General features: G+C 41.1%; 1 protein-coding gene and 1 long non-coding RNA gene across 6 annotated transcripts; one reads left to right on the forward strand and one right to left on the reverse strand.

Annotated features, from left to right (window-relative positions):
- Window positions 1-21,779: 21,779 nt before the first annotated feature.
- Window positions 21,780-61,369, forward strand: LGI1 (leucine rich glioma inactivated 1). 5 transcript variants are annotated; one of them, XM_036880148.2, is made up of 8 exons: window positions 21,780-22,246; window positions 22,635-22,706; window positions 40,376-40,447; window positions 40,525-40,617; window positions 50,908-50,979; window positions 53,536-53,705; window positions 53,975-54,139; window positions 56,634-61,368. In XM_036880148.2, the coding sequence occupies exons 1-8, from the start codon at window positions 21,780-21,782 to the stop codon at window positions 57,467-57,469; spliced, it is 1,947 nt and encodes a 648-aa protein (XP_036736043.1). In that variant the 3' UTR covers window positions 57,470-61,368. The 5 variants fall into 5 exon arrangements, with proteins under 5 accessions (XP_036736043.1, XP_036736044.1, XP_036736045.1 ...); XM_036880149.2 differs by having other exon boundaries at window positions 40,546-40,617; window positions 56,634-61,367; XM_036880150.2 differs by having other exon boundaries at window positions 40,546-40,617; window positions 57,415-58,230.
- Window positions 21,787-96,198, reverse strand: LOC130684614 (uncharacterized). Its single transcript, XR_008998962.1, has 5 exons — window positions 95,893-96,198; window positions 38,701-38,738; window positions 30,892-30,965; window positions 29,632-29,731; window positions 21,787-21,900 (listed from the first exon to the last, which is right to left on the reverse strand). It is a non-coding gene; the product is annotated as an uncharacterized LOC130684614 (long non-coding RNA).
- Window positions 96,199-144,179: the final 47,981 nt, after the last annotated feature.

Consider the following 144,179-nt stretch of genomic DNA (forward strand, 5'->3'; position numbering starts at 1 on the left):
GGGAGGCCCTTCAAGTAAAGATGTAGATTAGATTTTTGGAAGCAACGTTTCCATTGACTTAGTCCTGAACCTTAGCTATACAACAAAGGCAAGTGTCTCTGCAGAGATGTATGCTTGAAAGGAGACTCTGTGTAGTAGTTCTAGACTGTTCTGAGCAAGGGCTAGCATGAGCTTCAAATGGGTTATGAAAGAGGTGACAGTGCATTGAAAAGCTGAGAGGATTATGCAAATGTGGAGCTGGTATTAATATTAAAAATGTTTATTGAAATCCATCTAACAGAAACTAGATATTAAGCATGTTCATCTGCTGGAAGTGAATTAGTACTTTGGGGAGCCCTGAGCTGCCATATTCTCTTTCCCCTTTTATGTGTCTGTAAAAGCTGGCTAATGATGCCTACACAGGCGGTTGGGAGGCTCAAATGAGACTAAGTGAGATAATGTATGTGAAGCACCTTGCTCCATGCCTCACATATAAAAGACACTTAATAGCTGTAAATTGATTTCAAGGGGAAAATCAAACACATCTTGAGAATTCTTCATACTTGCAGCCTACCAATAGCTGCTTCACAGAAAATTGTTTCCAAGAAAAAATAATGAAAAGGTCCCCCTCCACAGGACATAATCAGTAAGGCCAGCTGCTTCTCACCTGGAGAAATCAGATGTGAAACAAAGACATCCATCCTTCAGTTTGTAGGTATCAAAATAGCAATTCCTTTCTTCCCGTACTAATTACTACTCTGAAACTAGCTCTGCTCTCTGGGGCCGAGGGTGGGGTGGGATATGTGAAAGCTGCTTTTGAATTCCTTCTAACACAGCCAGACACCTGCAAAAGAGAGATTCTGACACTGGAACAAGAACTTTTGGCTACAGACAAGCAGCTTCTTGAGGGCAGGGACCTCTCTTTCTTGTTCCCTGCCGCATTCTAGAGCTGACAAGTGTCTAGCACATACATAACAAGCTCTCAGGGGCACATCCATTGAATGAGTTCAGCACACTAGGGATATGAGAAAGAAAACGAGATATCAAATTAAAGGCATTTTGTTTCATCAGTGTAATTGGCATGTCTTGCTTCATACGCCTTTTGTTCAAAATAAGGCTACATTTGTTTCAGTGCTCAAACCATAATAATTCTGTAAGGTATAGTGATGGATGGTAACTAGACTTATTGTGATGTCATTTCACAATGTATACAAATAGCAAATCATTGTTGCACACCTGAAACTAATATAACATTATATGTCAATTACACTTTAACAAAAAAATCCTCATAATGATTCTGAAATTTCATCTTGTTAATCAGGAGAGTCCACCCTACTCTCCTAGTGTACTTGTACCATTAATAAGAATAAGGGCTCCAGGAATATATAGTCCACAGGTCCACAGTGGTCAATCTATTAGTTGTTAATTAGTTTATATTACTGTCTTGCCAATGGGTTACTGCCCCTGGCAAGTTTGCCATGGATTCAATGTGACCAAAGAAATGAAAGTAGAACTTTCTTGGGGTGAAAGGGTTATATCCAACTTTAGCAGGTCAATCACTAAATTCTTGTCCACTCAGAGCAAGTCTGCATGCAGCAAGCCGGTCTCTGCCGCTGGGCCTCTTTGCCCGAAAAGCTGTCCTCTGGGCCTATCTGCCCCCACAGCCATCCCAGTCTCTGTCCTGGGCAAGGCCACCACTCCAGCCTCTGCTCTCCTGCAGTCTTGCAGCCGTGCCACCATGTTACCCAGAGCACTGGCGGAGCTCTTTTTATAGAGTCAATAACAACGTATTGCCCACACGTGTGTAGTCAGCTAGCCAACAAGGGCCAGGTGAGAATCCTGGCCACAGGAACCTTCATTTTATCCACCATTGCCATCTGCTATTTGTACTGATTTATATTGGTGCAAAAGAAGTGAAGTTATCTAGAACGAGCCTTCACTTGTTTTAGATATTGCTACACTACCAAGACAGACAACTGTTTACTGTCCTAAGAGATTCTTAGGGAGTGTTGGGAGATGGTATCTCTCTCTGGGACTATGCCTACCCTCGGAACCCCTGCACCCAACACTTCCATCCTTCCAATGTTACAGCTTCCATGTGACACAGAACTTCCAGTTTACACACACACGCACAGAGTCACTTTGTCCCTAAAGCATGTCTATAGTTCTGGGATGGCTGGATGGGCAGGTCCAGCATCAGCCTTACACTGTGCCCAGAATGCTTTTCTTGACTTTCTCCTCTCCTGGAGAGCCTAGAAACTCTGAGCTTGAGTTCAAGGAGTTAATATTTGAGCAGAACCTCAAGGCTGGGAAGGAGAAGAGGAGATGGGTGTAATACGAAAGCAAATAGTATCACTAAAGACGGAGTAGGTTTGTCCCCTGCAGGTTTCTGTCACAAATCTCAAAGTAAGTGGCAAGGGAAACGTGAATCAAAGAAAAATGGGGCCTGGGGAACAGGATCAAGGGATCTCAGTTACATAGGGCCATGTGATGGACAAGTTAGGGGATGCCCTTCCTCAGATATCACATCTCATCCAACCTGTGCCCCCTCAGGAAAGTCCCCACTGTCACAACTGATGGCTTGGTGAGGCACACTGATGACGCACTCCATTATTCTGCTTAGTTAGTCATCATAGTGAACACCAATCCAGTAGCCAGGCTTGGAATCTGTGAGCTCCACACATGTGATGGTGCCCCAGACAGGGGGCTGCCCAGCACCCGTATCTCACAGCAGCTGCCCACAGGTGGCACCAGCCTGGGCCTTCTCCTCGGTGAGGCGTTGGGTGGCCTCAGCTCCAAGCAGCCTTCATTTTGGTTGCACACAGAATCAATGCAGGGGTAGGGAGGTGGGAGATGTCATAGGAAGGCAGGGCCATTTTGAGGGTCTAATTTGGGGGGCCTGGGTGGAGTACAGAAGGGTCAAGATTTTAAAAAGCTGTCATTCTTTCTTGGGAATATAAAGATGCCCTGGAAAGTTCCCATTTGTACCACATTTTAGACCTGGGGCAAGGAATCAGAACCCACTGACACCACTTCAGTGTCCTACAGAGCCCTGGTGGCCCCAGGGAGGCCCTGGGGAGCTACAGCAGCACACTGGGGTAGACAGTCTTCAGATTGTTAGAGTAGCATATCCCAGGCTGGTCTTTCTAGTAACGTGGACTAATTAGTTCTGTGACAGAATACGTTAAAGATGTTATGGGAGGCCTTGAAAAGACACTCAAGTTAATCTAAGACAATCAGAGAAATAATCATGGTTATGAGAGTGGATTCCTCAAAACCTTACCTATCTTGATTTGTAAGGAGTATATTAATCTGTTGATCTGTTCAAGGAAAGTGTGATTGGCCATGATTGGCTTAGATGACTCCTTTCATTGGTCCTCTTCCCTGCCCATAAAAGAGTCACTTAGAGAGCAAGCAAGCAAGCAAGAAAAATTCCCAATGTCTAGGCCCACTTTAGTGACTCTAGCCCCATCTGGGCCGAAGGAACAATGAGCGTGAAGTCCTGGAGAACAGGGTGAGCTTATGGGGAAATTCATAGGTCTACATGCCTAGAACACAGAATAGAGAAGTGAAAGCTTCACCCTAGACCTCAGATGACACACTGCAGTCATTACTGTTCAATAGGACATACAGGTCATGATATAAATTCTAATTTCCTGGCCCCAAGTCTAAAATGTGGTAGATGTCCCTGCAGCCACCTCTGCTATTAAACAAGGGAATCTTAAAGACTCTCTGAGAAAGTCTGCCACGGTTAAGGGAGCAGGACAAGATAAACTCAATTCTATCATCTAACACCTGGGGACCAAGCCAGGGGGCCAGACCTGCACCTTGGAGGGGAATCAACTACATAATGCAAGTACCAGCCTTGGATTACTTTATCCTCACCCTGTCCCTACTATTGTATTTCTATTCGTCTTTAAAACCATAATGTCCTCATGTTACTTTGTAAATTTCAGGAACTCCAGAGGTCTGGGGAATGTGCTCAGAAAGCCCAGTGACCTGCACTCATATTCTTGAGCTCTACCAAGAATTTCTCATACAGAGAACTTACTCTGATTCTACAACTTACTCGCTGTATGCTATTAAGCAAGTTACTTCACCTGCCCAAAACTTAGTTGCATTTGTAAAATGGGGGTGATAATGAACTGTTATGGAGAGACTATGTGTTTACTAAACCCTGTTTCCTTCTCCTCCTGGCCATACACCTGGCGTAGGCTTCTCAGTTACGTAGGGCCATGTGACAGAGTTCTGGCCAATAGAATGTGGGCAGAAGTGATATGTGCTGCATCCATGGCTGAAGAAACCTTCCATGGGATCCTCCCCATATATACTCTCTCCTTCTCCCCTCACCTGCTGGCGGATGCAGAGTCCAGTGGAGAACTCGAAGGTCCTGGGGAGGGTGGGGACGTAAGCAAGCAGTCAGCCTTTACTGTAGTAAGCCTCTGAGATTTGAGGATTGTTTGTTATAGCAGTTAGCCTCCTCTGACTAATACAGCGATTATGAGGATCAAAGATAATTTATTTAGAAACACAGTGTCGGGAACACAGTGAAAGTTTAGTAAGTAATAACTATTTTTATGTGATATCTGGCCTCCTTAAGATACATAACTTTTCATTTCCCATTTCTCCAATTCTATTTCTTCCCTTTGATCCAGTGACCAAGGCCTCTCTGGATGTCTATCCCTTCTTTGTCTTTAAGTTTGATCAGCATGTTAATGTGTTGTTCCTCTCCAGACCTTGCTTTGCTAATAGCATTTACTTGCAAAAATATATATATATATATATGGAGATAGAAAAGATGCTTCTATTGACATGATAATGGTTCTGAAGTGAGTCAGAAGCCTGAGGCAGTCTGATTGGCAGTGTTCATCACTGCTCCATTTTTGCCTTCCCTGCCTTTCCATAAGAAGACTACAGGGCTGAGAGTTAAATTAGTTTGAGAATTGACTTGGATGAGCAGCACAATCTGCTCCACTGGAAAAATCGTTTCATAAAAACTGTTACTGCCGCGTTTTCATGGAACTTCCAAATTTTAATTAGAAACTGTCATACCAGATGGGTGGCAAAAGGATTTAGGGTAATGAGGGAGTAAGTGTTCACACACTAAGGTTCAAATCAGTAGCCATGTGACTGGATGGTCACTGCATCAGCATGATTTTAAGAGTTCTAGGGGTTCCTCCTGTGCCCCCAAACATCTCCACTGCATGTCAGCAACGCCTGAAAAGTGGTGCATAGCAACCCTTCACAATCATATGTCACTTTACATGGTCTCTCTTAATGCTCCTCAATTCTTCTTAATTCTCTATTAATTGTCCTGCAAGGTAGGGTTATAAATAAGGACCTCAAAGTTCCATGAAACAAGTGATCTGCACAAGATTATACCTCTGGCAAAGGGCAGAGAAGAGACTCGTCACGTGTCTTAGCTTTAGGGTCCTTTCCACTACAATTGCCTCTGTTATTAAAACATCATTTCTTTGGGTTAAATGCATGTCCTAAGTAACTGATCATTCAAATGCAATCTTAGTGTATAAGTGGAGTTGGTCTGGCTGAGTATGTGTTTATAAGGAGGAGAGGCAGGGAAAGGGAAATTTTAAAGAAGTAGATACAAAACCCAAGAAATACAGTAAAAGCCACTCAGTTAAAGCATCTGTCCCCCATTTCAATACAATGGCCTTGGAAGAACCACTTGCTGTCATTCATAACTTGTATCAGGTCTTATGGGGCAGTGTCATCTGGTGAACTTATGGAGACGGAGTCCCAGGCACAGCCAGTGCTGTGAGATCAGCATTTCAGGGGCCAGAGAGAGTGGTGGGAACAGCCACCAAGGTCCTTAAACTCCTGGGAGCTGCAAGATACAAGAGAAGAGGGTGCAGATAGCTGGCCTGGGACTGGGGTTGGTGGGAGAAAAACCTGGAAGGCTCCTAATAAATTGGGAGAGACTATGTCAGGGGCTTCACTCACTCCCTTACTCCTGTCTTCAAGGCTTCCCTCACTGCTTTATTCAACTCGTGTTTATTGAGCTCCTCCTGTGGGCAGTACTACCAGATGCTGGAGGATTTACAAACCTTCCAAGGAGCCCTTTCTTGATCTTCCCTAAAGGCCCCTTTTAAGGAACAGTAGTGTTTCCCAAACCCACTCCTGCAAAAAAAAAAAAAAGGAAAAACCTGCCCTTCCTAAGAAATGTTCAATTAATTTTCTTGTTTGCCTGGGCCCACATCCTAGCTCAGCCAATTGCCTAGACTTCTGACCTATTTATTTCACCTCTGTGGCCTCAGTTTCCTTATCTGAAAAATGGACATATCAATACCTACTTCATAGCATTGTTATAAGAAATAAATGACATAATGGTTCTTAGCACAATACTTAATACCCAAAGCAAGGCCCAGTGAAAGGGATCAGAATATGTCACCCCAAAATATGACATTGGTATAAGGATTGAGCTGAAAGCCATTAGTTCTCTGCCCTTTCCATTTTTGTCTAAAAAGCAGAACATAATTTCCCTTTGTAAAGGGAACATAAATTTCCATTTGTAAACAAGTCTCCCTCTCCAGTACCAGGAATAGAACTACTACAGAGACAACTCTTCATCACTTGAGAGGACTCTTATCTGCACAACAAACCTTACTAAACAACTCTTATTTGCCATATATTTCCGAGTCACCTTCTATAATCTACTCATCTGCCAGAAACCTAAAACCCCTTTGCCTTTGTCTAGCCTCTTTTCCGCACTTTGTCACCCTTTGTTAAGGTGATATATAAGCCCCGAATTCTAATACTTTCTTGAATCACATTTCTTTGTGAACTCCTGGGCTTAAATATTTTATTAAATCCCGTAATTTTTTAAATTCTTGTTAATATACCTTTTGTCTGTTTAATTTTCTGGGCCCAAGTACAGAACCCAAGAGAGTAGAGGAGAAAGCTTTTCCTTCTCTGGAAAAGCATGAAACATTTTTCTTTTCATACTTTCCTTCTTGTTTGTCATTATTCTTTGTGTTCCCTGGTTTAATCTGGAAACCACTTCTCAGAACCCTTGGACATCTTTGTGAGGATTCAGAGGCAAAGAGTGCGGAGATCTCCCAGATCTTCAGGAGAAGAGGGACTACGATAGGACACTCCCTACTGCAGCCACCTGACATCCAAAGAGAAGCTGGGGATTTTGGCAGCTTGGAGAGTTTGGCAGGATGGATCAAGACAGAGTTGGAGTCCTTTGGGTTTGGTTTAAACTTTCCTGCTCCTTAGTCTGGATTCTGTGCTATTGTTGCTGCTCCTCTAGCCTTACCGGCCCGTAACACAGCCTTCACCCACACTTTGCTTCCTCTTGTTTAACTCTCATCTCTTCCTCTAGACCATGTGACCCTCGAGGACAGGAGCTCTTTGGGTCTTTCCGTTCACTGCCATGCTGTGCCTCACGTGGGAAGTGCACTGAACACACATTTGTTGAGTGAATGAGTGAACCAAGACAACCACGCTGAGTAAAAAATAAGATTCGTTAGTTTAGAGTAAGAGAAAATCTAGTGTTTACTTAGTTCTATTCTAAACAACATAATTACAGTCAAATGTCTGAGAGTGGACACTTTACTGAAGCAAGGCCTATGTCCATCACAACTCACTCCAACGTTGGTCCAGAAGAGTAACCCAGGGTGAAGGCTTGTTTTCTGGAGAAATTTTGACAGTCAGCTCAGAGTCTCGATGCTCTCATTTGAGAAGCTCTCTGAAATCTTTCCCTACTCCATGGCAGGAACAAAAGAAAATGATGCCTCTGGGCTGTTTCTTCAGGGCTCTGTGATTTACCCTCAGAATGAGGGTACTGATGACATCAGCCTGGCATTGAGGGGTACAGTCTGGTCAGGAGAGCAGCTATTCTAGTCTGTTCTCCCCCCTCCTCAGGCCTGGTTTCCCCCCTCATCCCTCTTCCTCCCTCCTTCTGGCAGCTTCCAGAGAGGGGGTCTTATAAGGGTACTTTGGGAGACAGAGCGGAACAATAATAGCTAGCTATGTACTAAGTACTCTCTTACATTATCTCATTTCCTCTTCATGGCCATCCTGTGAGGTAGGTACTAGTATTGTCTCCATTCTACAGATGAGGAAAACTGAGGATGAGAATGTATAAAAACTTGCCCAAGGTCACTCAGCAGGTAAATGACAAAGCCAGGACTGCAGTTGTAAGCACCACACTGGACTGCATCCTATTGGATTGGAATGACCCAAGGGGTCCCCCAGATGTCCCCAGAGAGCCTCCAGAGCCAAGGTTGGACCAGCCTCAGGCATTACTGTGCTGCAAACACCATATAAACAAACAATACTGTACAGACACTTTATACAATACTTGTGTCACATAGATAAGGCAAGAACTGTCCATAATTTCATATAGATCCAAAGTAAGGAATCACATAGTAAATATTTTGGAAACAGAAGTCCACTTGAAACCAAATTACATGACCTTGGGCATGTCATTTAACCTCTATGAGCTTCTGTTTCTTTATCTGTAGAGTGAGGGGGATGTCTCACATGCAGGACAGATAAGATGATCAGTTGAGCATCTGGCCTGTAGGAGGCCCAGTGAGCATGGTTCCCCCATCTTCCTTGCTCCACTGGGGGGAGCAGTAGGGACAGTGCCAAACATGGGGCCAAGAGAGGGGCTGGTACACAAGCCTGATGCTTCCCTGATGATGACGTTCATCTCTGCCCCGGTCAGCAGGGCATTAATCCTCTAGTCATAACCAGTTTCGTCGTTCCCTTGCCATTTTCTGGGGTCAAATTCCAAGCTTCTTAGATCGTCATTCCCACTGAAACTCATGGGTGTAATACAGGCTACAAGTCATTGGCAGCCATGGAAAGCTCTTAGTCCTTCCTAAATGAGAATACAAAGCCATACAAAACAAAACAGGGCTTTTTTAAAGGGGTAAGGCAAAAGCAACATGCCCAAAATCCAACATCATGAAGTTCAAGTTTTCAAATCATGAGCAGTCTATTGAACATTTTTCCCTTTAATTTCAGAATCTTAATGGTCTCCTTGAAAGGTTGAAGTGGTGTCTGTTTTAAGAAAAAAAATGACTGCTGATAACTGTTGTGGGAGTGATTCAGGCATAAAGAAGAAGAAAGAAACCATACTTTCAACTTTATGTTCCAATAAACAAGTCCCATCCTAGGGCAACACCTCTCAGACCCACTGCTTTTCCTTAGTACCACCCCAAATTAAATTTCTGGCCCAGCTGTGTTCACCTAGCCCATGACTTAGACTTAGAATTATACGTGTTTTATTCCCTAACAACCTTCATTTTTGTCTATTCAAGTCTAGCTGGAAGGAAGAGTAGCATATCATGGCCTTGTCTGCATTTTTGGTGTTTGGCTCTGAAAAATTCAAATATATTTCCAGACAAAATGCTAAATAGCTAAAGTTATACTTTATTGAAAGTACTCTGGGATAATTTCCTTCTGTATACATTTTTTTAATTGAGATATAATTGGCATACATGACACTAGTTTTAGGTATACAAAATAATGATTCAATATTTGTGAAGATTGAGAAATGATCACCACAATAAGCCCCATTAATATCCATCATCACATATAGTTACCAAAAATTTTTTTCTTGTGATGAGAACTTTTAAGATCTACTCTCTTAGCAACTGTCCAATATGCAATATAGTATTATTAACTATCCTCAATATAGTCAATAAGGAATGCTTCTATATATTTTTTATATAAGCTTTGCCATAGGCATTTTAGTTCACCACAGTATGTATCATACACAAAATGAGAAAAACAAAGTCTTTTCAAGCCCCTATTTTTACAAGGTATTTCTCCTTTACAAGGTGAGAAATTAAGAAGTTACAGAATGTTAGTGCTATAAAGATGAAGAAACTGAGGCCTAAGGAAAAGAAATGCCTTGTCCAAGGCCGCACAGCCTCTCCACAGTTCTTGCCAGAGGATATCTGTCAGTTTGTGTTGGAATCTGTATGAAGAGCATTCAGCTTCCCTGAGTTAACGGATTATTGATTAATGTTCAGAAAAATGCACAAAGAAGTTTTTTATGTTCCCCACCATGAGAACTTCTTTTATTCCTTCTCAGTGGGAACACTAAGAGATTTCAAGCAGGACAATTCTTCGTTGTGTGTGGAGGTCCCAAGAGTTTCAGGACGTCAGCGTCCCAGTCCAATAATTACAGCCAGGGTGAAGCAGGAGGCCACTGGGCCCAATGTTTTCAGAACTCCTCAGGGCAACCAGAGTTATTAGCAGCTTATCTCTGTATGTGCAAGACCCTGTGCAACACTTTCCTTGCTTTTCTGATAATCCACTCTCCAATAGAATTTCTGGCAGGAGCAGGTTACACATAGAGGATCTTTAGAGATCATTTAGCCCAAAAGCTTCCTTTGAAAACCAGAGCCTAGAGGTTAAGAGGTGTGCCCAAGGTCATACAGCTCATCCGGGACAGAAACAGAGTTTCGCCCATTCTCTTTCTTCCACATTCAGAGATATACTTCCCATGTGCCACAGCTTTTCTAAGGATCAACCCTGGTTACACCCAAACTGGCATAAGAGCCCAATACCCACCACCTCACAGAGGTTCTGCATTCATGCGGTTCTTGCCTGCTCTTGGGTGAATAAGGTGAGATTACCTGAAGTAAGGAGACAGGCTGTGGCGTGATTGAGAGCATGGAATCAATCAGTTTTTAACCAGATTAACCTCTTGTCTTGGGCAAGCTGCCTGACCTCTGTGCCACAGTTCCCTCCTTTGTAAATTGGGAGTCAATAATAGCCAAACTATGTATGTCATAGTTTAATAGCCAAGCTACTTACACACTAATGACATTAGTGTGATTGTCATTGTCCTCATCCTCACCATCATCATCTTTGGTATAAATTACATAATTTTTCCTACCCTGGAAATTTAAGCAGGGAAAGAAAAAAGGGCTAGTACAATTTCTCCCACCAGCATGAGCCAGAAGGGTCTCTTCCTTTGGGCACATAAGCAATGGTCTCCAATCAATGGCTAATTCAGTTTCTACTCAACATTGAAGACAGTTATGAAAAATGTACAAATTCAACATACTTAACTTTGGTAATAAAAATTAAGCAAAACAATGATAATTTTTTTAAGAGTAAAGAAAAGCACAAGCCCACATAGCTAAACTATCTTTTCTCTTTTATAAGGCCATTTTAGCTGTTTCTCCTAATGCTCATTCAATCAAGGGAACAGAAAGATAAATAAATTGCAGGCTCTGCCTTTGAGGAGGCTTCAAGGAGTACAACTTACTGCCTTTCATCCCATTCACCTGGGTTTTGCTCTGTGCCGGGCTTGGAATCAGGGCAAACCATATAGGGCCAGGGCCAAATCCTACTGGACTTACTGACCCTCCTATTCCCTTCCTTACAGAACACTAGTCTTAATAGAGTGGTTTCCTAGGGTTCCATGCTGTTCCCAGTTCTCATAGTGTGTAGCCAGTTGCTTTCTATTGAGGAGTAGTGTATTAAGTATGTCTTTTATTTTCTGGATTCTGATGGTTTGACATCTGGGACCATGCTGGCCCTGGAGGTATTTCCCCTCCTAAGGTTAGCCAATTTCTAGAGATAGTAAATGACTCTCCTGTGGGCATATCTTTCCTATGCAGTCCAACCAATCCCAAGTCCCCAACCGCATCCTCTATTGGGTCTCAAGCTCTGGACCACTGTCTAACTGCCCTCATCATCCCAGAGGTAGGTATTAGAGTGTTAGAGACAGTTCCTGTGCCCCAAAGCTCACTGACATTATTCAATAAAGGCTCTTGTCCACATTTTCCCTTCACTCTTTCTGCCTCCTGATTGACCCTAGTGCTTCCCCATTTGGTCCCTCTGCATGGCATGAAATGCTTCCTGTTTTATACCCCAGGAAACCGTGAATGTAACAACTTCTTCATGTCTGTGTTTTATGATATCTGATTAAAACAAATCTTGGGTACTCTGAGAACAAAGGGAAATAAACAGGGAGAAAGAACCAAAGACAAGAGCCAGTGGGGGAGGGAGGGTAGAATTCACTTCAGTAAACATGATTAGAAGAGCAAGATAATAATCCCTCATACTTGTAAAAGACTAGAGTTGATGAAATGCTTTTACACACACTATTTCATCCAGCCTTGGCAAAAGCCTGTGAGGTCGGCATTATTAATCTCATTTTACACAAAGAAATTGAAATATAAAAAGGTTATGTGATTTGACCAAGATCCCACAGCCAGTAGGTGGCAGTTTCACAATTTGAACTCAGATCTCTCTGATTCTACAAGTCTATGGCTGCTTCCCAAATAAGCAGAGAGAGAATAAGAATAGGGAGTGGAGCAGTCTATGATTTTATAATCTGGATATTCATCAATTTGCTTTCAGTTCATGGGGCTTCCAGAGATCTCTGAAGACAGGCTTTGTCTGGCATATACTTGCTTTCCCCAATACCTGTGCGTCAGCGTCCAGAAGTACATGTCGACTGGATGAATAAATGAAGAACAATCATAAGATGATCATCAAAAAACCCCAACAAAGATCCACGCACTGCTACAGCTGTAGATGCACTCATCCCACCAGTTCCTGGACCTGCCATGGGAATGAGGAAGGAGATATCTAAGCTGGCCTGTGCATACAGTAAAACAACAAAATTGGACTGGATCTATACTGTTGGAACTCAACCAAGAATTTGGAGAAGTGCAAATTGTAGCGCTCCAAAGTCTTACAACTACAAACTATTTATTGTTAAAAGAACATATGGCATGTGAACAGTCCCCAGGAATGGGTTGTTTTAATTTGTCTGATTTCTCTCAGACTGTTCAAGTTCATTTGGACAATATCCACCATATCATAGATAAGTTTTCACAAATGCCTAAGGTGCCTAACTGGTTTTCTTGGTTTCACTGCAGATGGCTGGTAATTACAGATATGCTTTGGTTATGTAACTATACTCCTATTATGTTAATGTGTGTGTGCAATTTAAGTAGTAGCTTAAAACCTATACATGCTGAAGTTACTCTACAAGAAGATATATCAAAGAAATAATCAATCTTCCCATGTTTTCTTCCGCCTGCTACTTCTATAGCTTTTCTTCTTCCTTCCTAATTACAACCCTTAAATAGAATTCGTGCCTCATATCAAATTTACCGAGTATCATAATTCTTCCAAGTGGTAAAGATACCTCAAGACAAATGCTGGGCATAGAAGCCACAGGGCATAAATATGCAAAGAAGTAAAAAGCTAACTTTTTCAAACAATAAGGCTTCTCTCTCACTTACCAACTTCACATTTCCCTGTATGGCCCCGGAAGATGACTGGTTAGCCAGAGACGGGTAAGATTCCTCAAGGGAGGAACAACCTAAGACAGGCACAGTCGCAGGGGGGCCATCAGGTGAGAAATTGGGGATCAACAGAGGTGAGGCTTAGAACCTCACCCCCCCGTTCTGAGAGAAATCTTCTGCATACGTGGATGTTTTATTGCCCTGGTCTAGCTTGGATTAACACATAGTCTACAGGCACACACCTGATCATCTACATGTGCTCTCTTACAACACTAAACTATGTTTTCTACCTTTATCTTGTATCTACCTACCACTTCAGCAATTTATTAAAAATAATAATAATAAAGAGAGAAATGTGGTATCCACATATAAATCAAGTATAAAAACCAAATGAGTATTCATATTTGAACTGACTGTTTATAGTTCATAATGCATGAGCAAAACCGAAAGTTTCTGTGATGACTGCCCTTGTACTGTTCACTATGTAACTTATTCATTATGTAAGAATTTGTTCTACATGTAAAAACTTGTTTGTTATGCCTCAGAAGATTGGAGACTGACAAAAATTAGGCTTGGGGTGGAATAATGATTGTGCATTGAGCATTGACTCCCCTATACAGAATTTTATTGTCGTTAACAACCATTTGATCAATAAATATGAGAGATGCCCTCACAAAAAAAAAAAAAAAGGACAGACTTCCAATTGTAAAGTAAATAAGTAACCGGGATGTAATGTATAGCATAAGGAATATAGTCAAGATAATGTAACAGCCTGGTAGGGTGATAGCTGGAACCTAGAATTATGTATATAAATGTTCTACCACTGTGTTGTACACTTGAAACTCATGTAATGTAATACTGTGTGTCAACTACCCTTCAATAAAAAATAATAATTAAAAAAAAAAAAAAAAAAAAAAACCTCAAAAATAAAAAAAAAAAAAAAAAAAAAGAACAATCAGAAGGGGGCAAGTAAGCAGTTCCAAGCCCCTCGGCATCCAGTGACTTGCCCTGTCACGTCGTTGCTCTGACACACCACGGTGGCATCAAATTGATGAAGGGGATTTTGAGATGCTTTCTACAGAGGACACTGGAGCTTCTGTCAAAACAGTGTTTTAAAAAGTTGTCATTAAGTGGTGAGCATGTCCCTATTTTCTTTCTAACTTCCATGTCTCCTGCTTTGACAAAGGAGAGAGTCTATGTTCCAGCTATATGTTCCTATGGCACTTTCACCCATTAAATCAACAAATATTTACTGAGTATTGTTTCATTTTTCCTGTTGATGCATTAACAAACCACCCAAAACTTATTGGCTTAAAACAACATTGTGTTTGCCCACAGCTCCTTGATCTGGTCTAGGCTCAGCTGGGAGCTTCTTCTTCTGGTCATGTCAGTGGCCAGTCCTATGGCAGCATCCACCTTGCAGATCCATCTGGGGCTGAACTCAGCCTGGATGCTGGGGCGGATGCTATCTCTGTACAGACTCAGGATTTCTAACTCTCTGTATGGCCTCTTCACAAAGAACCTGTTTCTTATACGGTACCTCAGGGCTCCTAAAATTGCCAAAGCAGAAACTGCTGGGTCTTCTTAAGTCTCTGGCCTAGAACTGGCACAGCATCACTCCTGCCACATTCTGCTGGCCAACAAGGGTCAGCCCAACTCCAGGGGAGAGAGCACAAAAGCATGAATACTGGGAAGTATGGTTCACTGGGGGCCATTAATGTAACAGACCATCAGAAACATATTTTGCACTTTTTTAGGATCATTGGTGAACACGTCCAACTAGGTTCCTGTCTCCATGGGGTTTACATCCCAGAGCAGTGGTTCTCAAGACTTGAGAGTGCATCATAACCACTTGGAAGCCTTGTGAAAACGGATTGCTGGGCCCCATCCCGAGTTTCTGTTTCCATTTGTCTCAGGTGGGCCTCAAGAATTTGTAGCTCTAACAAGTTCCCAGGTGATGCTGATGGTGCTGGTCAAGGAACACACTTTGAGAACCACTATTCTGGGGTTGCTTCAGAACTAGAGTATATCTCCAGAGATTGTAATTCAGTTCATCTGAGGTGAGGTCCAGGTATCTGTACTTTTTAAGCCATTTTGCAGATGATCCCAATGTGCAGCCAGGACTGAACCACTGCTTCAGAGTCTATTCTGTCTCCGTCTCTTTTTTCTTAAAAATTTCCTTGAGATAGTCACAACTTCATTCATCTTTATCATCCCACCTGAATGTTTCCCTCCTTTAAAACAAGGGTTCCCAAATCTTGCGGCACTTCAGAATTGCATGCAACTTTTAAAAGTCTAGGTGTCCAGGTTATACTCCAGACCAGCTGAATCAGAATCTCTAGGGATATGACCCAAGCAAACATTGTTTTTTCAAATTCCCCAGGTGATTCCAAAGTGCAGCAGAGTTTGAGAATGGGAGCTTTTAAACACCCTTACTGACATTTTTACAGTACACATTTCTAAGTAAAAGTAGTCTTTCCCATGGAAATTTCCAATGTCTTCCTCTGAATACTAAAAAATGCACAGGGTATTTTAACCTGGAATCTTACCCTCTTCTCTATCTACTCCCATTTGTACTTGCATTCGACTCAATTGCATAATTATCCCTTAGGGAGACCAGATTTTGCCACATTTGCCTTAAAAAAAATTGTTACCCAAGACAGTGGGGAACTTTAGGTGAGGAAGGGGTTAATATGACAGCCCAGTTGCATGCTGGGAATTGTAGTGCAATAGCAGTGCCTAACCACTTCAGCGCTATGGGCCTCCAAAACAGGCCCAGTATCCCACATCCCCCATAGCCCTTCAGAGAGGCAGTGTCCAGCAGTGGCTCATATGATGGGCATCAGAGTCGGAACGTCTGGGTTAGATGCCAGTGCCTCTCCTCATGGGCTGCAGGACCCTGGGCAAGCTGAATCACCTGGGCCTGACTCCTTTTCTGTAATATAGAGGAAAGAATAATGATCATAAAAATATCCAGCCCATGGGATTGTTATGAGGATTCAATAAATTAATATATATAAAGTGCTTAGAGCAGCAGCTGCACATAATATGTATTCTGTAAATGTAAGCTTTCATTATTATTGCCTTCTCAACTCCCCTCTTAAGCAAGTTTTATTCTCTTGGACCACAGAGTTGAAAATCCCCTGATTCTACATCAGGACACAAGAGTTTAGCTGTCCTTGGAGAAATTATCCATATCTGTTTGTCTAAACTGTCCTCTGGTGATTTCTCTTAAAAATCACCAGGGTGGGTTTGGGGTGACAGGCTGGGGCACAGGTAAATAATACTAGCTAACAGATCCTGACACATGCCCCATAGCAAGTGTCCCTTGGTTTTTGTCTGCCCAGTGTCCTCTCTGCTTCTAGAAGTAGCACCCAAAGTTTCCTCTGGGGACCCACCCCTCTCCAATTGCACATACTCTTGGTAGGATTGCCAGCAAGGTATCCTGCCTTCCCATGGCAAACAGGCAGGTAACTGACCACAGCTCTACCCATCAGGCTCACTCCTTTGGGGAAGAATGGAGATAAAAAGTTGTTAGAGTGGATTTACCTGAGGACATTGCCCATCAGCTCCTGCCTCCTAGAACCTGAAGCTCCCACAAGTTTCTCCATTTCTACAGCCTGCTTCTACAGCCCTTCCTCGGATTCTGGGAGTCACTCTATCACCATGACAATAAAATCCTTTATGCTTAAATCGGCAGAGGCAATGTCTGTCACTTTCTACCAAAGAGTCCTAAGTAACACACTACTTGTAAATAATTTCTGAGATCTGGTCCTGTGCTCACTTCCCTCACCCCTCTTCTCATTTCATTCTGGTAAAGCTGTTAGTAATTAAATGCCTTCCTTGTGACATGCCTTCCAATTGCATTATCACTAATCCTAATATCAACAATGCAAAGATAGTATTACTTCTACTTTATCAATGTAGAAAATGAGGCACAGAGAAGCTAAGCAACTTGCCCAAGATCACACAGCTAGTAAATAACAGAAATTATATTCTAGCAGGTCTAACTGCTGCCCTCCTTCAGTAAAATTTACTGGAACTCAGATCAACATTTTAGACTCCTAGAGTTGGTGAAGATCTTCTGCATCCTCTAATGAAATGTTGTCTTTTTCTTTCTTTCTTCCATTTTTTTTTGGGTGGGGGCCCATAAACCTATTGTAAGAACACATTTTGTATCACAATCCTGCACAGACACACATACATACCCAAGAGTAGAAACAAAGGCTTCACATGGCAATAGTTACTCTTATAGGTGCAGGACAGCCCAACTGTGGGTTCAAACCTATTTTTTTAAAGAATTCTGCTTATATCCACCAGATTGATTTTGTGACCCACTAACACATCTGACTCACAGCTTCAAAAAACCCTGCTCTATTGAGAAAGCTGCTTACACTGACACCAAGTTTCCACGTCTGAGCGTTTGTAGAAGGAGGCAGGGCCAAGCTGGATCTTTTAAGGCTCATAATAATGAGTTGTTTACCACACAGTGTGTGTTTCCTAGGCCACACCAGCCTGAGGGGAAGCCGGGATCAGAGCCCTGGCACAGGCTGTTCCTCTCTCACTCTGCTTTCATCGGCTGTCCCCAAATGGCAGTCCCCTCCACAAAGACCCCTTCTACTTTCCGAGGATGCTGGGGAACATCGTACCATGTACTCCCAAATGTCACACTGTGTGCCCCACTTCCCTTCTCTTTTGTTCCAGCTCCTGCTGGGACAATTTGCCTGTTCCTCTGTCTGTGGGGCTGTCTCTGCTGCTGGGCCCTGAAGGTTGAGCTGCTCCTAGTGGAAAATCCAGTGACTTTGGTGATGTCTGAGTCATAGGCCTGGATGGGGATGCTGTTGGCATCACATCTCTACAGCGGCTCCAGGGCCACAGCACCGGGCGTAGTTCCTCACAGCACCACACACAATGCCACAGTGCCCACTAAACTAGAGAGGAGCCCTTTGGGATCCTAAAGCAGATTCCCCTTATCCCTTCTAACTTATACATGGTCAAGGGCAGTGGGCTTAAAAAATCTCTGTCCTGTGATTGAAAAAAAACCCACCTTTTCTTTCTCCAGCTCTGGACCTTGTCCTGGGACTGAATTTGGTGCTCCTACACTCACCCAAACTGTTGAGTCCTTCCTTTCCCAAGAGGTTCCTTGGTTGCTTTATGTGAATAGATTCTCGGCACGGCCACAGTCTGTTATCTGGCCCAGAAGTGCCTGCTTCCTAGAGGGAACATTGACTTAAATGAAACCCAGTTTTATTTGAGAACTTTTGCTTCCCAGCTAGCAGAGTCACAGTTGTAGAATTCAAGCCTTGTTGCCACAATGGTGATGATGATGATGATGATAAATCTTTCCCATGTGTCTGACCCCATGCTAAGCCCTTTAGGTACATTACTGGATTTAATTCTGTCAACAATTCTATGTGATGCATACTATTATTATCTTCATTTTACAGAAGGGAAAACCGTGGCTGAGAAAAGTCACACAGTTAGCCCATGGTCACATGCCGGCAAAGTGGAGAGCCACTCCTGGGCCCGCTCTGCTACTCCTCTTCAGCTGGGACTGGGTGGTAGGCTGCGTCACTCAGGCCTCCCAGCCTTCCCAGCCTCCTTCCAGCTCGGCTCTCACTCTTCCTAGGCCCTGCGTCCATGGCCCCCACTGTAACCCCCAGGTGGGTTGCCCAACTTTATCTAAAGGCATCCAAGTTGCTGGAAACCCCTAGGCTTCCTTCTTCCCTCCCCCAAACCCAGGGCTTCTCGGAGGAGGGCTTTCTTCTCTGGGGAGGGGAAGCTTCATCAGCAACACAGTCCCCTTCCTCAGGCCCCTCAAGACGTCAGTACAGGAGCCTGCCCTCCTCTTCCGAACCCTCAACTCACATCCAGCTCTGGAGCCAGGAAGCAGTTTCTCCTCCCTAACAGGACTTCAGCATTCTGTGTTACAAGGTTACACGTTTTGCCTGCTCTTAGTGGGTGTTTTAATTGAATAGGGAATTCAAGTCAGGGCTTTAAATGCCATAGAAAAAGAAAGTTACTCTTTTCAGAATGCCCATTGTAATTTGTCCTTAGAGTTCCCCTTGCCCCACTGTGGTCCTTTTTCCACTTGAACTGACAAACTGAACTGCCAGATAAATACAGCTGAAGAGTGAAGTTATGGATATGATTTCTTTCCCTCCTTCCTTTGCCCTCCCGGCTTACGTAAAAAATGAAAGACTGCTCACCCTTTCTTTGATGGTGTCTACAGAGCACAGAGCCAAGCGCTGATCAAGCCATCTTGATAATTTGATACATCTGAAAAGTGAAACTTAGGGAGTGAATTATCCTGTTTGAATTCACCAGTCAGTTTAACCAAGTATCTGCCAATGTCCCTCCAGGCAGACTGGTGGCTCTGCTACTAACCATCTTTTTGACCTCTCGGTTTCTCATCTGTTAATACATGCAGGGATTAGGACCAAGAACTCTGCATCCCTGAAAATTCTCAGGGTCTTTATTTTATAGTTACAAAACGCACCATTTACAAGTCAGATGATTTAAGGGGTGGGTGTTTGTTTGAATAAAACGATCCTCTATAAAATTTTCACTACATAATTAGTATGCAGCAAGTTTCCACTGTGCACTTGAAGCAGGATTCAATTTACAAAAATCTGATTTGCAGCCAACTTCTAAGTGACACTTTTACTGTCTCAAGTGGGGCTTGTCCATAGGTCACAGTTCCTAAAAACACCATCATGAACTCCCTGCCTCCATAGAGTCCTTGACAGTGAGGCATTAGTAGAATCCATTCTAAAATCATTACTTTTTCTCCCCTTTTCTATAAAAAACAATGTATTTATATACTCTCAAAAACTGGCTTAAGGATATAATCTATTGGTCCTTTTGAAACACAAACCAGATTCTATTGCTCCTCCGCCTGAAACTCTGCAGAGTTGACTGTGGTTCTCTGGGTCACGGCCAGGCCTTTGCATATGCTGTTGGCTCCACCTGGAATGTTCTCACCAACCCTCTCTTCCATTTCCCCTTGCCTTGGAACTCAGCTCACTCGTTACATCTTCAGGAATTTGTTCGAGATCAAAGTCCTTTATTATACCTCTGAGGGCGATGTGAAGTCTCTTTGGATGAGCTTGTCCTGACCACGAACAGCCCCCGTGCTCTGTTGTTGCTCACGAGGCATACCAGCTGCTCACTGCGTGCACTGTCCAAGCACTGGATTTGCTGGGGAGATTACTGTCTTCTGGATAAGCGGACAGTAATTAAACACAAGAATGGACATGACTGCCACCCCCTGCCCCCAGAGAGCTTACAGAGAATGAAACAAGTGGTTGGAGCAAGCCTGGGGCACGCTATGATGCTACGAGAGGGGAAGGGTAGACTGTCAGTGCTCCCAGCTCCCAAGTAGGATGAGCTCATGTCATAATCACACATTTGCTCAAACAATCCTTTTGCTACTTTCAGTCTAAAAGATGAGTGAGAAAGGCTCGTGGACTGCCATCCTCTGGCCAGCAGTGCCAGCTTGAGGAATGGCCCCCTTCAGCATACTGAGAGGACCTTCCTCCTGTTCCTCCATCCTGAGGGTCTTCCTACCCTCTTGGAATATATTGCTCTGCCCTGACAGGGCAACAACAGGGCCTCTTGTTTTTTGTTTCTTTAAATGAATTTCTTTTTCTAAGGGTGCTTCCTCTTTCCAATCAATATGACAGTAACATAGTGTACCATTTTGATTTCATAACATTTATGCAATGTCTTTACTATCATCCCCGTTTTATAGACAGGGGACTAGATCCAGAGACAACATCAGCTAGTTCATGGCAGAACTGGGACCTCAAAGCCAGGTCACTGGCTCTCAATGCGGCGTTTTCCACATCCTATCTCAGCCTCCTGGGCTAAGCCAGGGCCACTTTCAGAGCCCTGAGAAGCCAAGGTTGGCTGCCTCCTGCTGGCAGGGAGTTCCTTCCAGGCTTCTGGTTCTGCTGCTAGAGGGAGAGTGGGCAAGTGAGGAGGGTGCATTACGCACAGAAGCAGTCTGGCTTCTTTTTCCCGCCCTCATGATGGAAGGAGGGAAGGAATGGCTTACACCAGGGGGTGGAGGGGGGGATTATGAAAACCTATAATTCATGACTGTTGATAAGTGTCAGAAAAGTATTTCATCACATTCATTCCCTGAAAGTCACAATCCCCATGTGTTCTTATTTGTCTTTCAACGATGGCATCAGTCAGGTGGACTCAGCAAGAAATACCAAGGTTTTAGCCAAATGCTGCTGAGAGAGAGAGTTTCATTTAACTTCATTTTTCCAGCCAGGTCTGGCTTCAAAGCTAGTTTTTCCTACTAGGTCGTTTGCTACATGAAATGCAAATTCCCAGAGGTTTCTGATATTGCCGAGATGTGATACAAGATGACTGCGCCTATCCACCCGCCCACCCACCCACTAATAAGACATAAAGCCGTCCTATTTTTGGTAACAATTAAAGGGCCTCCCGGTGCAGGCAGAAAGCTGTTTATTTTCTGTTACATCACTTCACTTTGCCTTCGAAGGCTGTTCTGTGCTCAGTGTTTTCGTGGTGATGCAAGTCGGCTCTCTCCTCCAGCAGTTGGATCCCTCCCATCTCACAGCACCTCACAGGTCTCCTCCCGGAGCAGTGCATTGCTGGAGCGAGGAGCAGCTCACGAATCAGCTGCAGGTCCCTGTTTTGAAAAGCAGAGATACAGAGGCAAAGGAAAAGGATGGACTCCTATGTGACCTGGTCTTAGATCAAGACAATCACCATCTGAATTCCAGAAGCCCTGTTCATGTTTGGGGATATTTTTTCGGCTGCATGGAACCAGAGAGAAGCCAAAGGATGGGAAATGCCTGCATCCCCCTGAAAAGAATTGCTTATTTCCTATGTCTCTTTTCTGCGCTTTTGCTGACTGAGGGGAAGAAACCAGCGAAGCCAAAATGCCCTGCTGTGTGTACTTGTACCAAAGATAATGCTTTATGTGAAAATGCCAGAACCATTCCACGCACCGTTCCTCCTGATGTTATCTCATTGTAAGGCCCGTAAGCATTTTGATATCTAATTTATGTTTTTAAAATTCCAGCCAATGTTTTTGGGGCTTTGTATGTATTGGTAGAAGGGCATGGGAAGAGAGATTTCTCTTGCACGCTTGGCCATTTGACAGGGCTAACATTTTGCTGTATTTAGAAATTTTGATTTTTTATTAGAACATGCCTAGGTACCCTCCACCTCTGAACATTATTGTGAGAAACCTGTAGCAGATTCATCTCTCCCACTTCATCTGGGAAGGAACAGTATCGTACTTCATAAAATAGTGTCAAAATAGTGACTGTTTTGCTAAACTGGATTAACATAAGGTTTGTTCTGTGTGTGTCTCTCTTTGTGTGTATGTCTGTTTTCTGTTTGTTTGTTTTCTTTCAGATCCTTTGTGAGATCTGGTTTTACTGAAATCTCAGAAGGGAGTTTTTTATTCACACCATCGCTGCAGCTCTTGTGAGAAATATTTATATCATAACTATTTTTAATAGAGCATATATTTGGATAAGCCCTCTAGTAAAACGATCTCAATATTAATTTTGTCAAATGAGGTTATATTTCTGGAAAGAAAAAGAGTATCAGTAATGTGAGAGGTAGATGGGTTTGTCTGGGACTTAACATCAACAGCACAGGTTGAGTCTCGCAATGGTAAATTTGCTAACCTGTAAGGTTATCTCCCTTAAGGGCTATTTATGAAGTTGTTAGAATGTTACAACAATGATCCCAATTCCATTCTACTATTTTACTTTCATTTTTGACTTGGGAACTTTGGTTATTTTGCCCTGGAGTTTTTGAATTAGTCAAATACAGAACCCAGCATAACATATGTGCTCAAGATGTTGTCTCTGGGGATCTGGGGCAGGCTGCTGCTCTGTGTGATTTACCATGTGGGAAAAAAATTCTGTGTTCTTTCTAGGTAATTCCTTAACATATTGATTCTCAAGATACTGTTTTCTAATCTCATCCAATTTATAACTAGGCCCCTTAAAAGGGGGGAAAGAAAATATTCACATAGGATAGTGCAAAAGATTAGCCTTTGCTGTGTGTTTTGAGTTAGCCACAAGGGAACCGCATATGCAGCCTATGTCTCAAAATAGTCAAAAAAATAATATTTGAACAAGAAATTAAATCTCTTCATGGAACAATGTCACATGTATAATTTGTTCTGACATGTAATGTTTGCATTTGGACTGCTAGTTTTTAGAGCGGGACCACGTGGGGGCCAAGAGGTCCCCAGTACTCATGTGTTCAGGTGTTGAGCGACAGATTGAGGTTTTAGTTACATGGTTCCAGGAGGGAATTAGCTTAATGTCAATCAACTAAGTTTTGGTTATTTTGACTGCATGATTCAGGACCCAAATTTTTTGCTTTTTTTTTGCTTGCTTTAATTGACCATTTTGGCTGTTTGAGGTTATATATGCAGAAGGCAACAGCATGGATTAGAAATTAGAAAGACCTGTGTATAAATCTCACTCCACCACTACTAGAAACTAGACATGTAATTGTGCAAATGACTAAATCTCTCCAAGTGACTAAATGACCTAATCTCTAAATGATTGAAACTCTCGCAGTCTCCTCATCTGTAAAATGGAGGTGATAACACATTGAAGAGTTATTATCAGAGATAAGTAAGATTTAAGTAGGTAAGATGCTTGGCATAGAGTATGACAAATGTTTATACATTTTATAAGTGGTAGGGTTCTTAATTTTTAAGCTAAATAGCTAAAAAAAAAAAAAAAGTTATTTAATCTATTGTTTGTTTATATGAAATCCCAAACTAGTTTGACTATTTCATTGAATTCACAAACCTGATCAGAGGTTTTAACATTATGTAACAATATTGGCTAGTGTCTTTCTACTAGCTGATGTCTTTGAGTGATTAACAATTGAGTAAAATGTTCCTAAGAGATTTATTCAACTGATGGCTAGTGGTATGATTAAGGGAAGTGTTAGCAAACCAAACAAACCCCCAAAATATTGAATCTTTAGCACATAAAGAGGCAGAGTCTTCAATGCTGGGATCCTTCCATAGTAAAAGAATTGGTTGTATCTGAGAAAATGATAATTTGTACTTATGTTGTTCATTTGTTAAAGAAATGTCTCATTTAAAAAGCATCCTTTTGACGAGCTAAGGCATTTCTCTCTCCCCAGGATAGTTAAATAGATGAATCCTTAAAATTCAAGAAGTGTCAGTTGACATGCTACTCGCATTTCCAACATGAAATGGATGTTAGCTGTGACACAGAAAACCTGGATTGATCAACCTAATCAGTAAGCACATCTCCACTTTGTTTTTGCTGGGTGGACCCAGCCTCAGCAAGCACAGATACTGGACAGTGTTATAGAAATAGTTACCGGCTGCTGCAGGATAATGTGATTACACGTATTTAGAATCACAGAGGGAAGCCAAGGAACTGGTTTTTAAATAGCCCACACCGAGTGTGTGCCGTGCCCCTGTGTCCCATGCTCCAAGTTCCTATGGAACATTCCAGCCCTTCTTTCTAAAAGCAGTTCAGGTTTCAGAAATAACAAAAGGACGAGTAATTCTTGCCCTGTATGTCATTACTTGACTCACATTGGCTAACCTCAACTTGGCAGCTTTGTGCCAGGGCAGATTGTATGCACAACTGTCAGAGGTCAAAGTCTGTCTCTAAACTCAGGACCTTGTTTCCTGAAGATTTTGCTTTACATTCTTCCTGCCCAATATTCTCTGCTTCCTCCTGTTATGACAAAGGAGTCTAATAAGCTCATTTTTACTGAGGAGGAAATAAATGATAAGGCTCCAAATATGAATTGTGCCATAATCATAACAATGGTGGGCAATGGATGGTTTAAAGATAAAGAGCTCTTCTGTGGGACAGGGCCATCCAGCGCCCTGAAAATCCCACGTGGGCTGCCAACCCCCACTGGAACACAAGGAGCAAGGGGCCTGAATTTGCCTTGGCGTGCCTTTCGCCACCAGACCAGGCCTGGAGCACACCTGCCATTGCTTGGGGTTTGCAATGAATTCTAACAGCATTTGTGACCACTGATTACCAGAACTGACCTCGCACATCCTGGGAAGAGAGAAACTTCACAATCAATTCTGTTTGATTGACTTACAAAGGCAGTTGGTTCCTTGCTCTGTTATTGAAAAGGGAAAAGAAATGACCCATTCCCACCATCCACCCTAATAATCTGATAATTTCATTAAGGTCCCAAATGCTTTTTCAGACCTTCTGCAGAAAGCGTGATGAGTAGTTTTTGAAATGTCAGCCTCTGGTAAGGAGGGAAACAGACACAATGCCTCCTTAAGTTAAATACAGTGTTTTGGGGATAAGATCCCGGTAGGCTGCTCCTGGCAGTGCATGCTGGAGAACAAGAAAAACAAAAGCCCACATTCTGTAGAGAAGAAAAAATAAAATTATCCAATAAAATTCATCACATGAGCTGTGCAAAACCTATTTTTTTAAAAAAATACTTCATATATGGTTTTAAACAGCAGCAAACTGTTTCCTAAGCAAATGCAACTACATTCATGGTTTCCATAGGCCCAGCTGTGAAACAAAACCAGTAAGAATGATTATTTATTCTGGTTTGTTTTTAATGATAGAGAGCGGCGCTTGTAGTGAATGCAATTTACAGAAATGTATTTTCAAACAAAATAGTCTTGTGCTTCTCAAATACAGACTGAGATCCCCAATGATGAAGTTTCCCTATAGAAGTAAAATTCAAATTCCAAAGAGTACAAATGTGGCCACATTGCCATTTGTTTATAAAAATTTTAATAAATTACATCCCACCAGTTCCATTTGCAGGGAGTAAATTACAGATTAAGTTTTAGTATCATGTTCAGAAAAAAAATCTATATATATAAGAATTCAGTGTGACCAGAAAAAAAATTCTATTTATTCCAATGAGATTTTATCTTGTTTGAAGCAACAGAACTGATCCCTCTGGGGGAGAAAATATCATGAAGTACATAGTCCATAAGAAACCCACACCTAAAAATAAAAAAGGAAATACCAAGAGCAAGATAAATAATAAGTCCATCCTTACTAAGGTTTTATTGTTTAGGCCTTCAAAATATTGTTTGTCCAGGAAAAAATATCCATGGTTTACCTCACCTTCACAGTGATTGGCTTCTTTTTCTATTCCCCCTTATATTACAAGTATAAGAAAAATCTAGCAATCTTTAGTGACTACTCAAGCCAGACCTATAAGCTAAGAGGGTTTCTAGAGGAATTATTAGTTGGTTATGGACGAGTATGTCTTCATTTGTGCCCAGCCAATGCCCCCAAGATAGACTGAAAAGTGAAACCTCAGTCATCTAGGCTGTTTTGTCTAAAATTTGCCCAATGGTCCATCGTTCTGATTTTTAACTTTGTAATTAATTAATTGTTTTAACTGCCAACTAAGCCTGTATAACAAATGCTTTATCTGAAAGCACATTTCATCCTCTTGATTATTCAAGCAAGAAACTTAGGAATGACCTGCCTCTTCCTCTCACTGTCCACTTCCAACCAAATGTGAAATGTGTCCCCTCTCACACAGCAAAGATCTTCTGCCTCCTCTTCACCCCAGGGCCGTGACCCTGACGCAGGCTGCAATCTCTGTTTCAGTCCGATGCGGGAGCTTCTGCACTGGCATCCCTGCTGCTTCTGCCTATCTAGCCACCTTCATTAGTGTTGCCTTCCTGAAACACACATCTCTTCATGTTACCCTCATGCTTGGCAGCCATTAATGGTTTCCTAGAAACAGAGAAAGCCTGAACATCCAAGTTGCTATTAATAGAATTTGGCTATTTGTCCAGGGTCAGCTCTCACAATATTGACACCACCCCCTGACACACATCCCAAAGCTCCATCCACACCAGACTGAACCACCTCCCTTCCTGACCTCTGTTCTCTCAAGTTCTAGAGACTTTACTGATGTCTTTGGTCTTCCTGTCATTTACCGACTAGAGCTATTTGTGCTTGTGCTGCCCCATATCTCTCTTGGAGGATTATCAGTAGCCAACTTCCTAGGGAAGAGCTGGGATGTTGTAGACTTAGTCCTTGCCTACTACACTTTTGTTGAATTCAATCCATATTTTCATAGATGTTTTCACTAAAGACTCCTGTTTTCCTATCAATAGATAGTCACATTCTTCCTTATGTTTAGTATGCCTATCAGATTTCACATGAACTAATAGTGTAAAGGTATGGAACATGAGCTGAACCAAAAAAACGTGAACAGATTCTGCCTTGGAATTAAGGTGCCATTCACTGGCTCAGTTACCTCCTATGTACCAGCATCTTGTGTTGGGACTCTGCCCCGCTTCCTAAGGACCGAGGACCACCCCTACAAAGAGAATAATGGTTGAGGGTACTCCTTCAAGCCAGAGAGGAGCTCCCCATCTGTCCAAGAATCCAGAAAGGATGGGAGAGAACACAACAGGCCAGACGTGGGGGAGGCCCCGCTATGGGGCTCAGGTTCTTGGAGGACTTCACCCTCCCTCCCGAAGGCCTGGATACAGACTAAATCTGAGTGAGTCAGGCATGGGGCTTAGTCAGGGGACTATCTTACCACTGGGACCAGAACACAATAGTGGCGAGCAGGCTGTGGAAACGGCACCTGGGCACATCCTCCTCCCCATCTGGGCCAGGAGAGGGGCCCTGGCAGGTGAGACCCCCACTTCCTCTCCCCTGCCCCTTCATATTCTGGGTGCCCCTTTCCCAATCTCTTTTTACACCCACTTTTGGTCTATCCCAACCCCCTCTTGTGTCTCAGGTTTCGTGGTTGCACATATAAATTATGCTTTCCAAAACCAAAAGAACCCCACCATGACACTATGATGTGATACTTCTTCAACAGAGATCCCAGTGTGCTGGAACTTGAAAGGCAGCGGAACATCCAAAGCCTTTCCCTGCATCCACTGCCCAAACCTCCAAAGCCTTTTCCCGAGCCCACTGCCTGAACCTCTTTCATCCCTGACTTCCTCCTGGCCTTTGGCACATGAAAAATCACATTTGCCTCCCAAGTTCTCTGTCTGCAGAAGCTGACTAGCCTTTCCCCTGTGAAGGGTAAAATTACCCCTTTGACCAGTTTGACAGGACATCCAAAGGGGAATGTTGGTTAAGCATTATTAAGATTAAAAAAAATTCATTAACACAAAGATAATTTTCTTTTTGATGTATTTATATTTTCTTGGCTAAAATAAGTGTTTGTTCACTGTATAGTTGCAAGCAGTAATGAAATGAAAGTAAAAGCCTCCTATTTCAGCCAACTCACTTTGGGATTCTCCTGTGAACAGGCCTAGCACTGGGCTTTGTTAGGGACACAAAGATGACTGATATCCTTCCCTCCCTGCCCTGATATGCCAGCTCTCAGCTCACTGTGATCCTAAATGTTTTGCTGGTATTTGGATGTATCATAAGTAGTCTTCCCTACGCTTTCTCGTTTTCTTCAAAATAGTATTCAGTTGATTGGCGTGCTGGTGACACTCGCCGGTTGTTGAGCCTGTGGCTGCAAAATGACTAGAGGAGCTTAATGACAGCTCTGATAACAAAATGGCTAACCTGAGTGAGCTAACAACATGGCAAGTAGCAAAGAATGCAAGTTTTGTGGTCAAATAAACACGGATTCAAATCCCCACTCTGCTGCTTACCAGTTCTGTGATTTGGGGCAAGCCTAATCAAGTCTTGTTATCTGCATCTACAAAATGGGGAATAACCATAGTGCCTACTACACAGGATTGCAGTAAGGATTAAATGAAACAATACACGTAAAGCACTTGGCACAGTTTCTGTAACTCAATACACAAAAGCTTTTATTATAGTTTCTGAAAAATCACTTTAATTTGGAATGACCATAACATCAGATTAACATCTGATTGTATAGGCTGGGTTTACCTAGGATCACATGATCATTTCTCTACACGTAGGTCTCCACAAGAACCTCCTAAGAAATTTTTCCTGCAAATACATCTTACAGGAAACATGAACTATTTACCTGTCCAGAGGTGGGGGGAAGAAGGGAAGCAGAACCTTCTCACTTCTTCCTCATGAAAGAAAGAACTCGTACCACATTTTGTAAAACAAGACAGATTTTGTTTAACATTGACCAGTCTTCAAATGCTTGGTTCTGTGGAAGGATTGAAAGAGGCCTGAACTGGAAGTTAGGAGACTTGGGTTTGAAATCCAGTTTAGCCGCTAATGGGCTGTGTGACCTTGGACTGGTCACAAAATATCCTTGGATCTCAGATTTTATATGTATAAAATACCAGAGATAGATTAAATTATGGTTCTCAAACTCAAATGCCAATGGTGATTAGGATGATAAGGTAAACTAAGGAAACAATTGTATATAAGACAATAGGGAGGGGTAGTAATTGGGGTAGATCAGAGAAGACATGTCTTACCTAAAAATGACGTCCTCAGCTGTAACTGATTATTGGTGGTGAGAATATGGTACATGAGTATGGGGTCATATTTTCCCAATTTTCAGGAGAAGGCAGAAACCTGGAAGCAGATTTTTAAACAGGATGAAGACTAAACAAAATATAAATTGGCATTTTGAGAGCTTCAATTAACTAAGTTCTCTTCTTAGCTTAACAATTCTATTGCATTGCATTCTAGTCTACAGTTACTTTAAATGAATGTAATATAGAAAATGGTCTTCTTAAAGAAATGGACAAAACTTATTGTATTAATTCTAACAAGCCTGTAAATTAGACTAAATGAAAAATTCTCATAATCTGGAATTGGCTATTATAAAGTATTATTAAAATAATAATACAGTTCTCAATTTCCCAAGCAGGTCCATTGGGACTTCACTGGGACCTCTCCATGGGAGCTGATGATAAAAAATATTTCAGTATCCCTCTCATGGGGCAAGGACAGGAAAGGAATTTTGGGGCCCATTCACATGGCAAGATGGCAGGTGTCTGTCTGCCTGTGTGATATGTAATGAAAAAGCAATGAGTCTTAAAAAAAAATAAACAGACTAGAATTTGTATGTACAAATAACTCTTGACTTGCAGAGAATTCCTCATCGGAGGTCATAGAGTCTTCCCAGCTGTACCTCCATGACTAGACATTTCTAGATGTTTAAGAATTGTTTTCGCAGCCAGTTTATAAGCCATGCAGTAAAACCAGACCAAGTTTTGTTAGGGGGCATTTGTCATTTTTGTATTGCCTGATGCTAAGCACATTATATATCTCATTTTTTATTTCATTGTCACAATAATCTTGTGAAGAGGGTATGATCATCTCCATTTTGCAGATGGAGCACTGAGTCCTAGCAGGGTTGGATAACCTCTTCAATCGTAGCAGAGCCAGAGTTTAAATCCACGACTCACTTGTAACTACTTCTACTTCCTTTTGAACATGAATCACCGGGCTTGACTTTACATAGTTTGTTCCCCAAATCAAATCCCTTCTCAAAGGGTCAACCTTTGCCATTAATGAGGGTATTCAGGGGACTGTGTTCTGATTCCTGGAGACAATTACTGAAAAGGAGTTTCCAAAGCCCTTTGAAAGAGTGGCAGCATTGCTGGCAAGAATATGTAGTTTCCCTAGGATTCAAGTCTCATTTGTATGTGTAAGTTCTAGTTTCCTTGCTTTAAAAAAGAGAGAGAAAGAGAAAAAAGAAAACAGCAAATGAAAAAGGACTTACATACTTTAAAGTTACACCTCAGACGAGTGTTTTCTCAACTTGAATCCTGTGGAACAGTTCTCTTGAAAGAAAAGGCTTCTGTGTTCACATAAATATGGAAATTGTTTAATTATTCACAATGCACCTTGGCTTAGAAAAGCCTCTGGAATTATTTTATGTTGTTTCACTTTTCTTAACATCTCATAGGATATTGGGACTCTATGCCTTTGGTATTTATTTTGTTTATTAGCTTAATTATTTATACCTCACTTTGTTCTAGAGAGACTTGCTTGCAGTGCCTAGGCAGATAGAAAGAATCTCATCTTGAAGGACACATGAAACCATCCATCTCTGTATAAAGAGTAACTCGGATAATTTTGTTAGTGGATTCCTTGAGCATGGTGGCTGGGAGCATGCCTCACCACCAGGCTATCCAGCCAGTCAAGCAGATTGGCACACACTGCTTCTTTGGGGACCTCCCAGGGGATGCTCATCTTTCAGAGGAAGTAGATGATCACTTGCAGCCCATTCAATAAGAAAAAGCACCCTGAGCTTAAACTTACATTCTCAGTATTTTTATTTGGAGCAGGTTCTCTCACAGCCATTTCCCAAATGGGTAAACCAGCATTTCCCTGGGTGTGTTTCATAGAGTACTCATAATATAAAGCTCAGTGATAAAAGCATCCCCTTATGAGTAAGACTGGGAAATTGCATATTTCATTCCCTTTTGAAGAAGTCTCAATAAGGATAGAAAGACTCTCATAATTAAGAACCCCTGCTAACTTATTCTCTTTCCCCAGTCTTGTTTTTTGTTTTTGTTGTTGTTCATGTAAAACCTCTGAACCCCATGAAGGTCTGGTATTCCACAGTTCCTTCTGGAAACTACTGGGTAAGGCTGTTCTAGATTGGCAGCGGATACTGGGCAGATCTGATGAAATGGGACTAAAAAGCTGAAGTGCGGCCTTGCTCATGACTGTAATTGAACAGCCTTGATGGCAAGACTTTGCCTGAGCACAGACTTCCAGCTCTGCCAGTTACAGACTTCAATTTACTCTCTTACTTTGGTATTCTTTTTATTTTCAGTGGAGAATATAACACCTACATTATAGTGTTCATTTGGGGATTAAGATGATTTAATAGATGGCAAGCTGCTAAACATGAGGCGTGGCACAGAATAGACTTTAGATAAAATTGAAGTCCCTTGTCCTTGGTGTTTCAGAATCAGGGAAATATAGACTGAATTTAAAAACAGTATCAGAAGGGTGGGCTGCTGACTACTTATGTCAACTCCTAGAAAGGAAAAGTTTGTCCTGGGATGAGAGGTAATAGACTCTAAAACCAAAGGATGAGTCCATGCTCAAATCTTTGCTAGTGTGCATGCCAAGAATATTCCCAAGGGAATCCTGTAAATCTAAAGCCTAAATTCTAGTCCTAGACCTGCTGCTGACAAAAGATGTGTATGACCTTGGGGGAGTCACTTCTGCAGGCCTCAGCTTCCTCACCTGTAAAGAGAATAATTGAACTAAATATCTCTCTGGAGTACGTTCCCCCACCCCATCAGGGTTATGTGGAGCTAAAGTAAGATTATTCCCCATCAGTCCGGATGAAGAGGTGGTGATCTACTTAAGGATCAGCTAAATTATACTGAAAATGTTTCTCAGGGATGAGAAACAAAAAGAACTGTGACATAATGTGCTCCTGTATGATGCTTCCCATTTTTAATGCTTTCCTGTCTTAAAAGCAAATTTTAAAAGATTCAAATGTAAATTATTCACGTGGCACATGCACTTAGAAAGGGTGCATTTAACTAAAGTGAATCATCAGCCTGTTATTAATTATCATTCAACCAGCCTTATTCTTTTGGGTAAAGGAGAATATTAGTAACAACCAGAGGGTCTGAATCATTTAAGCAAAACCAGCTCTAAACAAGTTGGCAAGCCTCTCCAGCTGTACTCCCAAATCTTCCAACAGCTGAAACCTGTGCATCTTACTCTCTCATTTACCTATATCTGCATGTATAAACATACACAAACACATATGTACCTGGAAGGATGCATACACACTTTCCATGGCTGCCTAATTCCCTGGACGATGCCTTAACATTCTTCTGGACAGGCGACAGTCTCACTCATTAGACCTCAGTTTCCCAAACAATTAAACAAGGTCCTTCGCTAGATCTAATGGCTTTTTTGCTCTCATGTTTTGTATCTGTGCTCTTCACTCAGATATTCTTTGGCAGAAGCATTGGAGACATGCCCTTATATGTTATCTCATGTAATTCTACCAGGAATTCTTTTTGTTATTATAATTCCTGTCTTAAGATGATAAAACAATTTCACCTACTTAATGCATCATGTATGTAATAAGTGACAGCTACAAGCTTAAAAACCAGACTCTCTATTATATATCAAATCAATGCCATCTCCAAGTACAACCAGGTGCTAGCTGCTCACTCTTCTTTTCTTCATCCATAGCAGTGCCCACCAAGGGGAGCTGGTATTGGAAAGTCCCCTAAACTGGAGAGGCTGCTCTGGGCTGGAAGACAGGAGAGAGGCTACTCATGGGCCAGTGACTATTCTGATGGTAGTCAGGATGTCACAGGTGACCAAAAAAGAAGTCACTGAAGAGTGTCATTAGAGCCAGGGGGCCCTGGCACATGACCAGATGAGCAGTCTGGTTTGGGACAAGGGGAGATTTTCCCAGCTGGGTTACTCCTCCCCTTTAACAATCTGCCCACCTCCCTGTCGCTCCCCACACTCCATGCAGAATCTTGCCTTCTTTTCCATGAATGAAGCCTGCAATGCTACAGGCATAGTACGTCTTTCAAGCTAGAGATTACCTAAAAAATTCTCATCTAGCTCTTTATTTGACAACATAGAGAAGAGAAGTGTTAAAGGACACACTGAGTATTTATAGCTACATGGGAATTAAGACCCAGGCTACCTGATTCCCTCCTCAGTGTGCAATTTCCCTGTTCCCTGGAAGAGGTGAGAAGCTATGGCAGGAAGCCATTTCAGGAGCACATCAGCCTTGGCATCCACACATATGCCTGCCCAGTACTTTTGCTCTCGTGGTCCCCATCTGTGGCTCTCAGCTGGACATTGGGCAGCCTGAACCTTGACCTCCTTCCAAAGTAGCTAGATCGTCTTTCTCCAATCCTCTGCTCCTTCCTTGACTTCTCTGATGCTGACCTCGGGTTCTCTCAGAACTCTGAGTTCCATGCTAACTCTGTTGCCCACTTTAATGCTCCTTTTGAATTAAATGCTTCTGGTTCTAGCTTTTCAGTTCAACCAGGAACCCTGTAGTTAATTTGTAACTCCCTGGTGTTCATTTACTGCTGTGAAGAGATATGATCCCTCACTACAGGCAACTAGATATAGGCAACCACAGGATAGAACTGGAACTTGGGGTTAGCAGACATTTTCTAGATCTTATCCTCTGATCCCAGTGCAAGAATAACAAACAATAAAACTGTGAAAGCTTTTTAAAAAAATCTATCATCAACAGGGAATTTTAGCAGCATTATTCTAAATACTTACTGTTGAAATCAAATGTGCAATTTTAAAAGATTATTATATATCAAAACTTAAAACAGAGGTAAAGTCATGTTTCTAAATATTTTCATTTTAAATCAGAAAGAATAAAAGTATATTAACTGAGCAAAGAATATATTAATTGAGCACAAAATTCAATCAATATCCTAAGGATCAAGAGAAAATAAAACAGATAAACAGGTCAAATAATAAATTAGGGAGTTGTAGAAATAATAAATAAGCCCACTATATGATTCTGGGAAAAACCCAGTAAAATAGCAAACATTTGAAGGAAGCAACACTCACAAATAGGAAAGTATTAATTATTCAATACAGGCTTTGGGTAAATTTAGGAAAGAAGGCAGCGTCTCACCTCACATCATACATAAAAGGAAGTCCATAATCCATAAAATGGATTAAAGAGTCAAATGTAAAAAAAAAATAAAATACAATTTTTAAGTGTGAGGTATAGATAATATCTCATTGATCTCTAGGTAGGAAAAGAACATTTTAAGGATAAAAGCAAAGAAAGAATACACAATGGAAGTTGATATAATTTGTTAAAAATGTAGGACTTATATGGGTTAAAAATCATGAATGAAAAGGCAAATTATAATCAGTAGGGAAAAATTCCTGCAATGAACATGCAATTTGGTAGAAGTTAACAATAAAGAACTAGAGACTTAAAAGCTATCTATAATACTACTTTTAGAAATCTAATCTTAAATCTATCCTAAGGAAATTTAACTAGAGACATAGAAAAATATTTGTATATAAGGATGGTTACAGTAATGTGTATAATGGTGAAAACTGGGATCAACAATAAAAAAGTTAAATCATGATGTATCTATAACGCAAAGCTTACTCATCTGTTAAAATTATATTGAAAATTTATTGTCATGAGAAATTGTTCATGACAAAGTGAAAAGGGACCCAGAACAATATAAAATTATTGTCCCCTTTTTATAAATATATATGTGTATATATTATACATATATTATGTATATTTGTACCATTATCTTTGGGAGGTATGATTATGGTGATATTTACTTTTTTCTTAAGCTTTTATGTGTTCCAGAATTTCTACAGTGAGCATATAGTATTTATAAGCAGAATATACACCAAACTGCATTCAAATTTTTTTGATTTTTTACTTGAAAAAAAACACAGATTGATGTCATCTTAATGTGACTCTGAGACAGCTTAAATTTATTAATTAATTCCTTAAAAGGGGATATTATTATTCAGTTAGATTACTTAAATCCTTATGAGCTGAGCAGTGTTATTATGCTTGTCAGCCAGAACATGGATATTAAGTCATTGTGTGATCCTGTACTGAGAGGCTACCCAGTGTGTGAAAAGAGCACAGGACCAGGAGTCTTGGGACTCATAACCCTGGGCAAAGCTTTTTAACAGCTCCCTGAGCCTCTGGTGCCAAACATATATTAACACTGGCTCTACCACTTCCACAGAGTTGCTCCAAAGCCCAAGAAAGATAATCCAGCAGGAGTCTATGAAATAGGCTCTCATGGAGGCAACACTCACCATTTAAAGCATGAGCTATTGTCTGCCTGAAGTTGATAGTAGATATGTACCGTCTTCCTAAATCTCCTTCTTGGTAAGGAAATATACACTCCCTTGATTGCAGAGGGAAAAAAATCCTTCCCACTCCTCCCAGTCCCTTTTGTTACATAATTTCATAAGGGTGATGGCTAAGAGACATAAGTGTATCTCCCTTGGGGTGGTGGGGCAGGAAGGTACAGACAGGTCAAGGCACATCCCTGTGTCCACCTCCACTGAAATTCTAGGGGGAAATGCTTTGTTTATTCCTTCCCTAAGAATAGAGGAAGTGGTGGAGACCTCAAATGTTCCCACAAGACCAGGGGCACAGGGAAAATGCTACACCATCTCTCCACCACTCACAGGATGGCTGCTTGGCAAGCCTATGGGTCCAGATCTCTGATTTGTGGCTCAGGGTGACAAGTTCATTCAGACAGTACGTCGGTCTCCACCAACATGTCCATGATGCTGCTATCATGAGGGGAGTTGTCAAATCTGAGTCATATTATTGCAGACTCTTGCTGCATGTAATTACAGGGACAGGGCGGTCCACAGCACCTCCATATACCAGAGCAACTGCTCCAGCCAGACTTGCTACCAGGAGCAGAAGTCACCACTGGTAAAGGGGGGACTAGTGTAACTGACCTGGAAAGCTTTCCATACACAGCTTTTAAATATGTCCATGCCCAGGCCACAGCCCAGGTATAGAATTTAACTAGAATCCCTCAGTGTGAGAACCAAGTATGAGTATTTTTAAAGCTCTCCAGGTCATTCCAAGTGCAACCAAGACTGAGAAGCTTAGGCTCTAACACAGGTCTAGGCATCTCCCCTGCTCCAGCCTTCACATGCTCTTCCCTTTGTGAGGTCTCCTCCACATTCTGCTCTCTTCTAAGCCAGCCTTGCACACAATGTTTGCCTGCCATGGAGCTAACTCAACCCCAAATGCATCCTCTCTCCTTCAGCTCCTCTGCTCCATCTCTTTGCTAATTCCAAATCCCCAGGAAGAGACTCATCTTTAAACTGACACCTTTTTGAACCCGGGTATGTGGGCATGGGAGGCTGATAGACCTCAGGATCAACCTCCCTGAATGAAGACTGAGTGTCTTTCTTGCCCTAGTAATCATGTGGAAAGGGACAGAGGTCAACATGGTGACCTTGACCCACCCCAGGTCTTTTCTTTGAGAAGATGGGGCGGAGGAGAACAGATTCCCTTCAACAGCAACAGTGGGATTCTTTAGTATCTGGCTCAATAACAAATGATAATGTTGAAATCAAATATACCCTCTCTCTAGAACATGATTTTTAAAAAAAAATTTAAAGTACACACACATATATATATATATACATATATCTATGTAGGATAATAAAATGGATAGCCTATTTTTAGAATATATGTATAGTTTTACAAACTCTTGTCCACAGAATCCTTATCCATAGAAAACTACAATTGAATTTAGAATTGAAAGACAAATATATTCATTTTTTTTGAAATATAATATACATTAAGAAAAGTGCCCATTCCTAAGTGTACATCTTGATGATTTTTAAATTAGGGTTGTTTTTTTTTTGAGCAGTTTAGGTTCACAGGAAAACTGAGGATAAAGTACAGAGACTTCCCATGTACCCCCTACCCTGACACATGCATATCCTCCCCCACTACCAACACCCCCACCACAACAGTACATTTATTACAATTGATGAACCTGCATTACCACCCAGAGTCCAGGGTTTCCATTAGAGCTCACTCTTGGTGTTGTACATTCTTTGGGCTTGGACAAATGTATGATGACAAGCACCCATCACTAAAGTATAATACAAAGTATTTTCACTGCCCTAAAAATCCTCTGCGCTCTGCCTATTCATCCGTTCCTTCCCCCACCATGAGATTTTAGAAGGTGAACACCCATATAACCAGCATCCAGATCAAGAAATCAAACATAATCATTACCCTAAGGACTCACCTTGTGCCCCCTTCCAGTTACTACTCCCCTCCAAAGGGTGACCACTGATCCTGCCTTCTGTCAGCATTGATGAGTTTGCTGAGTTTTGTGCTTTATATAAATTCAATCATATAGGATATACTTTATTGTGCTCTGGCTTCTGTCCCTCATCTTAGATTTATGAGATTCATCCATATTTGCGTGTATAGTTTTGCTTTAGTCAGAGGTTTTAATCCTTGAAATCTAGTTCGACAAACATTATTCAGCCAGGACCTGAGCTCAGGGCTGGAGACACAAAAGCAAATAAGGGTAAGTCCCTGTGCTGTAAGGAACATGCAATCTGGTAATGTAGTAATGACCAGAATTTAATATAAAGTGAATTCCTCTTTGTTTAACAAATATTTACTCAGTGTCCACTATTGGACAGGTGCTTTTATAGATGCTAGGGATAAGTAATGAAGAAGCAGGTAAAAAAATTCTAGTGGAAATCCTCTGTTTTATTTCCCTGACATATATGGGTGAGTTCTGCCCACCAATATTCACTTCCCAATCTGTTCTGTATTTGATTGATTGTTCTGTATTGATAAGCGGATCTAGCAATGAAAGCCACCTCTTCTAATGATGTGGGAGTATGTGATTATGAAGTGGCTGGTCCAACCATGGGACAGTTTGTAAACCAATAAAAATGGGAGATGCTTTTCTGCATCTATTTCTGCCTTGTGTTATTGTCTCCATCCCTGATTCTGCCTATACACAATATGAAAATCTGGAACCTAAGAAAACCTGTGGATGTTAGCTTACCTTGGAGTAAGGCTGAGCAATCTTGTTGTTTTCCAGAACTGTGAAGTAAGAAGAGACAATTGCCAAATTTGGGACTAAAATCATAAACCTTTGAATTTGTTTTAATAACTATGGGCTTCTAATATGTACCACTATTCACTAGTGTTGACTTTTCAGAGCCTGGTGGATTTCTTGAATATAAAGCTATGACGTTAGAGGGAGGAGGATAGAAGAGAATCCAACATCACTCCAGGATTGATAGCTTGGGGACAAATGCAAGAAGAAATCACCTAGTTTTATTTGTTTGGTTCATGTTTTCTCCCATTTTTATGGAAAATTTCAAGTGTATATAGAGAGATAACAGTAAAATTCATATGACTTCCATGTACATGTTTTTCAGCTTCAAAAATTATCTACTCATGTTCAATTTATCTCTAACCCACTGCTATTTCCTCCTCTGATTATTTTAAAGCAATTCCAGATGTCAAATAAGTTATGCATAAATATTCAGAAAGTGAGATCTCCTGGTTTTAATCTCCATAGTTAACAGGCTCAGAGAGGTGGTGTCACTGAGCTAGTCAGTGGCAGTTATTTTTAAACCCTAGACTTCAAAACTAAAAGTAAAAAAGGTTACTAACAGATAATATTAGACGTTACATAGTGCAGTTAAACAGTATTATGGGATGTGAATTGTCAAATTATGTCAAGCTTAAGGTCTGGTCCATGACCATGGTCACATTTTGGACAACAGTTACAAGGAGAGCAGGAGGATCCCCCACATAAGAACCTTAACATGCAGACTGAACATCACTTGAACCCATTATAAATTTGTCATTTAAAACCTTATTTTCAGCTTGTAGTAACACTTTACCTAATGAGTTCCTTAAGTTAAAACTCCCTCTTTTAAAAAAGTAACTTTGTATTATTTGGCCTATAATCATCTTTTTTAAGCCACCTATTTAGAAAAATGGCAAGTTATCCCAGAGTTCAACAAGGTGTGGGGACTTGTGGTTGATGTTCCTTTTCATCAGTAATTTTGAAACCAAATCCTTGCAGATTTTGAAATTGCAAACAAATTTGTCCAAGTGAAAGTGTTCTTTTCAACTATTTAGGAGTGAAATGGGTCTAAGAGTCTTCCTAAGCCTCACTGCCTCCCATTTTCAGCCTGTTCTATTTTCCAAGAAAGAGGTTAGCTGATGTTCATTGAGCCAGCGTCAATGTCATCTACCATAGGATATCATAGCACAAGGGGGCATGAAACTACTTTCCCAGGTTTCCAAGGCTTTAAACCCTGAAGCACCATTGTTTGGGCTGGTCAGAATGCCCCAAAAGTTTCTAGAACAAGAAGAAAACATTCTGTTAGTGTCTTTGTCATAAAAAGGTGCAAAAATTGATTTGGCTGCCTTGTTATACTTGCCCAACTGATTTTATCTCAAAATGTTAGCCAGGACAGGTGACACCCATCCCTGTGAGAAGTGAGGCATGGGTCTCCCAACCCTGTGAGCATTTGATGAGGAGGTAAATGGGGGTTAAAAAAAAAAGCTGCAAAAATTACGTGAATAAATGACACTGTAGAAGGCAGACGTCCAGACATTTTTCTGTACACAGCTCCCACTTATTTATCTGAAAGGTAATAACAGCAGAGTTTGACAACCTATCAGTTTCACCCTTTTCATTGTGTGCTTTTTCTGGGCAGGTTATTCACATCGAACTCCTTTGATGTGATCAGTGATGACGCTTTCATGGGTCTTCCCCATCTGGAGTATTTGTAAGTAACAACAAAAAAATTTTTTGGCATGATAATTCAGGACTAGCGCTCTCAGGTTCTCACAGCTGTTTGACAAGAAATATTATGACCTATTACAGATTCATTGAAAACAACAACATCAAGTCCATTTCAAGACATACTTTCCGGGGACTAAAGTCTTTAATTCACCTGTGAGTATGAACGTTGCTATTACTTTTTAAGCTTAGGAATGAACAATGCAGTTTGATACCCTGTGGTTAAACTGTCCACTGGATGGGTATCCATGAAAATTTAAGAAACCCAAATCATTTCTCTCCATGCCCACTTGCCATCTCTCCATATCATCAGCCAATGTGTGTCCAGGAAACTGCTTACTATTGCTATGATTAGCCTAATCCAACCACAATTAGGAAAACAATCTAATGAAAGGAAATTGTGTGACTGAAATAACTTTTTTATTATCTACATCATCACTCACTTCATGGGTAATTGTGGGTTGACAGTATAGTTTATTTGATGTTTATTGTTTTTCTTTTTCTATAAAAGCCCTGACTTTATATTCATTTGAACATATACTATAGCTACCAGCAATTTGTACATAGTACCTGAACATAGTTTATAAATGAAATATTTAATTCATCAGTGGGTGATTAAAGCTACATGAATTGTTCCTAACAGGAAGCAATTTTGCCTCCTAGAGAACATTCAGCAACGTCTGGAGACACATTTGGTTGTCACAACTGGGGACAGAGGGCAGCGATGCCCCAAACACCCCACAGTGCACACGACAGCCCCACAGCAACTCTCCGGCCTAAAATGGCGTAGTGCTGAGGTTGAGAAAGCCTGAAAAGCATGAACCAAATAACTTGTTTCTCCTAGTCTCCTGCACTACCTACACACATGCGTTTTTTTTTTTTTTTTTGGTATCATTAATCTACAATTACACAAGGAACATTACGTTTACTAGACTCCCCTCTTCACCAAGTCCCCCCCACATACCCCATTAGTTACTGTCCATCAGTGTAGTAAGATGCTGTAAAATCACTACTTGTCTTCTCTGTGTTGCATAGCCCTCCCCATGCCCCCCCACATACATGCTAATCGTAGGGCCCCTTTCTTCTTCCCCCCCTTCTCCCTCCCTTCCCACCCATCCTCTCCAGTCCCTTTCCCTTTGGTAACTGTTAGTCCTTTCTTGGGTTCTGTGAGTCTGCTGCTGTTTTGTTCCTTCAGTTTTCCCTTTGTTCTTATATTCCACATATGAGTGAAATCATTTGGTACTTGTCTTTCTCTGCCTGGCTTATTTCACTGAGCATAATACCCTCTAGCTCCATCCATGTTGTTGCAAATGGTAGGATTTGTTTTCTTCTTATGGCTGAGTAATATTCCATTGTGTATATGTACCACCTCTTCTTTATCCATTCATCTACTGATGGACACTTAGTTTGCATGCATATTTTTAAGGAAACCAGAAGGGCCTGGGAAGAAAAGGCACTAACCTTTATTAAGTACATATATTATGGTGGTCATTATGCTTTACATTAATTTTCATTTAATCCTCTCAACAATCCTGTCAGTTAGGCACAACAATTCCCATTTTAGAAATGAGGAAACAGACTTGGAGGGGATATGTAACTAGTGAACTGAAGAGTTACAGAATTATAACATCAATCCAATAGTTGAACCGCAATGGCTGTTCACCCATTAGATGACTATTTTTCAAGTGCATACTGTGTTATCTCCTTCATGTTAGATAAAGATGCAAGAGATCTAATTGTCATTCTGTGACCTTTAGCTTGTTCCCTCACAACCCCTCATTCCCAGCTCTGTTCCAAGCCCCAAGATGCAGCAGGGAACTAGACAGACAAATATTCCTGCCCTTGAGCCTATATTCTAGTGTGTCCTCAGGGCCCCCGTGCTAGCTCTACCACGCCCTGTTGCTTCTGCTGTTGGACTTGCAGCAAGGGGGAAATGATGGTCAGACGTATGTTACAAAAGTACTTATGCCTTCATGCCTTCTGTATATGGTTGTCACAATAAAAACAGTGTTTGCAGTGCTGCCCTGCATGTCAGTGACATAATGTGATACAAAAATGGCTGGTTTGAACGTTATGCCATTTTATCACAGAGCCCAACACTGCCAAACATTGTTCAGAAAAAGTAAATATGTGGAAGTGGAAATGGAAGTTCATGACCTCAACTTGAAATCTACTTGATTCACATAAATCCCATTCAAAGTAACCTCTGTCCAGTATTCACCATCATGAGGGGCTGAAGGAAGGATGTGAGAGCCAGGAGTCCTCTCTGAGAACGCGCGATCTAAACCTTGCCGTGCCCCTTGGCTCCCTCAAGTGTACCTTCTCTCCAGCCTAAAGGCCTATCTCAGAAAGAAGGCAGGCAGACAGGCAGGAAGGGGAAGAGAGACAGGAAGGGAAGAGGAGAGAGGAAGAAGAGGAAGGGGAAAGAAGAAGTCTGTACAACACACTAGTGAAGAACATCAATTTTGTTTGACTAGGAGCCCATTATGTCCATCAAGTGAAATGGGAATTTAAATTTGGGTCATGATAGAGCCCCCTCCTTAGAGGTTTGAAGACTATAAGAAGGACCACTGGAACAGCATGTGCTTAGAAATTGTCAAGCGCAAGGGCACTCCAAAGGAGCCTTCAAAGAGAGAGACGTGACTCTAAACAGTCAAAGAGTGAAAGGAAAGTCCCCCCTCTCTGACTAGGTGCTGGAGGTGGAAGGAGGTGTTGAGGGAACAGGTGAGAGTTGGTAGAGTGAATATAACTCTTTGATCTCTTGCCACTTTAACACTTAGGTTGACTCATATGGCATGGCCAATATTAGACTTTTTTGATATTCAAAAATGGCAATACCATATGGTTCATCCTAAATAGTCTGTATTACTCACAAAGATGAATAAGATCCAGTTCCAGCCTGGAGTTGCTCAGTCTCACAAGAGGAATTAGACAAACAAATATTTTCTCACTGGGTGCCTTTGTCACCAAGTTACGTTCACCTTTCCAATTATCCTGTTCTTCAAGGTGTTTTTCCTTTTTCCTTCTTTTTTTTTTTCTTCTCTCCTTTCATCCTTTCAAGGAGGGACAAGTAGGGAGGATTTGAAACCCAAATGTCCCTCTAACTGCTCAGTACATCCAGTTCATTCTATTATTTACCACTTGGAAATAAATCTGACATTTATTTGGGCCTTTAATTTCCTTTTTGAGATTTTAGGATTCAAAGTGTACTTGCCTCCACCTCAGAGCAATTCTTCCCAATCAAAGGTGAACACTGAAGCAGTGAAGAATTATCACCCCACTCTATGAAATATCCATACTGCAGGAAGACTTTACAAGGCCCTTTCATACTGTTGACCTTGTTATAATCTCTGATGACCTTCTGAAGGAGACAGGATGGTAGCACAACCCCTGTTGATGAATGAGAACTTGGAGGTGCACCCTGAATTAAAACTGCTCCCCAGTTAGTAGAAGTAGAGGCAGAACTTTCCCAAGGTCCTTAATGAGATGTCTAATGCCCTTTCCACCCTGCCAGCTACAGCAGGACCAGAAAGGTTTTATTGAGTTGTCTGGATCCTTCCACAGGACACAATACAGCTAAGGAAGAAAGAGAAGATCCCAAAGATGGAAGCCCTATCCTAGCTCTTAGTTCCCAAATGCAAAGAGTTGGAACTAGACATATGCTTTTGGATCAACTGGCTACCACTCCGGCCTAACATTAAAGCTGTTCCAAGGAACCCACCTGAGCATTTATATAAATTCAGTTCGTTCCTAAAGAGGAAGTGAACTTATCTCACCTTCTTACATATCTATCTCAGTAGACTTAACTTCTAAAGAGAAGTTTACAGACAACTTAAAAGTTACTATATATACCGCCTCCCCTCCAACCTCGCCCTCAGAAAAGGGAGAGTTCCTTACATTTAAATCCTTATAAAGCCAGTTAAATCCTTGGAGCCTCTATGTATTACTTTATTTTGAATTATTGTCCTAATGTTATACATGTTTAACTTTAATGTTTGAATAGCTCATACATTTCAGCAAACTTTGAATTTTTATGATGACCATGTATTACATAAAATAAAAGAAAAAGTGGATTAAAAATAGTTTATGGCCACTGATGACAAAAATCTCTAAACATTATGTATTGGTTTCTGTTAAAACCCATGAGCTTCTTAATAATGATTTCCATGAGTATCGCATAATTGTCACTGTGACTAAGACCCAATGGAGGCAGGATTGTTGGCGTACATACATAAAAATATTTGAGGACAGTTTTATCATCGGTCTATATGTGTTGTGGAGCACCTACTGGATGCTCAGTACTGTGGGATACAAAAGCAGTCCCCAAACTCAGGGTGCCTGTGTATCCCAATCAGTCAGGCAGGATGTCTTCATTTCAGCCTTCACAATGACATTCATGTAAAGAGATGGTGTGATGTAGAGGCTGAGGGTGATCCCTGCAGCCAGACTTAGCCCCAGCATGGTCACTTAGCCCCAGCATGCCTCGGATTGCTTATGTGCAAAATGAGAGTGATAGTAATATGTAAAAATAGGGAAGGGGGATAATAAAGTACTTAGGAGTACCTAGCTCTCATGGTTGTTGTAAGGGAGATTAAATTAGTTAATCTATGCAAAGGGCTTACAACAGAATCTGGTATGCACCATTATGTAGGAATAAACTAAAACTCACTGTGTAACCCCTATTGGTCTTGGATCAGGATTCCGAAAGCTGCAGTGTATTTATCCCCTTTAAACATTCTGTATGAAATTAAAAGAACTGTACTTGAAGCATCACAAATTCAGTGAGACACCAACTCCAGCTGAGAATCACTGTAGGGAGCCTGGGAGCACCCCAGATGGCTGTGGGCAATGCTTTCTTAGCAGCAGAGCCCAGTGGCACTGAAACAAATGTGCTGTCTGAGCCAGTCTGGTCTGCCTTAGAGAGAAGACTTTCCAGTAGGTTCCATAGTGATCATAAGAGGTTTTCTCAGGTAAACCAGGAAAGTTATTTCTAATAGTATTGTATATAGTTTTAAAATTCAGCACTGATTTGAACCTTGCCCAGCTAATGGGCTTTTGAAAAGGAAAAATCCTTCATATCAATTCAGGCTTACACTCTTTTATACCATCACACTCTAGACCAAAGAAAAGGGAAGAGGAGGTCTCTAGACTTTGTGGACCAGTAGCATGGTTCTCTGGAATCATTTGCTTCCAACCTTAATGTCCCCTGAGATGGGCTCTGTATTAATGACTGAAACAAAACACAACAAAATCTTAACAGTGATTGTTTCTGCAAGGATGATTATTGCTTTTCTCCTTTAAAAAAATAATTTTTGCATTTTCCAATTTTTCTTGATAAAATAATGATTATTTTATTAAATATGTGTGTATATGGATATATGTATGCATCTGTGTCTATGTATATGCATGGGTATATATATATGTGGTATATGTATATGTAGGTGGTATGTGTATATATGAGGTGTGTGTATCTAGATGTGCCTATTGTACATATATATGTGTGTGTCTATGTACATATATGTGTGTGTGTATTTACATATAAATATATATCAGTAAAAGATGGGATACTTAAAAATATCAATGCATAAGAGTTTTCTCTACTCAGGTAAAGAGAATAGATCATTTCAGCTTCCTGAATTGAGCATTTAAAAGTGCTTAGGTACGAAATATCAGTTTTGACAACAGCAACAGAGAAATTATTTTTATAGTCTTGGTTATCTGACATAAGGCTTAAAGATACAGCTGCAGATACAGAATTTTCCCAATCCATTTCAAAGGTACGTATATAAAAATACTAGCAGTTGCACGTGTTAATTTTTGCAGTAAATGGAATCAGTATGCATTACTCAGTTTTGCAGACAGAAACCTAGAGAGGAAAAGTTAAGTAGGCTACAGGTACCCTCCTGAGAGTAATGAAGCTCAAATTTAATCCCATGTCTACTTACGACAAAGCTGGTACCCAGACTACTACAGTGCACTAAATGGTCCCGGGAATAAGAACTTCGACCAGTTGTGTAAAAGACACAATATTTTTCAATCAGAGCTTTTGTTGAGAAAAAGGGAATAAAAATATTAAGTTGTTACTCTGTGAAGCTGGGGGAAGATGAAGGGAAAGAAGAAACTGAGAAAATGTAATGGGTTAGATTTTCCACTTTGCTCTCAAGTGGCAAAACTCAATGCCAAGATGGAATCTGAAGAATCAATCTTAACATCAACCCTAAACCCCTAACCGTAGCCCATGAACAGATTTTTCAGTATCTATAGCTGTTTAACTGACCTCCTAGGCACCAAATCGTCTAGTCATTGTGCATGACGACCAATGCCGAGTGGGCTTCGGGCAGCATCCTGGGACTTGCTCCTTTCCCCTCCTGGCAGCCCTGGCCCAGAGCCCTTGGCAGCTCCCCCAAAAAAGAATCTCCAATAAGGCCCCAGATGCCCATGCTGGTTTTCATAGGTTCCAGGCCCCCGCAAAGCTGCTGCGACTGGTATATCCCACAGGAATGGCTCCAAGCCTGGGCAGACTGTAATCCTAAACTATCCCAGAGGATAAGGGCCTGAAGCCATATAGGAATCTTGTGATGAAGAAGGTAGCTCCATCCTGAAGCCCACCTCAGGAAAGAAGTTTACATCATGTGACCACTCAGGCGCCCAAGTGCTGACAGGATAGTTATACGCCCCGCCCCCGCCATAACTTTGGAACCTTATGAATGCAGCCAAATGATTGATTTAGAATGACTGAGCCCTCAACTGGACAGAACCATTACGTACACAGACACTAAGTAACAGGGTCCTTTAAAAAATTCAACTTTGTTCTTTCTTCTGAGTTTAAAATAGTAATACATGCTTAATGATAAAAACTCCCACAATCCATTTACATAAAAAAACTAAAAAATTCCAAATGTAAAAGATTTTATCTCCTTCTAGACCTTCTTTATGTATCTTTAGACATCCATCCTTCCTCCCTGGTGGGATTACACTCTACATACTATTTTCCAACTTTTTTTCATTTAAGCATCATTTAAGCATAAGAGATGGTGATCTACCTCATTTTTTAAAAATATGCTGCAAAATATTCCTAAATATGAACCATCATTTATTTACACAATCCCTTATTAATAGACATGTAAGTTGCTTCCAATTCTTTGCTGCTAAAGGCAATACCGGATTAAATATCTTTCCCCAGTTGTGCAATAGACCTCTAAAAATTCCAATTTCTCTTCTCTTGGGAGTTGGTAAAAACTTTTAACTGGCCACATTTAAGATATGTGTGGGGATATTTCATATTTTTCTTAACTTTGTGGACTCTGCCGAACCCCTTCTATGTGTCCTGTGTATCTTTCACCCTGTACCCATCAGCCTGCACTGCAAAGTTGCTTTATGTCAGGGCCCTGTTACATTTTTTACAGAATAATTTCCAGGCTCTGTCAGCTTTGTGTTCCTAAGACATTTTCTGTCCAAATGCCTGCTGCTTGTTTTCTTTTTATCCAAATGTAACCCAGTGTCACCAAGGCTTCCCAGAGACTTAGGGAAGCTGTCTGAACTCCAGTTCCTAGGTGGAGGGCATTTGGAGGCCTCCTTCCTACATTTCTGAGTCTCGCGTCATCTTGTTTCTGCTGCTTTTATGTGTCCAGGCAACCTTCTCATGCCTACTCCTCACCAAACTTAGGCACTTCAAAGCTCCATCCTCTCTCTTTCAGAAATAGTCCACTGTGAGTCAGCATTTCACTTTTGGTAGTGGGAGGGGGTTGTACTGGGTGCAGTAAATCCATCCACCCTTTCCCCCTGGCATCCATCATTGGTGCTCAGCCTCTCCCACCCTCTGGTCCCACCCTGGACTGAGAGCCTCCCTGTCACAAGAGGTCCTCAGGAAGCACGTGCCTCTGTCCACAGCCCATCAGGCCAGCCTGCTTTTGTCAGCCTCTTCCTCCAATTCTATTGAATTAGAAGTCCTCCATCCTGCCATGCAAACATGTCATCCTCTCTATCCCAGAAACCTGTAGCTCCAAGTCTGTATCTCACCAGCTGCTTCTGTGGTTGGCCTTCACCTTGGGTATATGAGACCTAGAGCTCTATCCTTTGGGCAGGAATCAGAACTCCCAGATCGGACCATTATTTTAAAGAATGGCCTTGGGCAGCAACACAAACATGGTGTCTCTTCCTGTGCAACCTTGGAGGCAGCAGTACTTCAGGACTTGACAGTTTCATAATTTCACACCCACTATCCTATAACCCAGCGTCCTCCAAGCTTGTGCCCTGCAACCAGCTGCAGCTGGTGCTGGTTTCTGGTGGAAGGACATCCCATTTAGGAGAAGTTAGCATGAGAAATTTAAGACACATCATTCCAGAAAATAAATCGAGACACATGACTTGGGAGTGACTCAGGACTGGTCCCAAACAACAGGAAATCTCTTCATTTGACCCCCAAACAGCAAGATGAATTATGGAGCCATTCTCTTGAATAGTGTTCTTTAGCAGCATTTTATTAATAATACATAGGTGGACAGTCATAGCAGTTCATTCGTATGGTCAGTTTTCTAAATGTTGTTTCTCTTCTGCTTTTCCCTGCCTCCTCCTCCTCCCAGCTGCCCTTAATTAAGAGTAGACTAGATGCCAGGTAACAGCCTGAGTTATCTCATTTACTTTTTCTAACACTTTTATGACATGACCATTATTACCTCCACTTAAAAATGAAAAAAACTGAGTCTTAGAGAAGATACATAACCAAAGCCACACAGCCAGAAAAAACTGGAGTCAGGATTCAAACTGAGCTTAGAATGACTCCAAAACTGTGCCTTTTTCACAAAGTGGATTCTCATTAAAACCGGAACATTCTGATTCAGTTTTCCATTCTCATGTTCCAGAGTTCATTGAAAACAGTTTTCTAATCCAGTAGTAATTTCTAAAACTCAAGAGAACAACATAATTAACTTAAAGATAATTAACTGAAAGTGTTTTTTTCTTAAATCTTGAATGTTTGCACTTGAGAAATTTCATGTTAATTAAAGAGGTGGAAGAGATAAAAGACTTTTGAGAGTGTCTTAAATGGAATTTGAGAGAATTTTCAAGGGATTTGGAGATTGACACTGTAGGCTTTTTTGTTTTAGTTTTATGTTTTAATATTTATTATGGAAAAAAACACTCCTAAGAAAAGCATACAACGTGTATATGTGTGGAATCTAAAAACAAAACAAAACAAAATGAACAAAATAGCAGTAGACTCAGACACTGAGAAGTGACTGGTGGTTACCATGGGGAAGAGGTTGGGGTGTGTAGGGGGGAAGGGGAGGGGGATTAAAGGGGCACTAAAATTCCCAGTCATAGTATGAGTTGGTCAAAGGGATGGTCATACAGCATGGAGAATATAGCCAATGATTCTGTAATATCTCCATGTTAACAGATAGTAACTACACTAGTTGGGGTGAGGATTTAATAATGTGGGTAACTGTTGAACCACTATGTTGTATACGTGAAGCCAATATAAGATTGTATATCAACTATACTTCAATTGAAAAAAAAAGTGTATGTGCAATGCTGGTTAAAAATAGCCAGTTTCCATGACCTAGAACCCTTCCCCGCCGTGCAGCACAGATTGCTCCTTGTTATGCCCACTTGTCTGCGGTATGGACATATTTCCCTTCCTTTGATACCATCAGGACTATTTCCTACTCATTAACCTTGATTAGAATCATTCTAGTGATTCATGGAAGAACAAACAGAAAGGGAAAGTCAAAGTAATTCCTGCAAAAATAAGGCAAGAACTGAAAAAAGGGAAAGGAGATAATTAAAGAGAGTGGATGGATGACTATTTGTGAGGAAGCTATTTTCTGGAATGGAATAGATGGAATGAAAAGGAAGGACATATAGAAAAAGGAAGCATGTAGTTTGGAAAGAAGAAAGGATGTGCTGGCTGAAGGATAGATTAGGCAGGTCCCCAAACTCTAGTGCTATTGATGCTCTCAGTGGGGGGTTTAGCTGCTCTCTGGAGCAAGTGAGGAGGGAAGGAGAGGGGATGGGTAGCCTGGTGGGAGGGGGAGGGCATTTGGCCTATTTAGTTAGTCATCATTTAGAACACATCCTCTAGTCTGAATGTCTGAGAGTTTGAATCTCATGTTTTGTTCTACATACAAAGATCAATGCCCAGGTATCAATTTGTTGCTGGTATTTGGGGGTTTTGTTTGTTTCTTTGCTTGTCTGTGTGTGTGTGTGTTTTTTTTTTTTATCATGCTACATATAGTACCATAAACACTGAATGAACTCTGAAGCAAAGAGCCTAAGAATTGAAAATACAATAGCAGGAATCTGAGTAGTATCTTAGAAGAAGAAGAAAGGTATTCCAAGTAATTTGGCATAGTCTGAAATAAAAGGGACTCAGAATTAAGGTCTATCATAAAATGTATTGATTTAGTTTATGCCTACAGTTTACATCACTTTTTTCTTTTTTTCCAGGAGCCTTGCAAACAACAATCTTCAGACACTTCCAAAAGATATTTTCAAAGGCCTGGATTCTTTAACAAATGTGTAAGAGGACTTAAAAAAAATCACTGATTACTTAATTTCCAGTAGCTAACAAAGAAGCCTGGTATTGATGATTAGAATTTTTAATTGGCTCTACAATTATATTAAACCTTGAAGTTTTAAATTGGCTTAAATTTTAAATTTATTTGGACTAATGTTTGAGTCTTCTATGGCATTTACCACTGGAAATTCTGACTATTTAGTGCCCAGGCATTCTTTTGACAAAGTGTGTGTCTGTATGGGAGGGAGGGAGTGATGGTACGGGACTTTGAGTGGGTGGGAAGAGGAGACACACAGATTGAAATTTCAAGATGCCTTTTTTTCTCATGAGGTCCAGGAAATGGGGCTATAAAGGAAAAATATAAGGGAGTCTGGGAAACTGTGTAAAGATGAAAGGTTACACCCATGGGTAGGTCAGTTAATGGAGAAATAGAGCAGGAAGTGGGGGAAGGGAGGAACGTTTGCCTTTTCTCTCATTAGACTGAACAACAACTCTAGGCTTAATCCCCAGGAATTTGGCTTTAGCCCCAGGAAGGGAATGAATTTAATTATTTTTGACCCTTTTTCAAACAGAAGAGCTTTTAAACTTTGACTTTTAAGCCTCAGAGTGAAAGATCTCTGTAAGGAATTTGTATACTTTGCTGTAAGCAAAGCAAGTAATGTATGCCTAACCCTCTCAAAAGCAATTTAGCTTCAGTAAGTGCCTTCCAGATCTTTAGAAAGATATTTAAATGCAGTAAGGTGGAATACAGGAACAAATGAAAGGATATATGAAAACAAAAGATTTTCTTTTTATTCAGGTACTTTGATACAGAGTATATATTCAAGACAACTTTTCTCCAATAACAAAAAATCTGAGTCAAGTATTTTCTCCCAAACCCAGTATTTAATTTCAAGTCAGTAAGCTAATGAAAAACTTTCTTTGTTCCTTGCAGTATTCCTCCATCCCCTCCTCCATGCCTGTTACCCCAATTCCTGAATGGTGGTTTATTTCTAAGAGAGTGCCAGAATCAGGACACTTCCAAGAGAGTCTTGGACAGGCTAGTTAACTGCTCTGGTTTATAAAAGCCCAGAAAAACTGACAGATTATTCTGGGTGAAGAGTATTCTAGGGAGATGAGGTCAATCCTGGGAATGTCTTGGAAGTGAGATGATACTCTATGGCAGACATGGGGATACAGATTATTCGGGGTCCCTCTGGCCCATTCTTATGTCAGCCTAGCAAAACAAAACAAAACAAAACAAAAAGCATTTGAAGTTGGCTCAGTCTCTCCAGGGAATCTCATAAAGGGTTTGGCCTCTTGGGCCTACTCTGATATGCCCAAGTCAAGAATTCTGTAAGTACAAGGATCCATACCAACCTGTCTTTTAGTGAATTCTTGGTTTTCTTGAATGTATCCCTTAAAAAAAAAAACAATTTTAAATACTTCAGCATTTAAAAATGATTCAAGTGCTGTGTGAAGTGCAGGCAGTATCTATCTTAGTAATTCTGTGTGACCAAGAAGGGTTTTAGGAAGGAGATGGAATTTCTGAACCAACCAATGCAAATAAGCAGAGAATTTGGTGAGTTTGGGTCATATGTGTAAATTTAAACTATCTATGCTGTACAGTTTATTATAGACATGAGCTAATGTGTGTCTGTGTTAACTCTGCTGTGTCAAAGTCATTTCCTATTCAAGCTGAATTTGTAGGCCATAGAATAGGTTCAGGATGAATTACATCTGTGAGGAAGAAAAAAAGCAAATAGTGCACTTGATTTGATTAAATATGATACAATAACCACCACATTCTATCCTCTAGATCAGCACTATCCAAATGGTAGCCACACATATGGTCACTGAACTCTTGAAATATGTGCCTAGGGTAACTGAGGAGCTCAACCTAAAATTTTACTTAATAAAAATTAAGTAAAAAACTAAATTTAAATTTAAAAACTGATTGTCAGTCCAATTATTGCAAAACTTTTAAGTATATTTGGAATAACCTGGGTGTGTGGATCTATTTTTTTCAATTATCTTATGAAATTGAAATATGGATCATGTATCTCTGATGAAAATTTAGCATCTGAATTGAGATATACTCTTAAATGTAAAATACATACTAGACCTCAAAGCCTTAGTATAAAAAAAGAATGTAAAATATTAATTTTTGTATTGACTACACATTGAAATGATATTTTGTACATATTGGGTTAAATAAAATATATTATTAAAGTTAATTTCACCTGTTTCTTTTTACTTTTTTAAATGTGCTTATGGAAATTTTTAAATTATATATGTGGTTTACATTATATTTCTATGGACAGCACAGCTCTAGACTGGGCTACCCGTGAGTCCAGGAGGGAGTAAGTTATAAGGTTCCATTTATGGGTGGCCTTCAAGAGTGCCCTGTGGTAACTCTCTGAACCCAAAGTGAATTGTCAGTCAGGTTCAAAGTAGACTATGGGGCATGATGTAAAGCCCAGTAAGGTCATTCTGCACAAGCTAATTGCTGAAGTAGAATACATACCTGTGTAGATAGACCCCTCCTACAGCAAAAGCAGCTGCAGTTTGTCTTTCAGGGACCTGAGAGGGAATTCATTTAATTGTGACTGTAAACTGAAGTGGCTGGTGGAATGGCTAGGCCACACTAACGCAACTGTTGAAGACATCTACTGTGAAGGCCCCCCAGAGTACAAGAAGCGTAAAATCAATAGTCTCGCCTCCAAGGATTTTGATTGCATCATTACAGGTAATGTATTCCAAATCATTCTAGCTCATAAAGTTAAACTAAGAGCTACATTTTTTGCATATGCAGGAACTTATTTTTTTACATCTTAGAAAACTGAGCAATTTAATTTTAAAAATAATATTAATCATTGAAACATGATGGGTTTAAAAGCAAAGGAAAATTAATATTTTCCTATTTATCTAAAGTAAATGTATTTCTTACAGACATCTGAGATCTAGCCAAGGAGCAAGACAGTAGCACACACTCATCATCTTTTCCTGTTTTTGCAGAATTTGCGAAGTCTCAGGACCTGCCTTATCAATCACTGTCTATAGACACTTTTTCCTATCTGAATGATGAGTATGTAGTCATTGCTCAGCCTTTTACTGGAAAATGCATTTTCCTTGAATGGGACCATGTAGAAAAGACATTCCGGAATTATGACAACATTACAGGTATGAAAAACCTAATCATATTTTAAACAGAAAGTTAAGTGCTTGGTCCAAGGGCAATTGGAAAAGAGTGTTATGGGGGAATATTTGGGGCAGGCTTACAACTCTACCGTTGATTAAATGACCTGGGATTGTTGTTTAAACCTTCATTTCCTCACTTGCAAAATGGGAATAATAATACCTAACTCACAGGGTTTTTGTGATAATGATATCACATATCAAGAAACTTAGCATAGAACCTAGCTCTTTATCTACTAATATGCAAGAAAATGTGGATTATTCTTTTTCAAAGGAAAAATACTGAAGTAGGTATCATTACTTTTAATCCAGGTTCTGCCACATACTAGCTGGAGAAACCTCTCACCCACCCTGGGCCCGCTTTTTCTTAGCTATAAAATAAGGATGTTATTTTAGATTGTTAAGTCTCAAACTCTGTTGCACAAGCATTACTTCTACAAAATGCTAATGTATGCCTTGTGACAAAAAGGGTTTTGTGGTTCAATAAATCTGTGAACCATCCTCCCTCTTGGAGATTCATAATGATACCATTAGAAGCTCTGAGAAGTCCTGCAGTGAGGAAGCCTCTTTCCAGTATTTTTTGCATATTTTTATTTTACCATGGAAACCACTTTTATTCCATGAAAATTTTTACTTAGGTGATCTCTTAAGCTTCTTTCTCATTGCAATAACTTTAAAATTTTTAAGTCAGATATTAGAATATGAGACTCCCTCTGAAATGTTTATACCAGCTTTAGTCTTTATATCTCCAAATCTCCTTCTAACTAAGAGTGCTGAAATCACCCCATAAAGCTCTTCAGACAAGGCTGGAAGGGTCATAATTATATTTGTTGGTGGCCATTAGACTCATAGCACACAGGATCAGGTCTGGGGCTTGCTTGAGACCAGGGTGCCCAGATGAAGGGATCCCCTCCAAACTGAGATCCTGCCAGAAACCACATGCTTTCTCAAGAAGGAAGGTTATGCTTCCCTTCCTCCCTAAGCTTTCCTCAGTTCTCCAGTGGACTGCGGCAGTTTTGTGCAGTTTAATCCAGGTTCTTATGAACTGTGTACAGTCCATCAATTGCTCTGGATGAATCATTGGATGAATGTTTGAAAGGGAAATGAATCATACATTTGCAGACTTTCAGAAGACATCATTTAGTCTTGGATGACAACTATATGCCATGTATTCAGTCACTCTGCCCTCCCTCACCCCAGATAGACACCACTAATTGATCATGGTTGCTCTTTCTTGCAGAGTAGAGACACAGCCACAGAATTCTTCTCAACACAGTTCTCCAGGCAGTCACAGTCAATCAGTTGATCTATATAGGTACACAGTTGAAATCTAGTGGCCATCCCTGATCTAGTCCAAACCCTCACTATACAGAAGAGAAAAGGTCACAAACAGAAAAATTTGCCCATGGGTGAGCAATTAGTATAAAGAGTTGATGCAGAACTTACTGCCTTAAAGCCCCTAGAGCTAGTCAGAAAACACCTGGGGGCCATATTTGCCCTGTTCTCTTTGGATTTCCTAGAGCCAAGCTCCCTCTAGGAAATCAGAATCTACTGATAAAATGTCAAATTCTCACCCAAAAGGATACTTATCTAGGCCACTGACAGACCCACATTGTTTTCTGAGATTTCCCAAAGTAATTTTCAGGAGCATTGCCCATGACTGTACCCCTCCTTCACTTATCTCAAGGACTCCTTTCCTTCTCTTCTCTCCTGTAACCAGTGACCTAAAGTTTCAGAAAATGACAGGTGGCATCTCTTTCTTTCTCAGGGGAAAGTTAGGTTATTCTAGAGCAAGAAGCAGTTCCCAATTAGAACAAACCAATTACAGGTAGAGCCAATGGTCTGCCCAGATCTCCACTCAAGACTTCATAGCGTGGTTCTATAACCCTGTAGGATCCTAGCCCAAGGTAGGATGCCAAGGTTGGAAGCCCTGAAACAGCTCACCTCCCCGCTTTGGGTTAAAAGCAAAGAGATGCTGGTGGGCCTGAGTTTGAATCCTAACTCTGCCTTCTCTTAGCAGCACTGAACCTCCCTGAGCTTCAGTCTGTTCATCTACAAAAGGGAGGATAATAACATATATCCCTCAAGATTGCTGAGAAATTTTAATGAGATGATTTGGCATAGTAGGTGTTCAATAAATGGCAGTTTTTACCACAATTATGATGATTAACTCATGATGTGTCATGGGATGAAATGCTTTCTGCAGGAAGTGAGAGGAGAACACTCAGGCTGTAGTCATGTGTCCTGAACTTCTAGTGCAGGTTGCATGTGACAGGACAACTCAATTGTATGTAACAAGGCCCCAAAAGAACGTTAGGATCCTATTGCCATTGGGTCTTGGAGATTGGCCATGCCTTGTCAACCAAGGAAATATCTTATTTCAGGCTGATTTTGGTGGAAGTTGTATGGCCTCAGCCTGCATGTTTACATGTTCCAAAAGGATGGCCATCCAACTAATCTCCCATTTGTCTTTTCCCAGGAACATCTACTGTAGTGTGCAAGCCTATAGTCATTGAAACCCAGCTCTATGTTATTGTGGCCCAGCTGTTTGGCGGCTCTCACATCTATAAGCGAGACAGTTTTGCAAATAAATTCATAAAAATCCAGGATATTGAAATTCTCAAAATCCGAAAACCCAATGACATTGAAACATTCAAGATTGAAAACAACTGGTACTTTGTTGTTGCTGACAGTTCAAAAGCTGGTTTTACTACCATTTACAAATGGAATGGAAACGGATTCTACTCCCATCAGTCCTTACATGCGTGGTACAGGGACACCGATGTGGAATATCTAGAAATAGCCAGAACACCTCAGACACTCAGAACGCCTCATTTAATCCTGTCCAGTAGTTCCCAGCGTCCTGTAATTTATCAGTGGAACAAAGCAACACAATTATTCACTAACCAAACTGACATCCCTAACATGGAGGATGTGTACGCCGTTAAGCACTTCTCAGTGAAAGGTGACGTATACATTTGCTTGACAAGATTCATTGGTGATTCCAAAGTAATGAAATGGGGAGGCTCCTCATTTCAGGACATTCAGAGGATGCCATCGCGAGGATCCATGGTGTTCCAGCCTCTTCAGATAAATAACTATCAATATGCAATCCTCGGTAGTGATTATTCCTTCACACAAGTGTATAACTGGGATGCAGAGAAAGCCAAATTTGTGAAATTTCAGGAATTGAATGTTCAGGCACCAAGATCATTCACGCATGTGTCCATTAATAAGCGTAATTTTCTTTTTGCTTCCAGTTTTAAGGGAAATACACAGATTTACAAACATGTCATAATTGACTTAAGCGCATGACCCACCAAATTCTGTGGCTGCCATCAGCAACTTTCTACAGTACATGATCCGGATGAATTCAATGCATGACGACTCTTCTTATCACACTTGCAAATGAATGCCTTTCAAACACTGAGACTGCTAGAACCATGCACTACCAGTATCTCCATCCTTAACCGTCCAGTCCAGTGGTGTGGGAAGGTACCTTTTATAAGACAAAACTGAATTGTGTAACTGTTCTTTGCAGTGCAGATGTGTAAATAAGCGTTTAATGGTATCTGTTACTCCAAAAGAAATATTAATATGTACTTTTTCATTTATTTATTCATGTGTTCAGAAACAACTGCCAAATAAAATGTTTACATTTTCTTTCATATCCCAAAGGTAATTATTTAAAGGAGCTGTTTTCTTCTTGGTGATGGTATTTTGAGGGAATAGTTTTATACAATAGGGTTATGTTTGGATCAATAATTTATTGTGTGAATCATGAGTGAAGATGAAACACTGATATTGATTACCCATAATTTATAATTTATGAACATGTTTATCAGCTGATTTTGAACATTCAAAGGTGTTTCCAAAAGCCATTGCTTTTAGGAACACTTTGAGGTGAAATGGTGACAGATTAAAAGAAGGGTAGAGAAACTTGCCTATTATAAGAAGACTAATTTGAAATAAAGAACAATAAGACCCATCCTTTCCTCTCTGGTAGCTCCAGCTGAAAACATCATTCAGACAACTTATAGGAGAAGCTAAAGTCAGGATTTTGGATTTAAAAAACCCTATTCAGGGATTTTCTAAATGTCTGACTCCAGAATCATCTGAAAGCTGATAAAGATTGTAATCTTACAGCACTTGCCTCAAGTGTACCTGATATGAAGGCTTCTTACTCAGATCAAGGAAGCTTCACTTCTAGACCCAGTTTTGGCACACGACTGATCAGGTGCAGAGTCCCCAGGAAGCTCCTATTTGATTTTCTAAAGTCCTGCTCCTGGATCACCTGGGCTGTTAAAGCCTCACAATGCCTGTGATAGAACAGGCTCTCAAAAACTGTTTTCAAAGATGCACATATGTCCTCTTGTTATAATTTCATAGCAAACCTCATGAGCCTTTTAATCTATTCAGCCATTTATTGAGTACCTATTAAGAATGGCTATCATTCTGGTGGTGGCAGGGAGGAGAACTGAAAAAGAGTAGGACATGGTCTTTGACCTCTGGGGCCTTATTAGACCAATTGGAGGTTAGGGCACAAAATTTAAGCAAGCAGTGAGGGCCAAGTATCATCTGACCATTATAAGTGTCACAGACTCTCAAAGAAGAGTTCTTGGAAAAAAGTGGTCCTTGTCTGAACTTAAAGAGAAGATATGATTTCAAAAGAGGATCATGGCAGAGAATATATTTCTGGCACGAATTGGTTGTGTGCCACCTTCACGGAGGGGATCAGAGCTCCCTCCAGCTTATTGCTCCCCAGATTCTTTTACCAAATGAGTTGGGAGGTGTGGAAGGGTAGAGAGCCACCCCACTGCCAGAATATATCTGGCAAACTCGAGGCATCAAAGTTACACACCAAAGTTACATAGGTTCTGAGAAGCAACACTTTGTGGAGTTAGGCACAGGAACCAGATTCCTTTATCAGGTGGGAAGATAATAACTCCAACATTGGGGTCATGGGGGAGAAGAAAACTTCCCAACTCCTGATCCTGTACATAGGAAGAATTGGCCTTTGACTCCTACTTTTTTCAGTTCCTTTTTCCTATAAGCAGCATACATGCTGTTTGAGAATACCTGCCCCATACAGACTGGGTTGAAGTCTGGCCCTGCCATTTACTGGCTTTGTCCACAGGCAAGTTACTTAACCTCTCTGAGTCTCAGTTTCTTCATCTGCAAAAGGACAATAATGCCTACTCCAAATCAGTGGAACAATTAAATGATATAGTGAGCACATGGTAGATTAATTTTGCAAATATGTACGCAACAATAGCTCCCATCCTACACACTCTTGAGAAACTTGTCCCCACCCCATCAGGTCATGCCTAATTCCCCTATCCTTAAATCTGTATGGGCTTGTGACTGATAGAATGTGGGAGAAATGATCCAGTTGGACTTAAGACTAAGTCATAAAAATGATAAAGCTTCTGCCTTGTGAACTGGGACAACTGCTTTTGGAGCCCTGAGCTGTCATGTGTGAAATCTTGCTAGCCTAAGGCCACCATTCAGAGGAAGCCCAGACTTTGGTCAATAGCTCCAGTTGCGGTTCCAGCCAACAGCCACATCAACCACCAGTTCTACGAGCGAAGATGCCTCTGGGTGATTCTAGCCCCAGCTGACAAGTTACCACCAGCCATCAAACCTTTCCAACTAAGGACCCAGGCATTAAGGAGCAGAGATAAGCCATCTCCATGGTGCCTTGTCCAAATTCCTGACCCATAGAATCTATGAGCACAATAAAATGGTTGTTTAAAACTGCTAAGTTTCGGGGGTGATTTGTTACACAACAGCAGTGATCAGAACAGCACATGGGGTGCTCAACACAGAACTTGGCATAAATTAGCACTCCCCAAATGCTAGCTATAGCGAATGGGCTCCACACCCAGAATATTGCATGCTTCTGGATCATGCTCTACCTTAATGTCTTAATGTAATTCACTTTATTTCATTTTTGAAGGATATCACCTGTTTTCAATATGTTAACCATGTTCTTACTCTGTGGCAGGCACTCTGCTGAGTTCAGTGATACAGAGATTAAGACCTAGACTCTGCCTTTTTTGTTTTCATAGAAGTATAGACTATTTAAATTAGTTAACTGACTCTCTAGTCTACTTGAAACCTGAGACCCAGAGATGTGAAATGAGCTGTGTGAGGTAGGCTACTACTCCTGCACTGCTTCACTTGGTTCAGATCTTTCTCCATCATGTGGTTCTCCCTTTCAAAACCTCATCCTCTAATCTGAATCTTGGACTGCAGATGGGGAGAACAGCGAGGATGAGGAGGCTAAGAAAACTAATTCAAGAAAGACTGAGCGGGGGGACATATGGTAGGGTTCACTTCTGTAGGAACTGACCGGTCTTCAGAGTGCTGTTCCCTCTTCCTGTATCCCTCATCCAACGTGTATTATATAATCCCGCCCCCTCTCTAGCCACAGATGATTGGACCTGGACTGAACTCCTGATCCAGGTGTTTAACTCAGAAGTTGGGCTCAACCTGAGCCAATCCACTTCTCTCTCCAGGTATTTGGAATGCGGAGAGCAGAGGCTGGGTTAGTTAGCCACGGGCACCAGATTTGTAAAATGATGATCTTAGGTCAAATACCTCAAAGCAGAGGGGTTTACTGAGGGAGCGCTCTCAGGCTGTGCCTGTAAGGGAGTGAGAAGAGCATGGGGCAGCAGAAGACGCCATGCAAGGATGTCATTTCAGGAGCAGCTAGCTTCAGCATCACCCCACAGGCAACTCTAGAGCATGAATTGTACCACAGAGTGTGTCCTGCCCTGAGGCAAGGGGAATGGGAGTTCATACCCCTCATCTGACAGTCATTGACGAAAGAGTGTGGAGCATAACCTTCCAGACATCTCCAGCAGAGAAGGTTCCATTCAGCTAAGGGCAATCCTCCAGAGAAGGGCACAAATGTGAGCTGTTATTAACCAACACCCATGGCAGCTGCAGGATGGGTGCATCAACCTAGTAAAGGGCATCTGGGTGGGACACCAACAGCATATGCTGCAGCAATGTTGACTAAGGCCCTGAAGACACCATTTTGGAGCAGCCATGATGGTCCACATACCAGAAGAGCAGGAGGAAGCTGGTCCGAAAGTGAGAAGAGAATGAACTTAGAGAAGAGAACTCAGAGAGGAGCAGAGGTGAAAAACTACACAGTCTGAGGGAGAGAAAAAAGAGGAAAGAAAAGAGAGAAAGAGTATGAAAAGGGAGAGGGTGGGAGTGAAAAAGGGAGACTAAAAAGAAAGGGAGGAGAGGTAATGGAGGGAAGATTGGGAGGATATATCCCAGGCCTTGTCACCTGAGAACCAGCCTCTAAGAAGTGAATGTACAAACATTTATTAGCAGTACCTTGAGATCAACACCTGGAAGGCAGGAGAAGGAAGGAGGATTTGACAAAGAGAGCAGCTGAGCTGGGATGCAATTCCAAGAAAGCAACCCTGTAAGGAGCTCTAGAGCTAAGCTGTCCCTTCTTCGTTGTCCCAAGTTGGAGCAAGGGGACCAGGCCTTTGAACCTCCATGTGGATTAGCCACTGGACGTGGACTGTCTCTAGACAAAGACATGGCCTTAGGTGAAGCTATTGTTCAGCCAATGTAATCCCCATCAGCAGCAGAAGTCCATCTCGTAATCCTCCCAGCCGCTGGGAAAATGAGTCCTTCATTCCTGAAGGAGGATCTGGCAGTGCAGCCCAGATCCACCAGAGAGGGAACGAGAGAGAGAGAGGTGGGAGACAGAACAGGGGGATAAGCAACCCTGGTCCTTTAGGTCAGAATAGTTAGGCACAATGTACTACAATGTAGTTACAATGGTGAGTACTAAATATTTCAATCCTTTTTTCTCTGCTATTCAAAGTATAATATCTATTTATTTATCTTCAATTTCACCGACTCCTTTGTCATCTCTGAAGTCGAATTTCTTTAGAAAGTATTATTTCAACCAGATCAGAGGTTTTCCTCAAGTTTTAAAATTTTTCCAATGTTTAAAAGAATTTAGACCATGGAAATTTTAAAAATTCCAATGTATTTTAGACCAATGTATGCCCATTTGTATTGTGGACCCATTTGAAAGGTAGATTAAAAATGAATAACTAGAAAAATGATCACATGCTTGGTTATTGAGGCAATTTTAAATGGCTATAAAAGTTTTCAGTGTTGCCTCTCAAGGTCTGTACTTTTGTCATTCCAAAATGATGTCAAACTCTTCCTGGGCTGGCACAGGTCCTAGGACCACATCTGTATATACACTGAACTAGTCAATGATAGTTCAGCTCAGTCAGTTCAACTCTTAAAGTTACATGTCAATCTTAATCTGGGTTGTAGAAGCATTTTAATATGATTGCTATCAAGAGCATTGGGGCATCCAGGGATACCACAGGACTAGGAAGACCTACAATGGCCCTATAAAGTCCCAAAGGTGGAGTTTAAAATCTAGCCCGGCTTCTCCACCTACTCCAGTATCCTCCATTTCATCCATGCTTGTCACCCTCACAATTTGCCAATCCCTGTTCATCTGAGCACTTACATGCTTCTGTGCCCAGGCTCCTCCAACCACCAATAACACCCCTTCTCCACTCTTCTACCGTTTGAAATCTTACTCTCATCCAACCAGTTTAGATGTGGATTTCTTCCTTCTCTGGCTTGTTCAGCCCATGGTTTTTACCATGAACAAGGCTCATCATGCAGCCTTGTATTATGGTTAATTGTTGACATATCTCTCTCTCCCACCAGGTTACACAGCCCTGACTGTGTCTTATGCATCTGTGATTCTTCTATCCCACCCCACCTTCTGTCCTCTAGAACAGTCTTACTTTGCAGAAAGTCCATAAAGCTGGTGCAAATGAAATAGCTCTAAGCCTGGCAGCTCAGCCTTCCTGTTTTCTTATCTGAGAAGCAGCCACATCCCCTACAGTGAATTCCTAGCCCCATGAAGAATTCTGGCCATAGGTTACCCCCAAAACAATTGGCCTGCACATGCCGACCTGCTTCCCAGGAATAATCAGAGTGGGCTGGAAGAGGAAAGACACACAATTTATTCGTTGAATAAATCCTGGTCTACAAAACTGAAGTTTGGTAACTGATTTACAGTTAATACGTGAAGATCCCAATGAGCAGGAAGTTTGATACTAACACCTTCAGAAAGTTGATGCTTCTTATAAGTTTTATTCCCAGAGACAGATCCACATCCATGGTCAGTACCACTCAGAGATGTCCCAGGGGGAGGCATATTCCCTAGCTGAAGCTTTTAACAATACTTCCCAGCAAAACTGTGTCCCAGAAATCAGTCTAGAAAGGGCCAGAACCCAAGACAGTTGTCTTTTGTCCTTCATTCCTTTGACCCTGTCTACCCACATATAGTTAATGATTCTAAAAAATTCTTCAATATAGGAAATATTCTTTAACATTTTAACTTAATTATAATAGGTGGCATTTATTAAGCACCTACTATGAGCCAGTCATGATTTACCAAGTGCTTTATCTGTACTGTCATTCCATCCTTGCTCACAGTTGTATAGTGAGTTAAGAAGCAAAGTCAGAATTCATTTGGATAGTATCCATCAGTGACACCATGCTATGAAATGCTTAAAGACAAAATATATATTAAAAATATATATACTATAAAAAATATATAAATATATATATAATATATATATAAATGTGTGTGTATATATATATATATATATTAAAAATGTGACAGACACTCAGGAACCTGGAGTGTCCCCAGTAGCCTCAGGTCATTGATTGGGATTTACACCCATGGGCACAACAAGCTCAATTTCGTTGAAGATGTTTATTGAATACCTACTATGTCCCTCACACACAATTTATTTCCTGAGTAAATCTCACAATTTATTTCATGAGTAAATGCCTACCCCTGACACAATTTTAGATGATATGAAGGAAACAAAAATGAACAAGTTGTCCCTATTCTTAAAGGATTTACATGCCACCGGGACTTATTTCTAAAAGGCAGTGTGCAAAAAATTTTTTAAAAAGCAACTTCTATAGGGATCTAAAGGAGAAGTGAAAAATGACCCATGTTTCCTCACTTTTTGCCTGTAAGTCTATTCTGCTGTACCCACAATATTTCTCTCTTTGGGGCAGTGGACATAGTGATTAACATCATGTGTTTTGTACTCCAGCAGACCTGGGTTTGCATTTCAATGTGGATATTCTATGAGCAGCCACCCCTTGTGTCCATCGGTATAAATTCCAATTAATAGCCTGAGGCTACTGAGGGCCCTCCAGGTTCTTGAGTGGGGTATTTATCTGACAGTTTACAAAGTTCTGAATTTTGAATATATATTTTGTCTTTAAGCCTTCATAACATGTGCTACTGATGGATAATAGCCGAATGATTGTGATTTTACTCCTATGACCTTGCTCTGCAACCTTGGGAATGTTAATCTTGTCTATAAAATGTGAATACTGTAATGACCATTATAGAGTGGGTTTGTAGATTTAATATAAGCCTTCCAACTCTTCCAGGAGGTATTACTAATAATACCTCCATTTTATTGAAGAGATTAATAACTTGCCCACATACACACAGCCAGCAAGTCTGACCTGGGAGCCTGCATATGACAACTCTAAGTTGGGTCATACTGCAAAAGTGATGCGTGTTGTATGGGAGCTGTAATTATTGATCAGTTTAGGCAGAAGACTCCTAAGCACCTTCACATCCTTCTCTGAGAGCCGAGGTTGTCTGTGCACTTCTAGAAGAAGAGGTCGCACAAAAACACAGGTGATCTTCCCATCAGAGGCAGCTGAGCCCAGCAAGAGAGGAACAGGTGGATGGCCAGACCACCCCAGCAGCATTCCCCAGCTCCAGCATGGAATACCTCCATGAGTCATGGACTGTCACATGCAGGCATTTTTACTGAGGAACACTGAAGGACTTTGGGAAAATAAGCTGTTTGAATAAAGCCTGCTTTATTAAAATGTGGTCAATATTTTCATCAGTGGAGGGAACACTGTAAGAAAACTAGCTCAACTTTCTGTCTGGCTTTTATATCACTAAAAGCCAGATATCCCTAAATGATAAAATGAAGCAATTCTACAACACTGCCTCTGTCAGTCATATTGAGTGATGTGTATTTTTACTTTTTTTAAATTAATTTTTTTCCTAAAAGAAGACAGGATCAAGCTCCGAAGGGGCTTACCATATCATAGCTGTGTTACTTTGGCCAAGTCTCCTAAACTAGCGTAAGTCATCCTCAAGTAGAAGTGGTCTGGTGAGAAGCATACTCCCATTTCCCATCTCCAAACCCTGTCCATTCTCAATGGGTGTGCCATAATTCTATGTGGGGTTTTCCCAAATACCCACCACTATTTTTTCCACCCCAGGTTCTGATCCTTGAGGAGACACAGTGGTCAGGATTCTTCGGTTGTAAACTGCTGAAATCCAAATAAACTAGTTCCAACATAAAAATGCATCTAGCTTCAGAAATACCTGGACCAGATACTCAGATGATATTTTCATAAATCTGTCTTTCTATGACTCTTGGCTCTGTTTTCCTCCATGTTGACTGATTTCAAAGTCAGTCTCTCCTTTTGTGGTGGAGAAATACCCACCAGCTGGTCCAACATCTTGCCACTTTAGGATTGCTCAGCAGAAAGACAGTAGTTTTAACAAACACCCGGAGCTGATGCTGATTGGCCCAGTGCCCCTGAAGCAATTACTTGGGCTAAGGATCGAAGGCTCTGATTGGCCAAGCTTGGGTCATGTGCCATGAATGAGAACCTCGTGGAATGAGAGTGAGGTTAGGGTAACTCCCTAAGGTAAAACTGTAGTGCTATTTTAAAAAAGGAAAGGATGCTGAACAGGCAAAATAACAAAAGTCATTTGCAGGGTGTGTGGTCTCTACTGAGCATCTCCACTTAGAGAGCCAGCGTTACCAGGGAGAGGCCACACCCTCAAATGTGTCTAGAATCCCTTCACTGAAAGGTTTCCAAGAGCCTTTCCAACTCTTACTTTGCAAAACTCGACAAAATGTAATCTTCCATCTTTGTCTATTATTAATGATGATTCACTGTTACAATTCCTATATACCCTTTTTAATGGTGTTCTCTCAAATATTGTTTTAAAATATTTAAACGGATATCCTTTGTTTTGATGTTTTCCCAAGGGAAGTTGAGCTGCCAGTTCTGGTTTAGCTGCCACCATACCTGGGAGATGAGACCAGGGGTTCCTAGATCACTTTCTGTTCTACTGAATGTGCTTCCATAGGTCAATCTCCATCTGGCAGGGGCAGCTCTTTCCCGCCCTAGTCACCTTGAGGTTGGCTTTGAAGATTTAAATCTTAGGGACTCCTTAGTGGCCCAGGACTTTTCCTGACTTATGTTTTCCACAGCTATCTAGTCATTAGCCAGAAATTACCCTTGGTCAACCTCAGCAAAGAGTAGAACATGAAACACTGACTTCTGTTAATAATGGCTCCTCTATCTGGTTGTCCCCCAAAATCACCCAGAAAGCAAACTATACAGGTTCCTAGGACCCCACTTCAGTCACACTGAAACTGAACTTCCAAAGAATGGGACCCATGGATTTTTATTTTTAAATGTCCCTTAGGTAATTCTGATGTTAGCCCATCACAAGCCCACTCCCTGCTCTAAATACCCACATTGGACTGACTACTGGCGTGTCAAAAGCACCAAGCTTGGCCAGAAGTTGGCCAGAAGTTGGCCAGAAGCTCTGGAATGCTAGCTTTAAATATTACCCAGGGAAAGACATCTGAGTTTCTTTTGGCCTCAATTTTCTCAAGAAGGTATTGGAACTGATCAGGTCATCCTAAAGGTCCTTTCAGCTCTAAAAATTCTGTAGCTCTCTGTTATAACGGGAAAAAAAAATAGCTTGGAAGTTTGGAGATCTCAGCCCAATACCACCACCTTTATAGTTTTGTGACCTTGAGAAGTCACTTTTACTCCCTGGCCACAATTTCCTTTCTTTAAAATGAGTTGGTTGGAGTACATGAGTTCTTTATTTTTATAATTCTAAGATAGCTCTAAGATAACAATTAAGCCAGAGATAATTCTCCAGAATAATCTATTGAGATGAACAGTATGAACATACTGAGGATGATCACAATTTCCTGTTGACTTGCTGGGTTGAGGATCTGCAAGCAGCATTTGGCATGTTGGTGTTTCATGGATATGACATTTCACTGCACCAAATGGGAATGGAATATTTTTAGCACAGAATTCACAAAGGTTTAGTAAAGAGGACTTGTTCTCTGAATGGAGTGTGAACAAGCACAGATACTCTTTTGAAATACCAAATTAAAAAACCCCTTCCCCTCCCTCTCACTAAATAGCCATATGTGTACTTATTTTCACCACAAAGCTTGAAGAATGTACCCCTTTTCTATATTTCCTAAAAGGCACTGCTCCATTTACTTTAATAAATGCCAGCTCAGACACATTCCCATCTTTACATGGCCTGCATACTTACATTTAACAGGCTGAAGACATCATTAATGATTGAAAACGATAATAATACCTACCATTATTGAACACTTACTATGTGCAGCATGCATGCTGAATATTTTAAATGTATTTAGTCATTCAACTCTTGCAACAATGCTATTATTTATCACTATTTTCTAAAGAAGGAATTAAAGTTCAGAGAGGTTCAGAAGTCCACCCACGATATGTAGCTAATAGATAGCAAAGCCAGGATTCAAGTCCAGTCTGTCTGAAAACAGTCCTAGTTCCTTGATCTTCTGGGATGTCACTGTTGGTTTGAGAAGGATTGTGCTGCCCCCCTGTCCTCAGGGCAATATGAGGCCAATATGTCCCACAGTCATCAATGATGTGAGCCAGATTTTCATGTTTACCGTATTTACACTGGTGTAGGGGCAAAGCGCAGACCACTTCTAAGTACACGTATCTGTTTAAAGCCTCTTCAAAGGAAAGAAGAAAGGCTACGTGGTAGGTGGATCCTCCAAAAAGGACCTCCCAGGTACTGCACTGACAGGCTGCACTGGCACTGGGAAGGGCCAGCAGGGCCAGCCCAAGACTCTGAGGAGATCTGCATTATGTAAGGAAATTTGGCATGTGCTATGGGTCCCTAATAACCCGGCACATTGGGATATCTGAACCTAGTCTCCTTTGTCTCCAGGTTGCCCAATTTCACCTCTATCAGCATCTCACCAAGTCATCTCCCCTTTACTTTCCGCTTAAAGGGTCAAACCTGATGCTGGTACTTGAGATTTCTGCAATGCTCAGCCACCACTTCAAGGATGCTGCTGCAGATGAACAATTATTATTATTATGCTACAGCAAGCAGCTTTATGTTTAGAGGTCTCCAAATAGGAACTATCACAATATGAGGGGGCAAGGTCAGAAATATCATCATTTGACAACAAATCGAATGAAATACAGGGCATAGTTGATGAGCTCAGACATTTTCTGGCCATATTTCAGGGCCCTTCCCAGAAATAACCCATTATGCATTGTGATGGATGCCAGAATCACTCACCCAGGCATGTAACCTCTACCTGGAAGCTGCCATACTCCTTAACAATAAGAGGAGTTGGCACCTGCTATGGAGGGGACATAACCTGATAGTTAATAGGCAGAACAAGCCCACTGCAGCCAGGAGAGAGCAGTGGAAGCAGACTGCCCCAGCTGGTGGTCCAAGCGACCATGTGGCCGCTGCTGTGGACATCTGTGCTTCAGGAGACCAGGACCACAATGGTATTCCCTAGAAAAGGTATGTCTAAAGTAGGAAAGAAGGTTTGGGGAAGGAGATTTCCTCCCCAGAGAGTGGCCAGTGAGGCTATTCTGGAAATTCCAAGAACAGACGTTTAAGAACTATACTAACAATTCAAGTTTTGCTGAGTAAGCTTTGCCAAGGTCTTGCTTCAACCAGATGAGGAAAGCAGCAGGGGCCAGAGGAAAAGGAAACCATGTGAATAGCATCCTGCTTCGGTAGTTCAAAATCAATGGTAAAGCAGTACCCCAAATCTGTCACTCTTGAAGGCAATGTCCTTCCCTGAAGTCAATCCATTGGCTTGTCTCCTGAGAAATTGGATCAATCCACCAAGCCTGGTCATCCCAAGAGGAACAGTCAGAATAGCAGTTTGGATCACAGAAAGCTGCAGACCAGAGCAGAACTCCTAATGACTGCCAAGATAAACAGTTAACTAAATTCAGCCTGAAACAACCGCCCATCCTCCCCTGCATGCCTCAACAGATTTACCATTGCATTGTCTAGTGTCCACCACCTCCACAACAAAGTGGGATAACATAAACTCTTTGCTCTCACCTTCCCAGAAGATCTGCCCTCTCTCCTCCTCTCCAGAAGGTCAGTGTTCTCAGGCGATGGTGAGTATGGCAAGGGTGGTGCACACAGGAGTGAGCCTGCTTCATTGCCTGCCCTTCTCCTTTGGTGCAGCCAGAGATGACTGAATCGTACTGCCCTTGATGAACACAGCAAGACTCACTGAGCCTCATGTGTAGGGCTGAGTACCAGAACCACTCAGAGTTATTGCTAGTTGTCCCAATCGACATAGGAAGATGCTCAGATGCCTCAAAGAAATTATGACCAATTTTGTTTTCAAATATGTAAGTGTTCCCAGCTCTTCCCCTGGCCCTGTAAGTTAAAGAAGGTTTTTTCTACCTTTTTTCTACTCAGTTTCTTTCTTTCCCATGGTCCTCTGAACAGGGTACTGTTTTGGGGACTATCATGAAACAGAAGTGGAAGAAGAAAAACACAAAGAAAACTCACAGACTAGGCTGAAGGAGAGGGTCCAAATCCGTATTTGGGAAGAAAGAGGCCCAGAAGCAGCTGTGCAAGGGAGTGGGTAGGCAAGGTCATGGGAATATAAGTGATGTGTAGGGAACAGCCCTTTCGTGACATTAAGAAAAGGTGTTGCTTCACTGTGATCATTTGATGCAAGTCTTCTTTGAGAATGGACCCTATGAATCATAGTTTCAATAGAATTATAGAAGACACTAACATAATTCTGCCTCTCCCTTTGAATGAGCATTTGCATAATTTGGGGTTATCCTGTAGCCCTTGAGGAGCGTAGAAAATCATCTAACTCACGGAATCTCAGGTTACCAAACACCAAGCAAACCGACAGGCAAATGCTTAGGAAAACTTTAAGCATTAAATGTAGATTGAGGTTGACACCTGAGTAGGAGGCCTAGATTCAGGAGTAGCTGTTCCTCCTAAAAAGGGGAAATAAAAAGAAGACGTAGTGTTAGATGGAGAAACTCTCCAGGTTACAGATAGAAAGAAATATGGTATCTGAGATGCTGGGATGCTGTTCTTTCTCTCTCTCTTTTTCTGTATCTCTCTTTCTTTCTCCCCCAGATTTTTTTCTTCCTAGAGGAGGATAAAAGCAGAGATTACTGAGAGGAGTTGGAATTCACTGGGGAAATTACCTCGTAAGCAGGCTCCGGAAGAGGGCACTGCAGAAACAGGTCCCATGTAACCATGGTGATGAGCTGAGGAAGGCCTGTGGGGAGAAAGGGAGCCGGTGTATAGAGGGCAGGAGGGAATGCGTCCCAGCCAGGGGGTGAGTGATGGGAGCGTTCAAGCAAAATTCGGGTTTTTAAAGGAAGAAAGAATTAATTTGGGACTGCAGTTAATTAGGAAGGCAGGATGCATGTTATATTATGGGCTCTTTTCACATTTAGAAACGGTTTTAAATGTTTCCTGAGTTTAGCTATTTTAATAAAGCAAGATTAGGAGTGAGCAGGGAAAGTCATGGTTGAGGTGGGGTCGGGGTGGCAATGGTTAGGAGAGGGAGCTCCGTGGATGCCCAGAGCCGGCACCTAGAGGGAACACGGTGCCCGCCTGCCTCCTGGTGGCAGCTGTCTTAAAGGAGATTCACTTCCAAACCAGGGCCATAGGTCAGGGGCCCAGATTTAGCAAATAAACACACTTGATGCCTAGTTAATTCTGAATGTCAGATAGACAGTGAATAATATGTTTGTGTGTCTGTGTTCCATGACAGCCTTAATAAGGTGGCACCCACCAATTAAATATCTTCTTGTTCTCTCATCCCCTATATGTTTGAAAAATAAAGAGGAGAAAGAAGGAAAGCAGGAAGGGGGCACAGGAGGGGCACAGAGAGGAATGGAGAAAGCAAGGATTTGAACCTTAAATGTTTGTGGCCTATCAGAGCCATCTTTTATAATCAGTCATTTTACGGTATGCCAATCCATTTTCTATAATCACAGAAAGCATACCTATTTAAAATTTCATTCTTCTGTCATCCAGCTTTTTGACAACATATTCATTTAAAAGATTTTCTATTATAAAAATAATTTATGCATATAACATGACAGTTTAGAAATACAGAAAATAAAAGGAAAAATCACCAAGAGACAGCCATTTTTAATAGTTTGGTATAGTTTCTTTCCATTCTTCTTTTTATCTGCCTATGCATTTTTTTAAAGAACACTTGCATAAAACAACAAAAAATGGCTAAGGAAAATTTTCTCTCTTGCATTATAACAAGTATTTTTATATTATAGATTTGTTGTAAATTATTTTTAGTACCTGTACAATATTACATTGAGTGGATATATTTATGAAACATTTATCTATTATTGGGAAATACTTGTAATATATCCAGAGCTCTATAATCAAAACTAATCATGGACATCTTTGTGCATCAAGCTTAAATTTTTCCTACTTTTCAGATTTCTTCCTCAAGTAAGATTTCAGCATTACTGATCAATGGATATTTTTTTTTTGAGCCCAGATACATCCTGTCATTCTTACTCTTTAAAAGGCATGAAAACCTCTGGATAAAGGTCTCAAAATACCACTCAGAGTCCTCTTTTCTGTTGTAGGGAAAATGGAAATTCCATGGCCAGGATTCTCACCTGATCCTAATCTCACCCACTGTATACATGCGATGAGGTAATTCTTAGCCTACTGCACAGGCGCATGCTTGCATACCTGTTGGCAATGAGATATTACAATGGGTAGCTCTAAGAAGAGTTCTGCCCAATGTTAAGGGCAGAGGGAAGCAGGAGAGAGGTGCCAGGGAGGAGTAGGAGGGAACGGAGACTGGAAAGCCACAAGAGGAGGCAGTGCCTGGGAAGCAGAGCTTGGAGCGGAGGCAGTGCCTGAGCAGAGGCTGGAGCTGGGGCCAGAGATGGCCTGCTATTTGTAGACAGCTGGGTGACCACCAGGAGAATAAAGCTTGGTATAAGCCCCTTTTTACCCACAATGTTCCACTATCATTATTCGGTCTCACTGAATCTACAGTGAATTTGCCCAGAGCTGGGAACCCCCTCTGCATGGAGCTACACTGTGCTCCGATCCATAAGAATGAGAGATAAGATATTGAACTATATACTTATGTACTTCTGTCAAAATACAAGAGGAAAAACTTCAGTAGCTTGAAGCAGAGAGAAAAACTTAAACAATAAGCAAAGTATAAAGCCAAGGGACCAAAGGCAGGACTGGAGCCTGGCAAGCAGGGATGGAGTTAAATACCTTCTCGGAAAGGCCTGGATGCATCTTCCATAATAGAAACCTAAGTGGCTTCCCACCCAAGAACAGCTAGCAAATATAGTTCCATGCGTGCATCTGAGATTGTGGCAGAAATACACTACTTGCTCATGACCAATGTCCTTAGCAGAGTCCCCTTCTGGTCTCTGTACCACATAAATTGTGGAGAATTGTCACTCCAGAAATGGGGAGCTCTGAGCTGAGCTGCAAACCTATGCCATGGCTTGAGTCTGGTCAACCCATGAGACTAAGGCTAAGGAAGCTAAGAAACTACTTCACAAACAAGGGAAGTATAGGAGATACTTCCCACACAACATCAGCTTTCCAGGAAAAGTTAAAAAACACACTTAGGACAATGAAAAGGAGTGAAAAGGAGAGATTTACACCTCAAAGTAATAGAGATAAAAGAAGAATCTGAAAATAACTTTAAAATGAATGTCTAAAATCTTCAAGGAAATTAAAGAAGATAACTTCAGTAAAATCAGAATAGGAGAATATGAAACTGGAATGGGTAAATAATATAAAGAACATTAAAAAAATTATCCACCCCCCAACTTAAAAAACAAAACCAGACACTAAAGGAACTGTACTTCAGTATATTGACAGAAGAGGGTGACCTTGAACTAGGAATGGCAATTATTCTAACTCAAATGAAATGAAGCATCATACATCCATACAAAGCTACTCTAAGGAGAAGAAAAACAATGAGAATCAAAGCACCTTAGCTGGAGAAAATTCTTACCAAAAACAACCACAAAGCAACCACAAAACATGAAATTTTAAGTGGAATTAATATCTTCAAACACATTTTCAAAATTTGAAAACATTAAAAACCACCATAAATCAGAAGGACAAAATCCAAGAAGAGAAACGACAAAGCATTAGACAGATGGCAGACAGATCAATTTATTGAACTCAGGAAAGAAAGAACAGTCATCTTAGGAATGAAGGATTAATTACAAGTACACAAAGAAGGAAAGACTCAAATGAAATTTTAATAAAGTGTATTAAGAAGAGGCAGGAAAACAAACAATAAAATAAAAATGAATTAAAAAAAGAAGTAAAAGACTAACAAAGAAAGTGATTGACATGGAAGACAAAGAACATTAAGAATATAGATCATTGGGAACCCCTGAAAAAGACATAACTAATGAAATAAAATTTTTATTTAAACCTGTAAACCAAAATAGAGAGATATACCATGTTCATGTACTGGAAGACTAAATCTTGTTAAGATGTCGATTCTCCCCAGATTGAACCACAGACTTAAGAAAAATTCTTTGTTTCTCCTTTGCTCTCACACTCATAGCACTTCAGACACTGGATATGTGGGTTTATTCCCACACCCACCAATTCTCCAATACCAGCTGGATGTCCTATGGCACAATTCAGTTCTGATACCATCTACCTGGATCCCATAACTTAAGGGCTCAGTTCCACAAGACTGTCTCCACTTCAGATGTCAACCACAAGTCCCAGTTTGTCACCAGTACTTCTGGCCAAACAGCTATAAATCAGGGTTTCCATGGCCACCCTCCACAGGTTTGATAATTTGCTAGAATAGGTTACAGAACTCAGGAAATCACTTATTATATTTACCAGTTTACTATACAATAAAAGATATGATAAAGAATATAGATGAACAGCCAGATGAAGAAATACAGAGGGCAAGTTCTGGAAGTGTCCCAAGCTCAGGAGCTTCTATCCCTGTGGAGTTGGGGTACGCCACCATCCCAGCACATGGGTGTGTTCACCAGCCCAGAAGTTCTCCAAACTCTGTACTTTGGGAATTTTTATGGAAGCTGTATCACAAAAGTATGATTGATCATTAATTCAATCTCCACTTCCTTTCCTCTTTTCAGAGCTGAGAATTTCAAGCTTCTAATTGTGACTTTCTATTCACCAGCCACAATTGTGGAGCTATCCAGGAATCCACCAAGAGTCCCCTCATTAGAACAAACACACTCCCATCACCCAGGAAATTCCAAGGGTTTTAGAAGCTCTATGTCAGAATTAAAGGCCAAATATTAGAGCAAAAGATGCTCCTATGTTCTTATCACTTAAGAAAATACAAGGGTTTTAGGAGCTTTGTGCCAGAAACCATAGACAGAGACCTATATATATATATATATTTTTTTTCTATTACTTCACAAGATACAATATTGTTAAGATGTCATTTCTCCCCAAATTGAACTACAGACTCATTCCAATCAAAATGCCATTAAACTTTACTGTAGAAATTGATAAACTATTTTAAAAACTTATATGGAGATGCAAAGAACCTAGAAGAACCAAACCATTCTTAAAGAGAAAAACAAAGTTAGAGGACTTACAGTACCTAATTTTAAGACTTACTATAATATACACTTATATAGTGAAACATGTCAATTATTTCTCATCAAAAAGGCAAGAATAATAGATGCTAGTGAGCTCATGGAGAAAAGGGAACCCTTGTGTACTGCTGGTGAGACTATAAATTGGTATAGCCACTATGGAAAACAGTATGAAGGATCCTCAAAAAATTCAAAATAGAATTACCATGTGATCCAGCAATTCTATTCCTGGGAATGTATCCAAAGAAAAGGAAAACACTAACCCAAAATGATATCTGTACTCCCATATTCATAATAGTTTTATTTACAATAGCCAAGACATGGAAACAACCTAAGTGTCTATCACTAGATGAATGGATAAAGAAGTTGCAGTATATATATATATACACACACACAATGAAATATTATTCAGCCATAAAAAATGAGGAAATTCTACTGTTTACAGCACCATGGATGGACCATGAAGGAATTATACCAAGTGAAATAAATCAGAAAAAGACAAATACTATATGATCTCACTTATATGTGGAATCTTAAAAAGTAAAAGCAAGAAACTCAGAAAAAGAGATTTGTGGTTACCAGAGGTCTGAGGAGGAGGGGGAGAATTGGATGAAAGTGATCAAAAGTACAAACTTCCAATATAAGATAAAAAAGTACTAGGGCTGTAATGTATAACATGATGACTATAATTAACATTGCTGTATGTTAACAGACTAGATCCTAAGAGTTATCATAAGGAGAATTTTTTTTCTTTTCTTTTTGTTTTATCTATACACAACAAATGGATGTGACCTAAACCTACAGTGGCAATCATTTCACAATATATGTACATCAAACCATCATACTGTTTACCTTAAACTTATATAGTGATATACATGTCAATTATTTCTCAGTAGAACTGGAAAAATCTGCTAAAAAAAAAGTAGTATTTGGTGTAAGAATTGACTTACAGCTTAGTGGAAAAGAGTAGAAGAATGTCCTGTCCGATAGCTTCACAGCTGAATTCTACCAAACATTTAAAGAGAGCTAATACCCATCCTTCTTAAAGTATTCCAAAAGGCAAAAAAGGAGAGAATACTTCCAAACTCTTTCTATGAGGACAACATCACTCTAATATCAAAACCAAACAAAAACACTACCAGAAAAAGAAGCTTTTAGACCAATATCTCTGATGAACATAGATGCAAAAATCCCCAACAAAATATTACCAAACTGAATTCAAAAATACATAAAAAATATCATCCATCACAACCAAGTGGGATTTATTCCAGAGATGCAAGGATGGTACAATATTCATAAATCAATCAATATCATACAACACATTAACAAAAAGAAGGATAAAAACCACATGATAATTCCAATAGATGCTGAAAAAGCATTGACAAAATTCAATATACATTCATTATAAAAACTCTCAACAAAATGGGTGTTGAGCATATGCACTTCAACATAATGAAGGCCATATATGAAAAACCCACAGCTAACATCATACTGAATGACAAAAAGCTGAAAGCTTTTCCTCTAAGATCAGGAACAAGATGAGGATGTCTACTCTCACCACTTTTATTCAACATAATAGCGCAGGTCCTAGGCATGGCAATAAGACAAGAAAAAGAGATAAAAGGCATCCAAATTGGTAAGAAAGATGTTAAACTCTCACTATTTGCAGAATACATGATATACAAAGAAAACCCTAAAGACTCCACCAAAAACTGTTAGAACTAATCTTGCAGAGTTGCAGGATACAAAGTTAATACACAGAAATCTGTTTCTATATACTAACAGTGAACTAGCAGAAAGAGAAATCAGGAAAACAATTCCATTTACAGTTGCATCAAAAAGAATAAAATAGAAATAAACCTAACTAGGGGGGAAAAGGCCTGTACTCTGAAAACTGTAAGACACTCATGAGAAAATTTTAAAGACACAAATAAATGGAAATCTATCCCATGCTCATGGATAGGAAACATTAAAATGACCATCCTGCCTAAAGCAATTCACAGAGTCAATACAATCCCTATCAGAATACCAATAGCCTGTTCCAATGAACTAGAGCAAATAATCCTAAAATTCATATGGCACCACAAAAGACCTCAAATAGCCAAAGCAATCCTGAGAAAGAAGAACAAAGCTGGGCACATTATGCTCCCTGGCTTCAAGCTCTACTACAAAGCTACAGTAATTAAAACAGTGTGTTAATGGCACAGGAACAGACCCATAGATCAATGGAGCAGCATAAAGAGCCCAGATATAAATGCATGTATATATGGTCAATCAATATATGATAAAGGAGCCATCAATATACAATGGGAAAAAGACAGCCTCTTCAATAACTGCTGTGAGGAAAACTGGAGAGGTAACATGCAAAAGAATGAAACTGGATTACCGTGTCCATACACAAAAGTAAACCTGAAATGGATCAAAGACCAAAATGTAAGACATGAAACCATAAAACTCTTAGAAGAAAATGCAAAAATCTCTTGAATGCAGCATGAGCAATTTTTTGCTGTACACATGTCCTTGGGAAAGGGAAACAAAATAAAAATGAACAAATGGACTACATCAAACTAAAAAGCTTCTATACAGCAAAAGACAGACACTATCAGCAGAACAAAAAGGCAACCTATAGTATGGAAGAATATATTGATAAACAATTTATCCAATAAGGGGTTAACATCCAAAATACATAAAGAACTCATACTCCTCAACACCAAAAATAATAACAACTCAATAAAAAAGTGGGCAGAGGACTTAACAGAAATTTTTCCAAAGAAAGAATACAAATGGCCAACAGGCACAGGAAAAGATGCTTCACACTGTTAATCATCAGGGAAATGCAAATCGAAACCACAATGAGGTATCATCTCACACCACTTGTCCAAAAGACAAGAAATAACAAATGTTGGTGAGGATGTGGAGAAAAGGGAACCCTCCTACACTGTTGGTGGGAATATAAATTTGTGTAGCCACTGTGGAAAGAAGTATGGAGATTCCTCAAAAAACTAAAAATAGAAATATCATTCAACTCAGTAATTCCACTCCTAGGAATTCACCTGAAGAAAACAAAATCCCTGATTGAAAAAGATATATGCACCCCTATGTTTATTGCTGCATAATTTACAATAGCGAAGATATGGAGGCAACCTAAGTATCCATCAATAGATGAATGGATAAAAAAGATGTGGTGCATATATACAATGGAATATTATTCAGCCATAAAAAAAGAAATCCTACCATTTGAAACAATATGGATGAATCTAGAGGGTATTATGCTTAGTGAAATAAGCCAGGTGGAAAAAGACAAATACTGTATGATTTCACTTATTTGTGGAATATAAAAACAAAACAAAACAAAATGAACAAAATAGCAGTAGACTCAGACACTGAGAAGTGACTTGTGGTTACCACTGTGGAAAGGGTAAGGGGGATAAAAGGGTACAAAACTTCTCAATCATAATATAAGTTGGTCATGGGGATAACAGTACAGCATGGAGAATATAGTCAATAATTCTGTGACATCTTCCTATGTTGACAGTTAACTGCACTAGTGGGGGTGAGGAGTTAATAATATGCGTAATTGTTGAACCACTGTTTTGCATACTTGAAACTAATATAAAATTGTACATCAGTGATATTTCAATAAAAAAGTTAAAAAGTAGAAGGTTCTGAAGTAAGCCCACATATGTATGGTCAATTAATTTTTTATAAAGCTACCAAGTTAATTCAGTGGGAAAGAATACTTTTCAACAAATGGTGCTAGAACAACTAAAAATCCATATGAAAAAAATAAACCTTAACTATTTACATCATACATAAAAATTTATTTAAAATTAATCATAAACTTAAACATAATACTTAAAGATATAAAACATAGAAGAAAATACAGGAGAAAAAATTTGTGACCCGGGGGTAGGGAAAGATTTCTTTTTTTTTTATTAAGGTATCATTGATACACAATCTTATGAAGGTTTCACATGAGCAACATTGTGGTTACTACGTTCACACATATCATCAAGTCCCACACACACACACCCCATTACAGTCACTGTCCATCAGCGTAGTAAGATGCTAAAAAGTCACTACTTATTTTCTCTGTGCTATACTGCCTTCCCCATGACCCCCCTACATTATCTGTTCTAATCATAATGCCTCTTAATTCCCTTCTCCCTCCCTCCCTACCCACTCTCACCTACCCCTTCCCTTTGGTAACCACTAGTTCTTTCTTAGAGTCTGTGAGTCTGCTGTTATTTTGTTCCTTCAGTTTTGCTTTGTTGTTAAATTCCTAGGAGTGAAATTCCAGGATCAAATGGTGTTTCTATTTTCATTTTTTTGAGGAACCTCCATATTGCTGTCCATGGGAAAGATTTCTTATATTGGGCACAAAAGCACAAAATACAAAAGAAAATTTATAAATTTCACTTTACAAATTAAAATTATAAACTTCTACTCTTTCAAATATACCATTAAAAAGAGAAATGGCTTGACTGAGCCATGTAACATGAGAAAATATTCACAATACATACATAGTACTAAGGATTTGTATCCAGAACATATAAAGAACTCTTACAACTCAATAAGAAGATAGACTACTTAATTTTTAAAGTTGGAAAGGAAGGAAGAGTCTCAGGCAAGCTGACGTGGAGTCCTCGACACAGTCATACTCCTCTCGATAGAATGGGCTCTCCTTAGTGCCTGCCATGCTCAGCCATTGGAGAGAGCCGCCCTGGAAAGCATGGCTCAATACAATGGTGGTAGTGAATCTGCAGGGGAGAGGTTGGGGCCAACTAGGCAATTTTTGCCCTTCACAGTAGGAAATCCAGGTGGTACATTTTCATCCCCATTCCTCTCCGCTTTCTGTTCTACCTTTGCTCTCTGAAGTATCATTTTCCTCTGAGCCGTTATTCCTCCTCTATATATTCCTAGGTATGACAATCAAACTTAAGCATTTCCTTAACAACTGACAAAGACAAGTAACTCCAGCTCTGTGAGCCAAGAGGCCCCCACCTTGAAACTTTGAAGCCAAAAATTCTTATTCTATTTCAAGGGGCCCACTCCTTTTCTCTCTTCTCACTTGTCCTGGCATGGTGTATACCTAGCTCTCTCAGGGAATTCCACCCCATTTCAACACTGTAATAAAATGCTAGAATCTGGGTGATGGTTTACATGAATGTATGCATATGTCAAAATTAATTGAGCTTTACACTAAGATTTGTGCATTTTACTGTATGTAGCTCAAGAAAAAGATATTAGGATGCAGAAAATCTCACATTACACCATCAGCCAACTCTGTGTGAGTGTGTTTATTCTCTCATAATTTTAAGCTTTTAAATGTTTTAACAGCTTTTTTTTTTCTTGGCAGACATGGTGATTCTATCATAAACAATTTTCTGAAGATTCCTTTGGCCTACACAAGCTGTTAACCTTTGAAGTTGCTATGGAACCAGTGTTTTTTAAATAAATTATTGATGTAAAGGAAAGAGAGGCTTTGATGCCTGTCTCAAGGAAAAATAAATAAGACACTGGAAAATATGAGAAAAGTAAAAAAACTAAACATTTTCAGTAACAAGAAAAACTTCTCCATCTTCACTCTAATGGTTTGACTAGAAAGTTCTCAGAAATTCTGCTATGTGAGGAATAAGATCCCTTATTTCTAGGGACAAGGTCAATTAGTACTAGTTGGATAAATGAATGAATGGAGAATGGAAGACATGGTGACCCTGAGGCCCTGTTGGGTAAACTGGCCAAACTTAAGTACTCATGTGGATTATAGGAATTAAAGGGGTTCATCACCCCATGATTAGCCACTGATCCCAGCTGTTCATCAGCTCTGTTCCTCAAATCTTGAGAGATCTAACTATGAATCACTCATTCACTTCTCAGAATTCTATTTTCTGAGCTGTGGGAGTTTAAAAGTTTGTATACAAAAATATAGTGTGAACCAGCTCAAAAAAGCCAATGATAATATATGACTATAAGCCAGAGGCTTCCCCTTACTTCCAAATTTAACTGTCAAATCCAGATATTACAATCTTTCAAGTATAAAGTAAGATCACGCTACTTTTTCATGTTCACATTTTAATGGCTGGAACCACTGGGCTCATTGCTAGATCTCAGTCTTAAGTGGACCCTGGAATAGTAAATCCCCAGGTTCCCCTTCATGGATGGACCTGTCTTTCTGCTTGGGAGTGCTGTCAGTCCCTTCTGGGAAGTCAAACTCGGCTACAGAGAGCTGTCTTGCCTAAGGTCATCCCCTTCTGGGGAGCTTACACCCAGTGATGGAAGGAAGCAGGGATAGAAAGTCTCAGCCATTTCAGTACAATGTGGGACAACTTGGATGCATTTGGTTGCCTATAGGTGAGGTAGGGCAGGGATATGGGACAAGCACCTTGATTAACTTTTTCTGCCTATAGTGAAAAATGCTGAGATATAAACAGTATAGTAAGAAGAGGAGGGACCCCATCTTAAGGATAAGATTCCATTTTAAGAAGCAGAGAGTTGAGAAGTAAGATTCCTAACATATTCTCTGGTAATCAGACAATAGCCCAACAGCCTATCTTAAGGCAAGGGCAGGAAGTCTTAACTGATATGTCTCCACTAGTTGAGAGTAACCACTATCTTGGAGAAGAACAGGATAAATAAATCCCTTGTGTTGGGTTTATTTAGCAGAATTAGAGGGAAAACTGATAACAGAGGAGACATGGTATCTCACCAGATAAGCACCTTGAGACCACAAATCAAGCCTATGCCCAACAAACCCCCTCTGACCTTTGCCCGATTCTTGAAAGCCTTAAAAGACAGAATCCCCAAACTCTCAGCACCCCTCCTCTCTGAGGTAGCCCACACTCTCCTTTCTCTGTGCACCTTTTTGCCTTAAATAAAGCTTTCTCACTGCTCAAATTATTGTGGTTTGTCGTTTTGCTATTTCACTTTATTTCCAAGTCTTCACTCCATCTCTGTATTACTCCTGCTAAGTAGGAAGGGGTACAGGTTTGGGCCTGCATGTTTCCATCACCTGGGTGACCTGAGTGGAACTGCTGCTGTGCTTTCTGCTGTTAGTAGCCTGCCGGAAAATCTCCTTTCTTTGGAAAGTTCTCAGAACACAACCTCACTCCATCCTGTGCTCCATGGCTCCCCAAAATCCTGGAGTGGTTGGGACTAGTCTCCATGCTGTGCTGATCCAAGTGGACACAGGATGCCAGGTGACCCTGGTTTCAGGAGTTGGCAAGGGAATTTGCCCTAGGCTGAGAACTTTCCCTCTGCAGTTATCTGTTCTCTGCTGCCTGCAAGGCAGCTGCCATTCCCTGGTGCTCTTGCTTTAATAAATTCCTTCTTTACCTACACTCTTCTGACCTGCTCAAGAATTCTTTCTTGCCCAGTCAAGAGCCATCCCCTGTATAGGGTGAGGTTTCTCCTCACGCTTCAACTAGTGAGCAGGGAGACACCTGCCCAGACGCAGCTGCCTGGCGACATAGTTGGTTGGGCTATTGGGCTTTTGGGCCCACATATCAGTTTTCCTGTCTCAGCCCAGCTTCCTTCTCCTCCTTCCACATGTACTGATCTCAAGGGTGCTTCCTAATAAACACCCTGAACACTAAATTCACCTCAGAGTCTGCTTGCAAGAGAACCCACCCTGCAACAACTCCTTCTACCCCCGCCACCTGGCATCGCCAGATAAAATGCAGAGTGCCCGGCTAAATTCCAGATAAATGATAGATAACTTTTTAATAGACGTATGTCCCAAACATTGTTATAGCTCTGTTCCCTATGCCCAGAATGGTGCTTGGCTTAAATGTCTGTTGGACAAGTGAGAATGTTAGGATACCATCTTAAAATAGAGTGCCCTCTGTTCACCATGTAACTTATTCACTATGTAAGAATTTGTACTCCATGTAAGAATTTGTTATGCATCAGAAGATTGGAGACTGACGAAAATTAGGCTTGGGGTGGATTAATGATTGTGCATTGAGTATTGACCCCCCTATACAGAAATTTATTGTGGTTAACAACTATTTGATCAATAAATATGAGAGATGCCCTCACAATATATATATATATATATATATATATATAAACACACTTCCAATTGTAAAATAAATAAGTAACCGGGAAGTAATGTATAGCATAAGGAATATAGTCAAAATATTGTTAACAACTTGGTATGGTGATACCTGGTACCTAGAATTATCATGTATATAAATGTTGAATCACTGTGTTGTACACCTGAAACTAATGTAATGCAATACTGTTGTCAACTACCCTTCAATAAAAAAAAAAAAAATAGAGTGCCCTGTCACACATGGAAGAAGGCAGAGGTGGTAATGGTCCCCTACTTTCCATGATGCAAGTATTTCTCAAAATGTCCACAGATAAGCAACATTCCAGTGACCTGAGGGCACTGGTTAAAAATGCAGATTCCTGGGCCCCATCAGATTTATTGAACAAGGATCTCTGGGGCTGATCCCTAGATATCTGCATTTGTAGCAAGCCTCCTGGGTGATTCTTCTGCCCCCTGAAGTTTGAGAACCTTCTACACTGAAAAGAGTAGCCTTGCACTAGAAAGACCAATTTCATCCAAACTGAGAAAGCCTCTCTCTGTGGTCACCAAAGAACTGTACCAAGTAGGGAACCAGACCTGTCTCTTTCCTTTTCCTTTTGAATCTCCTGTGGATGGAGGAGAGTTAAATTCTTGGGCCAGTGGCTTATCATCCTAATCTCTGGGAGAAGAGTTTTATAAGGGTATAGATGAACTGAATCAGAGACTCAGAGTAATATGCTGAGTACAGCAGGGCTCAGAGAAGCCAGAGTCACTGGGAAAGGCATCAGGGAAGACATGGCTTTGAATGATGGGCACTGTTTGCAGGGGTAGATTGGAAAGGGTTGAGCATTCCAGAATTAGAGCACCCACAGGCTTAGAAGCAGAAGCCTGCCATGGAAGACTCCCAAAATTCAGCAACAGTGTTGCTTTAAGATCTGGGTGACAGGTTCAGGAATATTCCTCCCTCCCCCAACACACAGTTTCACGTTTCTGCTGCCAGATGTCTCCTGGAAATAAGCAGAGGAATCTTCCTACAGGGTCTAATCAGATTTCAAATGTGTCAGCACAATGAACCAAATGTCTGTCAGTTCACAGATTGGGACCACAGTCAGCTGGACGGTGCACTCCAGAAGCTCATGCTCATGTTCACACCTTTGACAAAGTTCTTCTCACGCAACACTCTACTCTCTTCCCTGCAGGATGAAGGTGTGTAGAATGAGCGAGCAGTTTTCCCCAGATTACAAAGCCATAAAATGTTCCTCTCATCACTTTTACTTTATCATTTAAGAAATAATAGGATCTGTGGGCCAGAAGAATCAGACATTTGGGTGATTTGACAAAGGTGATTTGGGGCTGATGAAAAATATGTCATCTCCATGGAGGCGTGAAGTCTGGGCTGTCACCCTTAGTACATACACAGCTAGAGCAGCAAGTCCATGTGGGGAAGAGTGAAAATAAGGTTGTGTTGTGCCCAAAGTCGTGAATCCCAGAAGACCACAAAGGAGCCAACACTGATGCAAAAGCAAAGAGCCTTTATTCGAGCTAGCTCGAGCTCAATCTCTCATCTACACCAATGCAGTGGCAAGATGCCAGAGAAAGAAAGCGAGTTTCAATACCACAAAGGTTTTATGGGGTTCTAGGGCAGTTGGTGGGGTGATGATCATGGCTCTGGCTGATTGGCTGGATCTTGGGGTAGTTGGTGGGGTGACAGGTCGTGGCTCTGGTCAATTGGCAGGGTCTAAGGGTGGTGGGTGAGCTCCTTGCTGACTGGAGAGGAGAGAGACCAAGCTCCGATTGGGTGAAATGGGATCCGGGTCCCGATTGGCTGAGGTAGGATCCGGGTCCCAATTGGCTGAAATAGAATCTGGGAGTTTGCCCTTTCATTTCCCCCTTTCTCTGGATCCTAAGAAGGGACCCAATCATGGCTCTAATAAGGTTTTGCTGTTGTAAGGAGATAAAGGCTGATACTATTGTCTTAGCACCATTAGCTGGACTGTATTAATTCTATCTTTAATTAAAGTTATCAGTTTATTGAGGATACATGGTCTAAAGGTAAGCAGGAGTAACAAGATTACTAGGGGCTTGTATTGAGCATGGAGGACTATCAGTTGGACGGCCCCCACGTGGTCTCTGACAATCTGGACCAGCCTGTTGATGATACAGGACCCAATGGTTAGTAAAAGGAGTAGGATGGCAAGGAGTCCTTGAATATTAAAGATAATTTCCTGCCTTGATTTCTCTCTGGGACACTGGCGCCTTGGTTCGGGCACACATCAAAAGACCGCATGCCCAGCCTCTAATGTGGGCTGACATATTGTCTATTTGCTAAAGAATCCTGCCTTTTACTATGCCGTCTACAGCTGGGTCTGCATGCTAAGTCAATTGCTCAGCTTGCAAAATTACCTAGTCAGATCTGAAGGAGGAAAGACAGCACATAGGCCTGGGCCTTTTAGTATGCTAAAGTGAATCTTATACAGGATTATAAATGATTAGCATAATAAAACATGTGCTACTCTTCTTTATCTGGGGAACATTAACTGATCTCACTGAAGAATGATTCTAGAGCTTAATGTTCAACATAGTTTTAGTAGGGGGGGTTTTCCAGCATGTAGTTAACGTTGCTCTGATTGCAAATATCCTGCCCTGCCCCTTTCAGAGGCTCTCACCTTATTCTGTCTAAGCCTATGGTCCCTGTCTCATTCTCCCCTCTACAGATAGAGACCCTAGCTGCTGCTAGGGAAAAGGGGCGATGACCACTCTGGCTGCTTCGTGCTGAGAAGGGGGCGCAGTAAAGGGTGCAGCTAGGTCTCCATCACTGGTCAGTTGAGAGGGCCTCAGAAAGTTGGCGCTTCTATTCTGGGTTTCATTTCTATTACTATTTGCAGTTTTGTGGCTTCTAGGCAAGATAAAACAAATTGTGTTATTAGGTTAAGTAGCAACATCTGGAGTTGGATTTTCTATTCTGGAAGGACAAACTTGATGAGATTAAGAATGCATGGCTGAATAAGAGAACTAGAAATATGAAGACTCTGAGAATCATAGTCAGGTATTATGGGGAAACTAGAATTCTGGATATTAGGATTTAGTATAGATAAGACAGCATTATTGAAAGAACACTTTTCTCTAAAATCACCCTTATTTTTATTAGAATTAGCCAGATTAAGAAAACAATTAACAGTTGCCTTGATTATTTGCATAAGTGCAGCAAGAAGAACAATTGATTACATAGGCTCTTTTAAATGTGCCTTGCTGGAACTTTTTGTAAGGAATTTCAAATTGAACTTTTAAAGGCCTCTTGAGGCCAGACAGCCAAGCCAGACTTGCCATCAGGTTTTGCCTGCAGTACTTGTAGATTTGGGTGAATTCCACTCTTCTCGAGGTCCCCAAGACATCTTCAGGTTCCTGAACCTGCCAAGAAGTGACCTTCCTTACTCACCTGGTAAGGCTGCTGGGAACCCTGTAAGCAAGGTACCAGGCCAGTTCTTCCAAGGGGCTTTGTTGGCTTTATAAAGTCAACCTTAGTTCCTTAAAGTTGTTCATATCTGAGTTTATGCACGTGTCTCTCAGGTATGACATTCCAGTCAAAGCCTTGGTAGTATAACTTGTGTTTTTAATTGGTCCTCTTACAAGGAATGCAGGTTCTTATTGAACTTATGCAAATAAACATACTGCCATGAAACATAAAAATACTGAAAACTTTTAAATTCTTGAGGGGTCAGGGAGAGAGAAAGATAAATGTTTCAATTCTGCTTATAAAGGTATTGTTATTCATGAAATTGTTGTCAGCTTAAGAGAAAAAGCTTAAAACACTTTATCAGCAACATCTGAAACAAAAAGTCACAAAACCATCTTCCTTAGTTCACTTAATCCTATGTAACCAATACCTGTTCTGCTGAAATCTAATTCTTTACTAGTGTAGGAGTAATAAAACAGTGACTATAAATGGCAAAAGACTTACAAATGACAATGGTTAAAGATCTGATGAGAGCTTACTGCAAGACAGTAGACATAAGGAAATTCGGATATTTCTGTAACAAAAAAACATTCAGTAACAAAGTTTAGCATCATTCCCTTTGACAGTGCTTTCCAGGTAATTAAGCAGGTAAGTATATATCAGATAAATAAGCCAAATTAGTCAAATACTTTCTCCAATGAGAAAAAAATTCCTCTGACATGTTCCAGGGGCCCTCTGGAAAATATCAGAGTTAACTAGAGGTAAAAGTACCTTTTTGAATTTGATTTTGGGAAGTTGTCAGAAGAAAGTTTATTTGGCACTTGCTTAAATAGTATTATAGGTTGCTATGAAGCAATACTTATCCATTTAACCAGAATGACAAAATACCTCAAAGGCAAATAAAGAAGTTTACACAGTTGTTAGCAAACTTTAGCTTTTAGTTTTTTTAATATTAAGATGTCATTTTCTTAAATACTCAGACAACTCATTGAGACTTTAAGCATGAGAAACTTCTTTGATAAAATAATTAGAAATCCTTTTGCAATCTTTGATCATTAAGAGCAGACTAACAGTTTAAGAAAACTGTCTTTTTAACTGAAAACAAAATTCTAATTTTGCTGTGTACTTGATACCGAGACTCATTTGCTTTAATTTTATATAGCATGACCATATTAAATTCTTCCAAAACTTTCTACAACCTTCTTATATTTAGAGTTCTCCCTCTAAATAAACAGCTGTACTTTAGAACAAAGTTACTTTCTATTATCAAAAGACACATTCTTTAGCATGCAGAAATGTTTTCCATATTTACTTAAAACCATTAGGTACCTTAATTTCTAGTGAACACTGAGAAGCAGGCTATTGTAAACTGTTACACTAGCATTCTTTAGATTGACAAACTTATGAACATTTTATAATTTCTGTAACTATGAGCTTTACAACACAATCTCTCACTAAACATAAAGTATATCAACTTAGCAAAACTTTAAGATTTTAGGTTACTACAAAGATTCTCAGGCTGCAGGTAGGTATACACACTGTAACACACAATTAAAAAGGTGTTCACTTGCCACACTCATTTAGTTCACTCATTCGTAACAACTATGCTAGATTATTTACAAGACCTTTACTGAATATTAGACAAAGCCAAGCCTTTAAGCATTTTATTCTTAAAAGATTTAGCAGATAACATCGACTTAAATGACCTTAGGTAAACGTAGGCAGCTGATAACTACAAGGACATGCGCGCCTCAGCCAACCCCAAATTAGCATTAATGCTTAACATTTTTTATCAGATTTTCTGGAAGTTTTGGAATGCCCAATTTTCACAAGCGCTTGTCTTTAAATCAATTTCATTAATACCATCCAGAGGTAGAAAGATATTTTCATTTACACACTTAGACACACAAACATACAGACTGAGACATAATGATAAGGTTCTCTCTGGCAGCCATCCGACATTGAAAACTGGCTACTCACTAGAACAAAAAGTCTGCCACTGACCCTTCTGGACTTCCACACTGAGATTGTTAGCTCTTCCCCTAATATCTTTAACCTGTAAGAGAGTGGTTGGATTAAATGTTCCCTCCGGCAGCCAGCCAACGTTAAAGGACGGCCTCTCAGAGGTGCAGAAAACATGAAATTTTCCCTTCCTGATGTCCATGCTCAAATTGTGAGCTGTCTCCCTAACGTCTGAGAAAAATGGTCTGTCATGAGAGACAAGGGGGTCATCTGCGTCTGTCCCATTTCTTCTGTCAACAAGACTAAGACAAACACGAGAAACAACAAACAGGCACCTACAGAGAAGAATCTGCCACGGCCGTGGATGCAAAACTGAAAGTAAGCTGAGGGCTTGTCGGACTGCAGCGGCAGCCGACTTTCCTCACAGATGAGGACCTTGTACTCCAGACGGGGGCAAGGGATGTCTCCCAAGACCCCTGGTTGGTGACCCACCAGCGCATCTGCCTAAGTCAATGCCGACCCAGTTACAGATTGGAGCTCCTACAGGCTTATACAGGCTTGTTCGCAAACAAAAACAGTGAGACACAGATAAAGACAGAATGAAACACAGGTAGACAAGGACAGATAACTGAGTGCACTCACCAGCTGGCACAGGGCCCTCCGGGTCAGGAGTCCTGGGGGGTCTCTGGGATCCCGGGCGAGCCCCCAAATTTTGTGCCCAAAGTCACAAATCCCAGAAGACCACCAAGGAGCCAACACTGATGCAAAAGCAAAGAGCCTTTATTCGAGCTAGCTCGAGCTCAATCTCTCATCTACACCAATGCAGTGGCAAGATGCCAGAGAAAGAAAGCGAGTTTCAATACCACAAAGGTTTTATGGGGTTCTAGGGCAGTTGGTGGGGTGATGGTCGTGGCTCTGGCTGATTGGCTGGATCTAGGGGTAGTTGGTGGGGTGATAGGTCGTGGCTCTGGTCAATTGGCAGGGTCTAAGGGTGGTGGGTGAGCTCCTTGCTGACTGGAGAGCAGAGAGACCAAGCTCCGATTGGGTGAAATAGGATCCGGGTCCCGAATGGCTGAGGTAGGATCTGGGTCCCAATTGGCTGAAATAGAATCTGGGAGCTTGCCCTTTCAGTTGGATAACTGATGGCAATTTGCCAGCCATGGAATGCTGAGAGAGACTATTCATCTTCTCAGCTCATCTTTCTGGACTAATTTATTCCTGTCATCAAAGTCTCACCTCACATGTCACCTCCTCAGAGAGACCATCCCTAAGCACCCATTCTCTACTCCCTCCCCACCCTGTCACTCTCTATCACATTATGCTGTTTTATTTTGTGTAGAGGATTCCACATACACTGAAAATAATGTTGCTCATTTGCTTATTTGCCTGTTTGTTATCTTTGCCCTCACTAGAATGTAAATTCCATGGTTATTTGGTCTACGTCAGTTTTGTTCACTACAATAATCCCTCACCTGACATTATGCCTAAAATTTAGTAAGTACTCAAGAAAAGAGGTGTTGAATGAATGAGTGAACTTATTTTTTTTTCATTAAACATCATGAGTATTTGTTAATCCTTACCAGAAACATAAGCATAAATGCTTGATGATGGAAACATCAGTGCTACAGGGGCCCCGTAGTTTGCAGGGTCCCTCAGAATCCATGTGGACAACTTTGAGAATCCCGAGCTACATTTGAAAAGTCACTGACAAGTTCAGTGGAGGAAAAGACAGAGTTGATCATTTACGGAGTCTTTACCAAATTGTAGCACAGGGATGTCTGATTTGACATTTAGGGGCAGATCAATAAGTAAGTCTCTATCCAACCTAAATCCTAGAGGTGAAAGATAATAATTATTCGTGAACATTACCTTTTAAAGCCCTTAGCATGAAAAAAACCTTTAGAAAGATTCCTATGTTTCTCTTAAATTCTATTTTACCTTAGGAAAAATAGATTTAACTGAATCTTTCTAATAAATGAAAACTTTTAAAAAACACTAAATAAAACTTGCCACAATGTTCACACCCAATGGAGTATTTTGTGAAAATTCAGGCAGAGAAGAAATCAAATTCAACTAATTATTAAGAAATCAGAGTTCAGTCAAGGATAAAAGAACTGGAAAATAGAATGTGTGAAGGTCTCACATGTCAGTGAAATCTGCACACCACTTCCCAATGTAAGATCATAACATTCAGAATTATAGTTACCTGTATCTTGAAGTTTAAATCTCCTGTTTTGAGTGTCACAAAAGTTCCTTTCTTTGGATATGCAAAGAGTAGGATTTTTCTAAAAATAGGCAAATAGGACCTGTAAGTCCTTTACCTTTCTGAAGTCTATGTATCTGTAATTATGCCCTCTTTTAAAAAGGAGGCAGCTAAATTATCTATGCCGTTTAAAGAAATGTTCAGGAATTTAGTTGGGTTGTCAAATTTCTAAGACAGTTAATTAGCTTACAGCAGGCTATTTGGGTTTCTTTCATTAATGTTGAACTTTCTGCCACCATTCATTCATTTTTCATTAATTTTCTTCTAATGTTATTTGGGTTATGGGTCTGTGTCCACCATTAGATAATCTGTCTTGATTTCAAAGCTTCTGTGTTCCTAGCAGAACCTAGCATAATTCATTCATTCACCAAATATTTTTAAGATCTTGCTATGATCTCTATACTGCAGAAACAGTGGTAAACAAAGACACCTTCCTTCTTGGAGCTTAAATTTTAGTGGTGAAGACAATGAATAAGATAAAGATGTAAAATAGGTATATTTCTGCTAGATCATGATGGATGCTAAGAAGAAAGCTAACAAGAAGAAGGGTCCATAGGAAATTGGGGGATGGAGAGGGGATCTTAAATAGCATGGCCAGAAAAGACTTCAAGGGGAAATTTCATCTGAGTAAAGATTGCAAGGAAGTGGGGGCATGCAAGTAGGTAGACAGCACTCATATGTATTGAATTACTGAACATGGTCAATTGGTTTCTCAGCTCTCATTGTGTTTGGGATATCCTCTATTTGGGGATTGATAGATCTACATTATGAATGCCTTGTCCCTTCTCAAAACTCTAGGATGGTGTCCTTATTCACAGCTTATAAACAGAGATCCCAAATGCAGCCAATATACAGATATCTCCATATCCTCTAGAATAAATAACTGCACTGTCAGAATTGCCTGGATGTGTAGGGGTTAATGCAGAAACTTGGATTAATGGAAGGTAAGCAACATCACCTGCAGTTGTTTGGACATGGACTAGTACTGGGCCTAAGTAAAGATGAATGGAAGGAATTAAAGAACTCCAAAGAGAAAGCAAAAGACAGAGGTCTTGCTATTGGGAGTTGAGGTTTTTACATACAAAAATAGCAACAAAACTGCACTGTAGACTAGTTCCTTCTCTCTGGCATGTACATCCACAGACTTTCCCCAGATTTGTCTATTGGTCATGTTAGACTAAAAGACAACATATGAGTGGGAAGAGGGAGAATAAAGCCAGTGGAGCCCACTAAATGGGACTCAAAATGTTAACCAGATAAAACCAGAGAGCCAGAAAGGACTTACAGAGTTAAAGAGTTAATTCGTTGAATATTCAAAGGCCAGGAGCAAGTTAGAATGTTATTCAGATATTCCCCAGATAAAGAAAAGTAGAGGGTAGCTCATGTCTTCATTGTACCAATTAGATTATGCCATTGTAAAATCTACTTAGCCTGCGGGAAAAATCCAGCTTATTCCTTAACTTAATCTATATGCTGTTCTTCCTCTTCTTCCAGCCCCTTAATCAACTAATTTTGTAACCACGGAAGAGATAGACCTCTGAAGTGTAAATAAGCCTATGTGGATAAAGAATGCTGAGACCCAGATGAACAGAATAACCCTATTCTTAAGACAAAACTTCAAGGGAACAATGAATCACCTGTATACATCAAGCCTTATGCTGACTCCTACCCAAAAAGCCCTAAAAAACCCCAAACCCTAAATTCTTAAGGGTACCTTCTCTCTGGGGTTGCACACACTCCCCTTTCTTCGAGTGTATACCTTTTTTCTTTAAATAAAGACTTCTAACTGCTCAACATTACATTTTGTCTCTGCGCTCTTCTAGTTGTAAGTGTCTTTGCTACTTTGCTATTTCATTCTGTTCTCCAGACTTAAGCACAAGTCTTCACTCTGTCTCTGTCTACTTCATATAAATAGGGAGGAGCTACTGAGAGCTCTGATTTGAGTTTGCAAATTCCTGTTACTTGGATGACCCACACAGGACTGCAGCTGTATGATCATACTCTTTAGTAGCCTGTCTGAAAATCTCATTTCTTTGCTTTGAGAAGTTTCCAGAACATAATCTCACTCCATCCAGTGCTCTGTGGCTCCCCCAAATCCTGGGATAGTAGGACTTAGTTCCCTGTGGGTAAAATTATAATATTTCCAGAATATCTTGCCTGGCTTTAGTGCATCCTCAGGGGTGGAGAGAAGTATGGATTTGGTTCATCTGCATATCAATAGGCATTCCTCAGGGGGTAGGGAGAGGTTCATCTCCATATCAATGGGTAATTACCAGAGCAACCCAGGGCTTATCTGAACCTGAGAGGTGAAGAGGGAGGCCTGGTTGGCTTCTGCTGGAGCTGGAGAGAGAAACGGCCTGGACTGCAGTTTGTAAGCAATAAATGGGTTTTAAACTTTATTTCTCCCTTTGACTGATTTTGGTTTTAGATGTATTCTGCCCTGGGATTTCCTGTCCTCAGACTTACATTCCCACACCATGAAGAATCAAGCAGACACTGGAAGCCAGGTGACCCTGGCTTTAGGAACTGGCAAGAGATCTGCTCTATGCTGAGCAGAAGTTCAGTGAGCTTTCCTTTCCTGCCTATTTCCTGCCACTGTTCTTCTTTGCTGTCTGCTGCCTGCAAGGCAGCTGTGATTCCCTGCTATTCTTGCTTTAATGAATTTCTTCCTCACTCACCTAGTACTCTGACTTGCCTGTCTCTCTGGACCAAATTCTTTCCCATCAAACCCCAGAGCATGTTATTTTTGGGAAAAACTACTGCCACAGGGAACCTAATGCTCTTCTGGGTCTCTGTGCCTTTGAGACAGGGACAGTAGGTATAGTCAGAGTAGGGTGAGGACCTCTGGAAAAAGCAAAGCAGGATATTTACAGTCAGAGCAAATATAACTACATGCAAGGAAACCAACCCCCTACCAAAACTCTGTGTTAAACATTAAGCTCTAGAGTCATTATTCAGTGAGATCAGTTGATACTCCCCAGGTAAAGGAAAGTAGCCCATGTTTTTATTATGCTAATTGTTTGTAATCACATGTAAGATTCACTTTAGCATGCTGAAAGGGACTTAATGTCTCATCAAGGACAAACATCCTAAGGCCACTTTTAACAAGTCCATACCCTAAGCCCTTTATCAGTTCCCCCAAATCCTCAACTGCCTATAAATCCCTTAGATAACATACTACCCTGGGCTCTCTTGTCCCCTCCTGGTGTGAGCCAGGAGCTCTGTCCTCTCACTTTATCTCTAAATAAAAGCATCTACCCTGGCTCACCTTGGGTTTTTGTTAAGTTCATTCTTCGACTCTGCAAACAAGAACCCCGGAACCACCTTTGCATGTGCTATGTACTCCTGGCCTTCAGCCTTCTGTTTGTTCTTCCAAGACTCAATCCAAAATTTTACTTTCTGTGTCAAAATCCACAGGACTGTAACACTTTAGACTGGCACATATCATTGTAGGTAAATTATACCTCAAAAAACATAAAAGTAAAAGAAAACAACCTTACTTCCTCTGAGAAACCCTCTTGGTACAACTTCCCATCCCTGCCTGCAACACCAGCAGGGTTAGCCATCAAGCCTGGCAGTCCCGGAGTCTGGGAGCAGGCTTCCTAGTGAGCCAAGGGGCCAAAGGAGGGGATGTTAGTGCATCCAGTAATAATCCTTTATTTGCACATTCCACATTCCTCCTCCTTTTTCCTTTTCAACAGCCGACAGGTGATTTCAGCCTCCTGGCCTTTTGTTGCCCATCAAATTATTTACAAAGAAACATAAATTTTAATATTTCCCCCATTCTTGCTAAGTTCTGGAAACACTAATTAAACCGTTTTTTTTTTTCTCCTGTTAATCTGTCCATGTCAATTGGATTCTTAGACCAGGTAGAAGAACCTTGAAGGGTAGAGGAAATTTCTTCCACTCCAACAATGCATAGATGGAGCCCAGCACATAGTGAGCACTCTATGATTCATAATGAGCTTTCATTCATTAATCATGCACTGAGGACCTTCATATGCTAGAACTGAATCTTACACTATGGGAAAAAAACAATAAATAAGACAGGAACACTAACCTCAAAAACCAAGTTTCTAAAGGAAGGTTCTCAGACAAACAGACAAACAAAACAGAATGGATTAATGCTTTGAAGGGGCAAACCCAAGGTGCTAAAGGATCCCAGAGACAGGGTCCCCAGCTCTCTCTGTAAGATGACTCAGCAAAGGCTTCCCAGAGGTGGAGATCGTTGAACCAAGTCCTATAATTATGGCCTCTTGTTTTTTCCCTCAATTTTGCCATCACCTGATGTCTTTGTTTCTGACTTCATTTCTCTAACTGTTGTCCCAGACTGACATCCAGACTTTGTTTTTCTTATTCCTGGTTGGTGTCCTGGATCTCCTGTGACTCTAAAAGGACCCAAACCTCTTCTCCCAAGAGTAGGCAAGTAAGAACAGCCATAGTAATATGATAATACAAATGTTCTAGCTCCATTCTTTCAAAGTAAAAGCTTAAGCCCATAAAGGCTTCTAAGGCCCTGTACCATCTGACCCCCAGCATTTCTCTGACCTCTCCCATCACGTTCTTCCTTACTTCCTTTGCTCCTGCCAGATCTTTTTGCTCTTCCTTGAACACACCAGGCACACTACTACCTCAGGGCCTTTGCACTGGCTCCTACCTCTGTCCAAAACACTCTTATCCCTATTTCTCCAAATCTCACTCTCAACTTCAAGTCTTTGCTTACAAAGCAACTTCTCAACTGAGCACTCTAAAATGCAAACACCACCCCCAGCACTTCTAAGTCCCCTTACCTTGCTGTTTTTTTTTCTAAAGCACGTATCTGTTTTATTCTCCACAATTTATTTATTGTGTTCATTATCTCTCTACTCCACTAGCTTCAGAGGAGGAAGGATATTTATGTTTTGTTCACTGAACAGCTTGCTTCAGTAGCTAGCACATTGTGGGTGCTCAATCAATATGTATTAAATGAGAGGAAATTGGCATTAGCAGTCCTAAAGAAAGTTTATCTGAGGCCCCACAGGTTAGAAAGCACAGAACTACCTCTCTAACTTTTAATTATTAATCTGTGCAAGTGTAAAACCTCATTTTTATTTTACCCTTCAGTTAACAAAGCAATAAAGATCACTGAACTTGCTTAATGAGTCTATGAGAATGATGGCTAATTAATGTGAAGCAGCCTAGCTGCTCTGCCAGTTAGCTGTTAGGCTTACCTGAGGAGCTGCTGGAAGTGGAACAGTCCTCTCTCTGCAGCCTGCATATCTGCCCGGCTTTCTGCACAAGCCCAGAAGAGTATCTATGGTGGAAGGAGAGCTGAAACAGCTTCTACCTCAGAGTCCTGACAGTTCCTGGCTGTTCTACTTACACATATACAGGGGCTCTGGGACTTGGTTCCCACTCTTCCAGCTTGGGACCCTAGTCTAGGACTCTGGTTGTTGGATTTCTCAAAGACTGATCCTAAAGCTACTTAACTAGAATTCAACCTTGTGATTCCATCCAGGCTCACAGGATAACTGGGTCTGAACCTTGCTCTCTGAAGTCTTCTCTGGACCGGCTTTTCCTGGATGAATGGCACTCAGTCTCTCTCTCTTTTTTTTTTTTTTTACAGAAACTGATGTTCTAGTAAAATATCCAGAACAGATTGCATCAGTCTGACTGGGTCTGAATCCAGCTGGACCACTTACTGGCTGATTGACTTTGAATATGTTTCTCAGTCTTCCAACATTACTGAATTTTATCTAAGCCCTAAGAAAACAAGAGGGTTAAGAAATCTCCCCACCCTTTTGTACTCCAAAATCCCTCCACCCTTTTATATTGCAGTTAACAACTAATCTCACAAAGGACAAAGCTGCCCTTATAGATTTCAAGATAAGACCTGTTCCCACCCTTCCCAGGATTCCCCTATACTGGCATCCTTTTTTGCCTCTATAAAGTAGTTTGCTTTCATACTTCTAAACCATAATTTCTGCATCTATACAAGGAGATCACCGTCACTACTTCCCAGGGTTTGTTGTGAGGAGTAAATAAAATAATGCATGTAAAGTGTAATAAGCTCTCAATATTTTGATGGAATTATTATTTCTGTTAATTCCCTCTAGCCCAGTTCTACCGGCTATGGTCTTTAAGACTTTCCTGTGTTGATTGATGTTATTGACAGCATTTTTCTAGAAGTTTTTAAGGGGTTTGATTATGTCTAGCCTTAACTCCGTTGTGGGGGAGAGGAGGGGAAAATCCCAGAGTAAAGTACCTTTGAAACTGAAATCAGTCAAAGGGAGAAATAAAGTGGGAGAAACCCATTAATTTCTTACAAGGAGTTGTCACACATCTCTTGTGACCCAGCTACAGAAGAAAAGGCCCCACCCAACCTCTCTGGTCCAGATATGTTCTCACTTGCCCTTGTAATTACTTATTGATATGGAGATGGTACTTCTCTCCACACCTTGGAAACACCTATTGATATGGAGATGCACTAAGGCCAGGCAACAGATCTGGAAATATTGCAATTTTACCCACACAAGTCCTACTCAGCCACAATTAACCACCAAACACATTCTAAGAGTGATGCCGGGGTTCTTGTTTGCAGAGTCGAAGAATGAACTTAGCAAACACCCAAGGTAGGAGAGCCAGGGAAAGGCTTTTATTGAGAGATTCAATGAGAGGACAGAGCTCCTGGTGCAAGAGAGTCTGGGGTGGTGCATTGTCTAGGGGATTTATAGGCAGTTGAGGATTTGGGGGAACTGATAAAGGTCTTAAGATATGGACTTGTTAAAATTTGTCTTGGGATGTTTGTCCTTGATGAGACATTAAGTCCATTTTAGCATGCTAAAATGAATTTTACACATGATTACAAACAATTAGCATAATAAAAACATGGGCTACTTCCCTTTACCTGAGGAGTATCAACTGATATCACTGAAGAATGACTCTAGAGCTTAATGTTTAACACAGTTTTGATAGGGGGTTTCCTTGCACATAGTTATATTGCTCTGACTGTAAATATCCTGCCTTGCTTTTTCCAGAGGCCCTCACCCTACTCTGACTACACCCATGGCCCCTGTCTCAAGAGCATGTCCCAAATACTGTCTGAAAACAGTGTCCCAGTGCTCCCTCTCCACTCAGAAATGGAGTTCTGAACTGCTTCCCCAACCAGCTCCAATATGACTCTCCAAGATCTGGCCTTGCTTCTCCCTTGAAATTTAATTCTTAGTAGTTTTTCCTGTGATGAGTATTGTTCGAGTCTATTCATCTACATGTCTGTGGGTCCTAATGGTGGTAGGTTGGGTTGGGGGCTACTTCAGCTCACAGGAGGGATAGACATAACCACGCTCTCACTGATCTGCAGAATCTTTCCCCTGGGTACCTTTTTAATACCCTTGATACCCTGGCAGTAACCCAGACTAACTAAATCAACTCTGGGTGTGGGACCAAGGAAACTGGTGTTTTTAAAAGGATCCTTCAATGTTTCAGTGTGCAAATGTTAAGCAGGAAAATAGATATGAGTGGGGTGGAAAGAGAACAAGGTCAGTAAAACCCCCTAGAAAGGACTCAGTTAACCAGTTAAAACTAGAAATCCATAAAAGACTCAGAGTTAATGAGTTAATCAGTTAAAGCTCAAAAAGTCAAGAGCAACTTGGCCTTGAATATTTGAATATTCCCCAGATAAAGAGAAGTACCTGAGCACAGCCCATGTCTTCATTGTGTCAATTAGATCATTGTAAGATTTACACTAGCCTGCTAAAAGGCCCAACTATAAACAGCATAACAAAGACAGGGAGATCCCAACTTAAAGCCAAAATTGCATTTTGAAAAAAAAAAGGAATTTTAAGAAGAAAGATTCTTTATTTTTTATTTTTTATTTTTCTGGTATCATTAATCTACAATTACATGAGGAACATTATGTTTACTAGGCTCCCCCCTTCACCAAGTCCCCCCACAAACCCCATTACAGTCACTGACCATCAGCGTAGTAAGATGCTGTAGAGTCACTACTTGTCTTCTCTGTGTTGCACATCCCTCCCTGTGCCCCACCCTTATGCTAACTGTAATGCCCCTTTCTTCCCCCCCTTATCCCTCCCTTCCCACCCATCCTCCCCAGTCCCTTTCCCTTTGGTAACTGTTAGTCCATTCTTGGCTTCTGTGATTCTGCTGCTGTTTTGTTCCTTCAGTTTTTTTAGAAGAAAGATTCTTAACATACTCTTTAGCAAACAAATAACTCTGCCCACCTTGGAGGAATGGCAGACAGTCTTGATTGATAAGCTAATTTTGCAGAATTACCTAGAGGACTGATAAGAAACTTAACGTCTCATCAAAGATACTTGAGACCACTTAACAAGTCCACACCCTAGCCCTTTGTCACATTCCTGAAAAATCCTTAGAAGGGGAACCCCCAACCTTTCAGGGCATTCCTCTCTCTGAGGTCACCCAATCTTAAACTCTTTCTCTCCAACTTTTCAGGGCACTCCTCTCTCTCTCTCTGAGGTCACCTGAACTTCTTTCTCTCTAAGTAACTTTAAAACTTTTACTCTGCTTCACTACTGTGTCTCTGCCCATCAATTCTTTGTTGCGGCAGGGACAAGAACTGAGGAGAATACACAATGCCTCCCCCCAAACACAACCGAGGTTAAGAACCATTCTTGTGCAGACTTCTATTTTGTCAAACATCCTCTACTATAATTTAATTGTCTGCCTTTCCTGCTAAACCAGGGTTCTTAATCTGCAGTCCATGGACCCCTACAGGATTGATCAGGGATCTGTGACCCAGAAAACATTAAGAATCATCCACTTGTAGTCCAGGAGCTCCTTGGGAGCAAGATTTTTTGTCTTATCCATTGTGGTAACCTCAGTTGTTAGCCTCTGCTCACTTGATAATGCAACATTTATGCAATGGTCAGTCCAATACTGGAGGACAACATATCAAGAGGCATTACCCAGAAACTCTTTGAGGGAAATAAATGAGAATTAGGTTAAGGAACAAGCCTATTTTCCCCTCTACTCTCTTAGATTCAATGTCTGGGGCCATGAATCAAACTGATAAAAAAATAAAAGAAAAAACAGTTATAATTACATACCTATGCACTGCAGTTCACAAAGAAAAATGTGGTTCGAGAAAGCAGCCATATGATTGAAGTTTATATGCCATAATAGTCTAAATGAAGGAAAAGGGAATTTGAGCTTCTGGTGCCTCAGGGGAGTCAAGTTATGGGCAGGGAGGAGAGGAAATGTATGGCAAATAAGGGTTGTCTTATTATGCAGATAAGAGTATCTCAGGGGATAAGAGTTGTCTCTGGGATTAGCTCTCTTACTGATATGGAGACATCTTTATATGGAAATTTCCTTTATAAGTATAAATTTCCTTTACAAAAGGAGAAATTTACACTCTATTTTTAAGCAGTTGGAGGGGGGAAGTAAAGGGCTCTTCCTGTGCCTGCTGGTTCTCAATAGCCTTTAGCTCAAAATAATCCAAGAGACTATTTGGGATGGCATATTTGTGGTACCCTCCAGATGTTTACTGTAAGGTTTGACCCCCATAATCTGTAAGTCTCTGAAAGTGTGCAGTGCCTCAAGAAATATCCATAGTTCCATATGTCTGCTCAGGTTCATACATTTAAAATTGATTTAAATATTCCCTTTTGCTTTCACTTTATTAGGATCATGAGAGTTGCAGATTTGAGATAGAAGTGCTTTAAAATTCTTCCTGTACATTTGAGCTGAACAAGAGCAGAATACATGACACCAAAATACGCCACTTTGGCATGTGGATTATTTTGAGCTGAAGGCAATAAAGACTCAGCAGATTCAAGAAAAACTTTCACTTCTCCCTTAACTATCTAAAAGAATTTTTTAAATTAATTTATTTATTTTGTTGTCATTAATCTACAATTACATGAAGAATATTATGTTTACTAGGGTCCCCCATTCACCAAATCCCCCCCCACAAACCCCATTACAGTACTGTCCATCAGCATAGTAAGATGCTGTAGAATCACTACTTGTCTTCTCTGTATTGCACAGCCCTCCCCATGCCCCTCCCCACATTATACATGTTAATCATAATACCTCCTTTCTTTTCCCCACCCTTATCCCTCCCTTCCCTCCCCTTCTCCCCAGTCCCTTTCCCTTTGGTAACTGTTAGTCCATTTTTAGGTTCTATGATTCTGCTGTGTTTTGTTACTTCAGTCTTTCTTTGTTCCTATAGTCTTTGGGTTTGAGGTGAGTCTCTTGTAAGCAGCATAGAGATGGGTCTTGCTTTTTTATCCATTCTATTATTCTGTGTCTTTTGATTGGTGCATTCAGTCCATTTACATTTAGGGTGATTATTGAAAGATATGTACTTATTGCCATTGCATGCTTTAGATTCGTGGTTGCCAAAGGTTCAAGGTTAGCTTCTTTAGTATCTTACTGTCTAACTTAACTGGCTTATTGAGCTATTTTAAACACTGTCTGGTCATTCTTTATTTTTCTTCCTTCTTATTCCTCCTCCTCCATTCTTTATATGTTGGTTGTTTCATTCTGTGGTCTTTTGTGCTTCCTTTAACTGCTTTTGTGGGTAGTTGATTTTATTTTTTGCCTTTAGTTAGTATTTGGTTGGTCTGCTTTCTTTGCTGTGATTTTATTTTCTCTGGTGACATCTATTTAGTCTTTGGAGTGCTCCCATCTAGAGCAGTCCCTCTAAAATACCCTGTAGAGGTGGTTTGTGGGAGGCAAATTCCCTCAACTTTTGCTTGTCTGGGAATTGTTTAATCCCTCCTTTGTATTTAAATGATAGTCATGCTGGATACAGTATTCTTGGTTCAAGGCCCTTCTCTTTCATTGCATTAAATATATCATGCCATTCTCTTCTGGCCTGTATTGTTTCTGTTGAGAAGTCTGATGATAGCCTGATGGGTTTTCCTTTGTAGGTGACCTTTTTCCTCTCTCTAGCTGCCTTTAAAACTCTGTCCTTGTCCTTGATCTTTGCCATTTTAAGTATTATGTATCTTGGTGTTGTCCTCCTTGGGTCCTTTCTGTACACTTCCATGGTCTAATCGATTATTTCCTCCCCCAGTCTGGGGAAGTTTTCAGCAATTATTTCTTCAAATAAACTTTCTATCCCTTTCTCTCTCTGTTCTTCTTCTGGTACCCCTATAAGGCAGATATTGTTCCTTTTGGATTGGTCACACAGTTCTCTTAATATTGTTTCATTCCTGGAGATCCTTTTCTCTCTCTCTGTGTCAGCTTCTCTGCGTTCCTGTTCTCTGGTTTCTATTCCATCAATGGCCTCTTGCATCTTATCCATTCTGCTTATAAATCCTTCCAGAGATTGTTTCATTTCTGTAATCTCCATCCGGACATCATCCTTTAGCTCTTGCATATTTCTCTGCAGCTCCACCATCATGGTTATGAGTTTTATTTTTAATTATTTTTCAGGAATACTGGTTAGGTCTATCTCCTTCTCAGGGTTTGCCTCTGTGATCTTGGTCTGTATCAATTTCTTCTGCCTTTTCATGGTGATAGATATATTTGTGGGGAGCTGGCACATGTGCTGGGTAAGAGAAAGTCCCTTCTTGCCAGTTTTTGGCCTTCCTCTCCTGGGAGAACAGTGGCATCTAGTGGTTTCTGCTGGGCAGCTGTGTGCAGACAAGGCTTCTAATCTTGCCCGGCCGCTATGGAGTTTAGCATTGCAGTTGCTGTTGGTGTGGCCTGCCTCAGGCTGCTTCTCCAATATGGCAGAGCCGCGTCAGAGGGGGAACAGGCGGGAGGCTGTTTATTGCGGTGAGGGGCCTGCCTCCACTCTGCACTGCGGGGGTTCGGGTGCCCAGAGTTCCCCATGATTCCCTGCTGCTGGGCTAAGTGTCCTCGGGCACTTCCATTCAGCTGTGGGGTCCCTGTCCCTTTAAGACTTTCAAAAAGCACTCGCTTTTCTTTGTCCTGGGTGCGCCGACTGCGGGGACCCACTCACAGGTCTTACTGTCCTGTTTCCCTGGTTTCCAGCACCCCACGCACGTACTGTTGTCTGCACTCTGGTGCAGATGGCTAGGGCTGGGTATTTAGCAGTCCTGGGCCCCCTCTCCCTCCCCTCTCTGACTCCTCTCCTCCCACCAGGAGCTGGGGTGAGGGGCACTCGGGTCCCGCCGGGCCGGGGCTTGTATCTTACCCGCTTCACGAGGCGCTGGGTTCTCGCGGGTGTGGATGTGGTCTGGCTGTTGTCCTGTGTCTTCTGGTCTCTCTTTTAGGATTAGTTGTATTTGTTGTATTTTCAAAAATATATGTGGTTTTGGGAGGAGATTTCTGCTGCTCTACTCACGCCGCCATCTTGGTTTTCCCCCGTACCTAAAAGAATTTTGATAGCTGGCCTGGCTCAGAGGGAGAGCTATTACCCAAGATTACTTTTATCTGAATGACCTATCTGTATAGCAGGGCAATCATCCAATTGCCAAACATCTGCAGCTCTTACGGTCCTGTGAATCCTCTCCTCCCCTTCGAAGTTCTAGGCCACTATCCCATTCTTCAGCTCAAGATAGCATATAAGCCTCAATTTCCCAGCTTATCTTAGGGTCTCATACTCTTATGTGGGTCCCTGCATGTACGTAATTAAATTTTTCTTCTGTTAATCTGTAATTTGATTATTAGACCAGCTAAAGAACCAAGAAGGGTAGAGAAAAATTTTTTCCTCAGAGCCTAATTAACTAAGATCTCAGGGTTTTGATGGCATGCAATGCTGCTCTAATTCAGAGATCAAACATGGTCACATTTCTGCCATTTTTCTAATTATTTGCATGCACCTGCCTTACTAGGAGGAAGCATGGTGTCTCCTTCTGTGAATTATCTCAGAACCATGGGGGAAGAGCGGTGAGTAGGGGTGGGGGCGTCTCACTTCAGCCAAGAGAGCAAATCACTCCAGCTTCCAGCCATTACTGGACTATTCTCATACCTGAAAACTCCCATCCACAGAGGCCAAAGCTCCCAACAGACCCCTTCTCTGCCAGTCACTAAGCCTCCAAGAGATGGCTCAATCTTGTCTCCTCCATCAGCCTCGTTCTCTTTCTCTTCATCCTGACCCATCTGCAGTTCCCCAAGACCTCAAGGAGTAGCTTTCAGAAAGGCTTAGGTACCAGCATCAGGCCCAGCAATTGAGTTAGAGGGTGGTTTTGTTAGGCAGGAAAATAGATATGATGGGGTGGGAAGAGAATAAGGCCAGGAAAGCCCACTAAAAAGACTCAGAGTTAATCAATTAAAGCTCAAAAAGCCAGGAGCAACTTGGCCTGGAATGTAAGAATATTCCCCAGATAAAGGAGGGTACCTCAGCATAGCCCATGTCTTTATTGTGTTATGCAGGCCCAGCTTATTTTTAACTTTACCTACATGCTGTTTTTTTCTCCTTCAGCCTAATCAAATAATTTGCAACCTAGGCAACTAATTTAGCATGCAGGCCCAGCCGTAAACAGCATAGCTAAAGGCAGGAAGTTAAGAAGTAAGATTCTTAACTTACTGTTTAGCAAACAGACAATAACTCAGCCCACCTTGAGGGCTGGGCAGGTGGTCTTGTTTGATATGCTCCCAAACCAAGACACCAGTTATCTCAGGGAGAAATCAGAGCAGTAAATTTCTTGTGTTAATTTTAAATATTCAAAGACCACTTAACAAGTCTGCATCTCCAGCCCGTGGTCACATTCCTGAAAAATCCTTAAAAGGGGAAACCCCCAAACTTTCAGGGTGCACTCTCTGAGGTCACCTGCACTTTCTAAGTGCGTAGCCTTTTAATCTTTATCTTTCTTTCTCCAACCTTTCAGGGCACCTCTCCTCACTGACATGGCCTGTACTTTTTCTCTCTTTAAGCAACTTTAAGTTAAACTTTTACTCTGCTTCACTACCGTGTCTCTGCCCTTCAATTCTTTGTCATGGTGGGGACAAGAACAGAGGAAATGTTCTCCCATCAGTTTGTGCTACTTCAAGGATTGCAACAGTGATATGGGTTACAATTTCAAGGTTTTGAACTGGTCAGAGAACCCAGTCAACATGCAAACAATCATATTTCTAGGAAAAAATGTGTCTGAGTTCCAACAAGTTTAGACACCAAGAGCAGGCTGCCCCAAGATTGTGTGTTATTGTGACATGCATATTATTTCAGAGTTGGAAAGAATCAGACCCAGAAGAGTCAGAAATTTTGACTTCTCCCACCCCACAACTGCATAAAAAGAATTTAGAGAGAGGAACTGCTCCAGGAAGAAAGCTATCACTGTAGATAACTATACTATAATGTAAACAAGGTGTGGTAGACAGGAAGGGATGTGACTAAATCTGTTAAAATTCCTGTTCCATTGTTTCTATGTGGCATAGCAAACATTTGTTTATCAAAATTTACTCTTTCATATTCCCATGAATTGCTTCCTTTTTCCTTTGAACTCTCAGACCCCTACCCCTTTCTCCTTGGTTCAGGCTGATATATATACTTCACTCTCCCTGATTGTCTTTGGAATCTATGTCTATGGATTCCCTGTAAAGTTGGTTAACTAATTCTCTTAATTCAACTTTGGGTTTCTTCTCCTGTTACTCATGTCAATTTAATTCCTAAACCATCTAGAAGAACCTCAAGGGGTAGAGGAAATTTCTTCTTCCCCAGAACAAGTGACATACAAATGAGGTTTCAGAATATGATGCTATTTGCAGGCTAGAGATGGCCTGTCTCTATACACCCTGGCTAGTAGTACAGGGAATTCAGTGGAGTGAACACTGCCCTAGGAAACAGGTTCTAGTCCAACTCTATCATGTATCTCATCCATAGAGACTTGTAACTCATCTAGAAAATGGGCATACTACCTTTAATCTTCCTTGCCAGAAATTAGTAGAAGGAACCAGATTATCTCTTTCAGTTCCAACAATCATGTACAATTAAAGCTGAGCTCCAAGGAGTTTGTTTCCTACTGTGAAACATTCACACTGAATTGATTTATGCATTGATGATTTATGAAAATTTTGGGGAGTATGCCCTTTGACAGACATAAAGGATCCTCCTTCCCAGCAGTTTATTCAAGGAACACAACAGAGAATGGGGAGTGGCGAGGGAGAGGGGATTGGATGAGGGCTATGAGAAAGGTTGGCAGAGAACCCAAGGTTCACAAAGGGACTGCAGGGTGACCAATTTATTTCTTGTAGCAGTTTTTCCTTTTTCTCAAATCAGAAACCCTATTGCATCTCAATAGTCTCAAAGTAGCCATTTGCCTTCATTCCAAAAAACAGTCATTTGCCACCTGCAGATTTTCATTAACATAAACTATGCAGGCTTTTTGTTCTAGAAAAAAAGCCTCTCTGTGGGGATGCTTAAGGCAATCAAACATTCTGCTTAATAAAGGCAGAATTAACTGACTGCAGAAAATAAACTGACATTCTGCTCCAAGTACTGTTGAAGGGAAATAATCTTGAGTGGGTTTCTAACTGGTTCATTTACACAATTTTTTTTAAAGCATTCAGTGAGCTTTTAAAGTTCAAGGGCCTCAGTTTAGTAAAAATTTCCCTGGGCTAGATGTTAAACATTGACACAAATGCACATCCTTCTCCTCTAAAGTTTTCTACAAACATTTGAGCTGTTAGGATGGTTCTTTAAGGAATGTTAAACTATTAAATGCCAAATCTTATTTTCACATCTCTATTTTCATTTTGCTAATTATCTCTTAGCAGAAACTTTCTATGACCTTCATCAATCAGTTGACAATGGGGCAGTTCAAAGAAAACTTTTGTTTAAGCCAATCACCAGACTGGAGCCCACCCCCAGTGGCATACGAAGGCCTGGAGGTGGGAGGGACAGTGACTAGGAAATATGGGAATAATAAAACCCAGTAAACAGAGCAGTGGTCTTGGAACTCAGAAGCCATATGTTTAAGTCTCAGCTAGGTAGTGAAGTAGGGCAGGGACATGGTGTCACCAGTTGAGATGCTGTTTTTCCCAGGATTGTGTCTTGGAGGCATGAAGAATGAAGACAACAGAGAAAATACTGAGTAACCAGCAAAGCTTTTAATCAAACATGAAAAGAAAAACCTCCTACTAATTAGGTGGGGCTCCAAGAGAGGAAAACCTTGGGCTACTGTGTCCAAGGATTTTAAGTCCTGGAAAGGAGGAAGTCCACCTGGTTGCCTAGGACTTGTTGCTAGGGTGGGGCTGGGGGATCAGAAAACCCCTTTGTTTTTCAGGCTGGCCACTTCAGGGAGTGGTTTCTTAGCCTCAAGATAAACCTCTTCCCAAAGTCAGTAGAAGGAGGGACATAATAAAGACTAGAGCAGAAATAAAATTGAAAAGAATAAAACAATAGAAAGACTCAATGAAAACAAGAGCTGGTTCTTCAAGAAAATAAACAAAATAGCCAGACTTATCAAGAAAAAAAGAGAGGCTACACAGATAAACAGAATCCAAAACGAGAAAGGAAAAATCACTACAGACACCACAGAAATACAAAGAATTATTAGAGAATACTATGAAAAATTATATGCTAACAAACTGGATAACCTAGAAGAAATGGACAACTTTCTAGAAAAATATAACCTTCCAAGGCTGACCAAGGAAGAAAGAGAAAATCTGAACAGACCAATTACCAGCAACAAAATCGAACTGGTAATCAAAAAACTACCTAAGAACAAAATCCCTGGACCAGATGGCTTCACTGCTGAATTTGATCAAACATTTAGTGAATATCTAATACTCATCCTCCTTAAAGTTTTCCAAAGAGTAGAAGAAGAGGGAATACTTCCAAACTCATTCTATGAGGCCAGCATCACTCTAATACCAAAACCAGGCAAAGACACCACAAAAAAAGAAAATTACAGACTAATGTTAGGCTGGAGGAAGGAAAAACAAGGAAATGCAAACAGAACAGAGAGATACCATAAAAGGAGAACAGACCAGACCCCAAGGTCTGTGCCTTATATGGAAAGGGGACAGCTCTTCCTGAATTCCACCCTTCTGATGTGCCAACTAAGACCCAGATGTCAGCCTCCTCCCTCTTGGAAGGAAAAAAGTTTCAAGTTGTCTGTTATGTCACCTTTAGCCAATCATACCTCTCCATACCCCCTAGGATAGCTTGCCCACTCCTCCCCCTCCTAACCCCTTATAAGCCCCACCTCCCTGACCAGGTATGACTTCCCAGGCCTGTGATAGCCAGACCTGGGAACATCACCCGGGAATTGCGCTCAAATAAACTGCCTGGCCCTTTGTTGCCTTTTGTCACCTGCTTATTTCAGCTAGAATTTATCTTACAACTAATAACCCTGATGAACATAGATGCAAAAATACTCAACAAAATATTAGCAAACTGAATTCAAAAATACATCAAAAAGATCATCCATCATGATCAAGTAGGATTTATTCCAGCGATGCAAGGATGGTACAACATTCGAAAATCCATCAGCATCATCCACCACATCAGCAAAAAGAAGGACAAAATCCACATTATCATCTCCACAGATGATGAAAAAGCATTTGACAAAATTCAACATCCATTCATGATAAAAACTTTCAACAAAATGGGTATAGAGGGCAAGTACCTCAACATAATAAGGGCCATATATGAAAAACCCACAGACAACATCATACTGAACAGTGAGAAGCTGAAAGCTTTTCCTTTAAGATGGGGAACAAGACAAGGATGCCCACTCTCCCCACTTCTATTCAACATACTACTGGAGGTCCTGGCCATGGCAATCAGACAACACAAAGAAACAAAAGGCATCCAGATTGGCAAGGAAGAAGTCAAACTGTCCCTGTTTGCAGATGACATGATATTGTACATAAAAAACCTAAAGAATCCACCCCTAAACTACTAGATCTAATATCTGAATTCAGCAAAGTTGCAGGATACAAAGTTAATACACAGAAGTCTGTGGCATTCCTATACACTAACAATGAACTAACAGAGAGAGAAATCAGGAAAACAATTCCATTCACAATTGCATCAAAAAGAATAAAATACCTAGGAATAAACCTAACCAAGGAAGTGAAAGACATATACTTTGAAAACTACAAGACACTCATGAGAGAAATTAAAGAAGATACCAATAAATGGAAACACATCCCATGCTCATGGATAGGAAGAATTAATATTGTCAAAATGGCCATCCTGCCCAAAGCAATCTATAGTTCAATGCAATTCCTATCAAAACACCAACAGCATTCTTCAGTGAACTAGAGAAAATCGTTCTAAAATTCATATGGAACCACAAAAGACCTTGAGTAGTCAAAGCAATTCTGAGAAGGAACAATAAAGCTGGGGGCATTATGCTCCCCAACTTCAAGCTCTACTACAAAGCCACAGTAATCAAGACAATTTGGTACTGGCACAAGAACAGACCCATAGACCAATGGAACAGACTAGAGAGCCCTGATATAAACCCAATCATATATGGTCAGTTAATATACAATAAAGGAGCAATGGATATACAATGGGGAAATGACAGCCTCTTCAACAGCTGGTGTTGGCAAAACTGGACAGCTACATGCAAGAGAATGAAACTGGATTATTGTTTAACCCCATACACAAAAGTAAACTCGAAATGGATCAAAGACTTCAATGTAAGTCATGAAACCATAAAACTCTTAGAAGACAACATAGGCAAACATCTCCTGAATATAAGCATGAGCAACTTTTTCCTGAACCCATCTCCTCAAGCAAGGGAAACAAAAGCAAAAATGAACTCATGGGACTACATCAAACTAAAAAGTTTCTGTACAGCAAAGGACACCATCAACAGAACAAAAAGGAATCCTACAGTATAGGAGAATATATTTTTAAATGACATATCTGACAAGGGGTTAACATCCAAAATATATAAAGAACTTACACACCTCAACACCCAAAAAGCAAATAACCTGATTAACAAATGGGCAGAGGATATGAAGAGACAGTTCTCCAAAGAAGAAATTCAGATGGCCAACAGACACATGAAAAGATACTCCTCATCACTAATCATCAGGGAAATGCAAATTAAAACCACAATGAAATATCACCTCATGCCAGTAAGGATGGCCAGCATTGAAAAGACTAAGAACAACAAATGCTGGCAAGGATGTGGAGAAAGGGGAACCCTCCTACACTGCTGGTGGGAATGTAAGCTAGTTCTACCATTGTGGAAAGCAATATGGAGGTTCCTCAAAAAACTAAAAATAGAAATACCATTTGACCCAGGGATCCCACTTCTTGGCATTTACTCAAAGAATACAACTTCTCAGATTCAAAAAGACATATGCACCCCTATGTTTATCTCAGCACTTTTTACAATAGCCAAGATACGGAAGCAACCTAAGTGTCTGTCAGTAAATGAATGGATAAAGAAGATGTGGTACATATACACAATGGAATTCTATTCAGCAGTAAGAAAGAAACAGATACTACCATTTGCAACCACATGGATGGAGCTGGAGGACATTATGTTCAGTGAAATAAGCCAGGCAGAGAATGAAAAATGCCAAATGATTTCCCTCATTTGTGGAGTATAACAATGAAGCAAAACTGAAGGAACAAAATAGCAGCAGACTCACAGACTCCAAGAATGAACTATTGGTTACCAAAGAGGAGGAGTGTGGGAGGGCAGGAGAAGGGGATTGAGGGGTATTATGTTTAGTACACATGGTGTGGGGGGATCACGCGGAGAACACTGTAGCACAGAGAAGGCACATAGTGGATCTGTGGCATCTTACTACACTGATGAACAGTGACTGCATTGGGGTATGGGTGGGGACTTGATAATATGGGTAAATGTAGTAACCACATTGTTTTTCATGTGAAAACTTCAAAAGCGTGTATATCAATCATACCTTAATAAAAATAATTTTTTTAAAAAAGATAAATCTCTTCTGTTCTTATACTAACCCGGGCATTTTGGGGGAAAATTAATAATGATGCTTGTCCCTTGTCTCTGCCCTTTCTCACTTGCATTATAGCTAGAGCAAGTCTCAAGGTCAGCCAGATTCAGAGATGAACTCCCTGAGTTCTTGAAGAGCCCCACCCTCTTTTCAGCCCACTCATATCTGTCTTTCTGCCTAACAATGGGACAACCATCATGATTCACTTTTCCTGCCTATGATGATAAATGCGGAGATATAAACAGTATAATAGGAACAGGAGGGACTTCACCTTAAGGCTAAGATTCCATTTAAAAAACCAGGGAATTAGGAGTTAAGATGCCTAACATGTTCTTTGGGTTGGTAACCAGCCAAAAACCCACCCTACCTTAAGTCAGGGTAAGCAGTCTTAACTGCTTTGTTCTCAGTGCTTGAGGGAAACCACTGTGTTAGAGAAGAACCAGATCAATAAATTCCTTGTGTTAAGTTCGTCTTACAGAATTATCTAGAGGACTGACTGTGGATAGTGACATAATGTCTCTCACCAGAGAGAGACATCATGAGACCACAAGTCAACCTATGCCCAACAACCCCCAAACCTTGCCCTTTGTCCCATTCTTGAAAGCCTTAAAAGACAGAGTCCTAAGCCCTTAAGCCCGTACTCCCCTTTCTTCAAGTGTGTACTTTTTAAATAAAGCTTCTCATTGTTCAACTTACTGCATTTTGCCTCTGTGCTCTTCCAGTGGTAGTGCCTTTGTCACTTTGCTATCTCATTCTATTTTCCAGACTTAGGCACAAGTTTTCATCCTCTCTCTATTCTACTCCAGATAAGTAGGAAAGGGCTACTGAGAGCTCTGATCTGGGCTTAAAAGTTCCAGTGCCTGGGTAACCCAGATAGGGCTGTGGCTGTACAATCATGCTCTTTAGTAGCTTGCCTGAAAATCTCCTTTCTTTGCCTTTGGGAAGTTTCTAGAACACAATCTCACTCCATTCAGGCTCTGTGGCTCCCCCAAATACGGGGGCAGTAGGAACATAATTCCCATACCGTGCAGATTCAAGCAGACACTGGATGCCACGTGACCCTGGCTTTTGGAGTTGGCAAGGAATCTTCCCTATGCCAAGCAAGAGTTCAATGAACTTCATTTTCCTCTCTCTGCTCCTCCTTGCTCTCTGCTGCCTGCACAGCTGCTGCCATTCCCTGCTACTCTCACTTTAATGAATTCCTTCCTTACCTACACTTGTCCAACCTGTTTGAGAATTCTTTCTCATCCATCATCAAGAACCCTCCCTTGTTCAAGGTTGAAGTCTCACCTAGCGCAGAGAGAGATTTTCCCAGACACAGATGCCTGGCAACAGTAGGATAAGGTGATCAAATTGTTTATTATTCAAACCAGGGCACTTGAGAGTAAAACATGTTGCTAACTGAATGGAGTGCGAGAACAAATGAGCTGAGACAGTCTCAGGGAAATCAAGACACATGGTCACCACAGTACTTATCTCCTTAGCTGCTTTGTGACTGTGGAAAGTCATTTGACCTTTCGGAGTCTATTTCTCAGCTTTACAATAAGTTAACAATGTCCTGCTGGATTTTCATACTTAATAGTCTTGGAGATACACATAAATGCTCTTTATAACTTGTAAAATATGATTTAAATATGAGATACTATCATAGTTGATAAAGCAATGCCTAGTTTATTGTTTGCTGCTGAGAGACTGAACATATGAACAGACAATGACCAGACCATACATAAAATAGAACGTTGGCCCACAGTCTGTAACAGACTGCCCATTAAACCAACCCCTAATAATAGACAGCCTAAGAAGCCATCCTGCTATAAATCAGACTTACAAGAAGCCAGTTTGCTATCTCTAGAGACAATCCAGGAAGCCAAACAACCTCTAACAATCAGCCTGCAATGTCTGGGACTTGATTAATGACTGATAGCTCCCTAATTTGTATCCTCCCCCTTCCAATTTAGGATCAGTCAGAGAAAACTCAATATGCACCCCTAACAAATCTAATAAGCTGTTCTGCTTCTAGTTAGGCAGACTACAGCTTCCTCATGTCAATAGCCTGCAATTAGAACACATCTGAAGCCTTCCTTTTTTTTCCACTAAAAAGCTCTCCCATCTTCTGCCTGCCTTTGCATCTCTGCCAAAACTCAAGCAATGGTGTCTAACTCCCTGGTGATAGCAAACTCTGAATAAAGAGCCTTTGCTTTCCTCATTTGGTTGGTCTTCATTTATTTTGACATCTGATACTTACATGTAGGACTTTGGTTCACAGGACATGAATGGAACTTTCCTTCTTGTCTTGGAATTGTCAATAAAGTTCTAAAGCTGAGGAAAATAGATACCAACTACATTCATAGGACTAAGAGGAACCCAATAGGTCCTGCTACCATTATGTCACCATTCCTACAGCCTAAAGCAACAAAAGGAATACTCCCGGAATAGAATTACCCTAAAGGAGGAGTGCTGAGGCTTCTCAGGCAAGGTTATCTGCATGTCCTGTGATGCAATTGACTCCACAAAAAATTACAGAGCTTAAGCCTTCTCACTGGTATCCTGGGCAGGCAGAGAGCCTGAGAGGCGTGGTGAGAAAAGGATATGCAGGAAGAAGTCATCTTGCCTTGGGTGCATGATCATTGAGAACAAATACTTTATTTCCCATCCCGCCACCCCTCCTGCACCCAGAGGAGCTAAGATCTGGTTTATGAGATGACAGCATCTATACAGTACAGAGAGACACTGCAGGGCCTGTTTCCCTACAGAAGATTTTGTTTTCCCTCTTTAGTCCCTCCTCTGCCTTCTCTAGTCCTAGTGGATGCTGAAGCAGAATAGGAAGGAGTGACACAAGACTTTCTCTTCTTCCCCAGGGCAGGCCCCTTGGTCATATTCAAACTGGGGAGGAGGGAGAGAGCACTGAGTTGGACGTGAATTAAAGCATCTCATTGGGCTAGGGTAGATTCCTTATACCTGAGCATGACTAGGAAGCTCTAGGATCTGCCCAAGATATTATCAAGGAACAGAAAATAGGTGTTCAATGGATTTTAGTTCAATGACACTGAGATGCTTACTTAGTACATCCAGATGTTCACATGCTCCACTTTCTTAAAATGGTAAAATACCAGTATATTGTTGAGAATATTTATAAATTAGGGTGGTAGAGGGAACACGATAATTAAGACAAACATGTACCAAAATGGGCAACAGTAGCTAAAATACATCATTTAAAATGTTAGTGTCCTAAGACATGTAGGATCTTATACTACAAGACTCTTAGTTTCTTCTTTATCATTGAATACACAGACTAAGGTGGTCAATAAATGATTGGTGGATCAATAAATGAGTGATTTTATATGTAAATTCCTTTCTTAATCTTTTCAACAAGTAGGCAGCTTCTATCCTTAAACTTTTCCCTACATTTTTTTTATTAAGGTACGATTGATATACACTCTTATGAAGGTTTCACATGAAAAAACAATGTGGTTACTACATTTACCCATATTATCAAGTCCCCACCCATATCCTAACGCAGTCACTGTCCATCAGTGCAGCAAATTGCCAGAGATCTACTTTGTCCCTTCTCTGTGATACACTGTTCTCCCCATGATCCCCCACACCATGTGTACTGAACATAATACCCCTCAGTGTCCTTCCCCCTCCTGTACCCCTCCCGTTTGGTAACCACTAGTTCATTCTTGGAGTCGCTGAGTCTGCTGCCATTTTGTTACTTCAGTTTTGCTTCATTGTTATACTCCACAAATGAGGGAAATCATTTGGCATTTGTCTTTCTCTGCCTGACTTATTACACTGACCATAATGTCCTCCAGCTCCATCCATGTTGTTGCAAATGGTAGGATTTGTTTCTTTCTTATGGCTGAATAGTATTAAATTGCATATATGTACCACATCTTCTTTATCCATTCATCTACAGATGGACACTTAGGTTGCTTCCATATCTTGGCTATTGTAAAAAGTGCTGCGATAAACGTAGGGGTGCATATGTCTTCTTTTTTGTTTTGGTATCATTAATCTACAATTACATGAGGAACATTATGCTTACCAGACACCCCCTTCACCAAGTCCCCCCCACACACCCCATTAGTCACTGTCCATCAGCGTAGTAAGATGCTGTAAAATCACTACTTATCTGTGTTGCCCTCCCCGCACCCGAAACACACATTATACATGCTAATCGCAAGGTCCCCATTCTTCTTCCCCCTGTTCTCCCTCCCTTCCCACCCATCCTCCCCAGTCCCTTTCTCTTTGGTAACTGTTAGTCCATTCTTGGGTTCTGTGATTCTACTGCTGTTTTGTTCCTTCAGTTTTTCGTTTGTTCCTATATTCCACGTATGAGTGAAGTCACTTGGTACTTGTCTTTCTCCGCCTGGCTTATTTCACTAAGCATAATATCCTCTAGCTCCATCCATGTTCTTGCAAATGGTAGGATTTGCTTTCTTCTTATGGCTGAATAATATTCCATTGTGTATATGTACCACATCTTCTTTAGCCATTCATCTACTGATGGACATTTAGGTTGCTTCCATTTCTTGGCTATTGTAAATAGTGCTGCAATAAACATAGGGGTGCATATGTCTTTTTCAAACTGGGCTGCTGCATTCTTAGGGTAAATTCCTAGAAGTGGGATTCCTGGGTCAAATGGTATTTCTATTTTGAGCATTTTGAGGAACCTCCATACTGCTTTCCACAATGGTTGAACTAATTTACATTCCCACTAGCAGTGTAGGAGATTTCCCCTTTCCCCACAACCTCGCCAACATTTGTTATTGTTTGTCTTTTGGATGGTGGTGATCCTTACTGGTGTGAGGTGATGTCTCATTATGGTTTTAATTTGCATTTCTCTGATGACAAGCGATGAGGAGCATCTTTTCATGTGTCCGTTGGCCATCTGAATTTCTTCTTTGGACAACTGTCTGTTCAGCTCCTCTGCCCATTTTTTAATTGGATTATTTGCTTTTTGTTTGCTGAGGTGCATGAGCTCTTTATATATTTTCGATGTCAAGCCTTTATTGGATCTGTCATTTATGAATATAGTCTCCCATCCTGTAGGATGCCTTTTTGTTCTATTGATGGTGTCCTTTGCCGTACAGAAGCTTTTCGGCTTGATATAGTCCACCTTGTTCATTTTTGCTTTTGTTTCCCTTGCCCGGGGAGATATGTTCATGAAGAAGTCGCTCATGTTTATGTCCAAGAGATTTTTGCCTATGTTTTTTTCTAAGAGTTTTATGGTTTCATGACTTACATTCAGGTCTTTGATCCATTTCAAATTTACTTTTGTTTATGGGGTTAGACAGTGATCCAGTTTTATTCTCTTACATGTAGCTGTCCAGTTTTGCCAGCACCAACTGTTGAAGAGACTGTCGTTTCCCCATTGTATGTCATGGCTCCTTTGTCGTATATTAATTGACCATCTATGTTTGGGTTAATGTCTGGAGATTCTATTCTGCTCCACTGGTCTGTGGCTCTGTTCTTGTGCCAGTACCAAATTGTCTTGATTACTGTGGCTTTGTAATAGAGCTTGAAGTTGGGGAGCGAGATCTCCCCACTTCATTCTTTCTTCTCAGGATTGCTTTGGCTATTCAGGGTCTTTGGTGGTTCCATATGAATTTTAGAACTATTTGTTCCAGTTCATTGAAGAATGCTGTTGGTAATTTGATAGGGATTGCATTGAATCTGTATATTCCTTTAGGCAGGATGGCCATTTTGACAATATCAATTCTTCCTAGCCAAGAGCATGGGATGAGTTTCCATTTGTTAGTGTTCGCTTTAATATCTCTTAAGAACATCTTGTAGTTTTCAGCATATAGGTCTTTCACTTCTTTGGTTAGGTTTATTCCTAGGTATTTTATTGTTTTTGATGCAATTGTGAATGGAATAGTTTTCCTGAATCCTCTTTCTATTAGTTCATTGTTAGTGAATAGGAAAGCCTCAGATTTCTGTGTGTTAATTTTGTATCCTGCAACTTTGCTGTATTCTGATATTAGTTCTAGTAGTTTTGGAGTGGAGTCTTTAGGGTTTTTTATGTACAATATCATGTCATCTGCATATAGTGACAGTTTGACTTCTTTACCAATCTGGATTCCTTGTATTTCTTTGTTTTGTCTAATTGCCGCGGCTAGGACCTCCAGTACTATGCAGTGGGGAGAGTGGGCATCCCTGTCTTTTTCCCCATCTTAGAGGAAAAGCTTTCAGCTTCTTGCTGTTCAGTATGATGTTGGCTGTGGGTTTTTCATATATGGCCTTTATTATGTTGAGGTACCTGCCCTCTATACCCATTTTGTTGAGAGTTTTTATCATGAATGGATGTTGAATTTTGTCAAATGCTTTTTCAGCATCTATGGAGTTGATCATGTGGTTTTTGTCTTCCTTTTTGTTGATGTGGTGGATGATGTTGATGGATTTTTGAATGTTGTACCATCCTTGCATCCCTGGGATGAATCCCACTTGGTCATGGTGTATGATCCTCTTGATGTATTTTTTAATTCGGTTTGCTAATATTTTGTTGAGTATTTTTGCATCTATGTTCATCAGGAATATTGGTCTGTAATTTTCTTTTTTGGTGGGGTCTTTGCCTGGTTTTGGTATTAGAGTGATGATGCTGGCTTCATAGAATGAGTTTGGGAGTATTCCCTCCTCTTCTATTTTTTTGGAAAACTTTAAGGAGAATGGGTATTATGTCTTCTCTGTATGTCTGATAAAACTTCACAGTAAATCCATCTGGCCCGGAAGTTTTGCTCTTGGGTAGTTTTTTGATTACCGCTTCAATTCCGTTGCTGGTAATTGGTCTGTTTAGATTTTTTGTTTCTTCCTTGGTCAGTCTTGGAAGGTTGTATTTTTCTAGGAAGTTGTCCATTTCTTCTAGGTTTTCTAGTTTGTTAGCATATAGTTTTTTGTAATATTCGCTAATAATTCTTTATATTTCTGTGGGGACCATCATGATTTTTCCTTTCTCATTTCTGATTCTGTTGATGTGTGTAGATTCTCTTTTTCTATTAATAACTCTGGCTAGGGACTTATCTATTCTGTTTATTTTCTCAAAGAACCAGCTCTTGGTTTCATTGATTTTTTTCTATTGTTTTATTCTTCTCAATTTTATTTATTTCTCCTCTGATCTTTATTATGTCCCTCCTTCTGCTGACTTTAGGCTTCATTTGTTCTTCTTTGTCCAATTTTGATAATTGTGTCTTTAGTCTATTCATTTGGGATTGTTCTTCCTTCTTTAAATATTCCTGTATTGCTATATACTTTCCTCGTAAAACTGCTTTCGCTGAGTCCCACAGAAGTTGGGGCTTTGTGTTGTTGTTGTCTTTTGTTTCCATGTATTGCTTGATCTCTATTTTGATTTGGTCATTGATCCATTGATTATTTAGGAACATGTTGTTAAGCCTCCATGTGTTTGTGAGCCTTTTTGCTTTCTTTGTACAATTTAATTCTAGTTTTATACCTTTGTGGTCTAAGAAGTTGGTTGGTAGAATTTCAATCTTTTTTAATTTACTGAGGCTCTTTTTGTGGCCTAGTATGTGGTCTTTTTTTTGAGAATGTTCCATGTGCACTTGAGAAGAATGTGTATCCTGCTGCTTTTGGGTGTAGAGTTCTATAGATGTCTCTTAGGTCCATCTGTTCTTGTGTGTTGTTCAGTGCCTCTGTGTCCCTATTTATTTTCTGTATGGTGGATCTGTCCTTTGGAGTGAGTGGTGTGTTGAAGTCTCCTAAAATGAATGCATTGCATTCCATCTCCCCCTTTAATTCTGTTAGTATTTGTTTCACATATGTTGATGCTCCTGTATTGGGTACATATATATTTATAATGGTTATATCCTCTTGTTGCACTGACCCCTTTATCGTTATGTAATGTCCTTCCTTATCTCTTGTGACTTTCTTTGTTTTGAAGTCTATTTTGTCTGATACTAGTACTGCAACACCTGCTTTTTTCTCCCTATTGTTTGCATGAAATATCTTTTTCCATTCCTTGACTTTTAGTCTGTGCATGTCTTTGGGTTTGAGGTGAGTCTCTTGTAAGCAGCTTATAGATGGGTCTTGCTTTTTTATCCATTCTATTACTCTGTGTCTTTTGGTTGGTGCATTCAGTCCATTAACATTTAGGGCGATTATTGAAAGATATGTACTTATTGCCATTACAGGCTTTAGGTTCATGGTTACCAAAGGTTCAAGGTTAGCTTCTTTACTATCTTACTGTCTAACTTAACTCACTTATTGAGCTATTATAAACACAGTCTGATGATTCTTTATTTCTCTCCCTTCTTATTCATCCTCCTCCATTCTTTATATGTTATGTGTTTTATTTTGTGCTCTTTTGTGTTTCCTTTGACTGTTTTTATGGGTAGTTGATTTTATTTTTTACCTTTAGTTAGTATTTTATTGTTCTGCTTCCTTTGCTGTGATTTTATTTCTTCTGGTGACATCTATTTGGCCTTAGGAGTGCTTCAATCTAGAGCAGTCCCTCTAAAATACCCTTAGAGGTGGTTTGTGGGAGGCAAATTATCTTAACTTTTGCTTGTCTGGGAATTGTTTAATCCCTCCTTCATATTTAAATGATAATCATGATGGATATAGTATACTTGGTTCAAGGGCCTTGTGTTTCATTGCATTAAATATATCATGCCATTCTCTTCTGGCCTGTAAGGTTTCTGTTGAGGAGTCTGATGATAGCCTGATGGATTTTCCTTCGTAGGTGACCTTTTTTCTCTCTCTGGCTCCCTTTAATACTCTGTCCTTGTCCTTCATCTTTGTCATTTTAACTATTATGTGTTTTGGTGTTGCCCTCCTTGGGTCCCTTGTGTTCGGAGTTCTGTGTGCTGCTGTGGTTTGAGCGACTATTTCCTCCCCCAGTTTGGGGAAGCTTTCAGCAATTATTTCTTCAAAGACACTTTCTATCCCTTTTTCTCTCCCTTCTTCTTCTGGTACCCCTATAATGCAGATATTGTTCCATTTGGATTGGTCACACAGTTCTCTTAATATTGTTTCATTCCTGGAGATCCTTTTATCTCTCTCCACATCAGCTTCTCTGTGTTCCTGTTCTCTGATTCCTATTCCATTAATGGCGTCTTGCACCTCATCCATTCTGCTTTTAAGTCCTTCTAGAGATTGTTTTATTTGTGTATTCTCCCTCCTTAGCTCTTGCATATTTCTCTGCAAGTCCATCAGCATGGTTATGACCTTTATTTTGAATTCTTTTTCAGGAAGACTGGTTAGGTCTATCTCCCCAGGTTCCCTCTCAGGGGAGAATGTCTGTGTGATTCTGGTCTGGATCAAATTCTTCTGCCTTTTCATGGTGATAGAGGTAGCTGTAGGCAGTTGGCACATGTGTCAGCTGGCAGAACAAAGTTTCTTCCCGCTTTCTCCTTGCCTTCCCCTCCTGGGAGAATGGCGACCCCTAGCGGCTTGTGCTGGGCAGCTGCATGCAGATGGGGTCTCTGATTCTTGCCAGGGCATCTGTGGAGGAAGCTCTGCATGGCTGCTGTGGGCGTGGCCAGTCTCAGGCTGCTGCTCTGTTATGGCAGGGCCGCGCCGGAGTGGTAATAGGCAGGAGGCTGTTTATCACCATGAGGGGTCTCAGAGCTGCTCTGTTGCCCAGAAGTTTAGGGCACCCGGAGTTTCCCGGGATTCCCAGCTGCTAGGTTGAGTGTGCTGGGATGCTTCCATCTGGCTGTAAGGGTTCTGTCCCTTTAAGGCGTCCAAAAAGCACTCGCTTTTCTTTTGTCCCAGGGGCCCCGGCAGTGGGAACCCACTCACAGGTTTTACTGTTCTGTTTCCCTCGTATCCAGCACACCACGCACTGTATGTCTACGCTCCCAGTGCGGATGACTAGAGCTGGGTATTTAGCAGTCCTGGGCTCCCTCTCCCTCCCCGCTCCAACTCCTTTCCTCCCGCGGGAGCTGGGGTGAGGGGCACTCAGGTCCCACCGGGCCACGGCTTGTATCTTAACCCCTTTGTGAGGCACTGGGTTCTTGCAGATGTAGATGTAGCCTGGCTGTTGTCCTGAATCTTTTGGTCTCCCTTTTAAGAATAGTTGTATTTGTTGTATTTTCAAAAATATATATGGTTTTGGGAGGAGATTTCCACTGCCCTACTCATGCAGCCATCTTGGCTCTGCTCTCGCATATGTCTTTTTGAATCTGAGAAGTTGTATTCTTTGGGTATATTCCAAGGAGTAGGATTCCGGGGTCAAATGGTGTTTCTATTTTTAGTTTTTTGAGAAACCTCCATATTGCTTTCCACAATGGTAGAACTAGCTTACATTCCCACCTGCAGTGTAGGAGGGTTCCCCTTTCTCCGCATCCTCACCAGCATTTGTTGTTCTTAGTCCTTTTGACTCTGGCCATCCTTACTGGTGTGAGGTGATATCTCATTGTGGTTTTAATTTGCATTTCCCTGATGATTAGTGATGAGGAGTATCTTTTCATGTGTCTGTTGGCCATCTGAATTTCTTCTTTGGAGAACTGTCTCTTCATATCCTCTGCCCATTTGTTAATTGGGTTATTTCATTTTTGGGTGTTGAGGCATGTGAGTTCTTTATATATTTTGGATGTTAACTCCTTGTCGGATATGTCTTTTACAAATATATTCTCCCATACTGTAGGATGTCTTTTTGTTTTGTTGATGATGTCCTTTGCCATACAAAAACTTTTTAGTTTGATGTAGTCCCATGAGTTCATTTTTGCTTTTGTTTCCTTTTCTCAAGGAGATGGGTTCAGGAAGAAGTTGCTCATGCTTATATTCAGGAGATGTTTGCCTATGTTGTCTTCTAAAAGCTTTATGGTTTCATGACTTACATTCAAGTCTTTAATCCATTTTGAGTTTACTTTTGTGTATAGGGTTAAACAATAATCCAGTTTCATTCTCTTGCATGTAGCTGTCCAGTTTTGCCCACACCAGCTGTTGAAGGGGCTGTCATTTCCCCCTTGTATGTCCATGGCTCCTTTATCATATATTAATTGACTACATATGATTGGGTTTATATCAGGGCTCACTAGTCTGTTCCATTGGTCTATGGGTCTGTTCTTGTGCCAGTACCAAATTGTCTTGATTACTGTGACTTTGTAGTAGAGCTTGAAGTTGGGGAGTGTAATTCCCCCTGCTTTATTCTTCCTTCTCAGGATTACTTTGGCTACTTGAGGACTTTTGTGGTTTCATATGAATTTTAGAACAATTTTCTCTAGTTCGTTGAAGAATGCTGTTGGTATTTTGATAGGAATTGCATTGAATCTATAGATTGCTTTGGGCAGGATGGCCATTTTGACAATACTAATTCTTCCTATCCATGAGCACGGGATGTATTTCCATTTATTGGTATCTTCTTTAATTTCTCTCATGAGTGTCTTGTAGTTTTCAAAGTATATGTCTTTCACTTCCTTGGTTAGGTTTATTCCTAGGTATTTTATTCTTTTTGATGCATTTGTGAATGGAATTATTTTCCTGATTTCTCTCTCTGTTAGTTCATTGTTAGTGTATAGGAATACCACAGATTTCTGTGTATTAATTTTCCCTACATTTTTAAATGATTAAAATGTAATTTCTCTACATATATCTAGCAAAATGGAAGTTCAAGAAAGGAATCACAGCCTTCTAACCATTTATTAAGTAGGAAATGAATGTATTTTACAATATACAAATCTAAGTTTAAATGTAAATATGGCCCAAGCAACTGCCCATTTTTTGGTTGGTGCTGACACCTACTGGAAAAATTGATATTAAATGCTTAATATGTTTTTTAACCAAGAAAAGATGTTCTCAGTTCTTGGAGGGGTAAGTTTTTTTGTGGGGGAGGGGAAAAATTGAGGCTCTAAGTCGGTGGGAGTGTAGCCACCTGGAAATGGAGGCCCAAGGATGAGAGAAAAAAAGTAAGGAAATGAATCAGCCTGTGATATATTATCAGACTGTTGACCCCAGAACTCAGCTTGCCCAACTTAAGCCCTTCCTCTCCTTCAGTTCTTCATGTGGTGCTCTACAAGATTTTACTCCAGATGCACTTTTCAAACTAGACTTTGGAAAAGAACCACCCTCAAACAGAAGTACCCTGCATCATTTTCTGGGCATTCTTCTGCCATCTGATTATCAGCATTATTATTGCTGACACATGCTGGATGGTTACTCTGGGCTACTGGGCTACATGCTTTATAAGCGAACAGACCCTGTAGTCAGGCTGCTTGGGTTGCAAAACTGACTGCTATTTACAAGTTATGAGACTTTGGTCAAATAACTTAATCTCTCTTTCCTTATCTCTTAAATGGAGATAACAACAATGTCTACCACATAATGTTCTAGGGAAGAGTTTTAAGAGTTTTAAATTTTAAAGAGTTTATATATCTGAAGTGCTCAAAACAATGCCTATGGTATATCTTGGGTGCTAGACAAAAGTGACCTTACTTTATCTTTACAATAATACTATGAAATAAGTACTGTCGTTTTTAAAAGTAGGAAACTGAGAGTTTGTGTATGAGCTGAAAATGTTTTCAGCTTCAAATAACAGAAAACTTGCTAATGGTGGCTTAAATAAAGTATCTCCCCTGCTTCCCTCAACTCCAGAGATAAGTGCCTACTGGCACTGGCAAATGGCGCAATTACACCAGGGCCATGACTTACAGATGATTTAGGTTTTTCCCTCATGGTCACAAGATAATTGCTTCCATCCCAGGCATCATGTCTGTCCAGCAAGAAGAGTGAGGATAGGGAAGGAAGCTGGGGCACTGGCTCCACCTGCCCTTTTATCACAAAAGCAAAAACATTTCCAGAAACTCTCCCATTAACTTCTACTTATGCCCCATTGGCCAGAACTATGCCTCTTGGCCACTCCTGGCTGCAAAGGAGTGTGGGGAAGTGGGTATTTAACTCCTCTAAATTTTATAGTAGAGAGCAGCAAGGGAGCAGGGAGTCGGGAAACACTGTTGGCCCAGCCAGTGACCTGTATCTGCCACATCTTAGGGAGGATAAACCACTTGATAAGGTCATTTAGCTACTAAGTTGTGTTGCCAGCACCCAAACCCAGACAACCGGGCATCTGGTGTCCTAAATACCATTTTATATTGCTAACATGCTGGAGAGTCTCCACTTGCCCCTCCAGATCCACTCTTCCCATTCTCTTTCTTGATGTGGGCCCTAGAATTCTGTTATCTAAGAACCATAACACATGGGCCTACCAGACTTACCAGCTGGGTCAGGCAATGGCATGGGAGAATGGAAGGAGAGAGAGGTCAGGGCATTTGCTCCCCTGGCAACCCTTCTGCCAGGCTCTCGTCTAGCAGAGGGTATGCTCCTCTATTGAAGGCCACAGCCCACCAGGCAGCCCCTCTCCTACTAGTATCCGTAACACCATTCCTTCCCTGGCCCTTCAGGGGTAGGCATAGTAATGACTTTCTACTATTGAGAGTCCCTTGTTGATTCTCTTAATCCTGACATGATTAATTTGCCATCTGTTACCTGCAAGAACCCTGACAAACACCTTAAATTTACACAGTACCCTTTAATAACCTTTAATGTATATTCTTTTAAGGGCTCTTATACTTTTGAGATTTCAACCTATAGCCTTGCCCCTATAGATCTTCCTGGTACCCCAGCTTTTCATAACGGCATGCTCCATCAGCATACGCACAGCGACTTTGCCAGCAGGAGGAGCTCTCGATTCCATAACGCATGTCGGAAAGAATTAAACTTACATGACTCCCTTCAGTAGCCCAGCGTGACATGCTTTAGTTTATAAAGTCTGATTTTCATGGATCTCTCCAAGGCTTAAACTGTGTTCAGTCCTTGTTCTGGTCTTTCTCACGAGAAGTCCAGCTTCTTTGTGCTTGCTCTCCCTTTATCTTGCATCTTTGGCTTCTAAGAAACTTGCCCCAAGTTCTATAAGCCTCTTTCTTCTTCTGTCTCAGCTAAATTGCCAGGCATTGCCCATTCTTAGCCATTTCATTTCTTTCTTTTCTCCTTCCTCTAGTCCATGCTTCTCCTTTTCCTGTTTTCCTGACTTGTACCTGAACACAACACTACAAACCTAATTTCCCAGGTCTAGTATGTCATTGCTTGTCAATCATGTGCAGACCATCACCATGGCATGTAAAAGAGAGACTACATTTCTAAGGAGTATTAACATTTAAGTAGGGCAGGTCTTAGATAAAAGTTTCTGAACTCTAAAGTAGCTTCATATGGATAGGAGCCTATTCTGCTCATTCATAAAAAATATTTGTTTTATCATGGTAAAATATACATAACATAAAATTCACCATTTTTACCCACACAGCTCTGTGAATTAAGTACATTTGCACTATTGTGCAATGATCACCACCATCCATCTTCAGAACTTTTCATCTTCCCAGACTGAAACCCTGTACTCATTAAACACTAACTCTCCATTCCTTGCTCCCCCCAGCCACTGCCAACCACTGTTCTATGTTCTGCTTTTATGATTTTGACTTAGTAGACTTATGCTGTGCTGTTCAGAAGAACAAGCTCAGAAGTGCTACACAGAGACCTGTGTTTATGGGCGGACCCACTCTTGGCGGTAGTGAGGGGCCTACCTATGGCAATGGTCATGTTGAGTCTGAGAGGCCGTCTGCCAGATGCCAAAGAAGGGAGAGGAGCTGAGAGGGAGGACATCCCCACCCTGGCCCCAAACCTCAGCCCCGCTCCTGCACGCTTCCTTCTGACTCACTAATTCCATGAGAAGGAAACTAGGACTAAGGAATATGAAATGTGGTAACAGAAAACACAAGATGGTTAAGTTATTATAGCCAGTATGTCCATACTTGAATTACTGACAGTTAATGCCAGGTATGTGCATAGTAACAGATGAAATCTAGCTTTTCGATTAAGGCACGTGTCCAAAAAAGCAGGAATGATCAATGCAGAAGTTGGGAGGGTAATATGCTCTATGGCAAAAGTTGCATATAGGAAGCCTGTAGACCACATTCAGATGAGAGTTGTCCTATTCGGCCTGCAAGGTATATTTTAAAATGTGTTTAGTTGGCAGGTTTAAACCTCTGATTGCTGGTTTCACCTAAAAAATATGGCAACACTGGGCCTGGAATCCTGCCAGGCAACAAAATAAAGCTCCTCACTCCTTGTTCCCCTACAGCCTGGCCCCAGGAGCATTCAAGTTTGCAATCCCTACTCTTCGGGATTTTAAGACCATCTTTAAGGATATGTTTTAATAAAAGAAATGTAATCAAAGACAAATAAATTATTAAATATAGTTTTAAAAATAATTTTAAAGCAAACAGAGGAAATATTGGAAAATGAACAGATTCCACAGGTGTTATGGAAAGGGAGGTTCAACTTCATCAAATAAATTTGCCAAATCAATAAAATAAATAAATATCTGAGGGGAAAAGATCAATCAATTATATATTTATTGGGCACTTGTAACATTCCTCACCACACCCAATCCAATCTCTGTTCTGTTTTTACACAGCATTTATCACTATTTAACATACTATATGCTTCAGTTATTATATTTACTTATATATGTTATAAATATTTAGTATAGCTTAATACAGAGCTATATTTTTAAATGTAATTGTTCATGGTAACTTATTTTCTGTTCTAAGAATGTAAATTTACCAAGGATAGAATTTTTCTGTCTCTTTTATTTACAGTTGTATTCCCAAAGCTGAGAATTGTTTCTGACCCATAGCAGATGCCCAATAAATATTCACTAAATGAATGAGTAAACTTACTGTGAACAAGGTAGTGCTGCAAAAGCAATTGTGTGGGGGGCAGGTATGCATGAGGCACCACTCTCATAACTGGAGGTCTTAATGTAGTTGGAGAATTAGGACATAAAGACAAAAGACAAATGACAGTAATAGAAGATGTGTACCTGAGTAAATTGACAAATGAGTGGAGGAGACAAAATATTCCAAAAGTCCAGAAGGAGAGATTATTTTGACTTGGGTGGATGCTCAGGAAAGCTTCATAAAGGTGGGACTTAACCTCAACTGGGAAGGAAGGATGAGATTCTTGTGGTCAGTAGGCAGAAGGTCATTCAAGGAAGAGGGAAACTATACATTAGAAAAAATTAGCAAAATAGTTTGATGATATCCTATGAAAACTCAACCTCTAGTTCCATAATCTGAGCAGAACTCAAATAAGGTATACTGTATATTTTTGGAGGTCTTGGAGCAAGTAACAGTCCAAAGCAGTTTTTGGACATTCAGCTTCCTGGCTGGGTGAAGGATGAATTCACAGGACATAGTACTGATGGGACTTGCAGATGCAAGAAAAAGAAGTCTTGGAGATTTCACAGTTTGATAACTAAGAGTATCATTAATAGAAATAGAAAAGTCAGGAGAAGCAAGGGAGCTGGTTAGGATTTTGTTTGCAACTGACAGAAATGCAATTTTAACTTCTATGGGCAAAATGCAGATTTTATTGGCTCATTTAACCAAATTGCAGAAAGAGCAGGTGACATAAGTCTCAAAAACATGTGGCAGCAAAACCAAGTTTATCTCACTATACATCTGCATCTCTGTGTTTCTTCTCTCTGGGTTCATTTCGTTCATGAAGGTGGAATACATCTTCCATCATTTCCCAGGCTCACAACCTCCCACTCTGACACAAGAGACAGAATTTGCTTCCCTAGTTCCAATTGGAAAGCTCCCAGGGAATACTCTGAAGGATCTGTTGGGGTCACATGTCTATTTTAGTTGAAGGAAAAAAGCAGAGTACTCTGATTATCAGTGCCCACCAAAATCATAAGGTTGGCAGGTGGAGCAGTCCCTCAAAACAAAGGGAAGATATTTTCTTTTAATTTATTTATTTTTATTAAGGTATCACCGATATATGCTCATATGAGGGTTTCACATGAAAAACATTGTGGTTACTACATTCACCCATATTATCAAGTCCCCCCACACCCCATTGCAGTCACTGTCCATCAGCATAGTAAGAATGCCACAGAGTTACTACTTGTCTTCTCTGTGCTACACTGTCTTCCCTGTAACCTTCCCACACCATGTGTACCAATAATAATACCCCTTAATCCCCTTCTTCTTCCCTCCCCACCCTCCCTCCTCAACCCCTTCCCTTTGGTAACTGAGTCCCTTTCTTGGAGTCTGTGAGTCTGCTGCTATTTTGTTCCTTCAGTTTTGCTTCATTGTTATACTCCACAAATAAGGGAAATCATTGGGTACCTGTCATTCTCCACCTGGCTTATTTCACTGAGCATAATACCCTCTAGCTCAATCCATGTTTTTGAAAATGGTAGGATTTGTTTTCTTCTTATGGCTGAATAATGTTTCATTGTGTATATGTACTGTATCTTCTTTACCCAATCATCTACTGATGGACACTTAGGTTGCTAGGGAAGATACATTTTCAAAACGAAATGAGAACACATGCTCAATAAATAAAGCAACTGATGCCTATGAGGGGACAGGCTAATAGTTTTTTCTTCATTTGTTTTGATGTTAAGTTTAGGTAAGTAGCACAAATATGGGTCACAGAATCACAGAATCTCAGTGTTTCATAAAAGTCATCTGATCCCACACTCCATCTAATGTATTTACCATTTTCATAACGTTCCTGACTAAGTGACCGTCTAGCAGGCACTCAAGTAATTTACTCCCTCCTTAAGCACTCTGTCCATTGTAAAACGTTCCTGGTTGTGACATAGTTATTTCTTATAGTCAGGTAAAATCTGCCACTTTTGGAGCTTCCACCCGTTTATAGCAATTCCCTCCCTGGAGGTGTCCATAATGAATTTCTTCCATTTTGCAGGTTTGAGGAGAGCTCTCATGTTCTCCAGTAAGACTTTCCTTCTCAGGCTAAGTTGAAATTTATTCCAACTAGTTCTCATGTGGCATGGAGATTAAGTCCCCTTGGACCTTTGTCCAGTGAATTCTTTCAGTGTTAAACAAATGGTTATTATGTACTTGTTTGTGCCAAGCAGCAAACTGGATATTAAGAATAAGATGATGAGAAAAATATATTATTCCTGTTCTAATGGAGTTTACAATCCAGGAGGATAGATGTTATATAAACAACCACACAAAAAGATTGCAACTATAATAGGTATAGAGCAAAATTACAAGGTTATAGGTTTCTCTTAAATTTCAGTGCCCAGAATCATGTAAAATGCTTCATGTATGGTCTTGTCAATGATAATGGTAGGTGTTTCAAATATGTCCACAAATTCTTTGACACTGCCTTCAAAGGGTAGCACCGTCCCCATGAGTATTAGCTGGATGTGTGACTTGCTTCTAACAAATAGAAAAAAAGCAGAAATGACAGAATGCCACCCCAGAGACAAGCTCATAAAAGGCACTGCAATTTCCTGCTTGCTCTTTCTCTCTTGAATCACTTGCTTCGGGGAAAGCCAGCTCCTATCACAAGGAAATTCAAAAAGCCCTATGAAGAGGCCCATGTGGTAAGGAACCGAGGCCTCCAGCCAATCGTTATGTGACCATTCTTGAAAGCCAGATCCTTCAGCTTCAGTCAAGCCTTCAAATGACCACAGCCCTGGCTCAAAGTTTTGTTGCAACTTCATGAAAGACCTGACCCAGAAACACCCAACAAACCAATCCTAAATTCCTGATCCACAGAAACTGTGAGATAATAAATACTTGTTTTAAGCTGCTAAACTTTCAGCATAATTGGTCATGCAGTCATAGACAATATAGTAACCAAAGTATAACAACTGATATCCACTCTTCGTGTTGACTGTTTTGGCTGCTGTCCTGTTGTCCTGTTGATTCATGTTGATTTTACAGTCAATTTGTATTTCTAAGTCTTTTTCTATCAATTTTACTAAGATTTAGCCCATTGTTCTATCCTGTCAAAATCCCCTGGAAGTTGAATTCTCTTTCAAGGCAATAAGTTATCCCTATTGCTTTGTGCCACTTCATGGAAAAAGCTATAACATCCAATCCAAGGAACAGAATGCCACTAACTATTGAGTGACAATGAGAAAATCTTCCAATCTCCTTCAGTCTCAGTTTCTTCACATGCAAAATGAGCATAATAATGCTGATTTCATGGGGCTCTGAGGGCAGACCTGAGACCCATTCTTGGATCCAGGACTTAACCAGCTGAAGCATTTATTCATTCCCCTTCTTCTGGCAACAGTACTAGTTTCCTTTGGGGAACCACTCCTCCTACACTCTCAGTCCATATGGTACAGCAAGATTGAATCTACCTCCTAACCCCAGGATGGGGTTTAATTATGATGCAAAGGAAAATTCAATTATAAGGCCTTTAAACTACAGAGATGCTTCTGGATGGGACGAGTAGTTGAACAACATCAGACTCTAGGTCTGCATCTCTGAGATTCTCTTGGCCTTCTCCTCTTTGGCGCACTCCAGTCTTCATTCTCATTAGTGTCAAGGCATAAAATTGCTGGTTGGGTTATGGGTACACATATAGGAAGACTAGATTCTCCTTTAATCAGGGAATAAAACTGTTATGACTTTGATAAATTAGTATTTATTAAGTTGACCCCCAGGATGCTGGATGGTGAACTGGGGTTCAACAAAAGGTCACAAGAGGAACTGAAATAGATTTATTACTCACAAGTAGTGGAGGAAGTACACTGCATACCTCAAGAGGTCACATGGGCAAGTCAAGGCAGGCTGCAGGCAGAGAGAGGAGCCCAGGACCTGGGGCACATGCATTTATCAGGGTCCACGGGTGGAGTGCTTTGGGGTTTCCAGGCAAATGCTGGATTAATCAAGTCAAACCAAAAAGAGCAGGGTCTTGGTACTCTCCACAGATACTATCTAAGGGGACAAAGGCACAAGGGGAAAGCCCAGAGAGGCAGGGGAGACTTTTTATCACACAGGTTGTGGAGGAGCCATATCAGGAACTTACATTTACTTGGGAGTCTGTAGGCTACTATGTAGGATATGAGCTTGCATGAGGGAGCCAGTGTTAGTTTAAGGCCCCTGTAGGTTGCTTGGCAAAAAAAACTGATCCCAAAGCAGCATAGAGTAGCTTAGCTGAACTATTGACAAATATTTTCCCTGAAAATCTGAAAGATGACCTCCCCTTTCATTTCATTGTCCAGACTCCATCACTTCGATAACCCCTAGCTGGAAGGGAGGCTGAGAAATTGAATAACTGGCTATTTCAGACTCTGTCAATGGAGAAGATTGCTGGGGAACACTGTTGGATAGGTAGTTAATCAACAGTATGTGCCATTGGTGAGCATATGACACAGACTAGTCAACACTCCATCCTCCCATTCACAGGATAGGTGCACAGATGGATGGATACATGATCCTACATGGTTCCTTGATGAAAGGAAAGGAGCGAAACAGTAGCAATTCACTGGAGAATTCTGCTTTATTAGGGAAAGGTGCTGGGTTATATAGGAAGGGGCATGGGGTGATTGTGGTGTCACTTCTACGGGGCTGGTGGCTATTGGCTAGGTGCTGGGATTAGGGGGGCGAGGGGTGATTGGGGTTCAGGTGGCGCCGGTGGGAACCGAGGACCCGGAAGAGAAGCAGGAATTTCGCCATCTTATGGGTGGGGGCCCTTCATTCCCCCCTTTCTCCTCTATGGGGTTGTGGACGTTGCTTTCTCTCTGACTGCTTCCTGCTGAACGGGGGCGGAGAAGGGAGTGAGGGCTTCAGGACTGGGAGGAAAGGGTTGATAGGACTCCCCACAGTAAGGACGAGTAGATGTGGACTTCTTCAGGTTGGAAATCAATGAAGGTTCCCTGTAACCATAGGTCGAGGACTTGTTGATTCTAATGGTGCCAAGAGGATACGGGTGCCAGAAGCCAGGCGTCTGCGGCCATTGTTTCCAGGAACAGTTTCCAGCGGAGACAGGGGTCCATCTCAGAGTGTGGTGAGGAGGTTATGTGAGGGTGAGGGATCTTCTGTGGCTAAAAGCTGGTAGTTCCTGAGTAAAAGCTGGTTGAAAGTTTGATTAGAGATTTTACCAACTTGGGATTTGATAAACTTTACAAGGCAAGAAGAGACAGGCGAGGAGAATGATTATTATAGGGCCTGCAATGGGCCAAAGCCAGGTAAGGAAGGGGTTTGTTAGTATTGAAGAGAATGGGTTGGAGGAGTAATACTGTGGGTACTGGGAGTTACCCATGTAGTGAATGGCACAAGACCAGTAGGGACATCCCTGTAGGTGTCTGGCTATTGCCTGCAACAGGCTTGTTTTTGGTCATAGAGGAAGCAGAGGTAGGGAGAATAAAGGTAGCTGCTAGTGAACACTTCGGTGGAGGGGGGGAAAGTGGAGGTATAAAGGCTCGGAGCAGCCTTTCAGAGGGCAGTCTGATGTGGCAATGAGGGCAGTAATTTTTGTTTGATGCTGTGTGTAAGTCTGTCTGACTTTGAATCGCCATACAAAGGAGGCTGGGGTGGCGGGGAAGACAACAGGAATGAGGAAAAAAAGCGAGAGAGAGCGAGGGAGCAGTAAAGGAGGAAAAAGTCATGATTCGGGTATGGATGGCAAAGGGGGTGAACGGGATTTTGGAGGAAAGAGGACAGTAAGGTCAGGAGTCTGGAGGGAGGGAGAGTCTGTACACTTTTATAGGTTAAGAGATCCTTTAGGTGATGTGGGGACATAATGGTAAGGGGCGCCCCGAATGTCACTTTATGAGCTTCTTTCTGCAAGAGCTGTCCAGCGGCTAATGCCCGTAGGCAGGGGGCCCATCCCCGAACTGTGGGGTCTAATTGCTTGGAAAGATAAGCTACTGGGGCAAAGGATGGGCCATAATATTGGCCTAGGACTCCTAGAGCTTGACTGGACCTTTCATGAATGTATAATGAGAAGGGCTTCGACAAATCAGGAAGATGGAGAGCTGGGGCTTCCACAAGGGCTCGATGGAGCTTAATGAATGAGTGTCGGGGTGAGGAGGATAATGGTTCTTCAGGGGGGCCCTTGCTGAGGTCGTATAGGGGTCTTGCCAACAGGGAGAATTTAGGGATCCATGCTCTAAAATACCCAGCCAGGCCTAGAAAGGAAAGGATTTCTGTCTTGGTTTTGGGAACGGGCAGGTCAGAGAGGAGCCATTTTCTGTCTAAGGTAATGGACTTTCTTTGTTGAGATAGAAGAAATCCGAGGTAAGTGACAGAAGGGGAAGAGATTTGAGCTTTGACGGGGATACCCGGTAACCTCTGGAAGCTAGAAGGTTAAGTAGGGAGGCAGTGTCAATTTGAGACTGTTCCCACGAGGGACTGCAGAGTAGAAGATCGTCCACATATTGTAATAAGGTGGACTCGGAAGCCTTGTGGCAAAATTGTCCAAGTGAGTTGTTCAGAATGTCTTGTGTATGGGTCCGTCCAGGTGAAGGCAGAAAAATCTTGGGAGGAGGGGTCCAGAGGGATAGAAAAAAATACGTCCTTGAGATCTAGAACTGAGAAGTGGGAGGCCGAGGCAGGGATCTGCGATAAAAGGGTGTATGGATTTGGGACTAAAGGATGGATAGGGACGATGGCCATGTTGATGAAGCGAAGGTCTTGGACGAGGCAGAAAGATCTGTTGGTTTTTTTTAACAGCTAATATGGGGGTATTAAATGGGGAGTGAGTGGGTCTGAGGTAATTTTTGTTTAAAAGATCTTGAATGATGGGTTGGAAGCCTATGAGGGCTGAAGTGGTTAGGGGGTATTGGGCCTGACAGATATACTGAGAGGGGTCACGTAATTTGATAGAGGCAGGAGGACATAGAGCCACGGAGGGGCTTGTAATGTCCCAAACTTTGGGATTTACAGGGTGTATGAGGGCGGAACTGGAGCTTTCATTGGGTAGAGGGGGGTCGTCGGCTATGAGGGCCATTAGAAAGGGAGTATTGGGGGCTGTGGGAGTGGATATAGTTATGGAAACATGGAGGAGAGAAAGGATGTCCCGTCCTAGTAAGGGGATGGGACACTGGGGCATAACCAGGAAGGAGTGGGAGAAAGGTATGGGATTGTCTTGGACTGTGCATAAAAGGAGGGGGGTTTTTAATGGGAAAATCTGTTTACCTCCTACCTCGACTATAGGAGTAATGGCAGGCGTGGTAGGGCCCTGGTATTCTCGCAAGACTGAGAAGGTGGCTCCTGTATCTAGGAGGAAGGAGATGGGGCGACCGTCTACTATTAAAGTAACCCTGGGCTCCTGTTTGGTGATGGAAATGGTCGGGTGAGAAGCCCCTGGGCCCCGTCAATCTTCTTCTGCCAGCCCCACTACGGCGGGCTTAGGATGGGGGTTGTTCGTCCAGCCTCCCCTTCGGGTGGCTGGGCAATCAGACCCCCAGTGGCCCTTTTTGTGGCATCTGGGGCATGGGGTGGTAGGAGGGGCATGCCCTTGACCAATGTCCTTCTTGTCCACACTTGAAACAAGCTCCTGGGCGGCGCTTGTTTGTAGAAGGGTGCCCAGGTTGTGGTTTTATCAGCTGGGCCAACATTTGGAAATTGGCCTGATCAGCCTTCTGTTTACGGCATTCTTTCTCCTCCTCCTGGTTATGGAAGACTTTAAAGGCCACTGTTAGGATCTCAGTCTGTGGGGTAGTGAGGCCCTGTTCTAACTTTTTGAGTTTAGCTTTAATGTCGGGGTAGCTTTGAGCTAGGAAGTATGTCATAAGGACATGTCTCCCATCAGGCGTTTCTGGGTCCAGGCTGGTAACTGTAATAGGGCTTGGGTGAGTCTGTCTAAGAACTCAGAGGGAGTCTCCTCACTCCTTTGAATTATGTCTTGGAGCTTTTGAAAATTGACTACTTTACGAGCTGCGTTTTTCAGACCTGCTATTAAGCAGCAGGCGAAGATATCTCAAGAGCAGAGATGCACGGCGGTGGGGGACTGAAGGGTTCTGGCTCAGTCTGTGGGGGAGAAACAGGTGATGGGGGCAAAGACGGAGGAGGCTCCTGGGACTTAGAGGGGGGCTGAAAGGCTCAGGCTTGATCTGCAGGGGGGGTGGGGTGGGGGAGGAGATGGTGGTGGAGGAAGGGGGAGGGGCTGTTGTAGGAGAGGAGGGGGAGGGAGTGAACGGGAGGCTTCTGCGGGGGAGACGGCTTGCAGGCTAGGAGAACTTGGGGGGAGGTGGGGGGAGGTGGGGGAGGAGGCGGAAATCTTCGGTATAGGGAATCTCCTTCCAGTTTTTCAGGCGCTGGCAGTAGCTAAAGAGATCGCGAGTGATGTTAGGATCAAGAGTTCCCCCTGCGGGCCATTGGTTGTTATTGTCCAGGGGGAATGTTGGCCAATCTTGGGAGCAGAATTTACGGAGAAGTTTTGGTGTTATATCAGGTGTCAGGGAGAGGGTGGCTAGATACTTGAGCAGGCATTCAAGAGGTGAACCTCCAGGGAGGGATGAGGAGGCTCCCATGGCTAAAGGACAGAGAAGGAGACAAACAGGGGAAGACGAACGGAGATCCTCGGACTGGGAGCAGACCGCAAGGAGACAAAGGGCGTCCCCGATGATCCTTGGTGGTCTGCGGAAACTCGTATACAAGTCGGTTTCTTAGGAAGTGTGGGTCGTCACCCAGACTTCTCTAAGAAGGCAGAGTGCCAGAGTCCGAGGTACCTAGTACTAAGAGTTTTCGGCGGAAAGAATTTTCGGCGGAAGGAACGGAAGGAGGTGGGGGAAGAAGGGAGCGTTCTCATCCGCAAAGGAGTCACCTCGTTTATGGCTGTTGGAGGAGGGGCCTGAGGGTCCGCCGCAGCCGTGAAGGCCTAAGGCGGGGAGAGTTCCCTCCTCTTCCCCAAGTGTCAGGGCCTTGCCGGACGATCACGGTCAATGGTGCTGTGATAGCTCGGGGAAGAGTGGCCCACTCCAGGGGAAAACTTACCCAAAGGCCAAAGAGGAGTGGTGAGTGTGAGGAGCCAGCGCCGGAAAAAGAGGACGAGGGCAAGCTGCTGCTGGTGTCGGGGGGAAGACGGGGCCCAGTTGGGGTGTCCCCTCTCCCGGGTTTTGGCACCAATGAAAGGAAAGGAGCGACACAGCAGCAATTCACCGGAGAATTCCACTTTATTAGGGAAAGGTGCTGGGTTATATAGGAAGGGGCATGGGGTGATTGTGGTGTCACTTCTATGGGGCTGGTGGCTATTGGCTAGGTGCTGGGATTAGGGGGGTGAGGGGTGATTGGGGTTCAGGTGGCGCCAGTGGGAACCGAGGACCCGGAAGAGAAGCAGGAATTTCACCATCTTATGGGTGGGGGGCCCTTCACTTGAAAGTCAGAAATACAGTGGCCACCTTGCCACCATTAGCAAGGAATCTGCCTAAAAATGGTGTCATACCACTCTTAGAATGGTTAGAGGCAAAGAGAAGCATATTCCTATCAGGCCTTATTACTGGCATGCCTTACTATATTTCTTAGACCTTCCAGAAACATGAAGCCAATAAAATCTATAGCCCAGTGTGATTAGCCTATTACTTTAGTAACCCAAAATGAACTGTGCCTCCCATGAATGGGAAGAATTGTATCTTGTGTAGTCTCTCTCCTTGAATCTAGACTGGCTCTCTGCCTTACTTTAACCAATAAACTATGGTGAAAATGACATTGTGCAAGTTCTGGGCTCAAGTCTTAAGATTTCAGCCATTTCACTCTTGGAAACCAGCTGCTGTACAAGAAGTCTTACTACCCTGAGACTATTGTCCTGTGAGGAAACCCAAGCCAACCATGCAGAAGAGCCACCTGGAAGAGAACTGAGGGACCTAACTCTAGTAGTCAGGGTTCCTCAGAGAAACAGAACCAATAGGATACACAGAGATATGCAGAATGAGTTTATTATGAGGAAGTAGCTCACATGATTTTGGAGACTGAGAAGATCCATGACCTGCCATCTGTAAGCTGGAGGCCCAGGAAAACTGGTGGCATATTTCCAGTTCAAACCCAAAGGTTTAAGAACCAGAGCAGCCCATGATGTAAGTAAGTCCCCTTTTGAGTCTGAAGGTGTGGGGACCAGGAGTGCCAATATCCTGTGGCAGAGGAAGACGGATGTTCCATCTCAGACAGAAAGAGAAGAGTCACCCCTTCTCACCCTTTTTGTCCTGTTTGGGTAATGACCACCCATACTGGTAAGGGTGATCTTCTTTACTCAGTCTACTGATTCAAATGCCAATATCTTCCAAAAACACCTTCACAGACACACCCAGAAACAATGTTTTACCAGTTATCTGGACATGGTTTAGCTTAGTCATGTTGATGCATAAAATTAACCATCACACCAGCCTGCAGCAAGAACTGATTCTCCTGCTGAAAGCCAGTATAAACTTGCCAACCATGTGAGCGAGCCATCTTGGAAGTTTTCCCACTGAACTCTGTCTACCTCGCAAATCAATGAAGTGGATGTTGTTTTAAGGTACTAAGCTTGGTAGTTAAAACACTGTGAAGGATTCAGCCATCAGTTGCCACTGAGAGGGTTTTAGCTAATACCCCTGCTGTCTAATCTTAGAGAACTTGTAATATATGCCTAGAGTTCAGTTTCTTCCACTATACAAGAGCTGTAATTAACAGTATATACTTAATATTCTTCCATTCACTGGTTACATTTAGGATTAAATGAAGTACCATACGTAAAAGTACCTAACAATGCTCAGGATTCTTGCTGACTCTCTGATCACTGCTTTCCCACTGGCCTGGCTAAAATCTGGTAACAATACCTCCAGCCTTTCCTTGGTCTTCCAGCTTTGCAAGTCATCGAGCAGAAGAGAATACGATTAACTTAGCTAGTGAATTCTTTCTCCCAGTGACCACTGCTTTCCCAACTGGGTAAAAGATTCATAAAATTGACCTTTCTAATTAAAGAGGTCACTAACAAATGGAAACTCAACCCATGCTCCTAGCTAGGAAGAATTAATATCATCAAAATGGCCATCCTGCCCAAAGCAATATACAGATTCGACTCAATCCCTATCAAAATACCAACAGCATTCTTCAATGAACTGGAACAAATAGTTCAAAAATTCATATGGAAACACCAAAGACCCCGAATAGCCAAAGCAATCCTGAGAAGGAAGAATAAAGTGGGGGGGGATCTCACTCCCCAACTTCAAGCTCTACTACAAAGCCACAGTAATCAAGACGATTTGGTACTGGCACAAGAACAGAGCCACAGACCAGTGGAACAGAATAGAGACTCCAAACATTAACCCAAACATATATAGTCAACTAATATTTGATAAAGGGGCCATGGACATACAATGGGGAAATGACAGTCTCTTCAACAGCTGGTGCTGGCAAAACTGGACAGCTACATGTAGGAGAATGAAACTGGATCACTGTCTAACCCCATACACAAAAGTAAATTCGAAATGGATCAAAGACTTGAATGTAAGTCAAGAAACCATAAAACTCTTAGAAAAAAACATAGGCAAAAATCTCTTAGACATAAACATGAGTGACCTCTTTTGAACATATCTCCCCGGGCAAGGGAAACAAACGCAAAAATGAACAAATGGGACTATATCAAGCTGAAAAGCTTCTGTACAGCAAAGGACACCATCAATAGAACAAAAAGGTATCCTACAGTATGCAAGAATATATTCGTAAATGACAGATCCTATAAAGGGTTGACATCCAAAATATATAAAGAGCTCACACACCTCAACAAACAAAAAGCAAATAAAAAATGGGCAGAGGAGCTGAATAGACAGTTCTCTAAAGAAGAAATTCAGATGGCCAACAGACACATGAAAAGATGCTCCACATCGCTTGTCATCAGAGAAATGCAAATTAAAACCACAATGAGATATCATCTCACACCAGTAAGGATGGCTACCATCCAAAAAACAAACAACAACAAATGTTGGCGAGGTTGTGGAGAAAGGGGAACTCTCCTACACTGCTGGTGGGAATGTAAATTAGTTCAACCATTGTGGAAAGCAATATGGAGGTTCCTCAAAATGCTCAAAATAGAAATACCATGTGACCCAGGAATTCCACTTCTAGGAATTTACCCCAAGAATGCAGCACTCCAGTTTGAAAAAGATGCACCCCTATGTTTATCGCTGCACTATTTACAATAGCCAAAATATGGAAGCAACCTAAATGTCCATCAGTTGATGAATGGATAAAGAAGATGTGGTAATATTACATTGTTGGAATATTACTCGCCCATAAGAAAAAAACAAATCCTGCTATTTGCAACAACATGGATGGAGCTAGAGGGTATTATGCTCAGTGAAATAAGCCAGGTGGAGAAAGACATGTACCAAATGATTTCACTCATATGTGGAGTATAAGAACAAAAGAAAACTGAAGGAACAAAACAGCAGCAGCAGCACAGAACCCAAGAATGGACTAACAGTTACCAAATGGAAAGGGACTGGGGAGGATGGGTGGGAAGAGAGGGATAAGGGCGGGGAAAAAGAAAGAGGGCATTACAATTAGCATGTATAGTGCGTGGGGGGCATGGGGAGGGCTGTGCAACACAGAGAAGACAAGTAGTGATTCTACAGCATCTTACTATGTTGATGGACAGTGACTGTGAACGGGGATGTGGGGGGAACTTGGTGAAGGACGGAGCCTCTTAAACATAATGTCCTTCATGTAATTGTAGATTAATGATACCAAAATAAAATTTAAAAAAAAATCCACACCTTGGTGGATGAGACCTGAAAAAAAAAAAATTGACCTTTCTAGAATTTTGGCATGGACAAAGAAAGGCATAAGAATCAATTTAAAATTTCATTTTGTTCATTCCTGCATTTGTTTCTTGTTTATGTCTGTTCCCTCCCTCTTCCCATCCCACTGCCTCCTTTTCTACCTGTCATTCCCAGACTAGATAAAGTTTCTCTGGCCTTGGCTAATAGTAGATTGGTTCTACTTGATTAACCTGGATTCTTCCCTGTGCATGGAGGAGGGGAAGAACAGAAATCCCAGATTAGTTTTGTAACTCTAAATGTAGAGGGGACCTAAGCTGCCTCTCTCCAGTAGAGCCTGGGAGGGGCAAAATAGTAGAAATTCTAAATGGTTTTAGGGTTCTGAGCTCAGTGGGGACTGGAGGCAAGACCTCAGATTACAAATGGTCTAGTGGCCTGGGCAAATGGGCCCAAGAGATCTTCACTGGAGTCCCCCACACCCAAATAAGTATGGGGGCAGTAGATTATTCTTCTGAATACAATCTGGGTATAGAGAAGGGAAGCAACAACCTCAGGGGGTTCCTGTGGGCCAGGCATGATATGGAACACCAGGAGCTCAAGATCCTGATAAGGTTCTCAGTGAGCTAAGAGCCCCAGGCCTAATAAGAGACCCAGACTTGGGAAGGGATGACTTGACTGGGCCCTGTGTGGATTAACAACTAAAGACCAGGTGAGAATGAGGACTCCTTAACAGATGCCAGCAAAGAGAAACCAGGCATTCCACTTGCCCCTCCTTGCCCCCCACCTCCTGTACTTTAACACTAGATAGCAGAACTTTGATGCAAAGCTGGGGAAGTGGGGAATCCCTGATTGACCAAGAATACACAGCTACCACTCAAATCAGGGTGGGGGCTCATAAAGAAATCAAGTTCACAGACAGAAAACTAAGTGATCATATTTTGCATACCTCAGTTCAAGCATAAAACATTTTCTCTGCCTGGATTTTGGTAAAATAATTTGCAGATGAACCATAGCATCAGGATCTGATGACTGCAGGTGTGGCCCCCCAGGGCTGCCATGGCATGGGCATTGTGCACTGCACCACACCCACTTGATCCATATCATGGAGACGGGAGAGATCACAGCCAGGAGAGTGCTACCAGGAGGCTGCGAAGCAGTTCCACAACTCCAAGATCAATTCCTGCTGCCCCACTGGGACAGCACAAGCCATGTTTTACCACCAAGAGGTCCAACACCTTCCCTCAGCTTCAGGGCCCCTCCCATCTCCAGGTCTGCCCAAATATAAACTCCTTGTGGGAAGAAAACATTCTCTACCTTGGTGACGTGTGAAATGGACATCTGAAAGATGGGCAGGGATTAGAGATTAGTCCAAAGTAGAAGAAGAGGAATAGAGTTCCAGGCAAAGGGAAGAGCACATATCCTCTTGCTTCCAGAGAAAAACGTAGTTCATTTTGAATAAAGTCCCATCTAAAAAAATTTTTGTCTGTACATTTTTAACCCCATTAAAGGGACAACTCTCAAAAGCTATCTGGTTATCTAAGATATACTTTATACTCCAAGACTGTTATTTCCTTGACCCAACCTTGCATAACACTGGGGGCCATTTTGAGCTACATTGTTTTAAGCAGAAACCTAATGCAGTATCGGCCCGTTCTCAGTGACCCCATTCACGGTGAATTGCTCACCCATGAAAGTCGACTCCTGGCAACATTGTTTGTAATAGATGATTCTGGGTAATTATAAATCAGATGGAGAGGGACAGTTGGCTCAATTTGAACCAATCAGATTGTCCCCTGGAAACTAAGTTTGGTGGCTAAGCAACAGCTTGTTACTCTTCGGGTGCAGCTGGAACTGAGGGGCATATAACCCCAGGAGCTGAGACTTTTCTTCTACTGAACAGAAAAGTGAAGAAAAGAGAAGAAGCAGATGGCAGGGAGATCCAGCGTCAAGGAACCATCTGGCTCCAGGGAGAAAAGGAGAGGACTCTGAGAGAGGGTGACTTAGTTCCTGACGGCAATCCTGCAGGAGGCCCAGCTGTATTTCTGCTCTTGGAATTCTAAGACACACATTTGTATCTTTACATACATATTCCTCACCCATCTCCCCATTCCCCAGTGCTTACTGAAACTAAGTTCAAGTGAATCCCATTACATGCAAAAAGGGTTCAAAGATAAGATAATGAATATTTGTGTACTTTTGTTTTCCGGTGGGGCAAGCAGTTACTGCTCCACACCCAAGCCAGGGTTGCAAGATCTCAAATTAAGATTATTCTCTGCTCAAAATGCATGCCTGTGACTCAGCAGTTTTCTTCCCAGAGCCCCTGCAAAGTCCTGGTAAATCTCAGGCAACTGCTGCCCTTTCCTTGTTCCTAGCAGGTTGAACGGGCCACTTCACATCCTCACACTACCTTGCTCAGGGCACAAAAGGTGAATAAATCACCCAAGACAAGGATGCAGTGGTCAAAGAGACTATTGGGTCCTACTCACCCAGAGCTTCTAGCTGTTGGCAGGTATGGGGAATTAAACACCCAATTATAATTCTGTTTTAGCCCTGTTTTGACCATGGGGAAATACAGCATGCCAGAAAGACACAGACACAGCAGGGGTGCCTCACCCAGTCGGGAGAAGGGGAAGGAGAAGAGTGACTTGTCACGAGGGAGCATAATCAATCCCAAAGATCAAAGCCACCGGTTACACTGGGCTACGATATGCAGGACATGTATGAGCTCATTAAGTCCTCACAAGTCTATATGGTAAGTACTGTTATTAACCCCACTTTATAGATGACTCAAGTACAGCACAGAAAGATTAATAAGCATGTTTAAGAACACACAATCAGCAGTGGTGGAGCTGAGGTTCAAACCTGTGGAGTTTGAATAATGAATGTTTACTTACTGATTAACTGCTTCATACTGGATAAAGTACAGCAATGCATACCTACCACCACCAGGCATATTGGTCATTTTTATTTCTAAAATGTAAATATCTCTAGGCTTTGAAAAGGGCATCTAGTGTGGCCCAACTGTATATGTAGAGTAAATGTCAAAATGAAGAAGAGCATTTCAAGGCAATTCTGCCATGTTATTACACTCTAGATAATATAATGAATAGCAATCACATTATTATCAGCAGTGACCTCTACACATGCGAGAGCAGGAAAACAAACGATCATTTCAAGGTTGAACCAGCTGCCAGCTGAAATTACCCGTTAAAGGGATCTCCAGAGGAGTTGTTGCTGGGAGACAGGACAAGCTTGTTTGACGTAAAGTGCTCCTTTGGAGGAAATCCTTCCATGCAGATTTTTATTTCCACATTTTTCAGATTGGTTTTGTAGCTTCATCAGAAAATGATGGTTTGGTTTTTCTTTTTAACAAAATGTACTGCAGCAGTTACTTGTGAAGTCATCGAGAGGAGAATCAATACAAAAGTTTGATAACGAGAGTATGGGTGGTATTTGCTTATATTTAATACTAAAAAGAAGAGATCCAATTATTTTTCAAAGTGACGTGCTTTTGTATGTTTCCCCAAAACGTATTTAAATTAATTAACAAAATAAGGTATTCTACTTTGGAAGTTTTTATTTGTTTCTGTTCTCTCCTTCTGGCCTTTACTCCTCACTCCCCTTCTTTTAGCTCCCATCTGTACATGCTCAGCAGTCCTCTGTTCATTTCCTTTCTGGAAACTTAATAATATTTAGGTAAGAGATAATTGCCTGGTTTGTGCATATGAACTTGCAGAGATGATGGGTCTATTTTGATGTAATTTCTCATCTCCCTTGATATTGACTGTTTTATTGTCATGAGGGCTGCTCACAAATATCCTGGTGCTCTGTGCTCCTATTGCTGGCATTTGGTAGGACTCCACCTCCCAACCCTACTGAAGCTAGGCACGATCATGTGACTTGATTTGGCCAATAAAATATAAACAGTGATGAGAATGTATTAAGAGCTCATAAGGCAATAACTATTATGATAATAATGGAAAATAACAAGTGTTGATGCAAATGTGGAGAAATTGGAATCCTCATATATTGCTGGAAGAAATGTAAAATGTGTATAGCTGCTGTGGAAAACAATTTGGTGGTTTTCCAAAAAACTGAAGAGTTACCATATGATACAGCAATTCTGCTCCTAGGTATACACCCAAAATAATGAAAACATGTATTTAACTAAAAATTGTTCATGAATGTTCATAGCAGCCCTTCTCACAATTACCAAATGTATGTCAATTGATGAGTGGATAAATAAAATGTGGTGTACATACATAATGGGATATTACTCAGCCATAAATAGGAACAAAATGATGATGCATGCTATTACATGGATGAAACTTGAAAACATTATCCTAAGTGAAAGAAACAATATGAAAAGGCCACATATGATTCCCTTTATATGAAGTATCCAAAAAGGCAAATAAAGAAAATTGGTAATTACAGTTAGTAATTATAGGGCTGGTATGGTGGGCAGACAGGTAGAGCAGGAATAGGAATGGAGAATGACTTCCTAGTGGGTGCAGGATTTCCATTCAGAGTGAGAAAGTGTTCTGGAACTGGATAGGTGTGATGGTTTCGCAACATTGTGAATATACTTAATGCCACTAAATTGTAAACTTTGGTTAAAATGGTAAATTTTATGTTATGTGTGTTATGTCATAATTTTTAAAAAATGAATATATGTATATTTGTATGTGTGTATATATGTATTATATAATATACATTTTAGATAGAAAGATGATATAGCTATACAGATACAGATATATATAGTGAGAGCATGCATAACCCTATAGGTGACCATGAGTTGATATGGAACATGTATCACAGTGAATGATTACAGCATGCCTGAGAAATAAACATTTACCGTGTTTCATTTGTTGCAGCACTGTAACCTAGCCCACCCTGACTGATATAAACTATAGCATTACATTTAGTTCACCTAATCTTTTCTTAAGTCTTTTCTGTACCAGGCCCTGGAGAAACAAAGATAAAAAGCCTCAAGCAGCTTACAGGCTAGTAAGGAAGACAAACATGTTAACCAGAAGCTGCTCTTCAGTGTAATGGTGGCATAGTAACAGCAGATTATGAACTACAGTGGAAGCACAAAGGCTGGAATGGTCAGTTCTGTCCTGGAAACTCAGAGAAGGCTACCTGAGAAGATAAAGTTTGGATTACATTTTAAAAGATGTGTAGAAG

The sequence above is a fragment of the Manis pentadactyla genome, chromosome 8 (assembly GCF_030020395.1).
Source record: "Manis pentadactyla isolate mManPen7 chromosome 8, mManPen7.hap1, whole genome shotgun sequence".
NCBI lineage: Eukaryota > Metazoa > Chordata > Mammalia > Pholidota > Manidae > Manis > Manis pentadactyla.

Coding starts and splice junctions, on each gene's coding strand:
- LGI1 (XM_036880148.2), top strand. CDS start 21,780: ATGCAAGTCGGCTCTCTCCTCCAGCAGTTGGATCCCTCCCATCTCACA. Junction 40,448..40,524: donor CTTCCCCATCTGGAGTATTT/GTAAGTAACAAC, acceptor CTGTTTGACAAG/AAATATTATGACCTATTACA. Junction 40,618..50,907: donor CTAAAGTCTTTAATTCACCT/GTGAGTATGAAC, acceptor CTTTTTTTCCAG/GAGCCTTGCAAACAACAATC.